This window comes from Conger conger, chromosome 12, assembly GCF_963514075.1.
Source record: "Conger conger chromosome 12, fConCon1.1, whole genome shotgun sequence".
Taxonomy (NCBI): Eukaryota; Metazoa; Chordata; class Actinopteri; order Anguilliformes; family Congridae; genus Conger; species Conger conger.
This window is the reverse complement of record NC_083771.1, coordinates 47,178,905-47,323,083: the sequence shown is the minus strand read 5'-3', so window position 1 is coordinate 47,323,083 and position 144,179 is coordinate 47,178,905. Positions and strand designations below refer to the sequence as shown.

General features: G+C 43.2%; 5 protein-coding genes, 4 long non-coding RNA genes and 1 pseudogene across 12 annotated transcripts in view; 6 read left to right on the top strand and 4 right to left on the bottom strand.

Annotated features, from left to right (window-relative positions):
- The window catches only part of LOC133105489 (uncharacterized), a 2,537-nt gene extending 986 nt beyond the window's left edge, over positions 1-1,551 (bottom strand). Inside the window, exons 1-2 of the long non-coding RNA XR_009703858.1 lie at positions 1,417-1,551; positions 21-94 (exon numbers count right to left, since the gene is read on the bottom strand). This is a non-coding gene — a long non-coding RNA (uncharacterized LOC133105489). The remainder of the gene's footprint in view (positions 1-20; positions 95-1,416) is intronic.
- A 15,149-nt stretch (positions 1,552-16,700) lies between these two features.
- Positions 16,701-19,485, bottom strand: LOC133105652 (uncharacterized). The gene is made up of 3 exons (XR_009703884.1): positions 19,350-19,485; positions 16,893-16,966; positions 16,701-16,804 (listed from the first exon to the last, which is right to left on the bottom strand). It is a non-coding gene; the product is annotated as an uncharacterized LOC133105652 (long non-coding RNA).
- A 6,892-nt stretch (positions 19,486-26,377) lies between these two features.
- On the bottom strand, positions 26,378-28,902 carry LOC133141676 (uncharacterized). Its single transcript, XR_009710117.1, has 3 exons — positions 28,769-28,902; positions 26,618-26,691; positions 26,378-26,529 (listed from the first exon to the last, which is right to left on the bottom strand). It is a non-coding gene; the product is annotated as an uncharacterized LOC133141676 (long non-coding RNA).
- Positions 28,903-46,075: 17,173 nt separating this feature from the next.
- Positions 46,076-48,619, bottom strand: LOC133105648 (uncharacterized). The gene is made up of 3 exons (XR_009703883.1): positions 48,487-48,619; positions 46,311-46,384; positions 46,076-46,222 (listed from the first exon to the last, which is right to left on the bottom strand). It is a non-coding gene; the product is annotated as an uncharacterized LOC133105648 (long non-coding RNA).
- Positions 48,620-57,505: 8,886 nt separating this feature from the next.
- LOC133141618 (receptor-interacting serine/threonine-protein kinase 4-like) lies at positions 57,506-61,004 on the top strand. The gene is made up of 8 exons (XM_061262184.1): positions 57,506-57,648; positions 58,141-58,465; positions 58,709-58,794; positions 59,127-59,176; positions 59,290-59,445; positions 59,842-59,924; positions 60,256-60,295; positions 60,793-61,004. Exons 1-8 carry the CDS (start codon positions 57,506-57,508, stop codon positions 61,002-61,004), a joined length of 1,095 nt encoding a protein of 364 aa, XP_061118168.1.
- Positions 61,005-63,275: 2,271 nt separating this feature from the next.
- LOC133141617 (up-regulator of cell proliferation-like) lies at positions 63,276-64,919 on the top strand. The gene has a single exon (XM_061262183.1). It carries the CDS (start codon positions 63,276-63,278, stop codon positions 64,917-64,919), a length of 1,644 nt encoding a protein of 547 aa, XP_061118167.1.
- A 4,692-nt stretch (positions 64,920-69,611) lies between these two features.
- LOC133105610 (up-regulator of cell proliferation-like) lies at positions 69,612-84,943 on the top strand (annotated as a pseudogene).
- A 7,301-nt stretch (positions 84,944-92,244) lies between these two features.
- On the top strand, positions 92,245-103,505 carry LOC133142226 (up-regulator of cell proliferation-like). 3 transcript variants are annotated; one of them, XM_061263310.1, is made up of 4 exons: positions 92,245-92,384; positions 93,973-94,079; positions 97,084-97,263; positions 97,990-103,505. In XM_061263310.1, the coding sequence occupies exons 2-4, from the start codon at positions 93,983-93,985 to the stop codon at positions 102,681-102,683; spliced, it is 4,971 nt and encodes a 1,656-aa protein (XP_061119294.1). In that variant the 5' UTR covers positions 92,245-92,384; positions 93,973-93,982; the 3' UTR covers positions 102,684-103,505. The 3 variants fall into 3 exon arrangements, with proteins under 3 accessions (XP_061119294.1, XP_061119296.1, XP_061119293.1); XM_061263312.1 differs by lacking the exons at positions 92,245-92,384; positions 93,973-94,079 and adding an exon at positions 97,648-97,827 and having other exon boundaries at positions 96,045-97,263; XM_061263309.1 differs by lacking the exons at positions 92,245-92,384; positions 93,973-94,079 and having other exon boundaries at positions 96,045-97,263.
- Positions 103,506-124,711: 21,206 nt separating this feature from the next.
- On the top strand, positions 124,712-132,095 carry LOC133142178 (up-regulator of cell proliferation-like). Its single transcript, XM_061263235.1, has 2 exons — positions 124,712-124,736; positions 126,738-132,095. Exons 1-2 carry the CDS (start codon positions 124,727-124,729, stop codon positions 131,432-131,434), a joined length of 4,707 nt encoding a protein of 1,568 aa, XP_061119219.1. The 5' UTR covers positions 124,712-124,726; the 3' UTR covers positions 131,435-132,095.
- Positions 132,096-133,848: 1,753 nt separating this feature from the next.
- Positions 133,849-144,179, top strand: part of LOC133105492 (interferon-induced very large GTPase 1-like) — a 10,947-nt gene continuing 616 nt past the window's right edge. The window contains exons 1-4 of one of the 2 annotated variants that reach the window (XM_061215628.1): positions 133,849-134,752; positions 137,154-137,230; positions 138,168-138,305; positions 139,355-144,179. The exon at positions 139,355-144,179 is cut by the window's right edge and continues 616 nt beyond it. In XM_061215628.1, coding sequence (XP_061071612.1) covers positions 137,164-137,230; positions 138,168-138,305; positions 139,355-144,054 — 4,905 coding nt within the window. In that variant the 5' untranslated portion in view covers positions 133,849-134,752; positions 137,154-137,163 and the 3' untranslated portion in view covers positions 144,055-144,179. Of the gene's footprint in view, positions 134,753-136,945; positions 137,231-138,167; positions 138,306-139,354 lie in introns of those variants that run through there. The other variant, XM_061215627.1, reaches the window with a different exon arrangement.

The window sequence follows — 144,179 nt, the reverse complement described above, 5'->3', positions numbered from 1 at the left end:
CGCGATATTGATTCACTTACCTAAAAGCAGGAACAAGACCACCAGGTATTTTCCTTTCATCTTAAATGTATCTTTTAAAACTTTTCCAACAAATCTAGAAGAGAATCAATGAAGTCATAATTTTAGCATCATAGATCATAGATCAGAACTTATCTAATACCAATTTGACAAAACAAGGGAAATTAGAAGGCAGTTAAAAATACAATAACAGGGATTTATTTTGAGAATCCTTTATAGTGTCATTCACTGGCACTTGGTAAGATATTTTGATCATTTTTATTTCTTATTTCAGATGACTGCTCTTACTGCCTGAGCCATGTCGCCCCCATGACCATGACCTGGCAAGATATTCTACACAGTGGCCGCTCTCTGTTTGGGAAAATACTTCCAAATGTCTTCGCAGAATTTTCCTCATGTATGGGTAGGGGTGACCAGGGATGATTGTAAGTTCATGTAAGATACAAAGAGTTCCTCTGTTACAACCTACCCCTGCAACTGGGGTGAGTTGCAAACACTAGCTGGGGATGTATGTAACAGGAACATACATTTTGCTTAAATCAGACCCACTCCATGAAATTTACACAAGAACTTTATTCATTATAAAATGGCCTATTTCTAACATCTGTATTCTCTCCAGGGACACCACTGTCTTGTTTGTCTCCATTGCTTAGACATGCTGAGAAATAAATGCATGGCAAAAGCAATTTGTTGTTTTAATTAGAATTAAGTGTTACAACCATTGCCAACCCGGGCAGCCATTACGTAGCCAGCTAAGGTAGCCTGTGGGTTTGAACCTAGCAGGAATTTGAAACATCACATTTGACTGGAGAAAATGCTTATTGCTGAAAGTTAAACTGTTTTACCTCCGATATTTTGACTGCTAAACAAATAAAAGATGAGATGAGAAATTGCTTTTGTACTTCAGTCATTTTTTGGCTTAGAACACCCAATATTTCAGTCAACAAGCCTCTCCTGTGAGTTCATGGGAGTATGGGTCCTGGCCACACCTCGTTTATTTTTGGTCAAGCTGATGCTGTTACAGCTAACCCAATGTTTCAACTATCCCTGGTCTCCCCTACACTTAGATACCTGTTATAGGACTGGCTTTTCTGAGGCTAACAGAAAAGGTCTGTGAAAAGATCTATTAGCAACCTAAATTGCGCAGAATAAGATATTAACGAAAGTCAAACTGGACTGGGAAAATTATATAAACTTCTGGATAAGCTATTTTCTCTGGAATGGTGGTCTCTTCCTAAATTTTGTCAGAATCATATGTAGCAATCATGGAAAAATACTCAAAAAATACTCAAAAATAATCAAAAACACTTCATGTCTGCTCAATAAAAGACTTGCATTATAAGAAATAATAAATATGTTTAATTTTAATAAATATGTTTAATTTCAATCATCACTTACCTTCGTTCGGCGATGCTTTTCAGGCACTTAAAAAGGTAGTCTTCTCCTGGAGCTTGCGTCCTACGCGGTTTTTTCAGCCGAAATTATTGTGAAGCTGAAGTGAACACTTAGGTGATGTTCCTCTAAAGCTCTGGCTTTGCACATGCAATACCTGCCTTAGTCCTGCCACATTTATAACAAGACAAGATGACGTCAAATTACCGACACCCTAAATATATCGACATAGTCTATTAATAAAACAGGTTGCCCCATTAGGCATAAATTTTCATTGCCACACCCTGTGACTTACCAAAAATGTTTTGTTCTCTTTATGCAAAGCTGTGCGCATACTGGAAGGTAGACACACAAAATTTCCAGGATATTCAAAATGCCAAATGCCCGAGCTAGATAGTTACCATCTTAGCTCATCGATTTAAGTCACATGCACCCTCTACTTATGGAAGAAGGAACATTTTCATTTACATTTTGGGGTTCAGCACTCCTATTGTCTCAGGGTCAAATCTGACCCGTTGTTTTGTATCTAGTTTTTTGTATTGGAACAGGGCTTCAGGATATCCTCAAAAACAGCTCTATAAACAAAACAAAACCAGTGGTCACCATTTTATTCAATCCTGAAGGTCCCGTTGTCTGGTTACATCATCTGTGGTGTTACGGGTAAAATTTGACCCGGCATGAAGGAAAAACAGACATATCCTTTTCAATGGTAAAGAGATTCTTCAAAGATAATGCTGTTTCTGGTATGAGTGAGATAGATTGCTGAGGCAGCGGTCGCTTCCAGATGAGACAATACTGAATTTGTGACTAATTTGTGGCTATTAAATATCCCAGCACACCTTTTTGCTTATCCCTAATGCACAGGTGAAATCCTCATTCTGGCACTTTCCACGTGACCTAAACATCCCCAACATCTAAACCTCTCATTCCCAGGTTTTCCCTTCAAAAGAGAAAATGAGCCTCAGTTTACCTGCCTGGCTGCATTGCGGTGAAGCATGACAAGACATGAATACATTACTTTTCTTATCAAAAATTATTAAAAAATTGTGACACAGCAGTAAGGACATTGTGCACATGGAGTTTGACTTTCAGGCTATGAGAATGCTTTGGGAGATTTTGGGAATTTGAAATGTTCCGAAATTTGAAAGGAAAGGCAGAAAACGCGACTTCTAATAGTTGGAATACTTTATTTGAATGGGTACGCAGTTTGGATCACCTTTTCAGTGACATTTAGCCCTTTCTTTTGGCTCATATTTATTTGAAACATGCTTCACTTTCCCCACATTGTTTTCTCAAACAATAATGCAAAAACATACCCCTCTCCGTGTCAGTAAACTCAGTTCCCAATTCAGTCTATGCTCCAGTGACGACCAGCGGCACAATGTGCTCAACTTACAAGAAAGACGCTCATCAGAGACTAATTTACGACGTAGGCTTTGTGACTGTCAAAAAAAGCAATCTTGGTGAAAGGTGAATTACAATTCAACCACAGAGACCAAGTTTGGAAGATTTAATAACTCAATATTTTTATCCAGTGAGAAAAACGTTTTGCAGATGAGGGTTTGCAGGTCCAGCTCCAGGAAGGAGGGGGCGCAGACATGGAGCAGGCAGCGATGATGAGCCACCCCCCCCAGGGAAGAGCCATCAGGCCATCGACTGAAGGGCAGGTTCACGGGCTGCCCCAGGACGGAGCCAGAAGCAGGTGGAGAAGTGGTGGACGATGCAAGGCTCTGAAACGCAGAGGGAACGCAGATAAGGGCCATTTTCAGACTGTGTAAATGCTGCCGACTGGTTGGCAGTGAAATTGTGTAGCCGTCCTGCGTCTCTGTTATTTAACCTTTTTTTCACTCCCATAACGGAAACATAAGACTTCAGCACATTGCCACAATGGAGGACTGCTTTCCCAGGGCTGCCCGATGCCTTCAGGGGTGTAAATATGATATCACATTTATTCCTGTAAAAAAAAAAACATTCATTGTGTCACTGAAAACAGGTACTGATACGCACATACAGCATATGCGTCATTAAGTATTTCGCAATATTGAACTGATTGAAATTTTCCTTGAGGCAGAAGAAAACAAAAGTACCGTTGCATTAATTACAGGAGCTATTTTAAGAAGTTGTCAGACGGAGTAATTGCGGGCGAATTTCACTTATCTCTTTATTTGCTTTGGCTACAGGAGGGCAAAGTTTTTGTGGGGTTTTTTTTGGGGGGCGGGGGGGGGGGGGGGGTTATGAAAATGTATTTCTTGAGAATCAAAACAAAAAGACTATGAAGTGTCAGACCACCAAACCCTCAAAATTACTTACTGAGTCGATTTCTAAAGATGTTTAATGACATACTGACTGGTTTTAGCAACATACTGTGTTGTTTGAATGACCTAAGTCATTAAAACAAATGAATTTATTAATAGAAAGTTAAAAAATGCCAAGAATTTGCAAATGCCGCACTGCATAAAAGGATGAACCTGCAGACGCTGCAACTAATCATCCAACATTGAATATCCATATTGAACACAGGTTGAAATTAAATGCATGTTTTTCGTGCATCTTGTTTGTAATATAATGGTAAATGGACTGCATTTATATAGTGTTTTTATCCAAAAGTGTTGGGTGTGTGTGTGTGTGTGTGTGTGTGAGAATAAGTGAATGAGAGGCATTCATAGCTGGAAACCTGTGTAAATGCTGCCGACTGGCTGGCAGTGAAATTGCGTAGCCGTCCTGCGTCTCTGTGATTTCGAAAAAAATAAAAAAATAAAAAAGCCTCATAGTTTGATTTGGTACATTTTATTAGTGCCAAGGAAAAACAGCAAATTGAAAAAACAATATGATTGTTTATATCTTGGCATTAATTGAAGTGTCAATTCCAGCAGTGAACCAACAGCAAACACGCCAAACGTAGTTACATATTATGACCAGCAGGTGTCACTGTGTGAACCTCCTCATCAATGGGTTTGTCCAATGTCTTAAAAAAGTAATAGAAATGTGGATATGTTGATAGCTAGACAAAAATAAAACAGATAGGCATCTATAGAAAGGCGTTTATGCAGTGAATAATCTACAGAGACCGTGAACATCATATGAAGTGTCAACTTTTGTGCATTAAATCTTTTGAGGACATCTCATCCAGGTTAGAATCAAGCTCTCACTGGACTGAATCAGTGGAAGTGTTGAGTTTAATTTTAAATAGCCCAATCAAATATAAAACTATCACTATATATTTATATATATATATAACAGCTTGATTGGCTGCCTTGAGAAATTGTCAGATGAAACGGAATCCCTATAGTAGTTGGCGAAAAAAGACCATTTGAACAGTTTATTTTTCTACTTATAGTAGCCTATAGCCAATCAAATCATTTTGTTTAATCAACAATAAAAATGTTTTAACTGTGTTTCCAATCAATGATTGTGTGTGTCCTATCAATCATGGGTTGGACTTAACCAACAGGTGAGTCTATTTGGCCGATTTAGCAAGCAGGATTAAGGTCGAAGTCAAGGTCAAGTTAATGTTTCTGTTGTGTTTTTTTCATACTCCATCATACGAGTACAATGAGCAGTGAAATGTTATTGCTGGCTCCTAAGTGTGCTTAATAAGAGTGCTTAATAAGTAGGACAAGCTACATTCAGCCGAGTGTGTTTGCATTTAACACCATGAATTGTTTTGCACTGCAGAAGCACAGAATATGTACTTATTCTGCAATTATGCACAGAGTAGGCCTATTATTTTTTTGGCCGATTATTCTCTTCCAAGATAGAGCCATGAAAGCTGATTGGTGTGTGAAGAGGCAAATCTATTCCTGGATTTGCATAATCCCTTCATTTATCATGGCACATATTGTCCTCGCAATTCAACTCGCAATTAATGTAGGCCTACTTGAGGCTACGACAGACAGTGATATAGCTACCATGCATATCTCACCTGAAAAAAGTTATTGATTTGGGGACATGATTTTTTTTGTCAAATATACTGTCAGATCATATTCACTGTTAACCACAGGCAGAGTTATTGACAGAAAGGCTTGCGAGCATAAAGTTAGGGTTCTGGGTAATTTGTCACTGGCATCAAGTGACAGGTGGGTGTTGAGCAGTTGTGAAGGTAGCACAGACGGATTATAATGAAAGTCAGAAATGAGAGATAGACGGTATAGGGTGCTATCCCAAAAAGGAATACTGAATATTGGCAAAAAAATAAATAAATTGGGCTGTTTTTTGAACTGTTTTTTTTCCTTTTTTGTCTTTTGATTCAATTTTTTCAATTTTGCTTGAAACCAATAAACAAAAAACCAAAACATACATGGACCAATAACCCCTGTTTAAGATGTATGTCACTCAGCTGATAATGAAATTAAGTGCCTTCTTTCACCCTCTTAAAGAAACAGTCACACTACTGTATAATAACAACTTAATCATGATACCATTTATTTATAAATATATAAATAGAGCAATCACATATTACAGCATTCACATTTTTAGAGATCATCCAAAGATATATAATCATCTAGATGAGATGAGGAGAAAGATCTTACAAAATGGGTGCAGTTCTCCATTTAAACCATTTTGACTTAAACTGTTTCATTTCATTGTCTGTCAATATTAAAAGCTTTCTTTTCTCTACAAGAAGTGTGAAAAAAATAAATAATACATATGATATACAGTGAGGTCCAAAAGTCTGAGACCACAAGTGAAAATGCATTATTTTCTAATTGAATACAAAGTTTTTCTTTACTTGTTATATTATCAGCATAAGAATTTGAGTAAAAAGTCAAATCTTTCAAAATATGACATTCATTTCAGAATGTCCACCAGCTTTTCTCAGACTTTTGGACCCCATATGGATAAATAACTTTGATTCCCTGATCAATAGCTCAATGAGGCACTCAGTGAAGGAGCAGCAATTCTTGAGGAATCTATTAAAATAAATTACACGTCAGAGAGTAGCATCAAGGGTCTAAATCATAAAGGGTTATTTATCTGGCTAAAACTGAGGCAGCCTCATATCTGCTGACAGACTGTAAATGACCAGAAGAAGAGGAAACAGAAAAGTGATGACTTCCTGGGGTGAGTTTGTTGCCATGGCACTGCTGGTTGTAGGGGCTGCAGTTGTAGTCGTTGCTGTAGTTGTATTGGGGGCTGCAGTTGTAGTGGGGGCTACAGTTGTAGTGGGGGCTGCAGTTGTAGTGGGGGCTGCAGTTGTAGTCGGGGCTACAGTTGTAGTGGGGGCTGCAGTTGTAGTGGGGGCTACAGTTGTAGTGGGGGCTGCAGTTGTAGTGGGGGCTGCAGTTGTAGTGGGGGCTGCAGTTGTTGTTGGGATTGGAGTTGTAGTCGGGGCTGCAGTTGTAGTCGGGGCTACAGTTGTAGTGGGGGCTGCAGTTGTAGTCGGGGCTGCAGTTGTTGTTGGGATTGCAGTTGTAGTCGGGGCTGCAGTTGTAGTCGGGGCTGCAGTTGTAGTGGGGGCTGCAGTTGTAGTCGGGGCTGCAGTTGTAGTCGGGGCTACAGTTGTAGTGGGGGCTGCAGTTGTAGTCGGGGCTGCAGTTGTAGTGGGGGCTGCAGTTGTAGTGGGGCGTGCAGTTGTAGTCGGGGCTGCAGTTGTAGTCGGTGCTGCAGTTGTAGTGGAGGCTGCAGTTGTAGTGGGGGCTACAGTTGTAGTGGGGGCTGCAGTTGTAGTGGGGGCTGCAGTTGTTGTCGGGGCTGCAGTTGTAGTGGGGGCTGCAGTTGTAGTCGGGGCTGCAGTTGTAGTGGGGGCTGCAGTTGTAGTGGGGGCTGCAGTTGTTGTTGGGATTGCAGTTGTAGTGGAGGCTGCAGTTGTAGTCGGGGCTGCAGTTGTAGTCGGGGCTGCAGTTGTAGTGGGGCCTGCAGTTGCTGGAATGAAATGTAATTTTCTTCAGTTGTTGTAACGTACATTTAATTTTCACTATTTACTATTCATGCGCGATATGGATTCACTTACCTAAAAACAGGAACAATGCCACCAGGTATTTTCCTTTCATCTTAAATGTATCTTTTTAAACTTTTCCAACAAATCTAGAAGAGAATCAATGAAGTCATAATTTTAGCATCATTTCAGAGATCAGAACTTATCTAATATCAATTTGACAAAACAAGGGAAATTAGAAGGCAGTTAAAAATACAATAAGAGGGATTTATTTTGAGAATCCTTTACAGTGTCATTCACTGGCGCTTGGTAAGATATTTTGATCATTTTTATTTCTTATTTCACCGTGATAACAGAATAAATCTAAACTCCAATTCTTAAATAACTCGAAATATTTTGACAAGTGCATCAACTGCAGAGAGTTCAATTATTAGAGCTGCCCATTACACCTATATGTACACAATGTAGTTTTACCTGCCATCTACAAAAAAATATATATCGCCCTGTGTTAATCAGCTATGGTTTCTGCAGCCACTCGTCCATATATTAATGACTCTGTGTGGAAAATGATTCATTGCATTAGTTTTTAACTGATAAAGGTCCTCTCATTCTCCTGACACAACAGTAAGGAGCTTATTCAATAAACCTAATGAGTCAGTTTTAGATGTATAAAAACCTGAAAGAAATCCCCCTTAGTGTCGCTTCAGCTGGAGACACTAAGCTCAAATCCTCCTCACAATGTCTGTATTTCTGACCCTTGTTTTTGGGATATTTGCATCCTTTCTCTGGGGCTCATGGACCGAATATATTAGTAGCTGAAATGGCGTCCCTAATGTTTGTGCTGTAGTTTGATATTTAATTTGGTGAAAAATGCTCTTAAATCACATCGCGTAATGAACAGAACAGGCCATTCAGACCAACACCGCTTCAGATTACCAAAGTCCAGACTCGCCTTGAGTGTCCAGCATTATTACTACATGACCTGGCAAGATATTCCACACAGTGGCCACTCTCTGTTTGGGAAAATACTTCCGAATGTCTTCGCACAATTTTCATCATGTATGGGTAGGGGTGACCTGGGATGATTGTAACACTTTTTACTGTCACATGTACAAGTTCAGAATGATGAGTGTTTATACCAGTGCTCTCAAACTTTGATTTAATTTATGTATGCATTTATTCATTTGATCTGTGTGTGGTTGTCATTGCCATATAAGGCAACAAAATAAGTACTGAGGACCAACTCCAGTTCTGAGGCAGGGTGCCTCGATCAAGGGGGATAGTAGGGAGTTCACCAAGCCGCAATTTGGACTCTCAAATTAACCTGACCTGCATGTCATTACCTGACTGCGGGAGGAAAACTGAAGCACCAAAGTACCATGCCGGCGGTGTAAGGAGAGGCCGGGGTAGGGCTTTAACCCACAACCTGCCTGCCTGCAGCCGGGGTAGGGCTCTAACCCACAACCTGCCTGCCTGCCTGAGCCACCCCATTAAAGAGTGCTGCCCAAAATTGTCTGCTCCAAATACAAGCCAGTTAGACATCCACTACATTACAAAAATGGCATTTGGCAGACGCTCTTGTCCAGAGAAACAGACAGTTGATTAGACAAAGCAGGAGACAATCCTCCCCTCAAACAATGCACGGTTAAGGGCCTTGCTTGCTTGTTGTGGCTACACTGGGATTAGAACCACCAACCTTGCGGGTCCCAGTCATTTACCTTAACCACAACACTACTGGCCACCCCACTGCAAAAACCACAGAATGTGTGAGTTCATGTAAGATACAAAGAGGTCCACTGTTACAACCTACCCCTGCAACTGGGGTGAGTTGCAAACACTAGCTGGGGATGTATGTAGCAGGAACATACATTTTGCTTAAATCAGACCCACTCCAGGAAATTTCCACAAGAACTTTATTCATTATAAAATGTCTCCAGGGACACCACTGTCTTGTTTGTCTCCATTGCTTAGATATGCTGAGAAATAAATTCATGGCAAAAGCAATTTGTTTTAATTAGAATTAAGTGTTACAACCATTGCCAACCTGGGCAGCCATTACGTAGCCAGCTAAGGTAGCATGTGGGTTTGAACCTAGCATGAATTTGAAACATCACATTTGACTGGCGAAAATGCTTATTGCTGAAAGTTAAACTGTTTTACCTCTGATATTTTGACTGCTAAACAAAAAAAAGATCAGATGAGAAATTGCGTTTGTCCTTCAGTCATTGTTTGGCTTAGAACACCCAATATTTCAGTCAACAAGCCTCCTGTGAGTTCAAGGGAGTATGGGTCCTGGCCACACCTAGTTTATTTTTGGTGAAGCTGATGCTGTTACAGCTAACCCAATGTTTCAACCATCCCTGGTCTCCCCTACACTTAGATACATGTTATAGGACTGGCTTTTCTGAGGCTAACAGAAAAGGTCTGTGAAAAGACCCATAGCAACCTAAACTGCGCAGAATAAGATATTAACGAAAGTCAAACTGGACTGGGAAAATTATATAAACGTCTGGATAAGCTATTTTCTCTGGAATGGTGGTCTCTTCCTACATTTTGTCAGAATCATATGGAGCAACCATGGAAAAATACTGAAAAATAATCAAAAACACTTAATGTCTGCTCAATAAAAGACTTGCATTATAAGAAATAATAAATATGTTTAATTTCAATAAATATGTTTAATTTCAATCATCACTTACCTTTGTTCGGCGATGCTTTTCAGGCACTTAAAAAGGTAATCTTCTACTGAAGCTTGCGTCCTACAAGGTTTTTTCAGCCGAAATTATTGTGAAGCTGAAGTGCACACTTAGGTGATGTTCCTCTAAAGCTCTGGCTTTGCACATGCAATACCTGCCTTAGTCCTGCCACATTTATAACAAGACAAGATGACGTCAAATTACCGACACCCTAAATATGTCGACATACTTAGTCTGCTAATAAAACAGGTTGCCCCATTTGGCACACCCTGTGACGTACCAAAAATGTTTTGTTCTCTTTATGCAAAGCTGTGAATAAATTAGTTTCTGCCATAATGGAAGGTAGACACACACAATTTCCAGGATATTCAAAATGCCAAATGCCTGAGCTATAGAACGTTACCATCGCGTCTATCTTAGCTCATCGATTTAAGTCACTTACCTCTACTTACCTCTACTTATGGAAGAAGGAACATTTTCATTTACATTTTGGGGTTCAGCACTCCTATTGTGTCAGGGTCAAATCTGACCCGTTGTTTTGTATCTAGTTTTTTGTATTGGAACAGGGCTTCAGGATATCCTCAAAAACAGCTATATAAACAAAACAAAACCAGTGGTCACCATTTTATTCAATCCTGAAGGTCCCGTTGTCTGGTTACATCATCTGTGGTGCTTTGGGTAAAATTTGACCCGGCAGAGGATATTGGCTGTTGATAGTATGGCATACAACACTGAAAAGTTGTTTGTAGTTCTGTGGATCAAATTTGACTCAAACAAGATTCATCTTTGGGTCTAGGGGAGAGAGAGCACACACACACAAAAAACACACACACATGCACAGTCACACACACAAGGAAAAACAGACACATCCTCTTCAATGCTAAAGAGATTCTTCAAAGATAATGCTGTTTCTGGTATGAGTGAGATAGATTGCTGAGGCATGCTTCCAGATGAGACAATACTGAATTTGTGACTAACTGTGGCTATTAAATATCCCCGCACACCTTTTTGCTTATCCCTAATGCACAGGTGAAATCCTCATTCTGGCACTTTCCACGTGACCTAAACATCCCCAACGTCTAAACCTCTCATTCCCAGGTTTTCCCTTCAAAAGAGAAAATGAGCCTCAGTTTACCTGCCTGGCTGCATTGCGGTGAAGCATGACAAGACATGAATAAATTACTTTTCTTATCAAAAATTATTAAAAAATTGTGACACAGCAGTAAGGACATTGCACATATGGAGTTTGACTTTCAAGCTATGAGAATGCTTTGGGAGATTTTGGGAATCTGAAATGTTCAGAAATTTGAAAGGAAAGGCAGAAAACGCGACTTCTAATAGTTGGAATACTTTATTTGAATGGGTACGCAGTTTGGATCACCTTTTCAGTGACATTTAGCCCTTTCTTTTGGCCCATATTTATTTGAAACATGCTTGACTTTCCCCACATTGTTTTCTCAAACAATAATGCAAAAACATACCCCTCTCCGTGTCAGTAAACTCAGTTCCCAATTCAGTCTATGCTCCGGTGACGAAGAGAGGCACAATGTGCTCAACTTACAAGAAAGACGCTCATCAGAGACTAATTTACGACGTAGGCTTTGTGACAAAAAAAGCAATCTTGGTGAAAGGTGAATTCAACCAGAGGGGAATGCAGACATGGAGCAGGCTAATACAACAGGTTGCCCCATTTGGCATACATTTTTATTGCCACGCCCTGTGACTGACCAAAAATGTTTTGCTCTCTTTATGCAAAGCTGTGCGCATAGTTTCTGTCGTAATGGCAGGTAGACACGCACAATTTCCAGGATATTCAAAATGCCAAATGCCTGAGCTATAGATAGTTACCATTGCGCCTATCTTAGCTCATCGATTTAAGTCACATGCACCCTCTACTTATGGAAGAAGGAACATTTTCATTTTCATTTTGGGGTTCAGCACTCCTATTGTGTCAGGGTCAAATCTGACCCGTTGTTTCGTATCTATAAAGACTATAAAGTGTCAGACCACCAAACCCTCAAAATTACTTACTGAGTCGATTTCTAAAGATGTTTAATGACATACTGACTGGTTTTAGCAACATACTGTGTTGTTTGAATGACCAAAGTCATTAAAACAAATGAATTTATTAATAGAAAGTTAAAAAATGCCAAGAATTTGCAAATGCCGCACTGCATAAAAGGATGAACCTGAAGACGCTGCAACTAATCATCCAACATTAAATATCCATGTTGAACACAGGTTGAAATTAAATGCATGTTTTTTGTGCATCTTGTTTGTAATATAATGGTAAATGGACTGCATTTATATAGTGTTTTTATCCAAAAGTGTTGGGTGTGTGTGTGTGTGTTTGTGTGTGTGTGTGTGAATAAGTGAATGAGAGGCATTCATAGCTGGAAACCTGTGTAAATGCTGCCGACTGGCTGGCAGTGAAATTGCGTAGCCGTCCTGCGTCTCTGTGATTTCTGAAAAAAAAATCATAGTTTGATTTGGTACATTTGATTAGTGCCAAGGAAAACCAGCAAATTGAAAAAACAATATGATTGTTTATATCTTGGCATTAATTGAAGTCCATTTCCCTCGGGGATACCACACTCACGCCATCACCCAGTGCAAGGAACCTCGGTGTGGTGATGGACAGCAGACTGTCCCTTTCCGAGAACATTGCGGCGGTGACCCGATCATGCAGATTCCTCCAATACAACATCCGGAGAATCCGCCCCTTTCTCACCCCCTACTCGACCCAGCTCCTGGTCCAAGCGATGGTTCTGTCCTGCCTGGACTACTGCAATTCCCTCTTGGCTGGCCTCCCAGCGTCCGCCATCAGACCCCTCCAACTCATCCAGAATGCAGCAGCTCGTCTGGTCTTCAACCTTCCCAAATACTCACACGTCACCCCCCTGCTTACTTCCCTCCACTGGCTGCCTGTCATGGCTCGCATCAAATTCAAAACATTGGTGCTAGCCTTCCAAGCAGTTAAGGCGTTTTCCCTAGCTTATCTACAAAAAATCATCAGACCCTACACCCCTGCCAGACCTCTTCGTTCAGCCTCCACAGGCCACTTGGCACCTCCCCCTCTCCGAACCTCTACCTCACGCTCACGACTACTGTCTGTTCTGGCTCCACGGTGATGGAACGAACTCCCCGTTGAGGTCAGAACTGTAGAATCTCTCCCCACCTTCAAGTGCAAGCTGAAGACACACCTCTTCAAGCAGCACCTCTCCCCATCCCTCCCTACCTCCCTGTGAACCTTAATTGTTGTCTCTGTGACTTGCTTTGTGTCTCGGTATTTTTAGTTGGCTAGGTAAGCAGTGTTTGGATAATTAACTTTGGTCACTTTTGCTCTGTTTTGTTTGTTTCTTTGTTCCCAAAAAAAAATAAAAAAATAAAAAAATATTGGCCCTCGTCCTTATCTTTGTTGTACAGGTAGCAGTTGAAATTGTACTTCCCTCTAGGGTCTTTCAGCGCACTTATCCCTGGTTATGGGTATGCACTTTGTTGTACGTCGCTCTGGATAAGAGCATCTGCCAAATGCCAATAATGTAATGTAAAAGTGTCAATTCCAGCAGTGAACCAACAGCAAACACGCCAAACGTAGTTACATATTATGACCAGCAGGTGTCACTGTGTGAACCTCCTCATCAATGGGTTTGTCCAATGTCTTAAAAAAAGTAATAGAAATGTGGATATGTTGATAGCTAGAAAAAAAAATAAAACAGATAGGCATCTATAGAAAGGCGTTTATGCAGTGAATAATCTACAGAGACCGTGAACATCATATGAAGTGTCAACTATTGTGCATTAAATCTTTTGAGGACATCTCATCCAGGTTAGAATCAAGCTCTCACTGGACTGAATCAATGGAAGTGTTGAGTTTAATTTTAAATAGCCAAATCAAATATAAAACTATCACTATATATTTATATATATATATAACAGCTTGATTGGCTGCCTTGAGAAATTGTCAGATGAAACTGAATCCCTATAGTAGTTGGCGAAAAAAGACCATTTGAACAGTTTATTTTTCTACTTATAGTAGCCTATAGCCAATCAAATCATTTTGTTTAATCAACAATAAAAATGTTTTAACTGTGTTTCCAATCAATGATTGTGTGTGTCCTATCAATCATGGGTTGGACTTAACTAACAGGTGAGTCTATTTGGCCGATTTAGCAAGCAGGATTAAGGTCGAAGTCAAGGTCAAGTTAATGTTTCTGTTGTGTTTTTTTCATACTCCATCATACGAGTACAATGAGCAGTGAAATGTTATTGCTGGCTCCTAAGTGTGCTTAATAAGTGTGCTTAATAAGTAGGACATGCTACATTCAGCCGAGTGTGTTTGCATTTAACACCATGAATTGTTTTGCACTGCAGAAGCACAGAATATGTACTTATTCTGCAATTATGCACAGAGTAGGCCTATTATTTTTTTGGCCGATTATTCTTTTTCCAAGATAGAGCCATGAAAGCTGATTGGTGTGTGAAGAGGCAAATCTATTCCTGGATTTGCATAATCCCTTCATTTATCATGGCACATATTGTCCTCGCAATTCAACTCGCAATGAATGTAGGCCTACTTGAGGCTACGACAGACAGTCATATAGCTACCATGCATATCTCACCTGAAAAAAGTTATTGATTTGGGGACATGATTTTTTTTGTCAAATATACTGTCAGATCATATTCACTGTTAACTACAGGCAGAGTTATTGACAGAAAGGCTTGCGAGCATAAAGTTAGGGTTCTGGGTAATTTGTCACTGGCATCATTCAAGTGACAGGTGGGTGTTGAGCAGTTGTGAAGGTAGCACAGACGGATTATAATGAAAGTCAGAAATGAGAGGTAGACGGTATAGGGTGCTATCCCAAAAAGGAATACTGAATATTGGCAAAAAAATAAATAAATTGGGCTGTTTTTTGAACTGTTTTTTTTCCTTTTTTGTCTTTTGATTCCATTTTTTCAATTTTGCTTGAAAACAAATAACCAAAACGTACATGGACCAATAACCCCTGTTTAAGATGTATGTCACTCAGCTGATAATGAAATTAAGTGCCTTCTTTCACCCTCTTAAAGAAACAGTCACACTACTGTATAATAACAACTTAATCATGATACCATTTATTTATAAATATATAAATAGAGCAATCACATATTACAGCATTCACATTTTTAGAGATCATCCAAAGATATATAATCATCTAGATGAGATGAGGAGAAAGATCTTACAAAAGGGGTGCAGTTCTCCATTTAAACCATTTTGACTTAAACTGTTTCATTTCATTGTCTGTCAATATTAAAAGCTTTCTTTTCTCTACAAGAAGTGTGAAAAAAATAAATAATACATATGATATACAGTGAGGTCCAAAAGTCTGAGACCACAAGTGAAAATGCATTATTTTCTAATTGAATACAAAGTTTTTCTTTACTTGTTATATTATCAGCATAAGAATTTGAGTAAAAAGTCAAATCTTTCAAAATATGACATTCATTTCAGAATGTCCACCAGCTTTTCTCAGACTTTTGGACCCCATATGGATAAATAACTTTGATTCCCTGATCAATACCTCAATGAGGCACTCAGTGAAGGAGCAGCAATTCTTGAGGAATCTATTAAAATAAATTAAGAGAGTAGCATCAAGGGTCTAAATCATAAAGGGTTATTTATCTGGCTAAAACTGAGGCAGCCTCATATCTGCTGACAGACTGTAAATGACCAGAAGAAGAGGAAACAGAAAAGTGATGACTTCCTGGGGTGAGTTTGTTGCCATGGCACTGCTGGTTGTAGGGGCTGCAGTTGTAGTCGTTGCTGTAGTTGTATTGCGGGGTGCAGTTGTAGTCGGGGCTGCAGTTGTAGTCGGGGCTACAGTTGTAGTTGGGGCTGCAGTTGTAGTGGAGGCTGCAGTTGTAGTGGGGGCTGCAGTTGTAGTCGTTGCTGTAGTTGTAGTGGGGGGTGCAGTTGTAGTCGGGGCTACAGTTGTAGTGGGGGCTGCAGTTGTAGTGGGGGCTGCAGTTGTAGTCGGGGCTGCAGTTGTTGTTGGGATTGCAGTTGTAGTCGGGGCTGCAGTTGTAGTCGGGGCTACAGTTGTAGTCGGGGCTACAGTTGTAGTGGGGGCTGCAGTTGTTGTCGGGGCTGCAGTTGTAGTGGGGGCTGCAGTCGTAGTGGGGCGTGCAGTTGTAGTCGGGGCTGCAGTTGTAGTCGGTGCTGCAGTTGTAGTGGAGGCTGCAGTTGTAGTGGGGGCTACAGTTGTATTGGGGGGTGCAGTTGTAGTCGGGGCTGCAGTTGTTGTCGGGGCTGCAGTTGTAGTGGGGGGTGCAGTTGTTGTCGGGGCTGCAGTTGTAGTGGGGGCTGCAGTTGTAGTCGGGGCTACAGTTGTAGTGGCGGCTCCAGTTGTAGTCGGGGCTACAGTTGTATTGGGGGGTGCAGTTGTAGTCTGGGCTGCAGTTGTAGTGGGGGCTGCAGTTGTAGTGGGGGCTGCAGTTGTAGTCGGGGCTCCAGTTGTAGTGGAGGCTGCAGTTGTAGTGGAGGCTGCAGTTGTAGTGGGGGCTGCAGTTGTAGTCGGGGCTGCAGTTGTAGTGGGGGCTGCAGTTGTTGTTGGGATTGCAGTTGTAGTGGGGGCTGCAGTTGTAGTGGAGGCTGCAGTTGTAGTGGGGGCTGCAGTTGTAGTCGGGGCTGCAGTTGTAGTGGGGGCTGCAGTTGTTGTTGGGATTGCAGTTGTAGTGGGGGCTGCAGTTGTAGTGGGGGCTGCAGTTGTAGTGGGGGCTGCAGTTGTGGTCGGGGCTGCAGTTGTAGTCGGGGCTGCAGTTGTAGTGGGGCCTGCAGTTGCTGGAATGAAATGTAATTTTCTTCAGTTGTTGTAACGTACATTTAATTTTCACTATTTACTATTCATGCGCGATATGGATTCACTTACCTAAAAACAGGAACAATGCCACCAGGTATTTTCCTTTCATCTTAAATGTATCTTTTTAAACTTTTCCAACAAATCTAGAAGAGAATCAATGAAGTCAGAATTTTAGCATCATTTCAGAGATCAGAACTTATCTAATATCAATTTGACAAAACAAGGGAAATTAGAAGGCAGTTAAAAATACAATAAGAGGGATTTATTTTGAGAATCCTTTACAGTGTCATTCACTGGCGCTTGGTAAGATATTTTGATCATTTTTATTTCTTATTTCACCGTGATAACAGAATAAATCTAAACTCCAATTCTTAAATAACACGAAATATTTTGACAAGTGCATCAACTGCAGAGAGTTCAATTATTAGAGCTGCCCATTACACCTATATGTACACAATGTAGTTTTACCTGCCATCTACAAAAAAATATATATCGCCCTGTGTTAATCAGCTATGGTTTCTGCAGCCACTCGTCCATATATTAATGACTCTGTGTGGAAAATGATTCATTTCATTAGTTTTTAACTGATAAAGGTCCTCTCATTCTCCTGACACAACAGTAAGGAACTTATTCAATAAACCTAATGAGTCAGTTTTAGATGTATAAAAACCTGAAAGAAATCCCCCTTAGTGTCGCTTCAGCTGGAGACACTAAGCTCAAATCCTCCTCACAATGTCTGTATTTCTGACCCTTATTTTTGGGATATTTGCATCCTTTCTCTGGGGCTCATGGACCGAATATATTAGTAGCTGAAATGGCGTCCCTCATGTTTGTGCTGTAGTTTGATATTTAATTTGGTGAAAAATGCTCTTAAATCACATCGCTTAATGAACAGAACAGGCCATTCAGCCCAACACCGCTTCAGATTACCAAAGTCCAGACTCGCCTTGAGTGTCCGACATTATTACTACATGACCTGGCAAGATATTCCACACAGTGGCCACTCTCTGTTTGGGAAAATACTTCCGAATGTCTTCGCACAATTTTCATCATGTATGGGTAGGGGTGACCTGGGATGATTGTAACACTTTTTACTGTCACATGTACAAGTTCAGAATGATGAGTGTTTATACCAGTGGTCTCAAACTTTGATTTAATTTATGTATGCATTTATTCATTTGATCTGTGTGTGGTTGTCATTGCCATCTAAGGCAACAAAATAAGTACTGAGGACCAACTCCAGTTCTGAGGCAGGGTGCCTCGATCAAGGGGGATATTAGGGAGTTCACCAAGCCGCAATTTAGACTCTCAAATTAACCTGACCTGCATGTCATTACCTGACTGCGGGAGGAAAACTGAAGCACCAAAGTACCATGCCGGCGGTGTAAGGAGAGGCCGGGGTAGGGCTTTAACCCACAACCTGCCTGCCTGCAGCCGGGGTAGGGCTCTAACCCACAACCTGCCTGCCTGCCTGAGCCACCCCATTAAAGAGTGCTGCCCAAAATTGTCTGCTCCAAATACCAGCCAGTTAGACATCCACTACATTACAAAAATGGCATTTGGCAGACGCTCTTATCCAGAGAAACAGACAGTTGATTAGACAAAGCAGGAGACAATCCTCCCCTCAAACAATGCACGGTTAAGGGCCTTGCTTGCTTGTTGTGGCTACACTGGGATTAGAACCACCAACCTTGCGGGTCCCAGTCATTTACCTTAACCACAACACTACTGGCCACCCCACTGCAAAAACCACCGAATGTGTGAGTTCATGTAAGATACAAAGAGGTCCACTGTTACAACCTACCCCTGCAACTGGGGTGAGTTGCAAACACTAGCTGGGGATGTATGTAGCAGGAACATACATTTTGCTTAAATCAGACCCACTCCAGGAAATTTCCACAAGAACTTTATTCATTATAAAATGGCCTATTTCTAACATCTGTATTCTCTCCAGGGACACCACTGTCTTGTTTGTCTCCATTGCTTAGATATGCTGAGAAATAAATTCATGGCAAAAGCAATTTGTTTTAATTAGAATTAAGTGTTACAACCATTGCCAACCTGGGCAGCCATTACGTAGCCAGCTAAGGTAGCATGTGGGTTTGAACCTAGCATGAATTTGAAACATCACATTTGACTGGAGAAAATGCTTATTGCTGAAAGTTAAACTGTTTTACCTCTGATATTTTGACTGCTAAACAAAAAAAAGATCAGATGAGAAATTGCGTTTGTCCTTCAGTCATTGTTTGGCTTAGAACACCCAATATTTCAGTCAACAAGCCTCCTGTGAGTTCATGGGAGTATGGGCCCTGGCCACACCTAATTATATAAACTTCTGGATAAGCTATTTTCTCTGGAATGGTGGTCTCTTCCTAAATTTTGTCAGAATCATATGTAGCAACCATGGAAAAATACTCAAAAATAATCAAAAACACTTAATGTCTGCTCAATAAAAGACTTGCATTATAAGAAATAATAAATATGTTTAATTTTCAATAAATATGTTTAATTTCAATCATCACTTACCTTTGTTCGGTGATGCTTTTCAGGCACTTAAAAAGGTAGTCTTCTGCTGAAGCTTGCGTCCTACAAGGTTTTTTCAGCCGAAATTATTGTGAAGCTGAAGTGAACACTTAGGTGATGTTCCTCTAAAGCTCTGGCTTTGCACATGCAATACCTGCCTTAGTCCTGCCACATTTATAACAAGACAAGATGACGTCAAATTACCGACACCCTAAATATGTCGACATACTTAGTCTGCTAATAAAACAGGTTGCCCCATTTGGCATAAATTTTAGTTGCCACACCCTGTGACGTACCAAAAATGTTTTGTTCTCTTTATGCAAAGCTGTGAATAAATTAGTTTCTGCCATAATGGAAGGTAGACACACACAATTTCCAGGATATTCAAAATGCCAAATGCCTGAGCTATAGAACGTTACCATCGCGTCTATCTTAGCTCATCGATTTAAGTCACTTACCTCTACATACCTCTACTTATGGAAGAAGGAACATTTTCATTTACATTTTGGGGTTCAGCACTCCTATTGTGTCAGGGTCAAATCTGACCCGTTGTTTTGTATCTAGTTTTTTGTATTGGAACAGGGCTTCAGGATATCCTCAGAAACAGCTCTATAAACAAAACAAAACCAGTGGTCACCATTTTATTCAATCCTGAAGGTCCCGTTGTCTGGTTACATCATCTGTGGTGTTACAGGTACAATTTGACCCGGCAGAGGATATTGGCTGTTGATAGTATGGCATACAACACTGAAAAGTTGTTTGTAGTTCTGTGGATCAAATTTGGCTCAAAAAGATTCATCTTTGGGTCTAGGGGGGAGAGAGCACACACACACACAAAAAAACACACACACATGCACAGTCACACACACAAGGAAAAACAGACACATCCTCTTCAATGCTAAAGAGATTCTTCAAAGATAATGCTGTTTCTGGTATGAGTGAGATAGATTGCTGAGGCAGCGGTCGCTTCCAGATGAGACAATACTGAATTTGTGACTAATTTGTGGCTATTAAATATCCCAGCACACCTTTTTGCTTATCCCTAATGCACAGGTGAAATCCTCATACTGGCACTTTCCACGTGACCTAAAAATCCCCAACATCTAAACCTCTCATTCCCAGGTTTTCCCTTCAAAAGAGAAAATGAGCCTCAGTTTACCTGCCTGGCTGCATTGCGGTGAAGCATGACAAGACATGAATACATTACTTTTCTTATCAAAAATAATTTAAAAATTGTGACACAGCAGTAAGGACATTGTGCATATGGAGTTTGACTTTCAGGCTATGAGAATGCTTTGGGAGATTTTGGGAATCTGAAATGTTCAGAAATTTGAAAGGAAAGGCAGAAAACGCGACTTCTAATAGTTGGAATACTTTATTGGAATGGGTACGCAGTTTGGATCACCTTTTCAGTGACATTTAGCCCTTTCTTTTGGCCCATATTTATTTTAAACATGCTTCACTTTCCCCACATTGTTTTCTCAAACAATAATGCAAAAACATACCCCTCTCCGTGTCAGTAAACTCAGTTCCCAATTCAGTCTATGCTCCAGTGACGACCAGCGTCACAATGTGCTCAACTTACAAGAAAGACGCTCATCAGAGACTAATTTACGACGTAGGCTTTGTGACTGTCAAAAAAAGCAATCTTGATGAAAGGTGAATTACAATTCAACCACAGAGACCAAGTTTGGAAGATTTAATAACTCAATATTTTTATCCAGTGAGAAAAGCGTTTTGCAGATGAGGGTTTGCAGGTCCAGCTCCAGGAAGGAGGGGGCGCAGACATGGAGCAGGCAGCGATGATGAGCCACCCCCCCCAGGGAAGAGCCATCAGGCCATCGACTGAAGGGCAGGTTCACGGGCTGCCCCAGGACGGAGCCAGGAGCAGGTGGAGAAGTGGTGGACGATGCAAGGCTCTGAAACGCAGAGGGAACGCAGATAAGGGCCATTTTCAGACTGTGTAAATGCTGCCGACTGGTTGGCAGTGAAATTGCGTAGCCGTCCTGCATCTCTGTGATTTAACCTTTTTTTCACTCCCATAACGGAAACATAAGACTTCAGCACATTGCCACAATGGAGGACTGCTTTCCCAGGGCTGCCCGATGCCTTCAGGGGTGTAAGTATGATGAATATCACATTTATTCCTGTAAAAAAAAAAAAATTATTAGTGTGTCACTGAAAACAGGTACAGATACGCACGGACAGCATATGCGTCATTAAGTATTTCGCAATATTGAACTGATTGAAATTTTCCTTGAGGCAGAAGAAAACAAAAGTACCGTTGCATTAATTACAGGAGCTATTTTAAGAAGTTGTCAGACGGAGTAATTGCGGGCAAATTTAACTTATCTCTTTATTTGCTTTTGCTACAGGAGAGCAAAGTTTTTGTGGGTTTTCTTTTTTTGGGGGGGGGGGGGGGTTATGAAAATGTATTTCTTTGACTTAAAAAGAAGTCTTAAATAATACCAATAATAACAAAAAGCTTTAGTTATATTGCACCTTTCATACATAAAATATAACTCAAAGTGCTTTACATTCAGCAGTCGGAACAAAAAAATTATTGAAAAACTAAAATCAAAACAAAAAGACTATAAAGTGTCAGACCACCAAACCCTCAAAATTACTTACTGAGTCGATTTCTAAAGATGTTTAATGACATACTGACTAGTTTTAGCAACATACTGTGTTGTTTGAATGACCTAAGTCATTAAAACAAATGAATTTATAAATAGAAAGTTAAAAAATGCCAAGAATTTGCAAATGCCGCACTGTATAAAAGGATGAACCTGCAGACGCTGCAACTAATCATCCAACATTGAATATCCATATTGAACACAGGTTGAAATTAAATGCATGTTTTTTGTGCATCTTGTTTGTAACATAATGGTAAATGGACTGCATTTATATAGTGTTTTTATCCAAAAGTGTTGGGTGTGTGTGTGTGTGTTTGTGTGTGTGTGTGTGAATAAGTGAATGAGAGGCATCCATAGCTGGAAACCTGTGTAAATGCTGCCGACTGGCTGGCAGTGAAATTGCGTAGCTGTCCTGCGTCTCTGTGATTTCTGAAAAAAAAATCATAGTTTGATTTGGTACATTTGATTAGTGCCAAGGAAAAACAGCAAATTGAAAAAACAATATGATTGTTTATATCTTGGCATTAATTGAAGTCCATTTCCCTCGGGGATACCACACTCACGCCATCACCCAGTGCAAGGAACCTCGGCGTGGTGATGGACAGCAGACTGTCCCTTTCCGAGAACATTGCGGCGGTGACCCGGTCTTGCAGGTTCTTCCTATACAACATACGGAGAATCCCCCCCTTTCTCACCCCCTACTCGACCCAGCTCCTGGTCCAAGCGATGGTTCTGTCCCACCTGGACTACTGCAATTCCCTCTTGGCTGGCCTCCCAGCGTCCGCCATCAGACCCCTCCAACTCATCCAGAATGCAGCAGCTCGTCTGGTCTTCAACCTTCCCAAATACTCACACGTCACCCCCCTGCTTACTTCCCTCCACTGGCTGCCTGTCATGGCTCGCATCAAATTCAAAACATTGGTGCTAGCCTTCCAAGCAGTTAAAGGGTCTTCCCCAGCTTACCTACAAAAAATCATCAGACCCTACACCCCTGCCAGACCTCTTTGTTCAGCCTCCACAGGCCACTTGGCACCTCCCCCTCTCCGAACCTCCACCTCACGCTCACGACTACTGTCTGTTCTGGCTCCACGGTGGTGGAACAAACTCCCTGTTGAGGTCAGAACTGTAGAATCTCTCCCCACCTTCAAGTGCAAGCTGAAGACACACCTCTTCAAGCAGCACCTCTCCCCATCCCTCCCTACCTCCCTGTGAACCTTAATTGTTGTCTCTGTGACTTGCTTTGTGTCTCGGTATTTTTAGTTGGCTAGGTAAGCAGTGTTTGGATAGTTAACTTTGGTCACTTTTGCTCTGTTTTGTTTGTTTCTTTGTTCCCAAAAAAAAATAAAAAAATAAAAAAATATTGGCCCTCGTCCTTATCTTTGTTGTACAGGTAGCAGTTGAAATTGTACTTCCCTCTAGGGTCTTTCAGCGCACTTATCCCTGGTTATGGGTATGCACTTTGTTGTACGTCGCTCTGGATAAGAGCGTCTGCCAAATGCCAATAATGTAATGTAAAAGTGTCAATTCCAGCAGTGAACCAACAGCAAACACGCCAAACGTAGTTACATATTATGACCAGCAGGTGTCACTGTGTGAACCTCCTCATCAATGGGTTTGTCCAATGTCTTAAAAAAAGTAATAGAAATGTGGATATGTTGATAGCTAGACAAAAAATAAAACAGATAGGCATCTATAGATAGGCGTTTATGCAGTGAATAATCTACAGAGACCGTGAACATCATATGAAGTGTCAAGTATTGTGCATTAAATCTTTTGAGGACATCTCATCCAGGTTAGAATCAAGCTCTCACTGGACTGAATCAGTGGAAGTGTTGAGTTTAATTTTAAATAGCCCAATCAAATATAAAACTATCACTATATATTTATATATATATATAACAGCTTGATTGGCTGCCTTGAGAAATTGTCAGATGAAACTGAATCCCTATAGTAGTTGGCGAAAAAAGACCATTTGAACAGTTTATTTTTCTACTTATAGTAGCCTATAGCCAATCAAATCATTTTGTTTAATCAACAATAAAAATGTTTTAACTGTGTTTCCAATCAATGATTGTGTGTGTCCTATCAATCATGGGTTGGACTTAACCAACAGGTGAGTCTATTTGGCCGATTTAGCAAGCAGGATTAAGGTCGAAGTCAAGGTCAAGTTAATGTTTCTGTTGTGTTTTTTTCATACTCCATCATACGAGTACAATGAGCAGTGAAATGTTATTGCTGGCTCCTAAGTGTGCTTAATAAGTGTGCTTAATAAGTAGGACATGCTACATTCAGCCGAGTGTGTTTGCATTTAACACCATGAATTGTTTTGCACTGCAGAAGCACAGAATATGTACTTATTCTGCAATTATGCACAGAGTAGGCCTATTATTTTTTTGGCCGATTATTCTTTTTCCAAGATAGAGCCATGAAAGCTGATTGGTGTGTGAAGAGGCAAATCTATTCCTGGATTTGCATAATCCCTTCATTTATCATGGCACATATTGTCCTCGCAATTCAACTCGCAATGAATGTAGGCCTACTTGAGGCTACGACTGACAGTGATATAGCTACCATGCATATCTCACCTGAAAAAAGTTATTGATTTGGGGACATGATTTTTTTTCACTGTTTTCACTGTTAACTACAGGCAGAGTTATTGACAGAAAGGCTTGCGAGCATAAAGTTAGGGTTCTGGGTAATTTGTCACTGGCATCATTCAAGTGACAGGTGGGTGTTGAGCAGTTGTGAAGGTAGCACAGACGGATTATAATGAAAGTCAGAAATGAGAGGTAGACGGTATAGGGTGCTATCCCAAAAAGGAATACTGAATATTGGCAAAAAAATAAATAAATTGGGCTGTTTTTTGAACTGTTTTTTTTCCTTTTTTGTCTTTTGATTCCATTTTTTCAATTTTGCTTGAAACCAATAAACAAATAACCAAAACGTACATGGACCAATAACCCCTGTTTAAGATGTATGTCACTCAGCTAATAATGAAATTAAGTGCCTTCTTTCACCCTCTTAAAGAAACAGTCACACTACTGTATAATAACAACTTAATCATGATACCATTTATTTATAAATATATAAATAGAGCAATCACATATTACAGCATTCACATTTTTAGAGATCATCCAAAGATATATAATCATCTAGATGAGATGAGGAGAAAGATCTTACAAAAGGGGTGCAGTTCTCCATTTAAACCATTTTGACTTAAACTGTTTCATTTCATTGTCTGTCAATATTAAAAGCTTTCTTTTCTCTACAAGAAGTGTGAAAAAAATAAATAATACATATGATATACAGTGAGGTCCACAAGTGAAAATGCATTATTTTCTAATTGAATACAAAGTTTTTCTTTACTTGTTATATTATCAGCATAAGAATTTGAGTAAAAAGTCAAATCTTTCAAAATATGACATTCATTTCGAAATGTCCACCAGCTTTTCTCAGACTTTTGGACCCCATATGGATAAATAACTTTGATTCCCTGATCAATACCTCAATGAGGCACTCAGTGAAGGAGCAGCAATTCTTGAGGAATCTATTAAAATAAATTAAGAGAGTAGCATCAAGGGTCTAAATCATAAAGGGTTATTTATCTGGCTAAAACTGAGGCAGCCTCATATCTGCTGACAGACTGTAAATGACCAGAAGAAGAGGAAACAGAAAAGTGATGACTTCCTGGGGTGAGTTTGTTGCCATGGCACTGCTGGTTGTAGGGGCTGCAGTTGTAGTCGTTGCTGTAGTTGTATTGGGGGGTGCAGTTGTAGTGGGGGCTGCAGTTGTAGTCGGGGCTGCAGTTGTTGTCGGGGCTACAGTTGTAGTGGGGGCTGCAGTTGTAGTGGCGGCTGCAGTTGTAGTGGGGGCTACAGTTGTAGTCGGGGCTGCAGTTGTAGTGGGGGCTGCAGTTGTAGTGGGGGCTGCAGTTGTAGTGGGGGCTGCAGTTGTAGTCGGGGCTGCAGTTGTTGTTGGGATTGCAGTTGTAGTCGGGGCTGCAGTTGTAGTCGGGGCTACAGTTGTATTGGGGGCTACAGTTGTAGTGGGGGCTGCAGTTGTAGTGGGGGCTGCAGTTGTAGTCGGGGCTGCAGTTGTTGTCGGGGCTACAGTTGTAGTGGGGGCTGCAGTTGTAGTGGGGGCTGCAGTTGTAGTCGGGGCTACAGTTGTAGTGGGGCGTGCAGTTGTAGTCGGGGCTGCAGTTGTAGTCGGTGCTACAGTTGTAGTGGAGGCTGCAGTTGTAGTGGGGGCTACAGTTGTATTGGGGGGTGCAGTTGTAGTCGGGGCTGCAGTTGTAGTGGGGGCTGCAGTTGTTGTCGGGGCTGCAGTTGTAGTGGGGGGTGCAGTTGTAGTCGGGGCTGCAGTTGTTGTTGGGATTGCAGTTGTAGTGGAGGCTGCTGTTGTAGTGGGGGCTGCAGTTGTAGTGGGGGCTGCAGTTGTAGTCGGGGCTGCAGTTGTAGTCGGGGCTGCAGTTGTAGTGGGGGCTGCAGTTGTAGTCGGGGCTGCAGTTGTAGTCGGGGCTGCAGTTGTAGTGGGGCCTGCAGTTGCTGGAATGAAATGTAATTTTCTTCAGTTGTTGTAACGTACATTTAATTTTCACTATTTACTATTCATGCGCGATATGGATTCACTTACCTAAAAACAGGAACAATGCCACCAGGTATTTTCCTTTCATCTTAAATGTATCTTTTTAAACTTTTCCAACAAATCTAGAAGAGAATCAATGAAGTCATAATTTTAGCATCATTTCAGAGATCAGAACTTATCTAATATCAATTTGACAAAACAAGGGAAATTAGAAGGCAGTTAAAAATACAATAAGAGGGATTTATTTTGAGAATCCTTTACAGTGTCATTCACTGGCGCTTGGTAAGATATTTTGATCATTTTTATTTCTTATTTCACCGTGATAACAGAATAAATCTCCAACTCCAATTCTTAAATAACTCGAAATATTTTGACAAGTGCATCAACTGCAGAGAGTTCAATTATTAGAGCTGCCCATTACACCTATATGTACACAATGTAGTTTTACCTGCCATCTCCAAAAAAATATATCTCGCCCTGTGTTAATCAGCTATGGTTTATGCAGCCACTCGTCCATATATTAATGACTCTGTGTGGAAAATGATTCATTGCATTAGTTTTTAACTGATAAAGGTCCTCTCATTCTCCTGACACAACAGTAAGGAACTTATTCAATAAGCCTAATGAGTCAGTTTTAGATGTATAAAAACCTGAAAGAAATCCCCCTTAGTGTCGCTTCAGCTGGAGACACTAAGCTCAAATCCTCCTCACAATGTCTGTATTTCTGACCCTTATTTTTGGGATATTTGCATCCTTTCTCTGGGGCTCATGGACCGAATATATTAGTAGCTGAAATGGCGTCCCTAATGTTTGTGCTGTAGTTTGATATTTAATTTGGTGAAAAATGTTCTTAAATCACATCGCGTAATGAACAGAACAGGCCATTCAGACCAACACCGCTTCAGATTACCAAAGTCCAGACTCGCCTTGAAAACCCCACAGAGTGTCCAACATTATTACTACATGGTAAATGGTTGGCATTTACATAGTTCCTTTATCCAAAGCGCTGCACAATTGATGCTTCTCATTCATCCATTCATACACACACACACACACACTCACACACTCACACACTCACACACCAACGGTGATTGGCTGCCATGCAAGGTGCCGACCAGCTCGTCAGGAGCATTTAAGGGTTAGGTGTCTTGTTCAGGGACACTTCGACACAGCCCGGGCAGGGGATCGAACCAGCAACCCTCCAACTGCCAGATGACTGCTCTTACTGCCTGAGCCATGTCGCCCCCTTGACCATGACCTGGCAAGATATTCTACACAGTGGCCACTCTTTGTTTGGGAAAATACTTCCAAATGTTACTTCCTGCAACTGGGGTAAGTTGCAAACACTAGCTGGGGATGTATGTAACAGGAACATACATTTTGCTTAAATCAGACCCACTCCATGAAATTTACACAGGAACTTTATTAAATATAAAATGGCCTATTTCTAACATCTGTATTCTCTCCAGGGACACCACTGTCTTGTTTGTCTCCATTGCTTAGACATGCTGAGAAATAAATGCATGCCAAAAGCAATTCGTTTTAATTAGAATGAATTGTTACAACCATTGCCAACCTGGGCAGCCATTACGTAGCCAGCTAAGGTAGCATGTGGGTTTGAACCTAGCATGAATTTGAAACATCACATTTGACTGGAGAAAATGCTTATTGCTGAAAGTTAAACTGTTTTACCTCCGATATTTTGACTGCTAAACAACTAAACGATGAGATGAGAAATTGTCATTTTTTGGCTTAGAACACCCAATATTTCAGTCAACAAGCCTCTCCTGTGAGTTCATGGGAGTATGGGTCCTGGCCAACACTCGTTTATTTTTGGTCAAGCTGATGCTGTTACAGCTAACCCAATGTTTCAACCATCCCTGGTCTCCCCTACACTTAGATACATGTTATAGGACGGGCTTTTCTGAGGCTAACAGAAAAGGTCTGTGAAAAGATCTATTAACAACCTAAATTGCGCAGAATAAGATATTAACGAAAGTCAAACTGGACAGGGAAAATTATATAAACTTCTGGATAAGCGATTTTCTCTGGAATGGTGGTCTCTTCCTTAAATTTTGTCAAAAAATACTCAAAAATAATCAAAAACACTTCATGTCTGCTCAATAAAAGACTTGCATTATAAGAAATAATAAATATATGTTGAATTTTAAAAAATGTTGAATTTCAATCATCACTTACCTTCGTTCGGCGATGCTTTTCAGGCACTTAAAAAGGTAGTCTTCTCCTGGAGCTTGCGTCCTACGCGTTTTTTTCAGCCGAAATTTTTGTGAAGCTAAAGTGGACACTTAGGTGATGTTCCTCTAAAGCTCTGGCTTTGCACATGCAATACCTGCCTTAGTCCTGCCACATTTATAACAAGACAAGATGACGTCAAATTACCGACACCCTAAATATATATCGACTTACTAAGTCTATTAATAAAACAGGTTGCCCCATTAGGCATACATTTTCATTGCCACACCCTGTGACTTACCAAAAATGTTTTGTTCTCTTTATGCAAAGCTGTGCATAAATTAGTTTCTGCCATAATGGAAGGTAGACACACACAATTTCCAGGATATTCAAAATGCCAAATGCCTGAGCTATAGAACGTTACCATCGAGTCTATCTTAGCTCATCGATTTAAGTCACTTACCTCTACTTACCTCTACTTATGGAAGAAGGAACATTTTCATTTACATTTTGGGGTTCAGCACTCCTATTGTGTCAGGGTCAAATCTGACCTGTTGTTTTGTATCTAGTTTTTTGTATTGGAACAGGGCTTCAGGATATCCTCAAAAACAGCTATATAAACAAAACAAAACCAGTGGTCACCATTTTATTCAATCCTGAAGGTCCCGTTGTCTGGTTACATCATCTGTGGTGCTTTGGGTAAAATTTGACCCGGCAGAGAATATTGGCTGTTGATAGTATGGCATACAACACTGAAAAGTTGTTTGTAGTTCTGTGGATCAAATCTGACTCAAACAAGATTCATCTTTGGGTCTAGGAGAGAGAGAGCACACACACACACGCAAACAAACACACACACATGCACAGTCATGAACACAAGGAAAAACAGACATATCCTTTTCAATGGTAAAGAGATTCTTCAAAGATAATGCTGTTTCTGGTATGAGTGAGATAGTGTGTTGAGGCAGCGGTCACTTCCAGATGAGACAATACTGAATTTGTGACTAACTGTGGCTATTAAATATCCCCGCACACCTTTTTGCTTATCCCTAATGCACAGGTGAAATCCTCATTCTGGCACTTTCCACGTGACCTAAACATCCCCAACGTCTAAACCTCTCATTCCCAGGTTTTCCCTTCAAAAGAGAAAATGAGCCTCAGTTTACCTGCCTGGCTGCATTGCGGTGAAGCATGACAAGACATGAATAAATTACTTTTCTTATCAAAAATTATTTTAAAATTGTGACACAGCAGTAAGGACATTGCGCATATGGAGTTTGACTTTCAGGCTATGAGAATGCTTTGGGAGATTTTGGGAATCTGAAATGTTCAGAAATTTGAAAGGAAAGGCAGAAAACGCGACTTCTAATAGTTGGAATACTTTATTTGAATGGGTACGCAGTTTGGATCACCTTTTCAGTGACATTTAGCCCTTTCTTTTGGCCCATATTTATTTGAAACATGCTTCACTTTCCCCACATTGTTTTCTCAAACAATAATGCAAAAACATACCCCTCTCCATGTCAGTAAACTCAGTTCCCAATTCAGTCTATGCTCCGGTGACGAAGAGAGGCACAATGTGCTCAACTTACAAGAAAGACGCTCATCAGAGACTAATTTACGACGTAGGCTTTGTGACTGTCAAAAAAAGCAATCTTGGTGAAAGGTGAATTCAACCACAGAGACCAAGTTTGGAAGATATAATAACTCAATATTTTTATCCAGTGAAAAAAAAAATTATGAGTGTGTCACTGAAAACAGGTACAGATACGCACATACAGCATATGCGTCATTAAGTATTTCGCAATATTGAACTGATTGCAATTTGCCTTGAGGCAGAAGAAAACTGAAGTACGGTAGCATTAATTACAGGAGCTATTTTAAGAAGTTGTCAGACAGAGTTTGCGTGCGGCTCTTTATTTGCTTTGGCCACAGAAGGGCTGTTATAGTCTGAGCAGACCACAAATTTAATTCCGTTCATGTATATGGTTTTTACCTATCATTTGCTGTGTTAGAGCGCCATCTACTGACCATTAATGGTAATCAGCATACTTTCTGCTTCGTGGTCAGCTACATGAGAGATGTCGATCGAGAAACGTTGTTCGTTTGCTGTCTCCGGAAAAATATGCTATTTCACCTGCTTATAAGTTATTCTTACCCCCACGAGGGCAATGCCGGTAGGTACAAACTGTTTTACATAAACATGTGTTTTGAAAGAAGTCTAAGAAACATGTAATACGCTACTTTTAAGCTATGAAAAAGTTTTCCTTTGTTCTCCATAACGGCGGCAATTGCTACATGTGCGCGGCTAGCAAATGTGTTTCATAGCCTAGGAGAATTCAACGATTTACACATGCAATGAGACAAATAGACGGAAAATAGTTTTATTTGTACTTACAGTTTTACAGCATAAATAAAGGAAAGGAAAAAAAGAATGAAGATTTCCTGCATCGACGTTCTTTGTTCGTCCTAGCCTCGCGGTTGTAAACTTGCTGGATAGCTGAGTTGCCCTACACTTAGTGAGGCCAGTACAAGGGCTTTTTCATGAAAATGTATTTATTTTACTTAAAAACAAGTATTAAATAATAACAATAAGCTTTAGTTATATTGCACCTTTCATACATAAAATATAACTCAAAGTGCTTTACATTCAGCAGTAAGAACAAAAAAATTATTTAAAATTCTTTTAAATTATTTACTGAGTTGATTTCTAAAGATGTTTAATGACATACTGACTGGTTTTAGCAACATACTGTGTTGTTTGAATGACCTAAGTCATTAAAACAAATGAATTTATAAATAGAAAGTTAAAAAATGCCAAGAATTTGCAAATGCCGCACTGCATAAAAGGATGAACCTGAAGACGCTGTAACTAATCATCCAACATTAAATATCCATATTGAACACAGGTTGAAATTAAATGCATGTTTTTCGTGCATCTTGTTTGTAATATAATGGTAAATGGACTGCGTTTATAGAGTGCTTTTATCCAAAAGTGTGTGTGTGTGTGTGTGTGTGTGTGTGTGTGTGTGTGTGTGTGGGTGGGTGTGTGTGTGAATAAGTGAATGAGAGGCATTCATAGCTGGAAACCTGTGTAAATGCTGCCGACTGGCTGGGAGTGAAATTGCGTAGCCGTCCTGCGTCTCTGTGATTTCTGTAAAAAAAATTTTTTTTTAAAGCCTCATAGTTTGATTTGGTACATTTTATTAGTGCCAAGGAAAAACAGCAAATTGAAAAAACAATATGATTGTTTATATCTTGGCATTAATTGAAGTGTCAATTCCAGCAGTGAACCAACAGCAAACACGCCAAACGTAGTTACATATTATGACCAGCAGGTGTCACTGTGTGAACCTCCTCATCAATGGGTTTGTCCAATGTCTTAAAAAAAGTAATAGAAATGTGGATATGTTGATAGCTAGACAAAAAATAAAACAGATAGGCATCTATAGATAGGCGTTTATGCAGTGAATAATCTACAGAGACCGTGAACATCATATGAAGTGTCAACTATTGTGCATTAAATCTTTTGAGGACACCTCATCCAGGTTAGAATCAAGCGCTCACTGGACTGAATCAGTGGAAGTGTTGAGTTGGCCCAATCTAATAGCCTAATAGGCTAGCCTATAGCCAAAATAGGATATATTTTTTTTTTTAAAAACGATATCCTGAAAAACAGCTTGATTGGCTGCCTTGAGAAATTGTCAGATGAAACTGAATCCATATAGTAGTTGGCGAAAAAAGACCATTCAAACAGTTTATTTTTCTACTTATAGTAGCATATAGTCAATCAAATCATTTTGTTTAATCAACAATAAAAATGTTTTAACTGTGTTTCCAATCAATGATTGTGTGTCCTATCAATCGTGGGTTGGACTTAACCAACAGGTGAGTCTATTTGGCCGATTTAGCAAGCAGGATTGAGGTCGAAGTCAAGGTCAAGTTAATGTTTCTGTTGTGTTTTTTTCATGCTCCATCATACGAGTACAATGAGCAGTGAAATGTTATTGCTGGCTCCTAAGTGTGCTTAATAAGTAGGACATGCTACATTCAGCCGAGTGTGCTTGCATTTAACACCATTAATTGTTTTGCACTGCAGAAGCACAGAATATGTACTTATTCTGCAATTAGGCACGCAGTAGGCCTATTATCCTTTTGGCCGATTATTCTTTTTCCAAGATAGAGCCATGAAAGCTGATTGGTGTGTGAAGAGGCAAATCTATTCCTGGATTTGCATAATCCCTTCTTTTATCATGGCGTATATTGTCCTCACAATTCAACTCGCAATGAGGCTACAACTGACAGTGATATAGCTATCAAGCATATCTCACCTGAAAAAAGTTATTGATTTGGGGACATGATTTTTTTTTGTCAAATATACTGTCAGATCATATCCACTGTTTGTTAACCACAGGCAGAGTTATTGACAGAAAGGCTTGCTAGCATAAAGTTAGGGTTCTGGGTAATTTGTCACTGGCATCAGTCAAGAGACAGGTGGGTGTTGAGCAGTTGTGAAGGTAGCACAGAGGGATTATAATGAAAGTCAGCGATGAGAGGAAGACGGTATAGGGTGCTATCCCAAAAAGGAATACTGAATATTGGCAACAAAAAAAAACTCAATTGGGCTGTTTTTTAAACTGGTTTTCTCCTTTTTTGTCTTTTGATTCCATTTTTTCAATTTTGGTTTAAACCAATAAACAAATGATCAAAACGTACATGGACCAATAACCCCTGTTTAAGATGTACTCAGCTGATAATGAAATGAAGTGCCTTCTTTCACCCTCTTAAAGAAACAGTCACACACTACTGTATAATAACAACTTGATCATGATACCATTTATTTATAAATATATAAATAGAGCAATCACATATTACAGCATTCACATTTTTAGAGATCATCCGAAGATATATAAACATCTAGATGAGATGAGGAGAAAGATCTTACAAAAGGGGTGCAGTTCTCCATTTAAACCACTTTGACTTAAACAGTTTCATTTCATTGTCTGTCTGGATTACAATATTAAGAGCTTTTTTTTCTGTGTGAAAAAAATAAGTAATGCATGTGATACACAGTGAACTCTAAAAGTCTGAGACCACGAGTGAAAATGCATTCTTTTCTAATTGTATATAAAGTTTTTATTTACTAATTATATTATCAGCATAAGAATTTGAGTGAAAAGTCAAATCTTTCAAAATATGACATTCATTTCAGAATGTCCACCAGCTTTTCTCTTTTGGACTTTTGGACCCCAAAGGATAAATAACTTTGATTCCCTGATCAATAGCTCAATGAGCCACTCAGTGAAGGAGCAGCAATTCTTGAGGAATCTATTCAAATAAATTACACATCAGAGAGTAGCATCAAGGGTCTAAATCATAAAGGGTTATTTATCTGGCTAAAACTGAGGCAGCCTCATATCTGCTGACAGACTGTAAATGACCAGAAGAAGAGGAAACAGAAAAGTGATGACTTCCTGGGGTGAGTTTGTTGCCATGGCACTGCTGGTTGTAGGGGCTGCAGTTGTAGTTGTTGCAGGAGCTGCACTTGTTGTAGAAGGGGGGGTTGTTGTTGTAACAGGGGCTGCAGTTGTTGATGCAGGGGCTGCAGATGTTGTTGTTGCAGTTGTTGTAGAAGGGGGGGTTGTTGTTGCTGTAGCTGTGGGTGCAGTTGTTGATGCAGGGGCTGCACTTGCTGTAGCTGTGGATGCAGTTATTGATACACGGGATGCAGTTGTTGATGCAGGGGATGCAGATGTTGATGCAGGAGCTACACTTGCTGTAGCTGTGGATGAAGTTTTTGATGCAGGAGCTGCACTTGCTGTAGCTGTGGATGCAGTTGTTGATGCAGGAGCTGCACTTGCTGTAGCAGGGGATGCAGTTGTTGATGCAGGAGCTGCACTTGCTGTAGCTGGGGATGCAGTTGTTGATGCAGGAGCTGCACTTGCTGTAGCTGGGGATGCAGTTGTTGATGCAGGAGCTGCACTTGCTGTAGCTGTGGATGCAGTTGTTGATGCAGGAGCTGCACTTGCTGTAGCTGTGGATGCAGTTATTGATACACGGGATGCAGTTGTTGATGCAGGGGATGCAGATGCTGATGCAGGGGCTGCACTTGCTGTAGCTGTGGATGCAGTTGTTGATGCAGGAGCTGCACTTGCTGTAGCTGGGGATGCAGATGTTGATACAGGGGCTGCAGATGTTGATGCAGGAGCTGCACTTGCTGTAGCTGTGGATGCAGTTGTTGATGCAGGGGCTGCACTTGCTGTAGCTGTGGATGCAGATGTTGATGCTGGAGCTGCACTTGGTGTAGCAGGGGATGCAGTTGTTGATGCAGGAGCTGCACTTGCTGTAGCTGGGGATGCAGTTGTTGATGCAGGAGCTGCACTTGCTGGAGCTGGGGATGCAGATGTTGATGCAGGAGCTGCACTTGCTGTAGCTGGGGATGCAGTTGTTGATGCAGGAGCTGCACTTGCTGGAGCTGTGGATGCAGATGTTGATGCAGGAGCTGCAATTGCTGTAGCTGGGGATGCAGATGTTGATGCAGGGGCTGCAGATGTTGTTGCAGGAGCTGCACTTGCTGTAGCAGGGGATGCAGATGTTGATGCAGGAGCTGCAATTGCTGTAGCTGGGGATGCAGATGGTGATGCAAGGGCTGCAGATGTTGATACAGGAGCTGCACTTGCTGTAGCTGTGGATGCAGTTGTTGATGCAGGAGCTGCACTTGATGTAGCTGGGGATGCAGTTGTTGATGCAGGAGCTGCACTTGCTGGAGCTGTGGATGCAGATGTTGATGCAGGACCTGCAATTGCTGTAGCTGGGGATGCAGATGTTGATGCAGGGGCTGCAGATGTTGTTGCAGGAGCTGCACTTGCTGTAGCTGGGGATGCAGTTGTTGATGCAGGAGCTGCACTTGCTGTAGCTGTGGATGCAGTTGTTGATGCAGGAGCTGCAATTGCTGTAGCTGGGGATGCAGATGGTGATGCAGGGGCTGCAGATGTTGATACAGGAGCTGCACTTGCTGTAGCTGTGGATGCAGTTGTTGATGCAGGAGCTGCACTTGCTGTAGCTGGGGATGCAGATGTTGATACAGGGGATGCAGTTGATGCAGGAGCTGCACTTGCTGTGGCTGGGGATGCAGTTGTTGATGCAGGAGCTGCACTTGCTGTAGCTGTGGATTCAGTTGTTGATGCAGGGGCTGCACTTGCTATAGCTGTGGATGCAGATGTTGATGCAGGAGCTGCACTTGCTGTAACTGGGGATGCAGTTGTTGATGCAGGGGATGCAGATGTTGATGCAGGAGCTGCACTTGCTGTAGCTGTGGATGCAGTTGATGATGCAGGAGCTGCACTTGCTGTAGCTGGGGATGCAGATGTTGATGCAGGAGCTGCACTTGCTGGAGCTGTGGATGCAGATGTTGATGCAGGAGCTGCGGATGTTGATACAGGAGCTGCACTTGCTATAGCTGTGGATGCAGTTGTTGATGCAGGAGCTGCACTTGCTGTAGCTGGGGATGCAGATGTTGATACAGGGGATGCCGTTGTTGATGCAGGGGCTGCACTTGCTGTAGCAGGGGATGCAGATGTTGATACAGAAGCTGCACTTGCTGTAGCTGTGGATGCAGATGTTGATACAGAAGCTGCACTTGCTGTAGCCGTTGCTGGAATAAAATGTCATTTTCTTCAGTTGTTGTAACGTACATGTAATTTTCACAATTTACTATTCATGCACGATATGGATTCACTTACCTACAAACAGGAACAATGCCACCAGGTATTTTCCTTTCATCTTAAATGTATCTTTTTAAACTTTTCCAACAAATCTAGAAGAGAATCAATGAAGTCATAATTTTAGCATCATTTAGCAGAATAAATCTAAATTCCAATTCTTAAATAACTCAAAATATTTTGACAAGTGCATCAACTGCAGAGAGTTAAATTATTAGAGCTGCCCATTACACCTATATGTACACAATGTAGTTTTACCTGCCATCTACAAAAAAATATATATCGCCCTGTGTTAATCAGCTATGGTTTCTGCAGCCACTCGTCCATATATTAATGACGCTGTGTGGAAAATGATTCATTTCATTAGTTTTTAACTGATAAAGGTCCTCTCATTCTCCTGACACAACAGTAAGGAACTTATTCAATAAACCTAATGAGTCAGTTTTAGATGTATAAAAACCTGAAAGAAATCCCCCTTAGTGTCGCTTCAGCTGGAGACACTAAGCTCAAATCCTCCTCACAATGTCTGTATTTCTGACCCTTATTTTTGGGATATTTGCATCCTTTCTCTGGGGCTCATGGACCGAATATATTAGTCGCTGAAATGGTGTCCCTAATGTTTGTGCTGTAGTTTGATATTTAATTTGGTGAAAAATGCTCTTAAATCACATCGCGTAATGAACAGAACAGGCCATTCAGACCAACACCGCTTCAGTTTACCAAAGTCCAGACTCGCCTTGAGTGTCCGACATTATTACTACATGACCTGGCAAGATCCACACAATGGCCACTCTGTTTGGGAAAATACTTCCGAATGTCTTCGCACAATTTTCATCATGTATGGGTAGGGGTGACCTGGGATGATTGTAACACTTTTTACTGTAACATGTACAAGTTCAGAATGATGAGTGTTTATACCAGTGCTCTCAAACTTTGATTTAATTTATGTATGCATTTATTAATTTGATCTGTGTGTGGTTGTCATTGCCATCTAAGGCAACAAAATAAGTACTGAGGACCAACTCCAGTTCTGAGGCAGGGTGCCTCGATCAAGGGGGATAGTAGGGAGTTCACCAAGCCGCAATTTGGACTCTCAAATTAACCTGACCTGCATGTCATTACCTGACTGCGGGAGGAAAACTGAAGCACCAAAGTACCATGCCGGCGGTGTAAGGAGAGGCCGGGGTAGGGCTTTAACCCACAACCTGCCTGCCTGCAGCTGTTACCCACTGAGCCACCCCATTAAAGAGTGCTGCCCAAAATTGTCTGCTCCAAATACCAGGCAGTTAGACATCCACTAAATTACAAAAATGGCATTTGGCAGACACTCTTATCCAGAGAAACAGACAGTTGATTAGGCAAAGCAGGAGACAATCCTCCCCTCAAACAACGCACGGTTAAGGGCGTTGCTCAAGGGCCCAACGGCTGTGGAGATCTTGTTGTGGCTACACTGGGATTAGAACCACCAATCTTGCGGGTCCCAGTCATTTACCTTAACCACAACACTACAGGCCACCCCACTGCAAAAACCACAGAATGTGTGAGTTCATGTAAGATACAAAGAGTTCCGCTGTTACAACCTACCCCTGCAACTGGGGTGAGTTGCAAACACTAGCTGGGGATGTATGTAGCAGGAACATACATTTTGCTTAAATCAGACCCACTCCAGGAAATTTACACAAGAACTTTATTTAAATATAAAATGGCCTATTTCTAACATCTGTATTCTCTCCACTGTCTTGTTTGTCTCCATTGCTTAGACATGCTGAGAAATAAATGCATGCCAAAAGCAATTTGTTTTAATTACAATGAATTGTTACAACCATTGCCAACCTGGGCAGCCATTACGTAGCCAGCTAAGGTAGCATGTGGGTTTGAACCTAGCATGAATTTGAAACATCACATTTGACTGGAGAAAATGCTTATTGCTGAAGGTTAAACTGTTTTCCCTCCGATATTTTGACAAAAAAAAGATGAGATGAGAAATTGCGTTTGTACTTCAGACATTTTTTGCCTTAAAACACCCAATATTTCAGTCAACAAGCCTCCTGTGAGTTCATGGGAGTTTGGGCCCTGGCCACACCTAGTTTATTTTTGGTGAAGCTGATGCTGTTACAGCTAACCCAATGTTTCAACCATCCCTGGTCTCCCCTACACTTAGATACATGTTATAGGACTGGCTTTTCTGAGGCTAACAGAAAAGGTCTGTGAAAAGACCTATAGCAACCTAAACTGCGCAGAATAAGATATTAACGAAAGTCAAACTGGACTGGGAAAATTATATAAACGTCTGGATAAGCTATTTTCTCTGGAATGGTGGTCTCTTCCTACATTTTGTCAGAATCATATGTAGCAACCATGGAAAAATACTCAAAAATAATCAAAAACACTTAATGTCTGCTCAATAAAAGACTTGCATTATAAGAAATAATAAATATGTTTAATTTTAATAAATATGTTTAATTTCAATCATCACTTACCTTTGTTCGGCGATGCTTTTCAGGCACTTAAAAAGGTAGTCTTCTGCTGAAGCTTGCGTCCTACGCGGTTTTTTCAGCCAAAATTATTGTGAAGCTGAAGTGAACACTTAGGTGATGTTCCTCTAAAGCTCTGGCTTTGCACATGCAATACCTGCCTTAGTCCTGCCACATTTATAACAAGACAAGATGACGTCAAATTACCGACACCCTAAATATGTCGACATACTTAGTCTGCTAATAAAACAGGTTGCCCCATTTGGCATAAATTTTTGTTGCCACACCCTGTGACTTGGCAAAAATGTTTTGCTCTCTTTATGCAAAGCTGTGCATAAATTAGTTTCTGCCATAATGGAAGGTAGACACACACAATTTCCAGGATATTCAAAATCCCAAATGCCTGAGCTATAGAAAGTTACCATCGCGTCTATCTTAGCTCATCGATTTAAGTCACGTGCACCCTCTTCTTATGGAAGAAGGAACATTTTCATTTACATTTTGGGGTTTAGCACTGCTATTGTGTCAGGGTCAAATCTGACCCGTTGTTTCGTATCTAGTTTTTTGTATTGGAACAGGGCTTCAGGATATCTTCAAAAAAAGCTATATAAACAAAACAAAACCAGTTTTGAAGGTCCCGTTGTCTGGTTACATCATCTGTGGTGTTACGGGTGAAATTTGACCCGGCAGAGGATATTGGCTGTTGATAGTATGGCATACAACACTGAAAAGTTGTTTGTAGTTCTGTGGATCAAATTTGACTCAAACAAGATTCATCTTTGGGTCTAGGGGAGAGAGAGCACACACACACACACACACACACACACACACAAAAACAAACACACATATGCACAGTCACACACACAAGGAAAAACAGACACATCCTCTTCAATGCTAAAGAGATTCTTCAAAGATAATGCTGTTTCTGGTGTGAGTGAGATAGATTGCTGAGGCAGCGGTCACTTCCAGATGAGACAATACTGAATTTGTGACTATTATATATCCCAGCACACCTTTTTGCTTATCCCTAATGCACAGGTGAAATCCTCATTCTGGCACTTTCCACGTGACCTAAACATCCCCAACATCTAAACCTCTCATTCCCAGGTTTTCACTTCAAAAGAGAAAATGAGCCTCAGTTTACCTGCCTGGCTGCATTGCGGTGAAGCATGACAAAACATGAATAAATTACTTTTTTTTTCAATCAAACATTATTTAAAAATTGTGACACAGCAGTAAGGACATTGCACATATAGAGTTTGACTTTCAGGCTATGAGAATGCTTTGGGAGATTTTGGGAATCTGAAATGTTCAGAAATTTGAAAGGAAAGGCAGAAACCGCGACTTCTAATAGTTGGAATACTTTATTGGAATGGGTAGGCAGTTTGGACACCTTTTCAGTGACATTTTGCCCTTTCTTTTGGCCCATATTTATTTGAAACATGCTTCACTTTCCCCACATTGTTTTCTCAAACAATAATGCAAAAACATACCCCTCTCCGTGTCAGTAAACTTCCCAATTCAGTCTATGCTCCAGTGACAAAGAGCGGCACAATGTGCTCAACTTACAAGAAAGACGCTCATCAGAGACTAATTCACGACGTAGGCTTTGTGACTGTCAAAAAGCAATCTTGGTGAAAGGTGAATTACAATTCACAACCACAGAGACCAAGTTTGGAAGATTTAATAACTCAATATTTTTATCCAGTCAGAAAAACGTTTTGCAGATGAGGGTTTGCAGGTCCAGCTCCAGGAAGGAGGGGGCGCAGACATGGAGCAGGCAGCGATGATGAGCCACCCCCCCCAGGGAAGAGCCATCAGGCCATCGACTGAAGGGCAGGTTCACGGGCTGCCCCAGGACGGAGCCAGAAGCAGGTGGAGAAGTGGTGGACGATGCAAGGCTCTGAAACGCAGAGGGAACGCAGATAAGGGCCATTTTCAGACTGTGTAAATGCTGCCGACTGGTTGGCAGTGAAATTGCCTAGCCGTCCTGCGTCTCTGTGATTTAACCTTTATTTCACTCCCATAAGGGAAACATAAGACTTCAGCACATTGCCACAATGGAGGACTGCTTTCCCAGGGCTGCCCGATGCCTTCAGGGGTGTAAATATGATGAATATCACATTTATTCCTGTAAAAAAAAAAAAATTATTAGTGTGTCACTGAAAACAGGTACAGATACGCACGGACAGCATATGCGTCATTAAGTATTTCGCAATATTGAACTGATTGCAATTTGCTTTGAGGCAGAAGAAAACAAAAGTACCGTAGCATTAATTACAGGAGCTATTTTAAGAAGTTGTCAGACGGAGTAATTGCGGGCGAATTTCACTTATCTCTTTATTTGCTTTGGCTACAGGAGGGCAAAGTTTTTGTGGGTTTTTTTTTTTTTGGGGGGGGATGAAAATGTATTTCTTTGACTTAAAAAGAAGTATTAAATAATACCAATAATAACAAAAAGCTTTAGTTATATTGCACCTTTCATACATGAAATATAACTCAAAGTGCTTTACATTCAGCAGTCGGAACAAAAAAATTATTGAAAAACTAAAATCAAAACAAAAAGACTATAAAGTGTCAGACCACCAAACCCTCAAAATTACTTACTGAGTCGATTTCTAAAGATGTTTAATGACATACTGACTGGTTTTAGCAACATACTGTGTTGTTTGAATGACCTAAGTCATTAAAACAAATGAATTTATAAATAGAAAGTTAAAAAATGCCAAGAATTTGCAAATGCCGCACTGCATAAAAGGATGAACCTGCAGTCGCTGCAACTAATCATCCAACATTGAATATCCATATTGAACACAGGTTGAAATTAAATGCATGATTTTCGTGCATCTTGTTTGTAACATAATGGTAAATGGACTGCATTTATATAGTGTTTTTATCCAAAAGTGTTGGGTGTGTGTGTGTGTGTGTGTGTGAATAAGTGAATGAGAGGCATTCATAGCTGGAAACCTGTGTAAATGCTGCCGACTGGCTGGCAGTGAAATTGCGTAGCCGTCCTGCGTCTCTGTGATTTCTGTAAAAAATTTGTAAAAAAGCCTCATAGTTTGATTTGGTACATTTGATTAGTGCCAAGGAAAAACAGCAAATTGAAAAAACAATATGATTGTTTATATCTTGGCATTAATTGAAGTCCATTTCCCTCGGGGATACCACACTCACGCCATCACCCTGTGCAAGGAACCTCGGCATGGTGATGGACAGCAGACTGTCCCTTTCCGAGAACATTGCGGCGGTGACCCGGTCTTGCAGGTTCTTCCTATACAACATACGGAGAATCCCTCCCTTTCTCACCCCCTACTCGACCCAGCTCCTGGTCCAAGCGATGGTTCTGTCCTGCCTGGACTACTGCAATTCCCTCTTGGCTGGCCTCCCAGCGTCCGCCATCAGACCCCTCCAACTCATCCAGAATGCAGCAGCTCGACTGGTCTTCAACCTTCCCAAATACTCACACGTCACCCCCCTGCTTACTTCCCTCCACTGGCTGCCTGTCATGGCTCGCATCAAATTCAAAACATTGGTGCTAGCCTTTCAAGCAGTTAAGGGGTCTTCCCCAGCTTACCTACAAAAAATCATCAGACCCTACACCCCTGCCAGACCTCTTTGTTCAGCCTCCACAGGCCACTTGGCACCTCCCCCTCTCCGAACCTCTACCTCACGCTCACGACTACTGTCTGTTCTGGCTCCACGGTGGTGGAACGAACTCCCCGTTGAGGTCAGAACTGTAGAATCTCTTCCAATCTTCAAGCGCAAGCTGAAGACACACCTCTTCAAGCAGCACCTCTCCCCATCCCTCCCTACCTCCCTGTGAACCTTAATTGTTGTCTCTGTGACTTGCTTTGTGTCTCGGTATTTTTAGTTGGCTAGGTAAGCAGTGTTTGGATAATTAACTTTGGTCACTTTTGCTCTGTTTTGTTTGTTTCTTTGTTCCCAAAAAAAAATAAAAAAATAAAAAAATATTGGCCCTCGTCCTTATCTTTGTTGTACAGGTAGCAGTTGAAATTGTACTTCCCTCTAGGGTCTTTCAGCGCACTTATCCCTGGTTATGGGTATGCACTTTGTTGTACGTCGCTCTGGATAAGAGCGTCTGCCAAATGCCAATAATGTAATGTAAAAGTGTCAATTCCAGCAGTGAACCAACAGCAAACACGCCAAACGTAGTTACATATTATGACCAGCAGGTGTCACTGTGTGAACCTCCTCATCAATGGGTTTGTCCAATGTCTTAAAAAAGTAATAGAAATGTGGATATGTTGATAGCTAGACAAAAAATAAAACAGATACGCATCTATAGATAGGCGTTTATGCAGTGAATAATCTACAGAGACCGTGAACATCATATGAAGTGTCAACTATTGTGCATTAAATCTTTTGAGGACATCTCATCCAGGTTAGAATCAATCTCTCACTGGACTGAATCAATGGAAGTGTTGAGTTTAATTTTAAATAGCCCAATCAAATATAAAACTATCACTATATATTTATATATATATATAACAGCTTGATTGGCTGCCTTGAGAAATTGTCAGATGAAACTGAATCCCTATAGTAGTTGGCGAAAAAAGACCATTTGAACAGTTTATTTTTCTACTTATAGTAGCCTATAGCCAATCAAATCATTTTGTTTAATCAACAATAAAAATGTTTTAACTGTGTTTCCAATCAATGATTGTGTGTGTCCTATCAATCATGGGTTGGACTTAACCAACAGGTGAGTCTATTTGGCCGATTTAGCAAGCAGGATTAAGGTCGAAGTCAAGGTCAAGTTAATGTTTCTGTTGTGTTTTTTTCATACTCCATCATACGAGTACAATGAGCAGTGAAATGTTATTGCTGGCTCCTAAGTGTGCTTAATAAGTGTGCTTAATAAGTAGGACATGCTACATTCAGCCGAGTGTGTTTGCATTTAACACCATGAATTGTTTTGCACTGCAGAAGCACAGAATATGTACTTATTCTGCAATTATGCACAGAGTAGGCCTATTATTTTTTTGGCCAATTATTCTTTTTCCAAGATAGAGCCATGAAAGCTGATTGGTGTGTGAAGAGGCAAATCTATTCCTGGATTTGCATAATCCCTTCATTTATCATGGCACATATTGTCCTCGCAATTCAACTCGCAATGAATGTAGGCCTACTTGAGGCTACGACTGACAGTGATATAGCTACCATGCATATCTCACCTGAAAAAAGTTATTGATTTGGGGACATGATTTTTTTTCACTGTTTTCACTGTTAACTACAGGCAGAGTTATTGACAGAAAGGCTTGCGAGCATAAAGTTAGGGTTCTGGGTAATTTGTCACTGGCATCATTCAAGTGACAGGTGGGTGTTGAGCAGTTGTGAAGGTAGCACAGACGGATTATAATGAAAGTCAGAAATGAGAGGTAGACGGTATAGGGTGCTATCCCAAAAAGGAATACTGAATATTGGCAAAAAAATAAATAAATTGGGCTGTTTTTTGAACTGTTTTTTTTCCTTTTTTGTCTTTTGATTCCATTTTTTCAATTTTGCTTGAAACCAATAAACAAATAACCAAAACGTACATGGACCAATAACCCCTGTTTAAGATGTATGTCACTCAGCTGATAATGAAATAAAGAAACAGTCACACTACTGTATAATAACAACTTAATCATGATACCATTTATTTATAAATATATAAATAGAGCAATCACATATTACAGCATTCACATTTTTAGAGATCATCCAAAGATATATAATCATCTAGATGAGATGAGGAGAAAGATCTTACAAAAGGGGTGCAGTTCTCCATTTAAACCATTTTGACTGAAACAGTTTAATTTCATTGTCTGTCAATATTAAAAGCTTTCTTTTCTCTACAAGAAGTGTGAAAAAAATAAATAATACATATGATATACAGTGAGGTCCACAAGTGAAAATGCATTATTTTCTAATTGAATACAAAGTTTTTCTTTACTTGTTATATTATCAGCATAAGAATTTGAGTAAAAAGTCAAATCTTTCAAAATATGACATTCCTTTCGAAATGTCCACCAGCTTTTCTCAGACTTTTGGAGCATCAAGGGTCTAAATCATAAAGGGTTATTTATCTGGCTAAAACTGAGGCAGCCTCATATCTGCTGACAGACTGTAAATGACCAGAAGAAGAGGAAACAGAAAAGTGATGACTTCCTGGGGTGAGTTTGTTGCCATTGCACTGCTGGTTGTAGGGGCTGCAGTTGTAGTCGTTGCTGTAGTTGTATTGGGGGGTGCAGTTGTAGTGGGGGCTGCAGTTGTAGTGGGGGCTGCAGTTGTAGTGGAGGCTGCAGTTGTAGTGGGGGCTGCAGTTGTAGTCGGGGCTGCAGTTGTAGTCGGGGCTACAGTTGTAGTGGGGGCTGCAGTTGTAGTCGGGGCTGCAGTTGTAGTGGGGGCTGCAGTTGTAGTGGGGGCTGCAGTTGTAGTGGGGGCTGCAGTTGTAGTGGGGCGTGCAGTTGTAGTCGGGGCTGCAGTTGTAGTCGGTGCTGCAGTTGTAGTGGAGGCTGCCGTTGTAGTGGGGGCTACAGTTGTATTGGGGGGTGCAGTTGTAGTCGGGGCTGCAGTTGTAGTGGGGGCTGCAGTTGTTGTCGGGGCTGCAGTTGTAGTGGGGGCTGCAGTTGTAGTCGGGGCTGCAGTTGTAGTGGAGGCTGCAGTCGTAGTGGGGGCTGCAGTTGTAGTCGGGGCTGCAGTTGTAGTGGGGGCTGCAGTTGTTGTTGGGATTACAGTTGTAGTGGAGGCTGCAGTTGTAGTGGGGGCTGCAGTTGTAGTCGGGGCTGCAGTTGTAGTCGGGGCTACAGTTGTTGTTGGGATTGCAGTTGTAGTCAGGGCTGCAGTTGTAGTCGGGGCTGCAGTTGTAGTCGGGGCTACAGTTGTAGTGGGGGCTGCAGTTGTTGTCGGGGCTGCAGTTGTAGTGGGGCGTGCAGTTGTAGTCGGGGCTGCAGTTGTAGTCGGTGCTGCAGTTGTAGTGGAGGCTGCAGTTGTAGTGGGGGCTACAGTTGTAGTGGGGGCTGCAGTTGTTGTCGGGGCTGCAGTTGTAGTGGGGGGTGCAGTTGTAGTCGGGGCTGCAGTTGTAGTGGGGGCTACAGTTGTAGTGGGGGCTGCAGTTGTAGTCGGGGCTGCAGTTGTAGTGGGGGCTGCAGTTGTTGTTGGGATTGCAGTTGTAGTGGAGGCTGCAGTTGTAGTGGGGGCTGCAGTTGTAGTCGGGGCTGCAGTTGTAGTCGGGGCTGCAGTTGTAGTGGGGCCTGCAGTTGCTGGAATGAAATGTAATTTTCTTCAGTTGTTGTAACGTACATTTAATTTTCACTATTTACTATTCATGCGCGATATGGATTCACTTACCTAAAAACAGGAACAATGCCACCAGGTATTTTCCTTTCATCTTAAATGTATCTTTTTAAACTTTTCCAACAAATCTAGAAGAGAATCAATGAAGTCATAATTTTAGCATCATTTCAGAGATCAGAACTTATCTAATATCAATTTGACAAAACAAGGGAAATTAGAAGGCAGTTAAAAATACAATAAGAGGGATTTATTTTGAGAATCCTTTACAGTGTCATTCACTGGCGCTTGGTAAGATATTTTGATCATTTTTATTTCTTATTTCACCGTGATAACAGAATAAATCTAAACTCCAATTCTTAAATAACTCGAAATATTTTGACAAGTGCATCAACTGCAGAGAGTTCAATTATTAGAGCTGCCCATTACACCTATATGTACACAATGTAGTTTTACCTGCCATCTACAAAAAAATATATATCGCCCTGTGTTAATCAGCTATGGTTTCTGCAGCCACTCATCCATATATTAATGACGCTGTGTGGAAAATGATTAATTTGCATTAGTTTTTAACTGATAAAGGTCCTCTCATTCTCCTGACACAACAGTAAGGAACTTATTCAATAAACCTAATGAGTCAGTTTCAAATGTATAAAAACCTGAAAGAAATCCCCCTTAGTGTCGCTTCAGCTGGAGACACTAAGCTCAAATCCTCCTCACAATGTCTGTATTTCTGACCCTTATCTTTTGGTATATTTGCATCCTTTCTCTGGAGCTCATGGACCTAATATATTAGTAGCTGCAATGGCGTCCCTAATGTTTGTGCTGTAGTTTGATATTTAATTTGGTGAAAAATGTTCTTAAATCACATCGCGTAATGAACAGAACAGGCCATTCAGACCAACACCGCTTCAGTTTACCAAAGTCCAGACTCGCCTTGAAAACCCCACAGAGTGTCCAACATTATTACTACATGGTAAATGGTTAGCATTTACATTGCTCCTTTATCCAAAGCGCTGCACAATTGATGCTTCTCATTCACCCATTCATACACACACTCACACACCCACACACTCACACACCAACGGTGATTGGCTGCCATGCAAAGTGCCGACCAGCTCGTCAGGAGCATTTAAGGGTTAGGTGTCTTGCTCAGGGACACTTCGACACAGCCCGGGCAGGGGATCGAACCGGCAACCCTCCAACTGCCAGACGACTGCTCTTACTGCCTGAGCCATGTCGCCCCCTTGACCATGACCTGGCAAGATATTCTACACAGTGGCCACTCTTTGTTTGGGAAAATACTTCCAAATGTTACTTCCTGCAACTGGGGTAAGTTGCAAACACTAGCTGGGGATGTATGTAACAGGAACATACATTTTGCTTAAATCAGACCCACTCCATGAAATTTACACAGGAACTTTATTAAATATAAAATGGCCTATTTCTAACATCTGTATTCTCTCCAGGGACACCACTGTCTTGTTTGTCTCCATTGCTTAGACATGCTGAGAAATAAATGCATGGCAAAAGCAATTCGTTTTAATTAGAATTAAGTGTTACAACCATTGCCAACCTGGGCAGCCATTACGTAGCCAGCTAAGGTAGCATGTGGGTTTGAACCTAGCATGCATTTGAAACATCACATTTGACTGGAGAAAATGCTTATTGCTGAAAGTTAAACTGTTTTACCTCCGATATTTTGACTGCTAAACAACTAAACGATGAGATGAGAAATTGTCATTTTTTGGCTTAGAACACCCAATATTTCAGTCAACAAGCCTCTCCTGTGAGTTCATGGGAGTATGGGTCCTGGCCACACCTCGTTTATTTTTGGTCAAGCTGATGCTGTTACAGCTAACCCAATGTTTCAACCATCCCTGGTCTCCCCTACACTTAGATACATGTTATAGGACGGGCTTTTCTGAGGCTAACAGAAAAGGTCTGTGAAAAGATCTATTAGCAACCTAAATTGCGCAGAATAAGATATTAACGAAAGTCAAACTGGACTGGGAAAATTATATAAACTTCTGGATAAGCAATTTTCTCTGGAATGGTGGTCTCTTCATAAATTTTGTCTGAATCATATGTAGCAACCATGGAAAAATACTCAAAAAATACTCAAAAATAATCAAAAACACTTAATGTCTGCTCAATAAAAGCCTTGCATTATAAGAAATAATAAATATATGTTTAATTTTAATAAATATGTTTAATTTCAATCATCACTTACCTTCGTTTGGCAATGCTTTTCAGGCACTTAAAAAGGTAGTCTTCTGCTGAAGCTTGCGTCCTACAAGGTTTTTTCAGCCGAAATTATTGTGAAGCTGAAGTGAACACTTAGGTGATGTTCCTCTAAAGCTCTGCCTTAGTCCTGCCACATTTATAACAAGACAAGATGACGTCAAATTACTGACACCCTAAATATGTCGACATACTTCGTCTATTAATAAAACAGGTTGCCCCATTTGGCATAATTTTTTGTTGCCACACCCTGTGACGTACTGGAAGGTAGACACACAAAATGTCCAGGATATTCAAAATGCCAAATGCCCAAGCTAGATAGTTACCATCTTAGCTCATCGATTTAAGTCACATACACCCTCTACTTATGGAAGAAGGAACATTCACATTTTGGGGTTTAGCACTCCTATTGTGTCAGGGTCAAATCTGACCCGTGATCTAGTTTTTTGTATTGGAACAGGGTTCCAGGATATCCTCAAAAACAGCTATATAAACAAAACAAAACCAGTGGTCACCATTTTATTCAATTCTGAAGATCCTGTTGTCTGGTTACATCATCTGTGGTGTTACGGGTAAAATTTGACCCGGCACTGAAAAGTTGTTTGTAGTTCTGTGGATCAAATTTGACTCAAACAAGATTCATCTTTGGGTCTAGGGGAGAGAGAGCACACACACACACAAACAAACACACACACATGCACAGTCATGAACACAAGGAAAAACAGACATATCCTTTTCAATGGTAAAGAGATTCTTCAAAGATAATGCTGTTTCTGGTATGACTGAGAGAGTGTTGAGGCAGCGGTCACTTCCAGATGAGACAATACTGAATTTGTGACTAACTGTGGCTATTAAATATCCCCGCACACCTTTTTGCTTATCCCTAATGCACAGGTGAAATCCTCATTCTGGCACTTTCCACGTGACCTAAACATCCCCAATGTCTAAACCTCTCATTCTCTGGTTTTCCCTTCAAAAGAGAAAATGAGCCTCAGTTTACCTGCCTGGCTGCATTGCGGTGAAGCATGACAAGACATGAATAAATTACTTTTCTTATCAAAAATTATTTAAAAATTGTGACACAGCAGTAAGGACATTGCACATATGGAGTTTGACTTTCAGGCTATGAGAATGCTTTGGGAGATTTTGGGAATCTGAAATGTTCAGAAATTTGAAAGGAAAGGCAGAAAACGCGACTTCTAATAGTTGGAATACTTTATTTGAATGGGTACGCAGTTTGGATCACCTTTTCAGTGACATTTAGCCCTTTCTTTTGGCCCATATTTATTTGAAACATGCTTGACTTTCCCCACATTGTTTTCTCAAACAATAATGCAAAAACATACCCCTCTCCGTGTCAGTAAACTCAGTTCCCAATTCAGTCTATGCTCCGGTGACGAAGAGAGGCACAATGTGCTCAACTTACAAGAAAGACGCTCATCAGAGACTAATTTACGACGTAGGCTTTGTGACTGTCAAAAAAAGCAATCTTGGTGAAAGGTGAATTACAATTCAACCACAGAGACCAAGTTTGGAAGATTTAATAACTCAATATTTTTATACAGTGAAAAAAAAAATTATGAGTGTGTCACTGAAAACAGGTACAGATACGCACATACAGCATATGCGTCATTAAGTATTTCGCAATATTGAACTGATTGCAATTTGCCTTGAGGCAGAAGAAAACTGAAGTACGGTAGCATTAATTACAGGAGCTATTTTAAGAAGTTGTCAGACAGAGTTTGCGTGCGGCTTTCACTCATCTCTTTATTTGCTTTGGCCACAGAAGGGCTGTTATAGTCTGAGCAGACCACAAATTTAATTCCGTTCATGTATATGTTTTTTACCTATCATTTGCTGTGTTAGCGCGCCATCTACTGACCATTAATGGTAATCGGCATACTTTCTGCTTCGTGGTCAGCTACATGAGAGATGTCGATCGAGAAACGTTGTTCGTTTGCTGTCTCCGGACAAATTTGTTATTTCACCTGCTTACAAGTTATTCTTACCCCTACGAGGGCAATGCCCGTAAGTACTAACTGTTTTACATAAATATGTGTTTTGAAAGAAGTGTAAGAAACATGTAATACGCTACTTTTAAGCTATGAAAAAGCTTTCCTTTGTTCTCCATAACGGCGGAAATTGCTACATGTGCGCGGCTAGCAAATGTGTTTCATAGCCTTTATGATATATTATATTATGATCATCTGATCATCATAAAATATTGTAAGGGCAGAGCAAGTCATGTCAGTGTGAATGAAAGCAGAAGCGTATCATAGCTGCTTATCGTGACTACAGTTCAGCTAACAATATTTTCAGGTGTTGTTGCAGGTGAGAAAGTAATATGACATCACGATAAGTACTGTTTAGAACTTATGGTTTATATTATCTCATGCTGAATGTCAGGTGTTTATGTTTAGGAGAGGAATGAAAGTGACGACGATAGCTTGTTAGCATAGCCACGGAGAATAACGTTAGACTGGTGAAGTTGGGAGTTAGCTGTTTCTGGGTTTAAAGGCGCAGTGTTGGTAATGTTGCAGCATAAAAGTTAAACCGTGAATGTTATAAAATATGGTGCTAATAGTAATAATAGCTGGATCATTGTTATCATTTCATTTTCTTGTTTTGGTAATGGTTGTATAGTAATATAATATATGTTATATTATGATATATTATAATGTGATAATTTATCTGATCATCATAAAATATTGTAAGGGCAGAGCAAGTCATGTCAGAGTGAATGAAAGCAGAAGCGTATCATAGCTGCTTATCGTGACTACAGTTCAGCTAACAATATTTTCATGTGTTGTTGCAGAATACAATAAAATATGAGCACCTGGATATCACAAAGTGTCATTATTCAAGTGTGCAACACATCGTTCAAGTGAGAGGTAAAAATGAAATAACAAGGACATATATTCCTTGCATGCATTTTAAAGTGTGGTTTGGCACAATGATGGATGCATTTATTCATAAACAGAAATAGGAGTTTATCTGGGTAATCAGTTAATCCCCTCTTTAAATATTCCCTTATTGATGCGGTGTGTTTTATGACATGGCAGGAATCATCCAGAGCTTGCTTTAAACTCACAGTTTAAATGTAATATATTGTATTGTATTGTAATGTAATGTTAGGCTACCTGAGAGATAATCATTAACATGTACCTTAACCTTAGTTTGATCAGATTTAATTGCCTCATATATATCAATGGTCAGGTTGATCATGGGTAGACTTGATCTTACAAAGTGAATACAGTGAACTGAGCGTGTCCTTGTCCAGGAAACTCCCAGTTTGGAGCTTCAGTAAATGGATAAGATTCACACTTTTCCTTCTTCTTTTGTCGAAAAATGTTGTAGGTGAACTGAGTTTCCTGGTAAGTGACGCTAAATCAAAAGTGTTTGTAGTGCTGGCTAACACAGAGAAACTAGTTCAGACTAGCACTGCAGCCTGGGAACATACATGACTTTGTGTTCGGCATGGGAGGCAAATGAAACAAGTGCACTCCTTGGATTAATTTACAGCTTATTATACATACAGTGGGAGCAATAATTATTTGATCCCTTGCTGATTTTGTAGGTTTGCCCACTTACAAAGAATGGAACTGTGTAGAATTTTAATCATAGGTACATTTTAACATTGAGAGACAGAATATCACAAAATAATCCACAATAACAACATCATATAAATTTAATAAATTTATTATCGTATTTTTGCATGAAATAAGTATTTGATCCCCTACCAATCAGCAATAATTCTGGCTCCCACAGACCAGTTAGTTTTTCATTAAGAAGCACTCCTAATCTCAATTCATTACCCAAAACACCTGTGTCAACTCGTTACATCATTATGTAGCTGTCTACACAATCAATCAGATTCCAACGTTTCCACCATGGCCAAGACAAAGGAGCTGTCTAAGGACATCAGGGACAAAATTGTAGACCTGCACAAGGCTGGGATGGGCTACAAGAAAATAAGCAAGCAGCTTGGTGAGAAGTTAACAACTGTTGGAGCAATTATTAGAAAATGGAAGAAACACAAAGTCACCGCCAATCTCCCTCGGTCTGGGGCTCCACGCAAGATCTCGCCTCGTAGGATATCAATGATCATGAGAAAGGTCAGGGATCAGCCCAGTACTACACAGGAGGAGCTTGTTAATGACCTGAAGGCAGTTGGGATCACAGTCACGAAGAGAACCATCAGTAACACACTACACCGTGAAGGATTAAAATCCTGCTGTGCACGCAAGGTTCCTCTGCTGAAGAAGGCACATGTACAGGCCCGTTTGAAGTTTTCCAAAGAACACCTGGATGATCCAGAGGAGGCTTGGGCAAAGGTGATGTGGTCAGATGAGACCAAAATAGAGCTATTTGGCATCAACTCGACTCACCGCGTTTGGAGTTAGAGAAATGCTGAGTACAACCTCAAGAACACCATCCCCACTGTGAAGCATGGAGGTGGAAACCTTATGCTTTGGGGGTGTTTCTCAGCTAAGGGGACAGGACGACTTCACCGTATTGAGGGGAGGATGAATGGGGCCATGTACCAGGAAATTTTGGGCGGCAACCTCCTTCCCTCAGTGAGAGCACTGAAAATGGGTCGTGGATGGGTCTTCCAACATCACAATGACCCAAAACATACGGCCAAGGCAACAAAGGAGTGGCTCAAAAAGAAGCATATTAAGGTCTTGGAGTGGTCTCCAGACCTAAATCCCAACGAAAATCTGTGGAGGGAGCTGAAGCTTCGAGTTGCCAAGCGACGTTAAAGAACGTTAAGGATTTGGAGAGGATCTGTAAACGTCTGACCTCTGTGAAACAAAGGTTTCTCCACCAAGTATTAAGTCTATTGTTCTATGGATCAAATACTTATTTAATGTGAAAATATGATATTATATTTATAAAATTCATATGATGTTGTTATTGTGGATTATTTTGTGATATTCTGTCTCTCAATGTTAAAATGTACCTATGATTAAAATTCTACACAGTTCCATTCTTTGTATGTGGGCAAACCTACAAAATCAGCAAGGGATCAAATAATTATTGCTCCCACTGTACTTCAGGCTACAAATGCTTTGTGTGTTAGATACTGTGGATGCTTTGTGCTTTCTAAATGCTTTGCTACACAACAACACATATGACATACACAGTGAGCTCCATAATGTTTGGGACAAACATATATTTTCATGATTTTGCACTGGACTGCACACTTTTTGTTTTATAAATGGTTGAATTCATATTCAACCATCCCAAGCTTGCTCTGGTGTAAAAACACTTCTGGCATACTTTTCTTGGAAGGGATTTATGCTTTTCTTCCACAGCTAGACTCCCTGAGTGGTAATCCTATACACTCACTGAGCACTTTATTAGGAACTCTGCCCACACCACCGTTCTGTGTCCATCGAATCCCACATGATCTGCTGAATGGCTGAATGGTGCATACTGTATCTATCCTCCTTTTTCAACTAAGGGGCACTGTAGCGCCATGTCATCAAGTTTGTCTGTGTGGTCATCTTCCACCGACTGTCTAGGGTGCGACCTGCACATGCGATCTCCCTTAACAGATGGATGTGACCTGAACATTACATCTCCCTTAACAGACGGATGTGACCTGCACGTTACATCTCCCTTAACAGACCGATGTGACCTGCATGTTACATCTCCCTTAACAGATAGATGTGACCTGTGTGTTACATCTCCCTTAACAGACGGATGTGACCTGCGTGTTATATCTCCCTTAACAGACAGATGTGACCTGCGTGTTACATCTCCCTTAACAGACGGATGTGACCAGTACATTACATCTCCCTTAACAGACGGATGTGACCTGCATGTTACATCTCCCTTAACAGATGGATGTGACCTGCACGTACCAGTGCAGAATGGGAGAGGGGATGAGAAGGTCACAGACATCCGCAGATTCTTTATAACTACCACCCCCCTCTCGGTGCCCTTCCCCCCCCTCTAGGCACCTCCCTTCCTTTTCCACTTTCTCTCCCCTTACAGACTCTGATGTTTCTCAACTCCTGCTCTCCCACCACCCTACGACCTGTGCCCTTGACCCTATCCCTTCTTCTCTTCTCTTCTCCAGACTATCACACCTGACATTCTCCCATTTGTCACCTCCCTTGTCAACTCCTCCCTGTCTTCTGGCTGTTTTCGATCATCCTCCAAGAGGGCCCACATCACCCCGCTGCTAAAAAAGCCTGGAGCTCTCCATCATCCGGTATCTCTTCTTCCTTTTCTATCTAAAACCATAGAATAATTCTAGTCAACTTTCTTCTTTCTTTTCTAACAACAACCTGGTGGACCCCCATCAGTCTGGCTTCAGATCTGGCCACTCGACAGAGACCGCGCTCTTCTCCGTCAGTGAATCACTCCATGCCGCACGAGCAGCCTCCCTCTCCTCTGTCCTCATTCTTCTAGATCTCTCTGCTGCCTTTGACACTGTGGATCACTCCATCCTCCTGTCTGCCCTGTCAGCAACGGGCATCTGTGGCACAGCCCTGGACTGGATTGAGTCCTACCTCTCTGGTCGCTCCTTCCAGGTTGCCTGGGCTGGTTCGGTATCGACACCTCGGCCCCTCGCCACAGGAGTTCCCCAGGGCTCAGTCCTAGGCCCACTTCTTTTTTTCTCTTTACACTCGTTCCCTTGGCCCTGTTATCACTGCCCATGGTCTATCCTACCACTGCTATGCGGACGATACCCCACTATTCATCTCATTCCCACCATCTGATACACAGGTTTCAGCCCGTATCTCTGCTTGCCTGAGTGACATCCAGAGCTGGATGGACAACCACCATCTAAAGCTCAACCCAGGTAAGACTGAAATGATATTCATCCCTGCTAATACCTCTCCCCATCTGGATCTCTCCATTTCCCTAGGGGATACCACACTTACGCCATCACCCAGTGCAAGGTACCTCGATGTGGTGATGGACAGACTGTCCCTCTCCGAGAATATTGCAGCGGTGACCCGGTCATGCAGGTTCTTCCTATACAACATACGGAGAATCCGCCCCTTTCTCACCCCCTATTCAACCCAGCGATGGTTTTGTCCCGCTTGGACTACTGCAATTCCCTCTTGGCTGGCCTCCCAGCGTCCGCCATCAGACCCCTCCAACTTATCCAGAATGCAGCAGCTCGTCTGGTCTTCAACCTTCCCAAATACTCACGTCACCCCCCTGCTTACTTCCCTCCATTGGTGCTAGCCTCCCAAGCAGTTAAGGGGTCTTCCCCAGCTTAACTACAAAAAATCATCAGACCCTACACCCCTGCCAGACCTCTTCGTTCAGCCTCCACAGGCCGCTTGGCACCTCACCCTCTCTGAACTTCCACCCCACACTCACGACTACTGTCTGTTCTGGCTCCACGGTGGTGGAACAAACTCCCTGTTGAGGTCAGAACTGTAGAATCTCTTCCCATCTTCAAGCGCAAACTGAAGACGCACCTCTTCAAGCAGCACCTCTCCCTGTCCCTCCCTACCTCCCTGTGAACCTTAGTTGTTGTCTTTCTGTGATTTACTTTCTGTGTATCAGGATGTTTTAGTTTGGCTAGGTAAGCCGTGTTTGGCTAGTTAAGGGGTTTGTTCATACATTTGTGTGTTGCGGTTTAAAAATAATAATAAATAATAATAATAAATAGGCCCTTGTCCTTATCTTTGTTGTGCAGGTAGCAGTTGAAATTGTACTTCCCTCTAGGGTCTTTCAGCGCACTTATCCCTGGTTATGAGTATGCACTTTGTTGTACGTCACTCTGGATAAGAGCGTCTGCCAAATGCAGTTAATGTAATATATATGTGCGGTTTATTTATATTTAGCGTTTGCATATTTATAATTAAAATTATATTAGATTTTTGAAATATGGCTTCTGGTTGATTTCTGCAAGAAGAAGAATGGTGTTGACCACCTATTGTCCATAACATTGCTCTGAGAAATGGCATACAGGGCAGTGAGAAAATATCTTCCCTAATACATAGGCCCTACATGTGTTTTCATGGCATAAGAATTATCATGACGGTAAAAACGGGGTAGGGGGTATTTTTTCATGGGGCCCACAATTCCTAGCGGTGCCAAAAGATATGATTGAGTCAATGTAATAATTAAGACCAGAAGTTGGCACAAAATCCTGAAACGGATCGGCCCCTGTTGTGCACCCCTGAGGTTTGATGCGTTGTGTGTTCAGAGATGTTCTTCTGCATACCACTGCTGTAATGTGTGGTTATTTGCATTACTGCCACCTTCCTGTCAGCTTTGACCAGTCTGGCCCTTCTCCTCTGACCAGAACTGCTGCTCACTGGATGTTTTTTTGTTTTTTGCACCATTCTCTGCAAACTGTAGAGACTAGTGTGCGTGAAAATCCCAGGAGGTCAGCAGTTTCTGAGATACTCAAAGCACCATTTCTGGCACCAACAATCAAAACAATGCACCCCCCGCCCTCTCCTAATGAGCTTACGATTTAAGCTTAAGATTTACATTTACATTTATAAAGTGAATGCAGTTCACTCATCATTATCTACTTGTTTAAGTACACAAATCATATCATGAAATATGAAGTGTTTATACACAAGTTTATACAATTTAAAACATTTAATCATGAAAATAGGTCACCCAAAAATGAAATTAAAGCATGTTTCCACTCATCCAGTGTCCTATCTATCCCTCAGATAGTTTTGCTGAGATGAGATTTCACTGCTTCTTTAGATGCAGAAATAACGGTCCTCTAGGAATCGCTTGCTTTCTGGTAATCAATGTGGCAAAAATGACAGTTACTCGCAAACATCAACACGGCTCAAAAATGCACATTTTAATCCAGAACTATTTATTTGATTGTCAGGACTCAACTGTGTCCTCGCAAGCAGAAGTTTAGTACACCAGCATTCTGGGGCAAAGTGTTAATTGTCTAGAACATTTGTGTCAGTGAAACAATCTGGTTGGATAGATAGTACTCAGGATAAGTGGAAATTTCATTTTTGGGTGAACTTCCCCTTTAATGTCTTTCTGTCCTAGAAATGCAGCATTTTGGATTGGTTGAAGACTGCAAACTGCAGGACTGGTCTGTCATTGGATCTGGGGGTTTCGGACAGATCTATAAGGCCAAACACAAAGATTTGGGGATGGAGGTGGCAATCAAACTACTGCAAAATGATGATGGGTAATATCACACACACACTCATGTACACACACACAATCTCACACACACACACACGTACACATGTACACACACACACAGACACATGTACACACATAAACACGCACATATCTACACACAATCTCACACACACACATGTATACATGTACACTCACACGGACACATGTACACACAATCACGCACATGTACACACACAATCACACTCACATGTACGCATATGATCACACACACATACATACACACACATGCAGGAAACATGGATTTTAAGTAATGTTAAAAAATCTCTTCCCTCTCTGTCTCCTCCTGCCTCCTTCTCTTTCTTTCCTGCCCCTCCCTCTCTCTTTCTCTCCTCCCCTCCCTCTTTCCTTCTCTCTCCTCCCCCTCTCTCTCTCCTCTCTCTCCTCTCCCTCTCTCTCTCCTCTCTCCTCTCCCTCTCTCTCTCCTTCTCTCTCCTCCCCTCCCTCTCTCTCTCTCTCCTCCCCCTCCCTCTCTCAGTTCCAGTGCATCTCTGCAGAAGGAGGCTGAGTTCATGCAGCAGGGTGGGAGCCCGTATGTGGTGCGTGTTTTTGGGGTGTACCGGGGTGTTCCCCCCGGCAGGGGGCACTCGAGCCAGATGGGCCTGGTGATGGAGCTGATGGAGAGGGGGTCTGTGGAGTCCCTCCTGAAGAGGCTGAGGGGCCCCCCTCCCTGGCCCCTGGCCTTCCGCCTGGCTCATCAGGTGGCTCTTGGCATGAACTTCCTGCACAAGCTTTGCCCCCCACTGCTGCACCTCGACCTCAAGCCCTGCAACGTGCTGCTGGACCACGGCTTCAGAGCAAAGGTGAGTCCCAGGCTTCCTCCATCTCTCTAGGCCTCTGGGCCAAGGCGAGTCCCAGGCTTCCTCTATCTCTCTAGGCCTCTGGGCCAAGGCGAGTCCCAGGCTTCCTCTATCTCTCCAGGCCTCTGGGCCAAGGCGAGTCCCAGGCTTCCTCTATCTCTCCAGGCCTCTGGGCCAAGGCGAGTCCCAGGCTTCCTCTCACTCCGCCTGTCCTTAGCATCGCCTGCGCTAGCATTGCTATTGCAGGGGGAGGGGAGAGGCACACTGAGCTACATGCCCCCCGAAGCCTTCCAAACATCCTACAAAGCCACGGCCGCCTCTGACTCCTACAGGTACACACCACCCCCACCTCCACCCCCACCCCCACCTCCACCCCCACCCCCACCTCCACCTCCTACAGATACACCCTACCCCCACCTCCACCCCCACCCCCACCCCCACCCCCACCTCCTACAGGAACACCCCACCCCCACCTCCTACAGGAACACCCCCACCTCCACCTCCTACAGTAACACCCCACCCCCACCTCCACCTCCTACAGGAACACCCCACCCCGACCTCCAGCTCCTCCTGATGGCCACAGCATCTGCCATTCCTGCTGATTTACATTTCTCTCTCTCTCTCTCTCTCTCTCCCTCTCTCTCTCTCTCTCTCTCTCTCCCAGTTATGCCATCCTGCTCTGGTCTGTAATCACTGGCAGGGAGCCCTATGGTGGTGAGTGACTCTGTCCATCCTGAGACCACAGCTCATATGTGACTTGTGCTGCTGGTCTATCTCCTGCATGTTCTTCATCACAGAAACTCTCTCTCTGTCCATCCCTCTCTCAGATGCTAAGCACTGCGTGATCCGGCTTTGGGTCCAGGACGGGGACAGGCCCAGTCTGGAGGGGGTGAACAGGGCAGCAGTTGAGGGCTTGGGGGAGATCATTGACCTCATGGAGAGATGCTGGGACCCCAGCCCCCAAAAACGCCCCTCTTTCCATGGTGAGAACAGGAGAGGCATGTGCCAGCCAGTCAATCTCAGTCAATGAGTCAGTTAGTCAGTCTGTCAGTGTGTCCGTCAGTGAGTTAGTGTCTGACAGCCAGTGTCAGTGGTGTAACAGTTAGCAGGAAGGATGAGCAAGGTTCATATCTCTGTCTGAATGAGGCAGAGATGCAGTATTGAATGTTAATGGTGGTCACAATGCTGTATTGTTTGCATGTTGTGTGTATGTATTGTGTGTGTGGTGTGTATTGTGTTATGCATGTATTGTGTTGTGTGTGTGGTGTGTATTGTGTTTCATTGTGTGTGTGTGTGTGTGTGTGTGTGTGTGTTGTGTGTATTGTGTTGTGGATGTATTGTGACTGTTGTGTTGTGTGTGTGTTGTGTTGTGTATTCAGACTGCTTCCCAGTGACAGAGAAGGTGTTTGAGCTGCACAGCCGTGGAATTCATGATGCCATCCACCAGGTGTCCAAAGCACTGGTACTGCCTTTATACTCTCATTACACAGTTATTACAGTATCATTACGCAGTTATTACAGTATCATAACACAGTTATTATTCTCTAATTACACTCTATTATTACTCTGCCATTACACTGTTATACTATCATCACTCTGCAATTGCATGCCTAGTAAACTGTTATTAAACTGTTATTAAAATGTTATTACACTGTTATTACACTGTTATTAAACTCTACTGCTGTCATTGCTTTATGTTATGGCCCTCTTTCTCAGGTCCTCACAGAAACATGGATTTCAAATGAAAAGGCTATTTTAACTCCTTCTCTCTCCCTCTGTCTCTCTCCCTGTAGGATGAAAAGCGAGCGATATCTCCAACTCCAATACCCAAGGGTACAGCTTTGCACACACTGTCCTGCTGATGAACACACCGCCATCTCATTCCCAACAAACACACTGCCATCTCATCCCCCACAAACACACTGCCATTTCATTCCCAAAGAACAAACTACCGTTTAATTAATACAATTTCACAACTCAGTCCAAAGTCAAATCCCACAATATCCCACAATCCTCCTCTTTTCACTTCTTGGACACAATTTATCAACATGTTTCTCGCTGGTTTCAATTTGGATTCAAACTGCAATGGCATTCATTTTCAGGACCATTCGGGCATGTTTAGTTATTTATGATCACTAAGAGTCATTGTACAGTATAAATTGCTTTCCTATATTTGGGAGGCTGGGCCTGTGACAGGATGTGAAAAGTGTTTAAAATCGATGGCTTCGATAGCTCTGTACACAATTAAATTGTAATCCAAATAATCAGACATAATTTTGCCAAATAATTTGCTGTCTCTTAAAACAAATATGTTTTCACACTTTCTGTAGCTGTGAAAGTTACTATGGACCCCAGGGGAGGATGGAACAGCAAAGACTGGACTCCTCCCAATTTCCGGGCAGCAGACAGCGGCATTGGAACAGAACCCTGTCCTGCCTCTGCCACCTCTAAGGCACTGAGTGACAGCATCTCCAAAACCTCCAGCACAAGTAAGCGCTCCCTCTCCTGTAAAACCATGGTTCCAAACTCTTTCATCCCGTGATACATTTCCTGTTCGTCTTAAAATACGGAAGTTAAATGTTAAGGCAATTTTCTAGTGTATGCGCCAGCTGGATGACAGTCATGAGCATGATAATGAACTGGCCACTCTGGTGGTGGGGCTGAGTGACATCACAGTCATCAACGCCTTCATAAAGACAATAAAGACTTCCGCCGTCTGACGAATTGTCCTCGATACTTATTCTCCTCTATATTTCCAACAACTTATCAGGCACTCAGAACGGGGGATCCAATAGCGAGACCACAACGAAAGTTCTTTAGAAAATAAGGTCTTTATTTCCTCAGGGTAGGCTGGTACAGCGAGGGTCAATAGCCAGCAAACAGTTATAGCAGGGATAAGGCAGTTCATAAGCGATAGTCCAGGCAAAGGGTCTCCAGCAAACAGATGTATTGAGGATAATCCAAAGAACAGTCACGGCCACAGGCAATGGGTCGAAAACAAACAGGCTACTTAAACAGAAACACGATCCAGAAACGAAGGTGAATAAACAGAAACGGGTCGAAAAACTACGGGTCAGAACAAGATAGAAGGAATAAGCTAAACTCGATGGTCAAGGACGAAACAGGTCATATAATAAACACATAACAATCTGGCAACTAACTGCACAGACAGAGGGGTTTTTATACACAGGTAACGAGAGTGAATGGGAATCAGGTGGGGAAACAATCAGGAAGTGAAACAGGTGAAACCAATGAATTAAGTGACAGGGAGACTACGGTGTGCACGGAGGTAACAAAAACACAAAAACGCTAACAACATAGGGAGAATACAGAACATGAAAAACACGAAACCTAACACAACTTCCCTTTCCCATGTTCCCACATGTGGAGAATTGTCACAGTGGTGGAAAAGAGGAGCCAGTAACATATTCAGGGGTGCTGGTTCACTGAGCAGGTGGATAAGTGGCAAACCGAGCGTAATCCAAACAGGCAAGAGTTCAAAACCAGGTAGGCAGTCCAGAAGCAGGGCAGAGGTGCAGAATCCACAAAACAAGAGAAGAGTCCAGAGAAGCAGGCAGGGGTCATAAACAAGAATTCCAGAAAACTTAAATTGCAATGAATGAGGAATGAGACAAACTAGGCGGGGCATAGGAGTGAGGGCGGTCTAACAAATAAACATCAGGTGAGACACATAGAAGGGCAAAAATACAACGATGAGGGAGGAACGAAAACGCGGGACTGGATTCACATAGACACACATGTAATACAAATGACTCCGGACTAAGGAGTAGACAATTACACAGAGTTAAGGAATGTAGACATAGCGGAGAGCAGGTGCAAACACTTGGCTGAATCAAGGCAAGCAATTTAGGGATAGAACAGAGAGGCGGAGTTCTAGAGCAGTATTGAAAGAGAGGTAGAGTTAGTCTGTTAGTTACGTGATTAAATTACAAATACCCAAAACTAGTGAATGTTAGTTTGTTTGTTAGATGAACATATTAATTCTGTGTTAGTTGGGATTAGTATTTTAGTGCTATCTACAAACATGAAATGGAGAGAAAGCAGGAAATAAGAACAGCGAGACAGAAGGAATCGTGGGAAACCGGAAAATTCCAAAACCACCCAAACAGTGAAGCAAGCAGACAGGGGACTCGGGATCAGAAAACATTCAGACACAGACATCACAGGGGAAGACAAGTGCAAAGACTAATGAATGTAAACAGAAAACCAGACATGAAAATGAAAAATAATAAATTCACAAAAATACCAAAGAAACTAACAGACAAAAATCAGGATCATAATAGAATAATGAGTTTCCATGTGACCTACCTAGTGATAGCCAGGGTCTATTGCTCTAGCAGCAGTGATTTTTAAGCCTAAAATGAACTTAATTAAAGAATACATTTCTGTGCCCTCTTATTAAAATGCGGCATAACATGTTTAAAAATAGACATGTTTTTAGTATGGGAGCTCCACTGTGGTGCAAGGTTAAGGCATCAGACTTTGGTTCAACACCAGGATCCCAGTAAGGCCTGTGCATGAGGGAGCAGCTCCGAGGGTGGGGGGAGGGACTCGGCAGGGAGGATCACTGCATACAAGTGTCCCTGAACACCTCAGAATCACGGTCCAGGGCTAGAGATGAATTGATGATGAACAGGGTACAATAACTGGCAGTAGCTTTACTCAGGAGTACGAAACATTCACTCTGCAAAGAACCTTAGTCATTTTTTGATGTGCAAGTGTATTTATGTGCATTCTTATGATTTTATTACTGTTCTGCTGTGCATATGTACTAATGCAGCTTCCATCCCCAATGACAGGAACCAGTCTGGAGGAGCTGCTGAGAGACATGGGACTGGAACACCACCTGAAGAACAAGCTGACTCTTAGCCAGGTGCTGCAGATTGATGGAGAGACTTTATCTGATGAAAGCATCCAGTCTCTGAAATCTCTGCCATGGTGTTTCCTGAGGAAGCTGATGATGGTGAATGAGTCCTTTCGGAGAATGAGCTGCTCCTCAGAACAGGACACAAAGCCCCAAAGCCTGGATAGTTCACTGAACACCATGAACAATCCACAGGACCACAGCAACAGAGTCAACCCCCTTGACCTCATAACTGCTGTATTTCTGTGCTCAGATGGCTTTCTCCAGCAGGAGATGGCTTTGAAAATGTCCATGTGCCAGTTCTCTGTGCCTCTGCTGCTTCCTACATGTGATACACAGCAGTGTACTTTAATGCTGTGGGCCATGAGGGATATTGTGAAAAAGTACAAGCCACACTCTTTGGAGGACCCAAGAGGGTTTGTCGAGGAGAGCATTGTTCTCTCTGACCTCCCCATGGTCTCTTTTGTGAGGCTGGGAAACAGCAGCATGTCCAAGTCTCACATTCTGAATCAGGTCCTCAGCAACCCTCAGCAGTACCAGGACACCTTTGTTCACAAAAACATGGAGTGCGGTGACACCCCAAGGAGGATTTCCAATGGTCTGGTGGAAATCAGCTGGTATCTGCCGAGTGGGAACAAAAAAAATGACATCTTCTCTGAGCCTCTGGCTATAGCTAACCTCCGTGGGGACCTCAGAGACTTTGAAACTCAGTACACTTTCCTCTGCCGCACATCTACTGCTATATTTGTGTTTTGCGACGACTTTGAGTTTGAACAAAGATTTCTGGAATCTAAGCCATTTAAGACTTATTGGATTTTGATCACCAATTCACAGAGCCAGAGCTTCAATGAGGATGACTTCAGGAGATGTGTTTCTGAGGGAAAACCCAGTAACATCATCAAAAAGCATCAGCGGATGAGTGATGCAGAATTCAACAAAAAACTGTGTTCGACTCTCCGTGGAATTGTAAAGGGAAACATTAAAATGGGCATTGAAAGGATGTCTGATCTTGCCCATGAATTACGGATCCATGTTGATGAAGATGACTACTACTGTAAGAGGGGCAAGGCAAAGGCTGATGAAATCACAGGAGGAATATCTGACATATCGAGCTTCAAGGAGAAAGAGCTTCCCTTACAAGGGACTGCATGGAAACAGCTGGCCAACCTGGAGAAGGAACAGTGCAGGATTAAAAATGCTGGGGAGAAAAACATAGAAGTTTACAAGAATGAGCTTGCAGATCAGAGGCAGAAGCTCAGAGAACAGCAGAAGGCTCACAGCATCTCAAATTCTATGTCCCGTTTCATCTCCGCGATGTGCAATTCCACAGAGGAGTGCAAGTATTTCCTCAAGTGGATGAGGATCAATCTGGATAATCTGTCACGCACACACCTTCCACCTCTTTGGGCAAAGTACAAGGAACAGTGTCGGAATTCCTCCGAAAACAAGGAGCTCATTGCTAAGTTGGACAGGGAGATCTCCAGCTGCTCCTTGGGGACTGAGCACTTCCTGAGGGAAATGGGTCAGCTGTTCGGCCTGCTCACTCCCCGAAGCCCTCACCCCAGAGATTAAGCACCTGCCACGTCTCTGTGTCAAGCTGCTACAGGAGAGCTTTCCTCTTGAGCTGGTGGATGGAGACTCAAGCAATATTCCTCTGGAGTGGGTGACGCAGGTTCTGAAAGAACTCCATGATCTACCAAAGAATACATGTAAGATCCGGGTGATCTCTGTACTGGGGGTACAGAGCACTGGGAAGTCCACCCTCCTGAACACCATGTTTGGGGTCCAGTTTGCTGTCAGTAGTGACAGGTGCACCAGAGGGGCCTTCATGCTCCTCATCAGAGTGAAAGAGGATTTTAAAGTGCGGCTTGGGTGTGATTACATCATGGTTATTGACACTGAAGGTTTGAAGGCACCACAGTTGGCACAGCTGGATGACAGTCATGAGCATGATAATGAACTGGCCACTCTGGTGGTGGGGCTGAGTGACATCACAGTCATCAACATCGCCATGGAGAATTCCACGGAAATGAACGATATCCTGCAGATTGTGGTGCACGCCTTCCTGCGCATGAAAGAAGTTGGGAGAAAACCCTGCTGTCAGTTTGTGCACCAGAATGTGCCAGACATTTCTGCCCATGACAGTAACATGAGAGACAGGAAGTTTCTGCTGGAGAAGCTGAATGAGATGACCCAAGCAGCAGCTAAGATGGAAAAGAAGGGAAACAACAAAACATTTACTGATGTCATGGAGTATGATGCAGAGAAAAACACCTGGTACATCCCTGGGCTCTGGCATGGGAACCCTCCCATGGCCCCTGTCAATGCTGGCTACAGTGAGTCTGTGGATCTTTTCAAGAGCAATGTGATTGAGAAGTTTATGGAACAAAAATCTGGAGACAGCTCAGCACATACAATCATTGAGTTTCTTGAATGGACCAAGAGCTTATGGCAAGCAGTGAAGTATGAGAACTTCATCTTCAGCTTCCAACCTTGTAACTGAAGCTTGTGCTCAGCTTTGCACTGAGTTCAACCAATGGGATTGGGCCTTCAGGAAGAACATGTACTCCTGGCTAATGGAAGCTGAGGCAAAGGTGTCAAACTTTGGCACAGAAGCAGAATTTAAGAATTTGGATGAGTTACTGGTCCACCTGACAAATGAGGCCTTGGTAGAACTGACTAAAGGGGAAACACTCATTTTGGCCAACCTGACTGAATTCTACAAGAGGCAAGAGGGACATGTTCACTTGGTAGAGATGTTCAAGGAGGACTTTAACATCACAGCCAAAACCATCAGGATGGAGACAGAGAACTCTGTGAAAAACAAGCTTGAGGCAGCGGTGGAGATCAGAAAGGGTATGTTCAGGTTAGAGAGCATCAAGAACAATCAAATGGCCACAATGGAGAAAAAGGTGCAGGGGCTGATTGAGAAATGCAGGAAAAGTAAAGATCTGTCTGATGGAGGATGAATTTGAGAAGATGTGGAAGGAGACCGTGGCAGAGCTGCGGTTCCCTGGCATGGAAGAACGAGACATTGTGCAAAACATCTACCACCAGCTGTGGGTTAACTTAGAGATGAAAGGCAGCTCAGTACGTGAAATACTGTCAAAAGTGGGCAACTTGTCTGGATATGGAAGCGAGCCATTCATAGTGAAAAGTGAACATCTGGCATTAAATCAAAGGATTTGGAATTTTGACTTTGGAAAGGAGCTGAAGGAGTTCCAGCAGGTAGTTGATCACATCATTGAGCAGAGCAAGCAGTTTGTCAATGAGAAAGTGAGAACAAAATCTGATTACCATAAAACATACACAATAGACATGCTTTGCATTAGAGACAAAATCTTGGACAAGAATCTGGGAACAACTGCTGAATTTCAGGCCAAGCTGAAGTTTCACATCTGTGGACATGCAGCACGGGAGTTTCAAAAAAAGCATCTGGCTTTCATCCATGCAAATGATCCTCGTCACTGTCTGGAACAGTTCAAGCAACAGTACTACACAGACTTTAAGGACCTGTTCAACAAAAGAGACCAGTGTCAGAAGAAAGCCAATGATTTCATTGTTAACTGTTAACCTGCGGTGAAGGAATACATCTCTGGGCCCTGACCTTGTGGATGAAATGTTGGCAGGGCAGAAAGCCATTGCTTTCAGCACTGGAACCTTCTTCCAGTTCTCAATCCTTGAGCAGCTGCTTACTGGTGATAACTTTTAGGACTTTGTGAAATACATTAAAAAATATGAGACCTTTGTCCATGACTGGATATTGAAGCTGATGGTGAAGCAGTTCTCAGAGAGAGATAGACTTGGGGATATTGAGATGAATCGCCTGAAGGTGATGCTTAGCAGAATAAAGGAAGCCATTAAGAACGCACAGATGAAGGCAACTGAACAGGCAGCAAGAAGGGGTGAGGAGGCCCAGAACATTCAGCAGTTCATTCAGGATATCTGTAGTGACCTAGCGAAGGAGCTTGTCATCCCCAAAGACCCCCTCAGCGCAGTCCTGGCCTTAAACTCTGCCAAACCAGAAGACTTTTCCCGGTGTCTTGTGGATGAAATGGAGCAGGCTTTTACCGCAGAGTTTCAGAAAGGTGGAGATGTGAGGGCCAGGCTGACCTCACTGCCCTTTCAGCCACAGAAGGAGCTGTTTAACAGGGTGTTTGGCTGTGGGAGGCAGTGTCCCTTCTGCAAGACCCCCTGTGAAGCTGGTGGCAAGAGCCACACAGAGTACTTTGCTTCCATTCACCGTCCTCAGGGGATTGCAGGATGGAGTAATTGTGAATCGCATATATTAGTGAGCAATATCTGCTCCACCAGTGTTGCCAGTGAAAAAAACTTCAGGTTGACTGGAACAGAGGAGAAATGGCATCCATACAAGGACTACCTGAGCATTTACCCTGACTGGCGCATCCAGCCTGACACCAGCATCCAGGCTTCAGACTACTGGAAGTACGTCTTCTGCAAGTTTAACGAGCAGTTTGCCAAGAAATATGAAACCGAGCCTGCTGAAATTCCCCCCAACTGGAGAGATATAACCCCAGTCCAAGCCATGGAAAACCTGAAGGAAAGGTTTTTGATGAAAACAGGAGGAGATCAAAATTAATTGATTACACATCCCCTGTTTCAGTAGGGTTGAAGATGCATCTTCTGAGTGCCATTAATATCAAATAATCTACTCACAGGTATGACTCATAATGGTTAAGCAAAACAGAGCCCCATCCAAGTTGAATGGCATGAACAAACAGCAAGTTTTATACAATACAAATCAAGCACTCACACATTTTAAAAGGGGGCAGTTGAATTCAATCATCACTGATGTTTGGGAAGAGTGAGAATTCCTGGTCACTGACACAGATACAGACACTGTTGAATATCTGCAGCCTCCCCTGAGTCTTCTCTGGTTCTATGAGAGATATTACCATCAGCAGCTCATTGTACTCATAAAATCATATTCATACTATAAATTAATATTGCCTCTATCATTACCTATGCAGCATTTATCTGTACAAATCCTGCCTTTGAATCATCATGGCTGATCTCTGTCCATTGTTCCATTCATTAGGACAGTAAATAGGCTGTGATATTTCAACAGTTTAATTTCATATTGTCACCTCCATATTAAAGACTCCTTTTTTTTTCTTCACAAAAAATCCCAAATATGTTTTCTATCTGGTTAATCATTCTTATAATGAAAGCAGAAAACCTTCATGTGTCATTGGCAATTATCTGCTCTACATCACTGCCTTCTTAGATGTTTGAAGTTATAAATTACTTACTGCCTAATCATCACTATATGTTATATGTTATATGTCACCATTATGACTATATTTTTCCATTTAGAAAACTGAATTCAAACTTTGTCAAATTAATTAATTTCTCCAGACACCTTCACATTCTCACATTAAAAATAAACGTTTCATTTGATTTGAACTTATTTTGTTCAGTCCCTTGAACTGGGCTCAAAGTGAGAACATGTTTTTAAAACAGCACTTCCTATGTATTTTCCTAGTTATGGGTGTGATGCTTTGACTTGTGGAAGAACCTATGCACTTGTAAATCACTTTGGATTAAAAGCGTCTGCCAAATGACTAAAATGTAAACTGTAAATGTAGAAATCTTTGCAAATTTTGTTTTGAATGGTTTAATCTATGCAATCTATGCACTGTGTCTATTGAATGATTTGTTTCGATGGGGTCAATCTATGTACTGGGTATTGAGCAATGTAGTCTGATATGTAGAAATGCCATACTTTCGATGCACATGAAATCTCTTTTTATTTTCCGTAGATGTCAAACTCTCATACGTACATGAATGGTAGAAGTGGGGTGCGCCCTTGCGGACCCCCCCGGATCAGAACATCAGATGTACTCAGCCTTTTGCGCCTATTTTCAGGCACACATATGACGCATTGTGCCCAGGAAACATGCAGCATATGTATCAAACTGGTGCACGGGGCTAGAACAGCCGTATGCCTGAGATCTTGGCCAGCTGCGCTTCTCTCCTTAATGCACATGCATTTAAGGGTGGATCACACAAACAAAGGGCGGAGATATTATAAGTGTGGTTGTTTATGTATTCCATTGAATTTACAGAAACGTTCTTGCAATTCGGATAACGCCATATCTCCTAACCACCATGTCCCCTAACCGCCTGCCCGGCCCCCTCTGATAGAGACAGATTACTGCTGCAGCCAACTTCAGTCTGATATCTCTGAGTTCGCCCCCGTGCACTATTGTGTAATTTTTTTTTAAAAAGCAGACACTGGAACATTGCCTGACCGTCAACGGTTGGGTCATTGTGAAACGCACTCTGTTTGGAGCATCAGTCTCATTTCATCTTCACACTTTGCTTTATTCTTTTGCGGAAAAGACATTGCAGCCAAATTGATTCCAGAAGAGATTTTATAGGTAAGTGAAGCTAAATTAAACATCTTCATATACTGGCTAATATAAACGCATTCAGAAAAGCACTATAGCACAGGACCATGCAGGACTTTGTGCTGGGCATGGGAGGCAAGGGCACCCATTGGTGTTATTCACAGCTTATCATACACGCACAGAAAATGCCCAGTGTTAATGCAATACTAAATGCGGGGGCGACATGGCTCAGGCAGTAAGAGCAGTTGTCTGGCAGTCGGAGGGTTGCTGTGTCGAAGTGTCCCTGAGCAAGACACCTAACCCCCAAATGCTCCTGACGAGCTGGTCAGTACCTTGCATGGAGGCCAATCGCAGTTGAGTGTGTGAGTGTGTGTATGAATGGGTGAATGAGAAGCATCAATTGTACAGCGTTTTGGATAAAGGCACTATATAAATGCCAACCATTTTCCATTCTATGTATAAAAGTGTTGTCATTTGTACATGGTGAAACCAAAATGTATAGAAAATACCTTGAAGCCAAAGCTGAGAATGTGCATACAGTGCCGTAAAAACGCCCCCTTCCTGATTTCCTCCATTACTGCATATTTTTCACACCGAATGGTTTCAGATCTTTAGACAAAATCTAATATTAGGAAAAGGGAATCTCAGTAAATATTTAAATGATTGTTTCATTGTTTTAATGAAAAAAGTTTTCAAACAATAAAACATTGAATGAAAAAGTCATTGTCCCCTTAAATGTAATTTAACCACCTAGCAACCAAGTACGTTCTATAATTTGATATCAGAGATTTCCCTGATATCAAAATTTGATATCAGAGATTTCCCTGGGGGAGATGACGACAGCCTTCACGCGGCCTCTCCTGTGAGTAGTGAGAAATGGTGCGAGACCAACTCATGAAACTAATGTCGCCAAAGAATCGTCGAGCTGGCGGACCAAGGTACAAGCCGAGGCCAAGACCAAGGCAGAGAACGTCCTCGCCAGGACAGGCGGACACCCCCACCGTCGAAAACCAAGGTCTGTCGGTGCTCCAACTCAACGTCGAGGGCCTTACCATCGCCAAACTCGAAGTCATCAGGCATCTTGCCGATTCCAACAAAGTGGCAGCTATTCTCCTGCAAGAGACACACTGGGTTTCTGACGACAACCTCAAACTGCCTGGGTTCTTCCTCACCGGATCCATCCACAGCAAGAAGCATGGAATGGCAACCTTTGTCCGGGAAGGACTGAGCTGGTCAGCCACCAGTCAATCTCCACCCGGCTGCAACATTGAGTGGCTGGTCACCAAAATCCAAGAAACATCTGTTGTGAATGTATACAAGCCCCCACCAACTGTGCTGACTGTATCATCACTACCATCTGTGACTCCTCCCGCCATCTATGCAGGTGACTTCAATTGCCAACATACAGATTGGGGTTACAACCACACATCACAGGATGGTGAAGCGCTGAGTGAGTGGGCTTCTAACGCTGAGGCACTGCTGCTCTTCGACCCAAAGGAGCCCCCAAGCTTCTTTTCTGCACGCTGGAACTCTCACACCAACCCAGACCTGGCCTTTGCTGTATGCCGCAGTAACGACCTGAAACCGGAGAGACGTGTCTTGGACATGTTCCCTCGTTCACACCACCGGCCATCCATCATCAAAGTACCATCACTGGTACAGCCGGTATCTGGCAAACCGGTCAGGAGATGGAACTTCAGGAAGGCGAACTGGCGGCAGTTTATGGCGGAAACGGAAAGAAGAACTGCTGGTCTCCTGGACCCAGAAGCAGCTGATGTGGATGCTGCATACGCCGCCTACTGTGAAGTCCTCCTCAGGGCAGCAAAGCACAACATCCCACGTGGCTACAATAAGAACTACATCCCGGGCTGGGATGAGGAGTGCAGCTGCCTGCTGCGCCAACACCAGCAGGCAAGCTCCAGGGAAGAAATGGACGCAACCGCAACAACCCTATTGCAGAAGCTGGACGACACCCGAAGGGCCAGGTGGACTGAAGTAGTGGAAGCTATCGACTTCACCCACTCTAGCCGGAAGGCGTGGCAGACCATCAACCTGCTCTCAGGGAGAAAAACAACCCCCCGCAGGTGTCCAGTGACAGCAGATGCCATTGCTTCCCAGCTCCTGAAAAATGGTCGCTTCCCTGATGCTGACAGAAACGTCACACGATTGACCTCGTGTGAGGTATCGTCTCTCTCCAAGGCAGCCAGCGTCGATGCTAACCTCTCAGGAGACTTCACAGTAGCCGAACTAAGTGCAGCAATCAACAAACTGAAGCCGGGCAAGTCATCAGGTCGAGACAATATCCACCCAGAGTTTGTCATACACCAAAGTGAAAGAACATCTTACTGGCTATGCTCGTTCTTCTCATCATGCTTCCGGAGGTCCAAGCTCCCAAAGACCTGGCGCCGTGCTTCCGTCATAGCCTTGCCAAAGCCGAACAAACCCGCCGAAGACCCGAAGTCCTACAGGCCCATCTCTCTGCTCTGTGTCCCATATAAGATCCTGGAGAGGCTGATTCACAGCCGCATCGAGCCAGTGGTGGACCCACAACTCCCACCGGAACAAGCCGGCTTCCGTCGAGGCAGGTCAACAGTGGATCAGGTAACGCTACTCACTCAGGACATCGAGGACAGCTTTCAGGATAACGAAAAAGCTGGAGTAGTATTCCTGGACCTGACAGCTGCCTATGACACCGTGTGGCACCGTGGACTACATCTGAAACTGTTGAGGACAATCCCGGACCGGCACATGGTGAGGTTCATTATGGAGATGCTATCGAACCGTAGCTTCATCCTACAGACCAGCGATGGCCAGACCAGCAGGCTCAGAAAGTTGAAGAACGGTGTCCCGCAAGGCTCCGTCCTCTCACCAATGTTGTTCAACATATACATTCACGACCTGCCAGATACAACATCTACCAAGTATGGCTATGCGGACGACTTGGCCATCATGCTTCGCCGCCCAACATGGAAGGCGATGGAAGATGGCCTCAACCGAGACATGGGCATCCTGGCAGACTACCTCCAGAAGTGGCACCTTCAGCTCAGCATGGGCAAGACAGTGTCTGCAGCTTACCACCTTAACAATCGGGAAGCAAGAAGGGAACTGGACGTGCATGTTGGCAACAACCGCCTGGAGTTCCAGCAAGCCCCCAAGTACCTTGGCGTATGCTTGGACCGGACACTGTCCTACAAGCAACACCTGGATGAAGTGAAGGCCAAGACAACAGCAAGGGTCTCGCTCATCCGCCGCCTGGCGGGTTCGACTTGGGGAGCTTCCCCCCAGACCCTACGCATATCCACGCAAGCCCTGGTCTTACCCGTAGCAGAATACTGTGCCCCAGCCTGGAGCAGAAGTCCACATGTGAACAAGGTAGATACGGTCATCAACAGCGCCCTCCGTATAGTTACTGGTTGTCTGAAACCCACCCCTGTGTCCTACCTGCCAGTCCTAGCTGGAATCGCCCCAGCCAGTCTCCCGACGGGATGCGGCTACCCTCGCCCTGGCAAGAAAAGCCCAGAAGCACGACTGGCACATCCTACACAAAGCCACAACAACTCCGGCACCACCATGCAGGCTTAAGTCTCGCCATCCCTACAACAAGGCAGCACAGGAGATGCTACAGTCTATCCCTGAGGACTTATCCAGAGACGCCTGGCTGGCAGCATCCTGGAAACAGACGTGGGAGACGGCTGGGCCCTCCCGCATGCAACGATACATCCGGGACCCAGGAGGCGGTGTAAAAGGAGAAGACATGCCACGCCATCTATGGACCTCACTGAACCGTCTGCGCTCTGGTGTCGGACGCTTCAAGTCATCTCTGAAGAAGTGGGGCCTATCGGACAGTGCGGCATGTGAGTGTGGCGAGCCTGAACAGACTGCCGAGCACATAATCACCGGCTGCCCCCTATACAGCCCACCCTCAGAAGCTGGCCTTTTCGACTTAGGACCGGAGACGAGGGCGTGGCTGCATGACACTGAGTTGGCCATCTGACGATATACGAAAGAAGAAGAAGAAGAGATTTCCCTCATGACGTATAAAATAAACGTCTGTATATCAACCTAGATTTGTGTGTAGTGTTAACTACATTGACCACATCTGCATTTATTTCTAGTTTTAGTCTATCTCAATGAACTCCTCACTTCCCTTAGCTGCTGTTTGGTTTGAGCTTATTTCAGAATACTGCATTTTCTATTTGTGGTTTGGCCTTATTCTTAATGTTGCATCTTCAGTGGCCCAGCTACAGTCTTTACTCTAAATGCCCATCGAGACAACAGCAACATTTTCAATGTATTTTTCAATAGACCTGTTTACTTGTGCTTGCTGAAGCTTTCGTCTCCTCATGATTGAAAGATCATCACAATTTGCAAGGACTTTTGTGATGCTACATGTCTTTTCTTGTTATTAAGTCTGGTTTGGCACCATTGCTAAAAAAACAGGTGAGATGCTTAGTCTCTCTAAGCTTAGGAAATGGAGACTTCGGGGTGATTTTATCGAGGCTTTTTAATTCATCCAAGGAATTAACAAAGTGAACTACAGGCAATTCTTCAGGGTGAGTTCAGTAAGCACAACGAGAGAGCATAAATGGAAATTGACAAAGGATAAATTCTTCATAGATATTAGAAAGTATTTTTTCACACAAAGAGTGGTCACTGTGTGGAGTAGCATGCCAGGAAATGTAGTGGAGGCAGAAACACTGGGGGGTTTTCAAAACCAGGCTTGATAGTGTTAGATACTATCTAGCTTTTAGGCAAACTAAGCAGGAGGTACAATTTAGTGTTTGGTAAAGGTGAGCATTGCTGGCTGAATGGCCTGTTCTCATCATTGTGTTGTGTTGTGTTGTGTTGTGTTTTGTTATGTTACGTTTGCCCAGAGGGATGCAGATGGAGTGCCCCAGTTGCAGCAGAAAATGTCGGCAGAATGACAAGTTCTGCAGTGAATGTGGCTACAAACTGTGCTCTGCAAGGAAACCTGTCCCAGGTAAACCTAGCAGGCTAGTTAATAACCAGCCCCCCTAGCTTAATTATCATTCACCCAGCTTGCTAAACTAGTCAAAGCAGTAGCAATTTCAACTTAACAGTTTAGATGGCTGCCCTAATTGGTACATTTGTTTTGCTGATGTTTTATGCTTCAAATGAAGACAAGGTTATCATGACTGAACATTTATAGGATGTGCATAAAATCTTCAGCTGACTGCTATAGCACTGTCTGTGTTTCACTGAAGCTGGCGGCTGTGACTATACAGTATATGGCTGTAGGAATCTGCCTACATTGTGACTGCTGTTGTGATTGCTTTTTGTCCCACTCTGTTAGACTCTGACCAACAGGAAACACCTGAGCACCCAGTCAGTGAGAGCCACACCCACTATAATAGGCACACCCACTCTGATTAACACACCCACTCTGATTAACACACCCGCTCTGATTAACACACCCACTCCAGCCAGCCTGGGACTGGAAGTGAAGTTGAGGCTGTTTATTTCAATCGCCCATGCATTAACTCGAGCCCCAGACTGTGGTTCCAAGGTGATCAGGAGTGCTTATATGTAGCGAACCTCCCCGCCAAGTCTAGCGGCCCAATAATGCCATACTCAGATCTGGCAGGACTGGGGAATGAACCCCCGGTCCTCTGTGTGCAACTGCAGTGAACGAAAGTGTGATGCCCTGTGCCTGTGAGGCTTCAGAACAACAAACCCAATGGCGAGACCACAGAAGTTCAAGTTAAAGTCTTTATTAACTTTGAGGCAGAGTAGACAAGCCAAAGTGTAGAATAAACAGTTCTTAAACAATACTCCAAGCAGGGGTCTGATTGCCAGGCAAACAGATGCAAAAAAAACAATAAGATAGTCCAAACTAGCGGATGAATAACACAAACACAAAAACACAAACCAATAAATCAAAGGGAGTCCAAACACAGCGAAGAGAAGACGAAGGGTACACAGAAGCACATATCAATCTGTGAAATACTACAACAATCAGGAAGTGGAACACAGGTGAAACAAATGATAGGGGATGAACTGACTGACTTCTGGAAGCGCAGAGGCAAAAATTCTGAGGACTTACAAAATATAGACACAGAAAATGAGACGGGTGCGTGGGGGTTGGACCCAAAATGCACGACTCAGAAACAATAGTAATATAAAGACCCCTCAGGGCTTTATTCGGGACGAATCCCAGGAGAGTAGTCAACACAAGCAAAGTCCATACACGTAGATCCAGCCAAACAAAAAGTAAACAAACAAAAAGCACGGTGCCGAGGGAAGAGGCAAACTCGTAGTCGGTAGACGTGCAGGGAGGTCCGGTAGCAGGAGAGCTGTCAGCGGGGCAGATGAACAGACGGACGGCAGGCAGAGGCGTAGTCGTGGACGAAGTGGGAGTCGAAACCATGAAACAATCAGCGAAGCAAAAGTACAAAACCGGTAGGCAAGGACGAAGTCAAAAAACAAACGATGGTCACAAAACAGAAATCAATAAACGATGGTCGGTAAACAGGCGTGGATCGTAACGTGTAATCAAACAGTAAATAATGCTCAAGAGTTGTGTGGTAAACAGAGGCAGACAATTTCGCAGTGAACAGTTGCGCGACTGGGCTATAAATGCAGGTGTAGACAGGTGTAGACAATTAGTTAGAGCGTAGCAAGGAAATGGAAAACAGGTGCGATGGATGACAAGTTTAACAAGGAGATTAGTAATCGTTAGTAATAAACCTATCCTGCCCTAGCATTAGTAAATTAGTAAATGACATGCACGAGAAACGTAAGGTACATGAACACATGATTAGTCTTGTTAGTTTCTACCCAATCCTGATCTAGCGTTAGTAGTTTTAGTAAATAGACAAATAGAAACACTAGGGGAGTGAAGGACAGAACGAGAGAGAGAGAGAGAGAGAGAGAGAGAAAAGGCGGAACGCAAGGTTTGCGGAAAAACATGTAAAAGTGTATGCATAACAACGACCAGTTAACGTAACAATAAACATGCATCGAAACATAACACAAAGCGAAACTAAGACGATAATCACTCAACATAACCAGGTAATATAATCGTAACGAAACATAACTAGACATGACGAGAAAATAAATCGTAACAAGAAATAAACTAAACAACATGACGAACCTAGACTAACATAAAACATGATAAGACACTACGTGACTAAGACAACATGAATAAACATAAATCAACATAAAACATGGTGAGACAGACCTGAAACGTGACAGAAAACGCAGACCATAATAGCGCCACTGTGATGCTGAGCCATGTCTTAAATGGTGCTTAGCTGAGCCACTAGTGCTTAGCTGTGCACCATTGCACTGCTTTAAAGAAACTCCATCCATCCATCCATCTTTTATCTTAACCCACTTATCCTAAACAGGGTCGCAGGGGGGCTGGAGCCTATCATACATTGGGCGAAAGGCAGGAATACACCCTGGACAGGTCGCCAGTCCATCGCAGGGCACACACACCATTCACTCACACACTCATACCCACAGGCAATTTAGACTATCCAATCAGCCTAACCTGCATGTCTTTGGACTATGGGAGGAAACCCACATGAACACGTGGAGAACATGCAAACTCCACAAAGAGAGGCCCCGGTCGACTGGGATTACGAACCTAGGACCTCCTTGCTGTGAGGTGGCAGTGCTACCCACTGCACCATCCATGCTGCCCTGCTTTTTTTTAAATGACACATTTTACTTGGGGTGGATGTTAAGGGTTTGGGACCCTTCCTTGGACCTCATATAGCAAGGGGTGTGACTGTAGTCTGTCTTTGAGCATCTCAGGTGCAGATTCTGAGAATGGGGAGGAGACCACAGACAAACAATCCAGTCTCGGCACAGAACCAGCACCAGAGAAGACATCCTCTTGCCTGGCCCAGTCCCAACCCTCCTCTGCTGGCCCAGCTACATCAGATGAAAAGAGAGGTTCAGCAGACACTGAAAACATGGATGGGACCTTGAGTAAGGACACCAAAGACACTGAACACGAGGAGGAGGTGAGATTTGACAAATCTCGGAGCCAAACTCTAGTTCTGTAGGCCACAATATCCAGTTGTTTAATTCCAGTCCTGGAAGGCCAAATTAAAAAAGGTTTTTTTAGTGTCTTGTAGGCATCCTGTGAAGGCCTTGCAAACAAGCAATCAGTGACTTAAATTACACATTTTCTAAAAACACAAAACACCAGGAAACATGGGCAGCATCCAAGATTTGGGTTTCAGATCTCTGCTCTAGAGCCATTCCTAGAGTCACATTCAGACACGCCCAGAACTCTTGCCTGAAAGCTTGTGATTGGACAGCTTCAATGACTGACAGGTCCCAGCTGCATTATTCAACTAAGCCACGCTTAACCTGACCACTTCCTGAAATACCGGCTCGTATTCATATTAATAAAGGAGTCAATGTATTACATTGTATTGTGTAAAACAAAATCAAACATCCATCCATCCATCCATTATCTGAACCCGCTTATCCTGATCAGGGTCGCAGGGGGGCTGGAGCCTATCCCAGCATACATTGGGCGAAAGGCAGGAATACACCCTGGACAGGTCGCCAGTCTATCGCAGGGCACACACACCATTCACTCACACACTCATACCTACGGGCAATTTAGACTCTCCAATCAGCCTAACCTGCATGTCTTTGGACTGTGGGAGGAAACCGGAGTACCCGGAGGAAACCCACGCAGACACGGGGAGAACATGCAAACTCCGCACAGAGAGGCCCCGGCCGACAGGGATTCCAACCCAGGACCTCCTTGCTGTGAGGCGGCAGTGCTACCCACTGCACCATCCGTGCCGCCCAAAATCAAACAATAGGAAATATGAAAACACTGTCTGTGATGTTTTTCATTGCAGGAAACTGAAGACTCAGAGCAGAGTGTGAGTGTGTCTGAAGATGAGACCATCAGTAAAGGTGAGGACCCCAAGCAGAAGAGGAGGGAGACCTCCTGGGAAACCAAGTAGGAAGAGGTGCTGGTAGGCCAGTGGGAGGTGCTCTTCCCTCTGGACCCAGTAGAAATCCAATGTCCCAGCACAGTGACAGGGCACAGTGTAGGAGGAGGGGTCCAGGGCGGCCTGTAGTGTAGTGGTTAAGGTAAATGACTGGGACACGCAAGGTCGGAGGTTCTAATCCCGGTGTAGCCACAATAAGGTCTGCACAGCTTTTGGGCCCTTGAGCAAGGCCCTTAACCCTGCATTGTCTCCTGCTTAGTCTAATCAACTGTACGTCGCTCTGGATAAGAGCGACTGCCAAATGCCTATAATGTAATGTCCTGGCCCTGGACAAATTCACCCCCCAAAAAAAAGACTTCTTCCTTCTGACTAACTAATTGTCCTCAATACTTATTCTACTTTATATTTCCAACAACTTCCTTTTCCCATGTTCCACAGGTGGAGAATAAGGAGTTTCCAGGTGACCTACCTCGTGACAGTCAGGGTCTATTGCTCTAGCAACAGTGATTTTTAAGCCTGTAATGAACTTAATTAAAAAATACATTTCTGTGACCTCTCATTAAAATGCGGCATAACATTTATTTAAAAATTTAGACTTAAATGTTTTTGTACGGGAGCTCCACAGTGGTGCAAGGTTAAGGCATCGGACTTTGGCTCAACACACCAGGATCCCAGTAAGGCCTGTGCATGAGGGAGCAGCTCCGAGGGTGGGGGGAGGGACTCAGCAGGGAGGATCACTGCTTACAAGTGTCCCTGAACACCTCAGAATCACGGTCCAGGGCTAGAGATGAATTGATGATGAGCAGGGTACAATAACTGGCAGTAGCATTACTCAGGAGTATGAAACATTCAGTCTGCCAAGAACTTTAGTCATTTTTTGATGTGCAAGTGTATGTATGTGCATTCTTATGATTTTATTACTGTACTACTGTGCATATGTACTAATGCACCTTCCATCCCCAATGACAGGAACCAGTCTGGAGGAGCTGCTGAGAGACCTGGGACTGGAACACCACCTGCAGAACAAGCTGACTCTGAGCCAGGTGCTGGAGATTGATGGAGAGACTTTATCTGATGAAAGCATCCAGTCTCTGAAATCTCTGCCATGGTGTTTCCTGAGGAAGCTGATGATGGTGAATGAGTCCTTTCGGAGAATGAGCTATAACTCAGAACAGGACACAGAGCCCCAAAACCTGGATAGCTTACTGAGCACTGAGCACAATCCACAGGACCACAGCAACAGAGTCAACCCCCTGGACCTCATAACTGCTGTACTTCTGTGCTCAGATGGTTTTCTCCAGCAGGAGATGGCTTTGAAAATGTCCATGTGCCAGTTCTCTGTGCCTCTGCTGCTTCCTAAATGTGATACCCAGCAGTGCACTTTAATGCTGTGGGCCATGAGGGATATTGTGAAAAAGTACAAGCCACACTCTTTGGATGATCAAAGAGGGTTTGTGGAGGAGAGCATTGTTCTCTCTGACCTCCCCATGGTCTCTTTTGTGAGGCTGGGAAACTGCAGCATGTCCAAGTCTCACATTCTGAACCAGGTCCTCAGCAACCCTCAGCAGTACCAGGACACCTTTGTTCACAAAAACATGGAGTGTGGTGACACCCCAAGGAGGATTTCCAATGGGCTGGTGGAAATCAGCTGGTATCTGCCCAGTGGGAACAAAAACACAGACATCTTCTCTGAGCCTCTGGCTATTGCTAACCTCCGTGGGGACCTCAGAGACTTTGAAACTCAGTACGATTTCCTCTGCCACACATCTACTGCTATATTTGTGTTTTGCGACGACTTTAAGTTTGAACAAAGATTTCTCGACTCTAAGACTCATTGGATTTTGATCACCAATTCACAGAGCCAGAGCTTCAATGTGGATGACTTCAGGAGTTGTGTTTCTGAGAGAAAACCCAGTGACATCATCAAAAAGCATCCGCGGATGAATGATGCAGAATTCAACAAAAAACTGCGTTCGGCTATCCGTGGAATTTTAAAGGGAAACATTAAAATGAGCATTGAAAGGATGTCTGCTCTTGCAGATGAGCTTGGGATCCATGTTGATGAAAATGACATCCACTGTAAGAAGGGCAAGAAGAAGGCTGATGAAATCACAGGAGGAATATCTGACATACCGAGCTTCAAGGAGAAAGAGCTGCCCTTGCAAGGGACTGCATGGAAACAGCTGGCAAAACTGGAGAAGGAACAATGCAGGATGAAAAATGCTGGGGAGAAAAACATAGAAGTTTACCAGAATGAGCTTGAAGATCAGAGGCAGAAGCTCAGAGAACAGCAGAGGGCTCACAGCATCTCCGATTCTATGTCCTGCTTCATCTCCGCGATGTGCAGTTCCACAAAGGAGCGTAAGTATTTCCTCAAGTGGATGAGGATCAATCTGGATAATCTGTCACGCAAAAGCCTTCCACCTCTTCGGGCAAAGTACAAGGAAGAGTGTCAGAGTTCCTCAGAAAACAAGGAGCTCATTGCTAAGTTGGACAGGGAGATCTCCAGCTGCTCCTTGGGGACGGAGCACTTCCTGAGGGAAATGGGTCAGCTGTACGAGTCAGCCTGCTCACTCCCTGAAGCCCTCACCCCAGAGATTAACTGCCTGCCACTTCTCTGTGCCGAGCTGCTACAGGAGGACTTTCCTCTTGAGCTGGTGGATGGAGACTCAAGCAATATTCCTCTGGAGTGGGTGTCGCAGGTTCTGAAAGAACTCCATCATCTCACACAGGATAAATGTAAGATCCGGGTGATCACTGTACTGGGGGTACAGAGCACTGGGAAGTCCACCCTCCTGAACACTATGTTTGGGGTCCAGTTTGCTGTCAGTAGTGGCAGGTGCACCAGAGGGGCCTTCATGCTCCTCATCAGAGTGAAAGAGGATTTTAAGGTGCAGCTTGGGTGTGATTACATCATGGTTATTGACACTGAAGGTTTGAAGGCACCACAGTTGGCACAGCTGGTTGACAGTCATGAGCATGATGATGAACTGGCCACTCTGGTGGTGGGGCTGAGTGACATCACAGTCATCAACATCCCCATGGAGAATTCCATGGATATGAACGATATCCTGCAGATTGTGGTGCACGCCTTCCTACGTATGAAAGAAGTTGGGAGAAAACCCTGCTGTCAGTTTGTGCACCAGAATGTGCCAGACATCTCTGCCCATGACAGTAACATTAGAGACAGGAATTTTCTGCTGGATAAGCTGAATGAGATGACCCAAGCAGCAGCTAAGATGGAAAAGAAGGGAAACAACTACACATTTACTGATGTCATGGAGTATGATCCAGAGAGAAACACCTGGTACATCCCTGGGCTCTGGCACGGCAACCCTCCCATGGCCCCTGTCAATGTTGGCTACAGTGAGTCTGTGGATCTTTTCAAGAGGAATGTGATTGAAAAGTTTATGGAACAAAAATCTGGAGACAGCTCAGCACACACAATCATTGAGTTCCTTGAATGGGCCAAGAGCTTATGGAACGCAGTGAAGCATGAGAACTTCATCTTCAGTTTCCGCAACAGCCTTGTAGCTGACGCTTATGCTCAGCTTTGCACTGAGTTCAACCAATGGGATTGGGCCTTCAGGAAGAACATGCACTCCTGGCTAATGGAAGCTGAGACAAAGGTGTCAAACTTTGGCAGAGAAGCAGAATTTAAGAATTTGGATGAGTTACTGATCCACCTGACAAATGAGGCCTTGGTAGAACTGACTAAAGGGGAAACACTCATTTTGGCCAACCTGACTGAATTCTACAAGAGGCAAGAGGGACATGTTCACTTGGTAGAGAAGTACAAGGAGGGCTTCAACATCACAGCCAAAACCATCAGGAGGGAGACAGAGAGCTCTGTGATTTACAAGCTTGAGGCAGCGGTGGAGATCAGAAAGGGTATGTTCAGGTTAGAGAGCATCAAGGAAAACCACACAGCCACAATGGAGAAAAAGGTGCTGGAGCTGATTGAGAAATGCAGAACAAGTAAAGATCTGTCTGATCAACAGCTAGAGGATGAATTTGAGAAGATGTGGGATGAGACTGTAGCAGAGCTGCGGTTCCCTAGCATGGAAGAACGAAACATTATGCCAGACATCTCCCACCAGCTGCGGGGTAACTTAAAGATGAAAGGCAGCTCAGTTTGTGAAAAACTTTCCAAAGTGGGCAACTTGTCTGAATATGGAAGAGAGCCATTCAAAGTGAAAAGAAAACATTTGGGATCAAAACAAAGGTATTGTAATGTATCCTCAGGAAAGGAGTTGAAGGAGTTCCAGCAGGTAGTTGATCACATCATTGAGCAGAGCAAGCAGTTTGTTGATGAGAAACTGAGAACAAGATCTGATTACCATAAAACATACACAATAGAGTTGCTTTGCAAGGTAGACGAAATCCTGGACAGGCACAGGAATCTGGAAACAACTGCTGAATTCCAGGCCAAGCTGAAGATCCACATCTGTGGACATGCAGCACGGGAGTTTCAAAAAATGCATCTGGCTTTCATCCATGCAAATGATCCTCGTCACTGTCTGGAACAGTGCAAGAAACAGTACTACACAGACTTTAAGGACCTGTTCAACAAAAGAGACCAGTGTCAGAAGAAAGCCAATGATTTCACTGTTAACTGTCTTCAACCTGCGGTGAAGGAATACATCACCAAATCTCTGGGTCCTGACCTTGTGGGTGACATGTTGACAGGACAGACAGCCATTGATTTCAGCACTCGATCCTTCTTCCAGTTCTCAATCCTTGAGCAGCTGCTTAAGGGTGATAACTTTTATGAGATACATAAAAAATTACGAGACCTTTGTACATGACTGGATTTTGGAGCTGATGGTTAAGCAGTTCTCGGAGGGAGATCGCCTCAGGAACATTGAAATGAACCGCCTGAAGGTGATGGTTAGAAGAATAAAGGAAGCTATTCAGACCTCACAGAAGAAGGCAGCTGAACAGGCAGCAGGAAGGGGCGAGGAGTCCCAGAACATTCAGCAGTTCATTCAGGATATCTGTAGTGACCTAGCGAAGGAGCTTGTCATCCCCAAAGACCCCCTCAGCGCTGTCCTGGCCTTAAACTCTGCCAAACCAGAAGATTTTTCCCGGTGTCTGCAGCTGCTTGTGGATGAAATGGAGCAGGCCTTTACCGCAGAGTTTCAGAAAGGTGGGGATGTGAGGGCCAGGCTGACCTCACTGCACTTTCAGCCACAGAAGGAGCTGTTTAACAGGGTGTTTGGCTGTGGGAAGCAGTGTCCCTTCTGCAAGACCCCCTGTGAAGCTGGTGGCAAGAGCCACACAGAGCACTTTGCTTCCATTCACCGTCCTCAGGGGATTGCAGGATGGAGGATTCATGTATCGCGTATATTAATGAGCAATATCTGCTCCACCAGTGTTGTCAGTGGGAAAACATTCAGGTTGAAAGGAACAGAGAAGAAATGGCATCCATACAAGGACTATCGGAGCATTTACCCTGACTGGCGCATCCAGCCCGACACCAGCATCCAGGCCTCAGACTACTGGAAGTACGTCTTCAGCAGGTATAATAAGCAGTTTGCCAAGAAATATGAAGCCGAGCCTGCTGAAATCCCCCGAAATTGGAGAGCTATAACTCCAGACAAAGCCATGGAAAACCTGAAGGAAGCTTTCTTGATGAAAACAGGAGGAGATCAAAGTTAGTTGATTACACAGCCCCAGTTTCAGTAGGGTTGAAAATGCATCTCCTGAGTGGCATTAATATCAAATAATCTACTCACAGGTATGACTCATAAGCAAAACAGACCTCCAGTCAAATGTGATGGCATGAACAAACAGCAGGTTTTATACAATATAGTAAAAGCACTCATCATTTTAAAAGGGGACAGTTGAATTCAATCATCACTTATGTTAGGAAAGAGTGAGAATTCCTGGTCACTGACACAGACACTGCTGAATTCCTGCAGCCTCCCCTGAGTCTTCTCTGGTTCTGTGAGAGATAATACCATCAGCAGCTCATTGTACTCATAAAATCATATTCATACTATAAAGTGATATTGCTTCTATCCTTACCTATGCAGCATTTATCTGTACAAATCCTGCCTGTGAATCATCATGGCTGATCTCTGTCCATTGTTCCATTCATGAGGATAGTAAATAGGCTGTGATATTTTAACAGTTTAACAGAGTTAATTTCATATTGTCACCTCCATATTAAAGAATTTTTTTTTAAAAAATGTTTTTTTCAAAAATCCAAATGATATGTTCTATCGCGTAAATCATTCTTATAATTAAAGAATATAACCGTCATGTGTCACTGGTAATTATCAGCTCTACATCATTGCTTGCTTAGGTGTTCGTTATATACTGTCTTGTTGATCTGTTATATGTTAGATAATAATCACTATGTGTTATATTGTCGTGAGCCACGGACCCCTTGCCGAGCTCAGACCTCACGTTCCCACGAGCAGTACCTCACCCTGAGGTGTCTCGGGGACGAACTCAAGTACTCCGAACGTCCTGGAGCCCTGGTAAGTTCTACTGAACTTCCAGCCCAGTCTCGAAGTGAAGGGTGTGATGCAAATCTGGTAATCGATGTCCTGTATTCAATGTATTCCTCTAAAGACTCTTTATCACATATGATTATAGTAAGATATACTTTATTATAATCAATCAAAAGAATAGAGTTATACAGATTACAGTGTACATATCATCTTTTGCAGTTTGCTAATCACATGCAAGTTACATATACCCCTCTAGCTCTTTCTAAATTACCTTTCCACCACGATGTTTAAAAATCAAGGTACACCCCTCCAATATCCATCATCCTCTTTGGCCTTTACCTTATCTTATGGCTCCCCCTTCACGGAGATAAAAGCTACTGAACTTCCATTAATACAATGGGTACGAACACCCCTAAAGTCTACTACTTATTTATATTGTATATAGTATCTTAATGAGAAATAAAAGACATAAAAATCAAAGGAAACTTATAATGTATTACTTCTGTGTATTACTTTTCCTACTTCTACAAGTAATATAGATTATAATTACCACCCAGGTCCTAAATATAGCCATCTCGTTTTCTGCGGGATTTGATCCCTCCTCCTTGCTGTTGATGAGCTCTTTGAACAGCTGCATTGGTTTGGGAATCTGGGGCAGGATCAGGACCCAGACTTTCGAAAGACGTGACTTTGCACTTCGTTTTTCTCCTGCCTGTTGTATGGGATGTGCACTGGTATGTCTTCGAACACGTCGGGGGTTTTGCAGTGCAGCCGCAGCATATGCCTCTCCTCACTGACACTGAGGTTAGGGGGGGAGGCTTCAGGTTCTTGCGTGGGTCCAGCAGGAAGGTGTTCTGTAGCATGGAGGAACCCCGCATCCCGTCTGTTGGCCTCCAGGTGCAGTTCACGGCTCCAAGCATGTCGTAAAAGGCCTTTAACTCTTTCACCAGCTTTTCTGTATGATGAGGGATGCGCATGAACACCTCTTCGACATCAGTCCCGCTGCCACAATTCTTGGGCTAAGTCCGCACCGCGTACGTCACTCCTCTCTCCATATCCATATCCTGGAGTGGCGCGCAGAGGGAGCGCGCCACTCCAGCTTGACTACAGCTGTCCTGCGTTGCTCTCTCTTCAACAGCTCGTAGATATCTTCTGAAGCAAAATTCTAAGATCCCACCCTAAGGTCTAAAAGCTTATTCCTTATATATCTTTTTTCCATACAAAAGTTTACCTTTTTGATAAGAGATGTCCCCAATATTTCAAGCAGGAAGACATTTATCTCTTATGTAACTTGTTTTTTAATGATCATATTATTTGTGTTTTTCCAATTGTCATTTTCTCATACCTCAAAAGAAATTCCCCCAATATTATGTGCCCCTCCAGTTTGGGAATTTCCACCATCTTAATATACGAGTGGAAAAACACTAGCTCTTATGTAATTTTTTAATTAACCTATTCATCACTGGTATTTGTCTCCCTGTCATAATCTCTCCTTGGACTCTCTCCAAACTTTGACTTCATACAAGCCAGAAGTTAGTGCCCTCCACCATCTCAGCACCCTCTTCAGGTGCCCCTTTTTGTGGCGCCTTAAGGGATCTACAAAGGACATCCAGCCAATGGCTGAGTGTAAATCATCCCCCAACTTCTTCTACAGTCAGTCCTTTGAATCTATCCGATAAATTATTTGTGCTATAATCAGGAAGGCCCTTGAAGCCTCTTAATCTTCTTTCGGTATTGACATCCCTTCCGTTTTCCTTATTTTTTTTCTTTAGCCAGGCATTGTGCCCCTCCCCTGTAGGGTTGGGGTATTCTCAGTCAGAACTTTAACCTTGCTCCTTAAAACCCTAAATCTAAGTCCCCCGACTTCAGACTCCTCTACTGACAAGTATGGCTGCTCATTCTCTGAACCAAATATTTTTCTTCTTACGGGCGTTCTTACTACCACCTCGATGGCGTGTGCGTGGGGTTAACAATGCATTCCTTTCTAACCCATCCCCCGTCAATCTCTCATCAGGGGGGCCTAGGGCCGGGTCCTCGACAATATGTTATATGTCACGATTATGACAATATTTTTCCATTTAGAAAATAAAAGACATAAAAATGAAAGAAAACTTATAACGTTGAACTTCTATGTGCTACTTTTCCTACTTTTACAAGTAATATAGATTATAATTACCACTCAAGCTTGATTATAGTTGTTCTGCGTTGCTCTTTCTTCAACAGCCCGTAGATATCTTGTTAAGAAAAATTCTAAGAGGCTTTTCTAACGTCTAAAAGCTCACTCCTTATATATCCTGAAACTTGTATAGAAGTGTACTTATTTTGGTAAGACATTCATCCCGAAATATCCCCATTATACCGAGTGAGAAAACACTAGCTCTTATGCTACTTTTTTAATGAGCCTATTCATCACTGTTATCTGCCTCACTGTCATAGTCTCTCCTGGACTCTCTCCATATTTTGACTTCATACAAGCCAGCAGTAAGTGACTTCCACCATCTCAATACATTCTTCAGGTGCTCTTTCTTGTGTCGCCTTAAGGGATCTACAAAGGACATCCAACTAATAGCCAAGTGTAATTCATCACCCAACTCCTCTACAGTCCTTTGAATCTATCCGACAAATTGTCAGTGCTATAATCAGGGAGGCCCTTAAAGCCTCTTAATCTTCTTTCGGTATTAACAACCCTCCCTTTTTCCTTATCTTTCCTACATTTTTCCATCTCCTCATACTCTTTTATTTCCCAATCATCCATATTGTTTTCCTCATCTTTTTGCTTTAACCAGGCCTTATGCTCCTCCCCTGTAGGAGCAAGCCCACACTTCTCAACCAAGAATGTTATTATATTTACCGTTTCTTTGAAAGCCAGACCCCCTGGGTCACTCGTTCAGCATGTTCAGTCTCCTCCAAGGTCATGCTGGAACACATTCTATGCATGGCCTCAGTCAGACCTCTAGCCTTGCTCTCTAGTACTCTGAATCTAAGTCCTCCGACTTCAGACTCCTCTGCTGACAAGTAGGGCTGCTCATTAGCTCTGAACCACATATTTTTCCTCTTACGGGCGTTCTTACTACCACCTCAATGGCGTGTGCGAGGGGTTAACAATGCATTCCTTCCCAACCCATCTTCTGTCAATCAGGCGGGCCTTGGGCCGGGTCCGCAACACATTCACATTCTCACATTAAAAATAAACTTTTAATTTGATTTGAACTCAATGAACTGTATTTTGTTCTGCTTTGAACTGGGCTGAAAGTGAAAATTTTCTCAAATGTAAATTGCAAAAACTGAAATCTCTCATTTTGTTTTTGAATGGTTCAATGTATGCAATCTATGCACTGTGTCTATTGAATGATTTGTTTTGAGTGGTTCAATCTATGCACTGCTTCTATTCTGCAATATATTCTGATATATATAAATGCCAAACTTTCAATGCACTAATAGCGGCCTGGGCCCTTCCACTTTGCTCATAGGCCCCGCCCAGTTTCTGTACATTTGTTCTTTGTTAAAAAAAATAAAATTAAAATGTAGCGGGGCACGATGGAAGACAGCACAGAAAAATGTAGCTGTTAAAGCTACAATAGGTAATTTCAGACTCTTGTAAGATGGAAATTATTAACATCTGGCATTATCACTCAGGGCTGGTCAGCTTGCTGGCTTCCTCTGGTATTGTGAAATATGTGGCTGTAAAGTAATTTAACCCAGGAGCATGTATCATTAACCCCCCCCCTTATCTCCACACCCATACGGGCAGGAGCCTGTGGGGGAAGACTCAGGCCTCCAGCCGTAACACTGGTTACGACGGGGCAACATCCTTTATGGCACGGGAAGGTTTCAGAGGGCACGGCCTGTTGGGCCCATTATTCCCTTCAACCCCCCTTTCTTACTCCCTCCCTCTCAGATCTCCCTCTTTACTCAGTCACTAAATGATGTGTACAGCACTGGATGTTTCATGACAAAGTCAGTTTAGATAATATTCATGTTTGGTATTATTCTGATTGTTTCAGTGCGACTGGTGCAATGGTTTCATTTCTGCAACAGCAAACCCTGGACATCATAACCAACCAGGAACCAGGGAGAAACTGTGTGGAGCTCTGCCCCAGTGAAAGCCATGTGCCTTAACCCCCCTGCGTTTCCTGGGGAGGCGTGGCTCCAAATTCCAGATGGGTGACCCATTTTTAGGGTTAACATCAAAGGCCAGATTTTGGATTTAAGGACAGTAAACTAAGCAATCTGGGAGGATGCAATCAGTCTCTCCCGTGCACACTGTGCACGTAATTTCTATGTACAGGGTGTCTGTAGCCTGACTCCCGTATGTAGCTTTTATTACCAGGTATGACTTTTAAGACTCTGTAATTTGGTTTCCTTTCTAATGTTTTTATATTGTATTTGGAACTAGTGTGTAATTACGTATGTAACCTGCCTGGTAAAATAAATTGTTAAAACTTGATCTGTTTGTGTCATGGTGGGAGGTTATTCCCACTGTGACCACCAGAGGGCCTGAGATCATTGGCTCCACCTGTTCCTCGTTGAGCCAGGGGAATTACCTCCCTTAAGGGTATTTAAGACCGGCACTGACTATCCTTCAGTGCTTTGGTGTTCAACCGTTCGCGATTGCACTAAGCCGGTAACGCACAGGTAGACTCTGCCACTGAGAGTCAGGTATCGTGCTAGTGTATGGTCTCTAGTGTCTATAACTAGAGAGTAATTTAGAGAAGGTAAGGAAGGTGTTCAGCTGGCGTTTCTTTCGCTGACATCTTCCTCAAGGATTTTGTTTCTTTTGGGCTCGTGTGAGCCGGTGGTTGGAGGACGTTGTCCTCTGGTATGTATTTTGGTTTGTGTTTTGGTCCCGAGCTGCGACTCGAGGTTTTATTTTCTTGCCTAGTTTATCGCTAGGTTGTATTTTTATTTTCTCTCCTCGGTCTGTGACCGTCGGTGCATAATTGTTTGGCACTGCTTTTGGTTGGGTCATTCGCCCTGTTTTTTACGGGTAGTTTTATTTTCGCTTAGCCGTTTTTGGCTTCTTTTCTGTTTCCTTAAAAAATTATCAACAAGGAGAAAATCCTTCTAGTGTCTGCGTATCCCTCATTTCCTGTTACCCCGGGTATTTAGTGACGAGCACGCCCGCATGTTCGTTTAGGAGGGTTTCACCCTCGGTCGCTTCTGGCTCTCCGCCCAGCCCCTCCGTCACAGTTTGGTTTTCCTTACTGACACTTAATGTTATACAGGGAATTCTTGGTTTACCCCCTCAAACTGGTCTAGGGAGGATGATTATTTCCACTTACTGTATCACGGCGTATAGCACCCGTAGACCTATGATGGTAAATCCCTTGCCTCCGCATGGTAGTTCATTCGAGCACAGCCGTAGCTAGGTTGGTCTGCTTGGGTCCCTAGGCTGTAAACAGATATACCCGAGAGTAGCTAGTCCTGCGACCTCTGTAATGACTACAGATATCTAGTCAGTTTGTGAGACATGCACATAACACGCGATGTCACTTGCGGTGGTACCAGCAGAGGATTGTTCAGCGAGTTCTTCTCAGTACAGGATTCCTATAGTGATCAAGTCAAAACTATAAATAAGACATCCACCAAATGTGGACAACTAATTTAAATTATTATTCTAATGGAGTCAGATAAACGAAGGTGAATGTATTGGTCCTATTGTGGAGATTCTTGGTCAGCCCGGACCAGGAAAGAGCGGAAGGCAAAGTGGTACTACTGCCTTTGTATCATGGTTTATTTATTGGCTGATCTAGACTCTCCGCATAGGGGCCACTAATTTTTAACCCTATTAGTATTCTTTCAGCAACACCAGAAGGACAAGCACGCTGATACCTTCAGCCCTCGCTAAATTCCGTCGTTGGGTTAGCGTGGGGTTTTACACTCGGATCTTTAAGGATTTGGAGAGGATCTGCAAAGAGGAGTGGACCAAAATCCCTCCCAAGATCTGTGCAAACCTGGTGAAAAACTACAAGAAACGTCTGACCTCTGTGCTTGCGAACAAAGGTTTCTCCACCAAGTATTAAGTCCTATTGTTCTATGGATCAAATACTTATTTCATGTGAAAATATGATATTAAATTTATATGATGTTATTGTGGATTATTTTGTGATATTCTGTCTCTAAATTTTAAAATGTACCTATGATTAAAATTCTACACAGTTCCATTCTTTGTAAGTGGGCAAACCTACAAAATCAGCAAGGGATCAAATAATTATTGCTCCCACTGTATGTTAGATAATCATCACTCTGTTATATGTCACCATGATGACTATATTTTTCCATTTAGAAAACTGAATTCAAACTTTGTCAAATTAATTAATTTCTCCAGACACATTCACATTCTCACATTAAAAATAAACGTTTAATTTGATTTGTACTTATTTTGTTCACTGCCTTGAACTGGGCTCAAAGTGAGAACATGTTTTTAGACATTTTTGCAAATTTCAATTGTGAAAACTGAAATCTCTCATTTTGTTTTGAATGGTTTAATCTATGCAATCTATGCACTGTGTCTATTGAATGATTTGTTTTGATGGGTTCAATCTATGTACTTGGTATTGAGCAATGTATTCTGATATGTAGAAATGCCATATTTTCAATGCACGTGTAATCTGTCCATAAATTACTGTATTCTGCTGAATGAATAAAAATAAAGCAAGCCGTTAACAGTATATGAAATAAAATGACCTTTTTATTTTCCGTTGATGTCAAACTCATACGTACATGAATGGTGGAAGTGGGGTGCACTCTTGCGTGCATTCTGCCCAGGAAACATGCGGCATATGTATCAAACTGGTGCACGGGGCTAGAACAGAGTGAATGAGATCTTGGCCAGTCATCGCATGCTGTGCTTCTCTCCTTAATGCATTTAAGGGTGGATCACACAAAGGGCGGAGATATTATATGTGTGGTTGATTATGTATTCCGTTTAATTTACTGAAAAGTTCTTGCAATTCGGATAACGTCTTATCTCCTAAGCACCATGTCCCCTAACCGCCTGCCTGGCCCCCTCTGACAGACACAGATTACTGCTGCAGCCAACTTCAGTCTGATATCTCTGAGTTCGCCCCCGTGCACTAATGTCTAATTTTTTTTTTTAAAGCAGACACTGGAACATTGCCTGACCGTCAACGGTTGGGTCATTGTGAAACGCACTCTTTTTGGAGCATCAGTCTCATTTCATCTTCACACTTTGCTTTATTCTTTTGCGGAAAAGACATTGCAGCTGAACTGATTCCAGAAGAAATTTTACAGGTAAGTGAAGCTTAATTAAACATCTTCATATTACTGGCTAATATAAACGGCTTCAGAAAAGCACTATAGCACAGGACCGTGCAGGACTTTGAGCTGGGCATGGGAGGCAAATGAAACAAGGTCACCATTGGTGTTATTCACAGCTTATCATACATGCACAGAAAGTGCCCAGTGTTAAAGCAACGCTAAATGGCGGGGACTATGGATAAAAGTGTTGTAATTTGTATGTGGTGAAACCAAAATGTATAGAAAATAACTTGAAGCCAAAGCTGAGAATGTGCATTCAGTACAGTAAAAACTGCATATCTTTCACACCGAACGGTTTGAGATCTTTAGACAAAATGTAATATTAGACAAAGGGAATCTCAGTAAATATTTAAATGATTGTTTCATTGATTTAATGAAAAAGTCATTGCCCCCTTAAATTTAATTTAACCACCTTTAGCAGCAATAATTGTAACCAAGTACTCTCTATAATTTGATATCAGAGATTTCCCTCATGACGTATGAAATAAACTTCTGTATATCAACCTAGATTTGTGTCTAGTGTTAACTACATTGACCACATCTGCATTTATTTAATCTCAATGAACTCCTCACTCCCCATAGCTGCTGGATGGTTTGATCTTATTTCAGAATACTGAATTTTCTGTTTGTGGTTTGGCCTTATTCTTAATGTTGCATCTTCAGTGGCCCACCTACAGTCCTTACTCTGAATGCCCATCAAGACAACAGCAACATTTTCAATGTATTTGTCAATAGACCTGTTTACTTGCACTTGCTGAAGCTTTCGTCTCCTCATGATTGAAAGATAATCACAATTTGCAAGGACTCTACAGATTTCTGTACTTTTGTGATGCAACATGTCTTTTCTTGTTATTAGTCTGGTTTGGCACCATTGTTCAAAAACCAGGTGAGTTGTTCTAGATCACACCATCTGCAAAATTAATCTAGTCTCAACCCTTTCAGACATGCAAAGCCTTACTTTCGGTTTACTTTTCACGGAAGGGAATTACCTGGTTTCCTTTCCATCTCCAACCTCACATTTCTACATTTTGTACAAGGTGCTTTGACTCTTCTTGCTGTAACTGTGTGATGTTACAAAGGTTCAAAGAAGGGAAACCTGATTGATTCCATGTATAAAAGATAAAAGTAATGAGGACTTAAGATGATTAGTCTCTCTAAGCGAAGTAAAGGGAGAGATCGGGGTGATTTGATTGAGGCTTTTAAATTCATTAAAGGAATTTACAAAGTGAACTACAGGCGATTCTTCAGAGTGAGTTTGTTAAGCACAACAAGAGAGCAGAAGGCAAAGGATACATTTCTCACAGACATTACAAAGTATTTTTTCATATAGAGAGTGGTGACTGTGTGGAGTAGGATGCCAGGACATGTAGTGGAGGCAGAATCACTGGGGGGTTTTCAGGCTTGATAGTGTTAGATACTGTCTAGCTTTTAGGCAAACTAAGCTGTAGTTACACTTTAGTGTTTGGTAAAGGTGAGCATTGCTGGGCTGAATGGCCTGTTCTCATCATGGTGTTGTGTGGTGTTGTGTTGTGTTGTGTTGTGTTGTGTTACGTGTGCCCAGAGGGAGGCAGATGGAGTGCCCCAGATGCAGCAGAAAATGTGGGCAGAATGACAAGTTCTGCAGTGAATGTGGCTACGAACTGTGCTCTGCAAGGAAACCTGTCCCAGGTAAACCTATCATGCTAGTTAATAACCAGCCCCCCTAGCTTCATTTTCATGTCATTACTTAGCGAGCTATCATTCACCCAGCTTGCTAAACTAGTCAAAGCAGTAGCAATTTCAACTTAACAGTTTAGATGGCTGCCCTAATGGGTAAATTAGGTAACGTACTCACAAAGATAAAGGACAATGACAGTTATCTTCTAATTTATGTTTATTTTAAGCAGTATTTTGAGCAGTAATGCTCAATTGTGCTGAAAATATGCGAATGTCTTGTTTTTTCCATCATCAACTATAAAGGTTTTTTTTTTGTTTTTCTAATGTTTTATGCTTCAAATGAAGACAAGGTTATCATGACTGAACATTTATAGGATGTCCATAACATCTTCAGCTGACTGCTACAGCACTGGCTGTGTTTCACTGGCGGCTGTGACTATACAGTATATGGCTGTAGGAATCTGCCTACATTGTGTGCTGTTCTGTTTGCTTTTTGTCCCACTGTGTTAGACTCTGACCAACAGGAAAGATCTGAGCCCCCAGTCAGTGAGAGCCACACCCACCGTGATAACCACACCCACTATACTGGCCACACCCGCTCTGATATCCACCCCTACTGTGCTGACCACACCCACTCTGATTAACACACCCACTCTGATTAACACACCCGCTCTGATTAACACACCCACTCCAGCCAGCCTGGCACTGGAAGTGAAGTTGAGGCTGTTTATTTCAATCGCCCATGCATTAACCCGATCCCCAGACTGTGGTTCCGAGGTGATCAGGAGTGCTCGTATGCAGCACCAAGTCCCTCCCTCTGAGCAGCGGCCCGATTATGCAATACTCAGATCTGGCAGGACCGGGGAGTGGACCCCGGTCCTCGGTGTGTAACTGCAACAAATGAAAGTGTGATGCCCTGTGCCTGTCAGGCTTCAGAACAACAAACCCAATAGCGAGACAACAGAAGTTCAAGTTAAAGTCTTTATTAACTTTGAGGCAGAGTAGGCAAGCCAGGGTCGAGAACCAGCAAACAGGTGTAGTAGAGAATAAACAGTTCTTAAACAATACTCCAAGCAGGGGTCCGATAGCCAGTAAACAGATGCAACAAAAACAATAAGGTAGTCCAAACTGGGTGATAAACAGAATCGAAAACCAAAAACACAAACCATGAAATCAAAGATTTGTCCAAACACAGCGGGTCAAAGACGAAGAGAAGGGTAAACCAGGACTCAGAAATCGAAAACCAAACAGGTCCATACACAGATAATCAGACTGGAAAAAACACTGGAAAGTATTGCGGAAGCACATGACAATCTGTCAAATACTGCACAAAACAGACAGGTGTATATAGGGAGATAACGAGAGACAAGGATCCGGTGAGTACAACAATCAGGAAGTGGAACACAGGTGAAATTAATGATAGTAGGGAGGACAACCGAAAAATTTATTTCCGGAAATCAACATGAATATTATGATTATTATCTCAGTTTAACCTTAAATTAACGTGTGGTGGACAATAATTCTGCTTAGGTTGAATTTTAATGTGACAAAATGACTGTTTTTGTGGCTTTTAAGCGCTCATTTTACCAGCATTCCATCAATGTTAAATGCTGGACCCCGATGGCACCGAAAAACAGGCAGATTTCACTGCCATTCCATTCTTTACGTATATGGAGCTTGAAAATGGTGACACAACAATAGCTTTTGCTGGTTTACTTCACGCGCTCATACATGGCAGTTGGTGGCAGTTCGAACTGTCAAAAGTGTGACTGCAGCCAGGTCAATATTTTTGCTGGGTACTCGGTATGTCCTTATAAGCCCAAAGTCCCTGGTTACTTTTTCATAGTTTCAATGGATTTTGACAATAGACATGTCAGACTTCAATCATGTTAACGCTCTCGAGCGTGCGTCAAAGTTTAGGTGGCAAATAACAGTGCTGTATCCTTCTGACGTCATTTACATAGCTACTGTCCGAATCACTGATAGAAACAAGATGAATTAATGACGATTCAGAAAATTTATAACTTTTAAAGATTTAAATAAATCCTATGGTGGGACTTTTGCCATTTATGGATGGTACGACAGAAAATTCTGGTGCCGTCGAACTTAATCGAATGCTTTTATTTATATCGTTCGAATGACCAAGTGCCGTTAAAAAGCAAATTGTATGGCTTTGTGCTATTCGCGTATGCTAGCTACATCATGCTAACATCGTACAGGGACCAGTAAAGGCTTACAACACACTAGCACTTAGTTATTGTAAGTTTGATCACCTCTACTGTGAAGTGAAAAAGTGGACAAATTACGTTTTCTGTGAGAAATCTATTGGCGAGCTCACGTGCACACACAGCGGTCTACATTCTAAAGCTCCACTTTGCCCTCCCTAATGATAGGGAATTAACTGACAGACAGACTTCTGGAAGCACAGAGGCCAAGATTCTGAGGACTTAAAGATACAGAAAATGCAGATCATAACAGAGCCACTGTGATGCTTAGCTGAGCCACTAGTGCTTAGCCGTGCACCATCGCAGTGCTTTAAAGAAACTCCATCCATCCATCCATCTATTATCTTAAACCACTTATCCTAAACATGGTCGCAGGGGGGTTGGAGCCGATCATACATTGGGCGAACGGCAGGAATACACCCTGGACAGGTCGCCAGTCCATCGCAGGGCACACACACCATTCACTCACACACTCATACCCACAGGCAATTTAGACTCTCCAATCAGCCTAACCTGCATGTCTTTGGACTGTGGGAGGAAACCCACACGAACACGGGAAGGACATGCAAACTCCACAAAGAGAGGCCCCGGCCGACTGGGATTATGAACCCAGGACCTCCTTGCTGTGAGGTGGCAGTGCTACCCACTGCACCATCCATGCTGCCCTGCTTTAAAGAAACAGTTTTTTAAAATGACACATTTTACTTGGGGTGGATGTGAAGGGTCTGGGACCCTTCCTTGGACCTCATATTCCAGGGCGTATGACTGTGGTCTGTTTTTGAGCATCTCAGGTGCAGATTCTGAGAATCGGGAGGAGACCACAGACAACCAATCCAGTCTGGGCACAGAACCACCAGCACCAGAGAAGACATCCTCATGCCTGGCCCAGTCCCAACCCTCCTCTGCTGACCCAGCTAAGTCAAATGAAAAGAGATGTTCAGCAGATACTGAAAACATGGATGGCACCTCGAGTAAGGACACCAAAGACACTGTGTGCACTGTGTGCAAGGGTCAATAGCCAGCAAACAATTATAGCAGGGATAAGGCAGTTCATAAGCGAAAGTCCAGGCAAAGGGTCTCCAGCAAACAGATGTATTGAGGATAATCCAAAGAATAGTCGCGGTCACAGGCAATGGGTCGAAAACAAACAGGCTAATTAATCAGAAACACGATCCAGAAACAAAAGTCGATCAGTCGACAGTCAAGAAACTAACAGACAAAAATCAGGGTCATAATAGTATAGTGAGTTTCCATGTGACCTACCTAGTGACAGCCAGGGTCTATTGCTCTAGCAGCAGTGATTTTTAAGGCTGTAATGAACTTAAAGAATCCATTTCTGTGACCTCTTATTTAAGGTGTACGGTTAAGGCATCGGACTTTGGTTCAACACACCAGGAGTCCAGTCAGGCCTGTGCATGAGGGAGCAGCTCTGATGATGGGGGGAGGGACTCGGCAGGGAGGATCACTGCATACAAGTGTCCCTGAACACCTCAGAATCACGGCCCAGGGCTAGAGATGACTTGATGATGAACAGGGTACAATAACTGCCAGTAGCATCACTCAGGAGTATGAAACATTCAGTCTGCAAAGAACTTTAGTCATTTTTTGACGTGCAAGTGTATTTATGTGCTTTCTTATGATTTTATTACTGTACTACTGTGCATATGTACTAATGCAGCTTCCATCCCCAATGACAGGAACCAGTCTGGAGGAGCTGCTGAGTGACCTGGGACTGGAACACCACTTGAAGAACAAGCTGACTCTGAGCCAGGTGCTGGAGATTGATGGAGAGACTTTATCTGATGAAAGCATCCAGTCTCTGAAATCTCTGCCATGGTGTTTCCTGAGGAAGCTGATGATGGTGAATGTGTCGTTTCGTAGAATGAGCTGCTCCTCACAAAAGGACACAGAGCCCCAAAACCTGGATAGCTTACTGAGCACTGAGCACAATCCACAGGACCACAGTAACAGAGTCAACCCTCTGGACCTCATAACTGCTGTATTTCTGTGCTCAGATGGTTTTCTCCAGCAGGAGATGGTTTTGAAAATGTCCATGTGCCAGTTCTCTGTGCCTCTGCTGCTTCCTACATGTGATACCCAGCAGTGCACTTTCATGCTGTGGGCCATGAGGGATATTGTGAAAAAGTACAAGACACCCTCTTTGGATGACCAAAGAGGATTTGTGGAGGAGAGCATTGTTCTCTCTGACCTCCCCATGGTCTCTTTTGTGAGGCTGGGAAACAGCAGCATATCCAAGTCTCACATTCTGAACCAAGTCCTCAGCAACCCTCAGCAGTACCGGGACACCTTTGTTCACAAAAACATGGAGTGTGGTGACACCCCAAGGAGGATTTCCAATGGGCTGGTGGAAATCAGCTGGTATCTGCCCAGTGGGAACAAAAACACTGACATCTTCTCTGAGCCTCTGGCTATAGCTAACCTCCGTGGGGACCTCAGAGACTTTGAAACTCAGTACGATTTCCTCTGCCGCACATCGACTGCTATATTTGTGTTTTGCGATGACTTTAAGTTTGAACAAAGATTTCTGGACTCTAAGAAATTTAAGACTCATTGGATTTTGATCACCAATTCACAGAGCCAGAGCTTCAATGAGGATGACTTCAGGACATGTGTTTCTGAGACAAAACCCAGGAACATCATCAAAAAGCATCGGCGGATGAATGATGCAGAATTCAACAAAAAACTGTGTTCGGCTATCCGTGGAATTTTAAAGGAAAACATTAAAATGAGCATTGAAAGGATGTCTGATGTTGCCCTTGATTTAGGGATCCATGTTGATGAAGAATACATCCACTGTAAGAGGGGCAAGCAGAAGGCTGATGAAATCACAGGAGGAATATCTGACCTATCGAGCTTCAAGGAGAAAGAGCTGCCCTTGCAAGGGACTGCATGGAAACAGCTGGCCAAACTGGAGAAGGAACAGTGCAGGATGAAAAATGCTGGGGAGAAAAACATAGAAGTTTACAAGAATGAGCTTGCAGATCAGAGGCAGAAGCTCAGAGAACAGCAGAGGGCTCACAGCATCTCTGATTCTATGTCCCGTTTCATCTCCGCGATGTGCAATTCCACAGAGGAGCGCAAGTATTTCCTCAAGTGGATGAAGATCAATCTGGATAATCTGGCGCGCACACACCTTCCACCTCTTCGAGCAAAGTACAAGGAACAGAGTTCCTCAGAAAACAAGGAGCTCATTGCTAAGTTGGACAGGGAGATCTCCAGCTGCTCCTTGGGGACGGAGCACTTCTTGAGGGAAATAGGTCAGCTGTACGAGTCGGCCTATTCTCTCCCCGAAGCCCTCACCCCAGAGATTAAGCGCCTGCCACGTCTCTGTGCAGAGCTGCTACAGGAGGGCTTTCCTCTTGAGCTGGTGGATGGAGACTCAAGCAATGTTCCTCTGGAGTGGATGACACAGGTTCTGAAAGAACTCCATGATCTAACAAAGAATACATGTAAGATCAGGGTGATCTCTGTTCTGGGGGTACAGAGCACTGGGAAGTCCACCCTCCTGAACACCATGTTTGGGGTCCAGTTTGCTGTCAGCAGTGGCAGGTGCACCAGAGGGGCCTTCATGCTCCTCATCAGAGTGAAAGAGGATTATAAAGTGCGGCTTGGGTGTGATTGCATCATGATTATTGACAGTGAAGGTTTGAAGGCACCACAGTTGGCACAGCTGGATGACAGTTATGAGCATGATAATGAACTGGCCACTCTGGTGGTGGGGCTGAGTGACATCACAGTCATCAACATCGCCATGGAGAATTCCACGGAAATGAACGATATCCTGCAGATTGTGGTGCACGCCTTCCTGCGCATGAAAGAAGTTGGGAGAAAACCCTGCTGTCAGTTTGTGCACCAGAATGTGCCAGACATCTCTGCCCATGACAGTAACATGAGAGACAGGAAGCTTCTGCTGGAGAAGCTGAATGAGATGACCCAAGCAGCAGCTAAGATGGAAAAGAAGGGAAACAACTACACATTTACTGATGTCATGGAGTATGATCCAGAGAAAAACACCTGGTACATCCCTGGGCTCTGGAATGGGAACCCTCCCATGGCACCTGTCAATGTTGGCTACAGTGAGTCTGTGGATCTTTTCAAGAGGAGTGTGGTTGAGAAGTTTCTGGAACAAAAATCTGGAAACAGCTCAGCACACACAATCATTGAGTTCCTTGAATGGACCAAGAGCTTATGGAAAGCAGTGAAGTATGAGAACTTCATCTTCAGTTTCCGCAACAGCCTTGTGGCTGAAGCTTATGCTCAGCTTTGCACTGAGTTCAACCAATGGGATTGGGCCTTCAGGAAGAACATGTACTCCTGGCTAATGGAAGCTGAGACAAAGGTGTCAAACTTTGGCACAGAAGCAGAAATTAATAATTTGGATGAGTTACTGATCCACCTCACAAATGAGGCCTTTTTTGAACTGACTAAAGGGGAAACACTCATTTTGGCCAATCTCACTGAATTCTACAAGAGGCAAGAGGGACATGTTCACTTGGTAGTGAAATACAAGGAAGACTTGAACAACACAGCCAAAACCGTCAGGAGGGAGACAGAGAACTCGGTGAAAAACAAGCTTGAGGCAGCGGTGGAGATCAGAAAGGGTATGTTCAGGTTAGAGAGCATCAAGAACAATCAAATGGCCACAATGGAGAAAAAGGTGCAGGGGCTGATTGAGAAATGCAGGAAAAGTAAAGAACTGTCAGATCAACAGCTGGAGGATGAATTTAAGAAGATGTGGGATGAGACTGTAGCAGAGCTGCACTTCCCTGGCATGGAAGAACGAGACATTGTGCAAGACATCTCCCACCAGCTGCAGGTTAACTTAGAGATGAAAGGCAGCTCAGTACGTGAAAAACTGTCAAAAGTGGGCAACTTGTCTGAATATGGAAGAAAGCCACTCAAAGTGAAAAGTAAACATTTGGGATCAAAACAATGGTTTTGGAATGTATCCTCAGGAAAGGAGCTGACGGAGTTCCAGCAGGTAGTTGATCACATCATTGAGCAGAGCAAGCAGTTTGTCGATGAGAAAGTGAGAACAAGATCTGATTACCATAAAACATACACAATAGAGTTGCTTTGCAAGGTAGATGAAATCCTGGACAGGCACAGGAATCTGGAAACAACTGCTGAATTTCAGGCCAAGCTGAAGATCCACATCTGTGGACATGCAGCACGGGAGTTTCAAAAAATGCATCTGGCTTTCATCCATGCAAATGATCCTCATCGCTGTCTGGAACAGTTCAAGCAACAGTACGACACAGACTTTAAGGACCTGTTCAACAAAAGAGACCAGTGTCAGAAGAAAGCCAATGATTTCATTGTTAACTGTCTTCAACCTGCGGTGAAGGAATACATCACCAAATCTCTGGGCCCTGACCTTGTGGATGACATGTTGACAGGACAGAAAGCCATTGCTTTCAGCACTCGAACCTTCTTCCAGTTCTCAATCCTTGAGCAGCTGCTTAAGGGTGATAACTTTCAGGACTTTGTGAGATACATAAAAAATTACGAGACCTTTGTACAGGACTGGATATTGAAGCTGATGGTGAAGCAGTTCTCGGAGGAAGATAGCCTCAGGAACATTGAGATGAATCGCCTGAAGGTGATGGTTAGCAGAATAAAAAAAGCCATTGAGAATGCACAGAAGAAGGCAGCTGAACAGGCAGCAAGAAGGGGTGAGGAGGCCCAGAACATTCAGCAGTTCATTCAGGATATCTGTCGTGACCTAGCGAAGGAGCTTATCATCCCCAAAGACCCCCTCAGCGCAGTCCTGGCCTTAAACTCTGCCAAGCCAGAAGATTTTTCCGGGTGGCTGGAGGTGCTCGTGGATGAAATGGTGCAGGCTATTACCGCAGAGTTTCAGAAAGGTGGGGATGTGAGGGCCAGGCTGACCTCACTGCCCTTTCAGCCACAGAAGGAGCTGTTTAACAGGGTGCTTGGCTGTGGGAAGCAGTGTCCCTTCTGCATGACCCCCTGTGAAGCTGGTGGCAAGAGCCACACAGAGCACTTTGCTTCCATTCACCGTCCTCAGGGCATTGCAGGATGGAGGAATCATGTATCGCAGATATTAGTGAGCAATATCTGCTCCACTGATGTTGCCAGTGAGGGATGCTTCAGGTTGACTGGAACAGAGGCGAAATACCATCCATACAAGGACTATTGGAACATTTACCCTGACTGGCTCATCCAGCCTGACACCAGCATCCAGGCCTCAGACTACTGGAAGTACATCTTCAGCAAGTTTAACAAGCAGTTTGCAGAGGAATATAAAGCCAAGCCTGCTGATATTCCCCCCCAATGGAGATATATAACCCAGGAACAAGCCACGGAAAGTCATCATTTTCAAAGGGGACAGTTCAATCATCACTGATGTTTGGGAAGAGTGAGAATTCCTGATCACTGACGCAGACACTGCTGAATTCCTGCAGCCTCCCCTGGGTCCTCTCTGGTTTTATGAGAGATAATACCATCAGCAGCTCATTGTACTCATAAAATCATATTCATACTACAAAGTGTTATTGCCTCTGTCATTACCTGTGCAGCACTTATCTGTACAAATCCTGCCTGTGAATCATCATGGCTGATCTCTGTCCATTGTTCCATTCAATTGGATGGTAAATAGCCTGTGATATTTTAACAGTTTAACAGACATAATTTCATATATTCACCTCCATATTAAAGAAGATATGGAAATATGTGTTCAAATATATAAAAATTATGTGTTAATCATTCTTATAATATAATTATAATTAATCTTATAATAAAAGCATATGATCTTCATGTGTCATTGGCAATCATCAGCTCTATATCTTTGCTTGCTTAGGTGTTTGAAGTTTATAATTTACTGCCTTGTTGATCTCATATGTGTGATACTCATCACTATATGTTATATGTCACTATTATGACAATACTTTTCCATTTAGAAAACTGAATTGAAACTTTGTTTTGCATCTTTGTAAAACTAATGAATTTCTCCAGACACATTCACATTCTCACATTAAAATAAACTTTTCATTTGATTTGACCTTCATGAACTGTATTTTGTTTACTACCTTGAACTGGGCTCAAAGCGAAATTTTTGTGAAATGTCAATTGCAAAAACTGAAATGTCTCATTTTGTTTTTGAATGGTTCAATGTATGCAATCTATGCACTGTGTCTATTAAATGATTTGTTTTGAGTGGTTCAATCTATGCACTGTGTCTATTCTGCAATATATTCTGATATATATATATAAATGCCATACTTTCAATGCACCAATGGAGGTTTTGCTCATAGGCCCCGCCCAGTTTCTGTACATTTGATCTTTGTTAAAAAAAGAAAAGAAAAAGAAAATAATACATTTGGCACGTAGTTCCGATGGAAGACGGCAACTCACACAGAAGAGTTTAGCTGTTCAAGTGTGTTTGTTGTGTGTTGTGTGTTGTGTTAGGGTGCTAAACAACACTATTTATATTTTTTGTCTTGAAGTTTAACTGACCAACTATATTATGAGCATGCAACTTATTTGGCTATGTAACTAGCTGGCTATATTACTAAGATATGATAGTCTACCACAAACTGTAACTTAAGATTTGAGACAAATAAAGGTTTTAGCTAAACACGCATTGATTGAAGATGTAAAGAGATAAAAGAACGTCCAGCTGCCCAAACTGCTCTCCAGATAAGCGATCACTGAAACTCTGTATAATATTGCTTATTTCCAGCTTGGCATTAGGGAGTTGGGTGGAGGAGAGGTCTGGTCTGGGAGACAGGACTTGGTCAATTACTCCTAAACAATCATGTGGTTCTCCGTCATCTGCTGTGTGGAGAAGAGTAGCCGGGTTTAACCTCCTAAGACCCGTACTCTTTTTTGGTATGCATTTTTAATTTCTCTTTGCTATTTGGGCTTATTGGGACCTGATAAGTATAAAAACTAAGCATCATCTTTTGACATGATGTAGTTTTTGAGAAAAATGATGTCCACATATGTGGACTCTCGGTCTTAAGAATGAAGTATTATGGTTGTACAGCCCAAAATGTGGAGTCCACGCATGTGTACGCCAGGTCTTAGGAGGTTAATACAGTGCATCGTTTGATTGGTAACATTTGGTAGTGATAGCAAAACATGTTGGTAGTGCAGCACTTTTGCTGGTGAGAAGTGAGCTGTCTTTAGTTTCAACAGGATGTTGAGACACTGCATGGGGCAGCCAGAGCAGCGGATGCCATAACTGCAGAAGCAGCAGCTGTCACTGCTCTCAGGCAAGGTGCAGAGCAAATTTAATGGGAGGCCATTCGGCTAACTGCCGTTTGAGTATTCAATCTATGCTTGATGATATGAGTTTCCCATCAACGACCAACACACAAGCCCCAACGCAGCTCCAATCTCAAAACGTGTGTGTAAAGTCTCTTTCTGTCTCTCTACCCCCCTCTCTTTCTTTCTCTTTCTCTTTCTCTTCCTCTCTCTATTTCTCACTTCCTCACACATACACACGCGTCATTACAGCATTGGTGAAATGAAAAAGGCTATAGACTACACAGGCCTTCTCTCTTACCGAATAAATTCAGACATACCCCAAAATCATTCAATATTTTGCATACTAATAAAGAAGGCCAGGGCTGGTATCAAAGTAAATTAATAACCACAAGGCTTACCGTTTAAAAGAGTTGCAGGCGGCTAAACACATCCAGTGTTCGGGTGGAGTTAGTAAAATGCTGAGAGCAAGAACAAAATCATGACACTGTATTCAAGCTAGTCTCGGTGTAGCCATTTTCTTATGTCAATTTTCTTGATCTTTAAGTGTAGTCTGATAATCATGTGACCGACAAGGGTGTGTTCTTATTTTTATTTTTATTTTATACTGCCAAGGTGGAAGTCCCCTTGCTACAGCATCCAAGCGTTTGAATAATGTGTGATAGCTTTCCAACTGTCAGTGTAAATGCTTTTTCCATGTCAGGTAGCCCCAACATAGGGGCCTGCTGTAACTCTCTTTTTATTTTCTTGAAGGAGCATTCAGCTTCCTCTGTCCAAACCACAGTCTGGTTATGGCCATGTGACATGTTTCATAGGGGTTAAGTTAGTTCAGCATAGTCTGGGATCCACTGCCTACAGAAGCCAATCATTCCTAGAATAGACATGACTTGCTTTTTAGTTATGGGTTTAGGTGTTTGAGCAATTGCTTGCACTCTCTCATTACCTAATGTTTTCCCTTTTGCAGAGACATTATGACCCAGGTATTTAACTGTAGATTGTGCCAGCTGGACTGTGTTTGGTTTTACTTTGTTCCCTGTCTCCGCAAAGTATGTTAATAGTCAAACTGCTTTGCATGTTTCTCGTTCTGGCGAACAGACGAACAAATCATCAATGTGTTAGATCCGCATGATTTTTCCTGTTCTAAATGTAATCACCTCTAGACACTCTCATAGCACTAATGAGAACACCACAGGTAATTCAGTATACCCCTGGGGCATTTGAGTCTATGTGTTTTGTACTTTTTAAGGAGAAATAGCTAAATTTGGCTGAAAAGTGAAAGTTTTCTAGCAACTACAATGTCCATCCATCCATCCATTATCTGAACCCGCTTATCCTGAACAGGGTCGCAGGGGGGCTGGAGCCTATCCCAGCATACATTGGGGGAAAGGCAGGAATACCCCCTAGGCAGGTCGCCAGTCCATCACCGGGCACACACTCCATTCACTCACACACTCATACCTATGGGCAATTTAGACTCTCCAATCAGCCTAACCTGAATGTCTTTGGACTGTGGGAGGAAACCGGAGTACCTGGAGGAAACCCACGCAGACACGGGGAGAATGTGTGCAGTTTGATTGCCAATGCGGTGGATTTTTTTGTGAGCCTCACCATCACTATGTCTCTTAACGCCTCTAAACATCTCCCTCTCATCACTGGGCGATGGTGAAGCTTTGGTGGCAAAAAACTTTTTATTAGTAGTTTATTCCATTTTCTCGTTTTTTTTTAGCTAGCTAAACTTTACTTTGGGCTTTCCATTCCACATAAAAATGATGCACTGGCCACGGATGCATGTGTAAAACCCCACACTAACCCTACGACGGAATTTAGCGAGGGCTGAAGGTATCAGCATGCTTGTCCTTCTGGTGTTGCTGAAAGAATACTAATAGGGTTAAAAATTAGTGGCCCCTATGCGGAGATTCTAGATCAGCCAATAAATTAACCACGATACAAAGGCAGTAGTACCACTCTGCCTTCCGCTCTTTACTGGTCCGGGCTGACCAGGAATCTACACAATAGGGCCAATACATTCACCTTGTTTTATCTGACTCCATTTGAATAATAATTTAGATTAGTTATCCACATTAGGTAGATTTCTTATTGATAATTTTGACTTGATCGCTATAGGAATCCTGTACTGAGATTTACTCATCTGAACAATCCTTTGCTGGTACCGCCGCATGTCACATCGCGCGTTATGTGCACGTCTCACGAACTGACTAGCTATCTGTAGTCATTACAGAGGTCGCAGGAATAGCTACTCTTGGGTATATCTGTTTACAGCCTAGGGACCCAAGCAGACCAACCTAGCTATGTTTTAACAATTTATTTTCCCAGGCAGGTTACATACGTAATTACAAACTAGTTCCAAATACAATATAAAAGCATTAGAAAGGAAACCAAATTACGGAGTCTTAAAAGTCATACCGGGTAATAAAAGCTACATACTGGAGTCTGGCTACAGACACCCTGTACCTACAAATTACGTGCACGGAGTGCACGGGAGAGACTGATTGCATCCTCCCAAATTGCTTAGTTTACTGTCCTTAAATCCAAAATCTGGCCTTTGATGTTAACCCTAAAAATGGGTCACCCATCTGGAATTTGGAGCCACGCCTCCCCAGGAAACGCAGGGGTTGAGGCACATGGCTTTCACTGGGGCAGAGCTCCACACAGTTTCTCCCTGGTTCCTGTTTGGTTATGATGTCCAAGGTTTGCTGTTGCAGAAATGAAACCATTGCACCAGTCGCACTGAAACAATCAGAATAATACCAAACATGAATATGATCTAAACTGACTTTGTCATGAAACATCCAGTGCTGTACACATCATTTAGTGACTGAGGAAGAGGGAGATCTGAGAGGGAGGGAGTAAGAAAGGGGGTCGAAGGGAATAATGGGCCTAACAGGCCGTGTCCTCTGAAACCTTCCCGCGCCGTAAAGGATGTTTCCCCTGTCGTAAAAAGTTTGACGGCTGGAGGCCTGAGTAAACCCTGGGACAAGAGAGCTTCTCAAGAAAACAGATGCCTGAGTCTTCCCCCACAGGCTCCTGCCCGTATGGGTGCAGAGACGGTGGGGGTTAATGGTGTATGCTCCTAGGGCTAAATTACTTTACAGCCACATATTGCCACAGTACCAGAGGAAGCCAGCAAGCTGACCAGCGCCCTGAGTGACAATGCCAGATTCTAATAATTTCCGTCTTACACTTGTTGGCTGAAAAAAAAAAAAAAAGTAAATTTTTTTGCCCAATAACAACATTTTTAAATATAAGAGGGCAATTGGAGCAGGACATTACAGGAATTACTCTTGCCCCGTGTCCAGCTTTTCCACATTGGTGACAGGCATCTGGTCCTGGGGGTAGATATAGTCTGGTCCTGGGGGTACATACGGTCTGGTCCCAGGGGTATGTACGGTCTGATCCTGGGGGTACGTACGGTCTGGTCCTGGAGGTACATACGGTCTGGTCCTGGGGGTACATATAGTCTGGTCCTGGGGGTACATATAGTCTGGTCCTGGGGGTACGTACGGTCTGATCCTAGGGGTACATATAGTCTGGTCCTGGGGGTACGTACGGTCTGGTCCTGGGGGTACATATGGTCTGGTCTTGGGGGTACGTACGGTCTGGTCCTGGGGGTACGTACGGTCTGGTCCTGGGGGTACATATGGTCTGGTCCTGGGGGTACGTACGGTCTGGTCCTGGGGGTACGTACGGTCTGATCCTGGGGGTACATATGGTCTGGTCCTGGGGGTACATATGGTCTGATCCTGGGGGTACATATGGTCTGGTCCTGGGGGTTTGTACAGGCGGAGTTGACTTCCTCCCTGGCCTCCATAACGTCTCTCTCTCCCCCTCCTGGCCTGTCCTTGGTGCAGTTGAAGTTCAGTCGACAGGGCGGCGGCTTTGGCTTGTTTTGATACCTTCTCTGGCCGGATCTTCGCCATGGACGGCGTGACTTGCAGCTTCTTCCAGATGGCTATGTTTTCATCCGATGATAGTGTGCATGGGACCTTCTCTAACGTCTGGCCTTGCGTTCATTTAAAACCTTCCCAATTCACCTTCTTCTTACCATTTTTTCTTTCTCTCTCTTTTAATTATTGGCATTGGCTTTGACTGAAACTACCTTTTTGTGGGAATCTCAGTTCTACCCAGATAACATCCTTCACCACTGGTTCACCATCCAACTTGTTTTACTAGTTTAATAATTCCAGCATTATATTCTGTTTGATACCCGTTGGGATCTGTTTTGTTTTCGACCACTGCCTCTTGTATTATCATCTTGTTCTGTTTCGACCCGGTTTGGATTTTCGGATCAACGTGTTTCTTTCTCAGTTGGCAAAACCTCTCACCCAATCGTATTTCAATTTCTGGTCTGAAAGAGGAAGTCTCACAGACATCTACCACTCCCTGGCAGCACACCACAGCAGTTTTGTACAATGCCATAATGTATCAGTTTATACGGACTTATAATTCTTAAAGCTTTTATAACTTAAAACAGGATTATAAAATGTACCCTCTACAGCATTCACTGTGAAGATCTTACCACTGGAGGAACCTGGTCCTTTTCCCACCAAAAGGCACAGGAAGTAAAGCCAAGAGGTGCCACACCTGCTCTTCCAAGAAAGACTGCAAAACCAAACCAAAAACATTGCCTGACAGTCAACTGTTGGGTCATTGTTAAAGGCACTCAGCTTGGAGCATCAGTTTCATTTCATCTTCACACTTTGCTTTATTTTTCACAGAAAAAACATTGCAGCTGAACTGATTACAGAAGAGATTTTATAGGTAAGTGAAGCTAAATTAAACATCTTCATATTAGTGGCTAATATAAACAGCTTCAGACAAGCACTATCGCACAGGACTGTGCAGGACATGGGAGGCAAATGAAACAAGGGCATCATTGGTGTTATTCACAACTTATCATACATGCACAGAAAATTCCCAGTGTTAATGCAACACTAACTAGAAAATACCTGAGCTGAGAATGTGCATTCAGTGCCGTAAAAACTCCCCCTTCCTGCTCTCCTCCATTACTGCATATCTTTCACACCGAATGGTTTCAGATCTTCAGACAAAATGTAATATTAAATGATTGATGATCTGAGTAAATATTTAAATGATTGTTTCATTGATTTAATGAACAAAGTTATCAAACAATGAAAAGTTGAATAAAACAGTAATTGCCCCCTTAAATTGAATAACAGGTCTCACAGCAATAATTGCAAAGCACTTTCTATAATTTGATATCAGAGATTGCCCTCACGATGTCTGAAATTAACTTCTATATATCAACCTAGATTTGTGTGTAGTGTTAACTACATTGACCACATCTGCATTTATTTCTAGTCTTTTTTTCATCATCTCAATGAACTGCTCACTTCCCTTAGCTGCAGTTTGGTTTGAGCTTATTTCAGAATACTGCATTTTCTGTTTGTGGTCCGGCCTTTGTTGTTTCTAGGAAACGACAAGTCCAAATCTCCAATTTGTCGAAAAACATCTTCATGAGGGAAAAGACACCACGGCAGCAAGCTGTTCTGGAAAATCAGATTTTATTTAGCATAAAGTGCATAAAGCCGGACCAAAAACATGGACCCGGACTGCCATTTTTACACCCATTTTATACACCGTTAAAACATCATTGTGGCCAATCACCCACACTGTTCTTATCTTAACTCCTCCTAAACCATCAGCTGACTTGGCAGCGCTACCTTCTCTGTTCTGAAACCATCGAGGCGAATCGCCCTATTGATTTCCAGAACAAAAAAGGATTTTATTACATACATCTTGCTTTGTAGGCTGTATTTTTCACTAAATGGAATCATTAACATAGGAATCATGTAAAACACAGTGCTATTCACTATATAGTGTTTTCCAGAACTTTCTACGACCTATAGATCGTTTTTGGTACTTTTTGCAGCATATTAATTATTTTACTCAATTTTAGATTACACATGGGTCACTTATGCGCTTCTAACACGAACTTATCAGCAGTAAATCATTGAACATATACAGACATACTAAACATTTGATTACTATTCTCTTCTAACATTAATAAGATTAATGTTCTTTGTTCATTTCATTGGATAACAAGCAGTGTACATGTGATATATTGATTATAAGCCACTTACATATAGATACACTTCTGGCATAAAACATTGAGAGTTCCGGAGAAATCAGCTGTACAGTCATATCTCGCTCTGCCCCCTGTCCTTGACAGTTCGAGACGCCTCCCCCCCCAGCTGGCTGCTTTTATTAAACTCCGGTTACATATGGCTCACTGTGTAATTCTAGCACAATTTAGCAGTTAATCAGTTTGAAACTATACAGGGTACATATCATACTTTAATATGGATATATTGATACACTTTTAGCATAAATCATCAAACGTTTTGGAGGAACCAGCCTGCTCATCAAGGTGGAGTCTGATTTTGACTTGTGATTGTTTATCATGCTTTTAGGTGGGAGATCCTTTGTTCTGTGAATTTTCCCATACACCTTATTCTTAATGTTGCATCTTCAGTGGCCCAGCTACAGTATTTACTCTAAAGGCCCATCGAGACAACAGCAACATTTTCAATGTATTTTTCAGTAGACCCGTTTACTTGCACTTGCTGAAGCTTTCATGTCCTCATGATTGAAGGATAATCACAATTTGCAAGGACTCTACAGATTTCTGTACTTTTGTGATGCAACATGTCTTTTCTTGTTATTAGTCTGGTTTGGCACCATTGTTCAAAAACCAGGTGAGTTGCTCTGGATCACACCGTCTGCTAAATTAATCTAGTCTCAACGCTTTCAGACATGCAAAGAATTATTTTCGGTTTACTTTTCTTGGAAGGGAATTACCTGGTTTCTTTTACATCTCCAACCTCACATTTCTACAGTTTGTACAAGGTGCTTTGACTCTTCTTGCTGTAACAGTGTGATGTTACAAAGGTTCAAAGAAGGGAAACCTGATTGATTCCATGTATAAGAGATAAAAGTAATGAGGACTAAGCTCAGTAAAGGGAGACTTCGGGGTGATTTGATTGAGGCTTTTAAATTCATTCAAGGAATTAGCAAAGTGATTCTTCAGGGTGAGTTTGTTTAGCACAACAAGAGAGCATAAATGGAAACTGGCAAAGGATAAATTTCTCACAGATACAAGTATTTTTTCACACAGAGAGTGGTGACTGTGTGGAGTAGCATGCCAGTGTTGAGGAAATATTTTTTGTCTCTTTTCCTCCTCGTCCCTTTTACGTAGGTGAAGTTGTTTTGGCAGCAATGATGTAGAAAAAATATTCAGACTCAGTAGTTGCTCATTATAAATCTTTAGTTAAAAATAAAACAGATTAATCCGGGGAGTCTGTGCGCTCCAGAAAACTTCCAGAGATCAGAGAATTCCAAAGTAACAGAAGGAAGTATCCTAGTCTTTATACATTATAGCTAACCAATCATTTGTCATAAATCATCACATTGTCTCTCTTAACCCGCCTTAATATTTTCTGTCACTCTATGAAAGCTCAGCTGTCTTAACCTTTCGCCTATATAATGATGCAGGCAAATTAAGCTGGTGATCACTAACTCAACTCTTTGCAAAGACCCACATCTCTTGGGCTGCATCACAGAGTCAAAACAGGCCGCATCCAATGCCATGGTTTGTAAACACCTGATTAAGTGTTCTCTGCACTTTCATTAAACAGACTGTACTTTGCAGCTCAATGTGTTTTAACAGACACACAGTTCTAATTGCTCAAGATGACTGACTTATTCATTTTAACATAATTAATAATAATTCTTCAAACAGTATGGCTTATCATTGTAGTACTAAACAGCATTTGAAATATAGTATAGAGATATATAGTAACATTTAGGAAAGGGTATTTTTGCACTTCATTCTGAAAGTATTTAAATCAAACTTCATCATTCCTGATTTTCAATAAGGGCATTTTGATCAAACTTCAACACCAGGACATGTAGTGGAGGCAGACGCGGGGGCGACATGGCTAAGGCAGTAAGAGCAGTCTTCTGGCAGTCGGAGGGTTTTTTTGCCTCTGTGCTTCTAGAAGTCAGTCTGTCAGTTAATTCCATTACATTACATTACATTAATGGCATTTGGCAGACGCTCTTATCCAGAGCGACGTACAACAAAGTGCATACCCATAACCAGGGATAAGTGCGCTGAAAGACCCTAGAGGGAAGTACAATTTCAACTGCTACCTGTACATTCCCTCTCATTTGTTTCACCTGTGTTCCACTTCCTGATTGTTGTACTCACCGGATTCTTGTTTCCTCTCTTTATCTCCCTATATACATGTAAAACCCCACAGCTAACCCAATGACGGAATTTAGCGGGGGCCGAAGGGGGTTTTGCGTGCTTGTCCTTCTGGCGTTGCTGGGAGAACATTAGTTGGGTTAATTATTATCCTCCGTACAAGAACAGAGCACAATTATGTTTAAGAATATACTGGGTCCGTTGCCATGGGTCGGATATGGATTGACCTGCCCCATATCCCGCTTATAGCTGGCCAGAAACGGATCAGTACAATTCTTAATATTCTCCGTTCTCAAACGGGGCCGTATTGTACGCTTAGTGGTTACTATAGTTTTACTCGTTTATCTGACTCCATTTAAAATATAATTTAGAAATTTGGGTTTGCAACTTACGCGGACCTCGGGAGTGATTACATTCGACTTGTACCTGCGCCACCATTACTCAATAGATGCTCCCGGGATTAGCATTACTGCTGAAATCTCAGTTCGGTGGAGAACTCAGAGGCTGCGGGTCCAGTCAACACAATACATGCAAACCTGCCATGATGGTTGCGAGCCCAGGTTGGCGTAGCATTAACTGGGCTCCTTAGAGCTAATTTGGCAGGAACCAGCGCCATAACGCCCAAGGGTTCCCTTCGCACCAAATCACAAGAGCCGTGCGTCACCCGACCCTTTAAGGGACAGAAATTGCTGGCCGCACAGCTTAGAACTACCACAGGTGTACCGCCCCGCCGATCGGTCGGTCTTCGGCCACCATTTCCCCCTGAGTATTCAGTTAGGCTGAAAAGGTACAAGATGAATTAGAGTCATGGAGATCACACAAGTTACAAACAAAATAGTTTATTCGCAGACAGGTAGGTTATTAGCTTTAGAATATCACAATCAAGTATAAAATACACAAATTAAGAATAGAAATAGAGTAAATAATCATACCTAGCCTGCTTGGACTACACACAAACACAGAGTATAGAATATGCCGTATGGAAAGTCGAATACGATCTTCCTGATACTTACATACACGTACAATATGCTGTGTGGGAAGTCGAATACGATCTTCCACTGCTACACATACATACATACATACATACACAAGACATGTTGTGTGGGAAGTCGAATACGATCTTCCCAGATTGGTCTGTCTCCCTTGCTTTTATGCCAAATCATACGTTTGAAACCAGGCGGCAGTGCCATAAATCAACCTGGAGGGGAGGTCAAATCTGGAATTTAGACCCCCACCGTTGGGGGTTGTTGAGTAGGGAAAATGAGATGATTACCAAGAGAGGACGTGTAGGTTTTCCCTTGGGATACTGAAACTATAGTTTATTAAATTCCATTTGGTATGAAATGTATCTCATCCGATTCCTTGATTTTATCAGATCACATCCATACCAAACAGATTACCCTTATGTTTTATTATGTTGCAGTTATCATGAAACTTCCCTCCTGATTATCCATTTTACATGCAATTCCTGTTACCATTACATAAGACTTAATGCAATAATACAAGGATCACATGGGCAATGTTTTCAAGGTGTTAGCGGGTCTATTTACTATCTTAATAGCAGTTTTGAATATTTAATCTAAGAGAGCAGTCACCGGTGTAATGACAGCAGTGCCCAAATGAGGGCACTGTGGCATTGTCCGGAGTCTTCCCCCTTGGAAGTGACCAGGTATGGGGTCACAGGGAGGTCACCAATGTTCGGGAGGATTCTTTTCCCATGACCCAACTGGCCTTGGACCACTCATACATCTTAACTCCCCAACAGGTAGTCTAAACAACATTGAAACCCCAGCTCTCAGGCCCCTCACAAATGGCAGCCATTCCTGACCTTAACCACTATGCTACAGGCCGCCCCATCATATCTATGAATGCTGTAGTTGGGAGTTTTCATGATAACTGCATTATGCTGTAAATATGTCTTTGTGCCTCTCATGGTAATATACCTTTGGGATAAACCTGATTTGGGTGAATGAAAGGAAAGGAGACATCCCAGACTGTTTGGTTTCTTCTCCTTATCTCCGAAATCCAGGCCTTAGTTCTTGACCCTAAAAGTGAGTCACCCATCTATAATTTACAGCCAGGCCCACCAGGCAGGGGGCAAAAACACATGGCTTCTACAGAGAGAGCTTTTGCCCAGTTTCCCCTCGGCTCCTGAATGGTTATGATATCAATGGTAGACTGTTACAAAAACTAGACCATTACACCAGTCGCACTGAACCAATCAGAATAACACCAAACATCAACATATTCTGACCTGGGATTATCATGAAACATCTTTATACCATCTCCAATATTCCTGTTCTGGAATGTGAGAAAAGGGGGGCCCAAGAAGGCGCCTCTAAGAATCCTTCTCTAGCTCTCCCCCACAGGCATGTGTGCCAATGGTGGGGGCTAACAATGTATGCTCCAGGAGGGGGAAGTCAGCAAGCTGACCAGCACATGAGACCAAATGTTACTTATGACTGGCTTACATACACCTGTCTGTTTTGTGTAGTATTTGCCAGATTGTCACTCAATACTTCCGGTGGGGCGACATGGCTCAGGCAGTAAGAGCAGTTGTCTGGCAGTCGGAGGGTTGCGGTTTGATCCCCCGCCTGGGCTGTGTCGAAGTATCCCTGAGCAAGACACCTCACCCCCAAATGCTCCTGATGAGCTGGTTGGCGCCTTGCATGGCAGCCAATCACCATCGGTGTGTGAGTGTGTGTATGAATTGGTGAATGAGAAGCATCAATTGTACAGCGCTTTCGATAAAGGCGCTATATAAATGCCAACCAGAAACGGGGGGGGGGGTTTCAAAACCAGGCTTGATAATGTTACATTTTAGTGTTTGGTAAAAGTGAGCATTGCTTGGCTGAATTGCCTGTTCTCATCATTGTCTTCTGTTGTGTTGTGTTGTATTTGCCCAGAGGGAGGCAGATGGAGTGCCCCAGTTGCAGCAGTGAATGTGGGCAGAACTACAAGTTCTGCCTTGAATGTGGCTGCAGACTGTGCTCTGCACGGGCATCTGTCCCAGGTAAGCCAAGCATGCTAGTAAACAACCAGGGCCCCTAGCTTCATTTTCATGTAATTACTTAGCTAGCTATCATTAGCCCAGCTTGCTAAACTAGTCAAAGCAGTAGCAATTTCAACTTAACAGTTTAGATGGCTGCCCTAATGGATAAATTAGGTAATGTACTCACTAAGACAAAAGACAATGATAGTTCCCTTCTAATTTAGGTTTATTTTGCAGTAGTGCTCAATTTTGCTGGCAAGATGCAGAATGTTTTTCATCATCAACTACAAATGCTGTTTTTTTGAGAAATATTTTTTTTGATAATGTTTTATGCTTCAAATGAAGACATGGTTATCATTTGGTTTCACTGAAGCTGGCTGCTGTGACATTCTGCCTACGTTGAAGACTGCTGTTCAATCATCAATCAATTTTTATTTGTATAGCGTTTTTTACTTGGCATTAATTGATCAATGAAAGCTGTTGATTACACAGTTAACTCACCTCACCTGGTTTCTTTGGTCTGAATCGGCTGCTTATTTTAAGGTGGAGATGAAAGCCAGCACACCCTGCGGCTCTCCAGGACCAGGGTTGCCCCTGGCCTAGGGCAACAGTGGCAAGGAAAAACTCAGATTAATAAAAGTACATAAATGTCCAATAACTTGAAGCAGAGATGAGGTAGAGGGATGGCAGGAACACCAATGGGTGGCACTGTCAGGCAAGGGGACAGGCTTGGTGCTCCAGCTGAATCAGCAGTGGCAGGAGGGAGTTGTACGGCTGGTCTTGGGCTGGAGCTCTGGGCCTGGAGGGGGTGTGCAGGAAAAGTTGGGCTTGCTCTCCAGGCAGGTGCTCCTCAACTATGGGACAGAATAAAGAGATACATTTTTAGCCTAGCTTTAAATGAGCTGGTAGTGTCTGCACCCCGAACATTTGTTCCACAGGAAAGGAGCACGATAGGAAAAGTCTCTGCCACCTATGGAACCTTTAGTTATTCTAGGAATAACAAGGAGGCCTGCACCCTGCGAACAGAGTATTTGTGAGGGAGTATAAGGATAAAGTAAATTGTTTAAGTACAGAGGGGCAAGCCCATATAACACTTTAAAAGTCAGAAGTAGTATTTTGTAACCTATTTTGTAACCCCCACCCCCCTCATCACTCACACCTGATGACTTCTTTGAAAATAATTCGCAATTCCTTCTCCCAACCCTCTCCCCCCGCTGACCCTCCTACCTTCCCCAACTCCCTAGCCTCCTTTTCTCCCCTCTCTGACTCTGACACATTGAAACTCCTTACATCCCACCGCCCGACCACCTGTTCTCTTGACCCCATCCCCTCTCTCCTTCTACAATCTATATCCAATGACATTCTCCCTTTTCTCTCCTCTCTAATCAACACCTCCCTCTCTTCCGGCACCATGCCAGAGTCACTCCCCTGCTCTGAGTAACTACCGGCCTGTCTCTCTTCTTCCCTTTCTCGCCAAAACTCTGGAACGGGCGGTCTGCTCCCAACTGCCCACTTATCTTCTTCACAACAATCTCCATGACCCCAACCAGTCCAGCTTCAAGAGTGGCCACTCCACTGAGACCGCCCTGCTCGCGGTCACTGAGGCACTCCACTCTGCTAAAGCCAAATCCCTCTCCTCTGTCCTTACCTTCCTTGACCTGTCTGCTGCCTTCGATACAGTCAACCATGAGATTCTGCTCTCATCGCTGTCTGGGATGGGTGTCACAGGGTCTGTACTCGCTTGGTTTTCCTCCTACCTCTCTGGTCGCTCCTACCAGGTGACTTGGAGGGGCTCAGTCTCTGACCCTCACCCCCTACAAACTGGAGTCCCGCAGGGCTCAGTTCTTGGGCCTCTCCTCTTCTCGCTATACACCATGTCTCTTGGTTCTGTTATCTCTTCCCATGGCTTTTCTTATCACTCTTACCCTGATGACACCCAACTCTTTATTTCCTTCCCCCCCGACACCCAAGTCACCACAGAGATCTCTGCCTGCTTGGCTGATATCTCTGTGTGCATGACTCCCCACCACCTGAAGCTCAACCTTGCCAAAAATGAGCTTCTCTACATCCCCGCTAAGTCCTCTCCGTAAATCGACCTCTCACTGACTGTTGAGGACTTTGTAGTTTCCTTCTCCCGTACGGCAAAGAATTTTGGGGTGACTCTTGATAACTGCTTCACCCTGGCTCCACAAGTATCCTCCACTGCCAGAACCTGCAGGTTCTTTCTGTATAATATACGCCGTATCCGTCATCTCCTGACGGAGAAAGCCACCCAGCTCCTAGTCCAGGCACTCGTCATTTCCCGCCTGGATTACTGCAACTCCCTCCAAGCCGTTCTCCCAGCGTGTGCCATCAAGCCCCTCCAGCTGGTCCAGAATGCTGCAGCCCGCCTGATCACCAGTTAGCCCCGGTCGGCTCATGTCACCCCGCTTCTCATTGGCCTTCACTGGCTTCCTATTGCCGCATGCATCAGATTCAAGGCCCTAGTGTTGGCATTTCAGGCTGCTAAGGGGACTGCCCCACCTTACATCCAATCCTTGATCACTCCCTACTCCCCAGCTAGACCACTCCTGTCTGCCAGCTCTGGTCGCCTTATGGTTCCCGCTCTACGTGCACCTGGCGGTCGAGCTGCACGTTCACGCCTGTTTTCCGTTCTGGTTCCTCAGTGGTGGAATGACTTGCCTACCACTGTCAGGACAGCAGAATCCCTCCCCCTATTTCGACGCAGACTCAAAACACACCGTTTCAAACTCTATCTTAGTCCTCCCTCCTGATTTCCCCCGCCCCCCCTTTGTGATATCCCTATCCTCCTTGTCTAACCCAAAAAAACAAACCAGAAAATTGCACTTATGATGACTATATGCTCAGAACAGCATTCCATGCGTATTTTCCTAGTTATGGATGTGATGCTTTGACTTGTGGAAGAACCTATGCACTTGTAAATCACTTTGGATTAAAAGCGTCTGCCAAATGACTAAAATGTAATGTAAATTGTCTATTTGAAATTTAACAGGCAGTGAGTGAACTGAAGCTAACACTGGGCTGTTGTACTCAAATCTCCTTGTTCTAGTGAAAATACGAGCTGCAGCATTTTGAATTAGCTGAGTCCTTTCAAAGAGGAATTTGTACATCCAGACAAAAGAGCATTGCAGTAATCTAATCTTGAGGTAACAAAAGCATGGACTAGCTTTTCTGCTTCATTTAGGGACAGTATCTTCCGAATTTTGGAGATATTCCTCAAGTGATAAAAACATCTCAAGGACTTGGGCCCCACTACCATTATCTTGGTCTTATCTGAGTTTAGCACAAGAAAGTTAAGATTCATTCATTTCTTGATGTCTTTAAGACAAGCTTCCATTTTTGACAGCTGGACAACTTCCTCAGGTTTGACTGATAGATACAACTGTGTGTTGTCAGCATAGCAGTGGAAGTTAATGCCTTGTTTGTGAATAACTTGTCCCAGGGGAAGCATATATAGAGAGAAAAGCAAGGACCCAAGCACAGATCCTTGTGGTACTCTGTATCTGACCCTGGATTGATAAGAGGAGTCATTGTTAAAATGCACAAATTGATATCGGTATGATGTAAACCAAGAGAGAGCCTGGCCAGGCCTACACGATTTTCAAGTCTATCCAACAGGATCAGGTGATCAAGAGTGTTGAATGCTGCACTTAAATCTAGAAGCACAAGATGCAGCCACTGTCAGAAGCGAGGTGTAGGTCATTGAATACTTTGACCAGGGCTGTTTCAGTGCTGTGGAAGGGTCTAAAACCAGATTTAAAAACTTCCAATACATGATTGGGGTGCAGAAATGAACAAAGTTGTTTTGAAATGACCTTTTCTAGTACTTTAGACAGGCATGGGAGGTTTGAAATGGGCCTGTAGTTGGACAAATCATTCACATCTAAGTTTGACTTCTTAAGAAGTGGTTTGATGACTGCAAGTTAACAAGTCTGCGGTATGTGTCCAGATGCTAAAGAAGTATTGAAAATATATAGGAGTGGTGCTCCAATCACTGGTAGTAGCTCCTTCAAAAGCTTTGTTAGGATAGGGTCTAGAAGACAAGTAGAAGATTTTGAAGAATTAACTATGGTATTAAACCCGATGAGCTCTATTGGAGTAAAAGAGTTCAGATAGGCCATCGGTCCTTCCGAGGATTCTGCATCTATGTGTTGAGTGGATGGAAGGACAGACCCTATAGGAGGGGTGGCAAAAGAACTTTGAATTTAGTCCCTGATGTCATGGTGGGAGGTAATTCTCACTGGTGCCACGAGAGGGCCGAGGATCATTGTTTCCACCTGTTCCTCGTTTACTCCAGGGGAATTACCTCCCTGAAGAGTATTTAAGACCAGCATGGACTAGTTTTCAGTGCTTATGTGTTCAACCGTTCGCCCTTGGCACAAAGCCGGTAAAGCACCCGGTAGACTCTAAACCTATACGAGTCAGGTTCGGTGCTGGTGGGTAATTCTCTAATTGCTAAGAAAGAGAAATATCTAAAAGGTAAAGAAGGCGTACAGCTGGGAGTGTTGTGTGTGTTGGCGCCTTCCTCAAGGGTTTTGTTTTTTCTTTTGGACTCGTGTGAGTCGACGGTAGAGGGACGCTGTATTTTGGTTTGCATTTTTGTCCCGAGCTGCGTCTCATGGTTTTTATTTTCATGCCTAGCTTTTCACGCTAGGTTGTATTTTATTTTGGTTTTCACTTAGTGCCCAGCTATTTGGCACGGTACCAAAGTTATTGGTTCGCCCTGTGTATTACGGGTTGTCTTATGTTCTCTAGCCGTTTTTGAGTTACTTTTCTGTTTGCGATTTAGAAGATTGGTTTGTTTAATTTATATTCCTCCCATTGTTCCGGGAGAAGTCCGGTCCCTAGCTGTGTATCCCTATTTCTGTTCTCCCTGGGATTTAGTGACGAACACGTTCGCGTGTTGGTTTAGAAGGGTTCTACCCTTGGTCACCCCTGGCTCTCCACTTAGCTCCCCACGCTACACCTGATTTTTATATTAATGGTAGATGGTTGGCTTTTATATAGTGCCTTTATCCAAAGTGCTGCACAATTGATGCTTCTCATTCACCCGTTCATACACACACTCACACACCAACAGCGATTGGCTGCCATGCAATTGGCTGCCGGAGCCATGTCACCCCACCGGAAGTATTGCGTGACAATCTGGCAAATACTACACAAAACAGACAGGTGTATATAGGGAGATAACGAGAGGAAACAAGAATCTGGTGAGTACAACAATCAGGAAGTGGAACACAGGTGAAACAAATGATAGGGAATGAACTGACTGACTGACTTCTGGAAGCACAGAGGCAAACATTTAGAGGACTTACAAAATACAGATACAGAAAACGCAGATCATATCAGCGCCACTGTGATGCTTAGCCATGTCTTATATGGTGCTTAGCTGAGCCACTAGTGCTTAGCTGTGTACCATCGCAGTGCTTTAAAGAAACTCCATCCATCCATCCATCTTTTCTCTTAACCCGCTTATCCTAAACAGGGTTGCAGGGGGGTTGGAGCCTATCCCAGCATACATTGGGCGAAAGGCAGGAATACACCCTGGACAGGTTGCCAGTCCATCGCAGGGCACACACACCATTCACTCACACACTCATATCCACAGGCAATTGAGACTCTCCAATCAGCCTAACCTGCATGTCTTTGGACTGTGGGAGGAAACCCACGCGAACATGGGGAGAACATGGAAACTCCACACAGAGAGGCCTCGGCTGACTGGGATTACGAACCCAGGACCTCCTTGCTGTGAGGTGGCAGTGCTACCCACTGCACCATCCATGGCGCCCTGCTTTAAAGAAACAGTTTTTTAAAATGACATATTTTACTTGGGGTGGATGTTCAGGGTTTGGGACCCTTCCTTGGACCTTGTATGCCAGGGTGTGTGACTGTGGTCTGTTTTTGAGCATCTCAGGTGCAGATTCTGAGAATCAGGAGGAGACCACAGACAACCGATCCAGTCTGGGCAAAGAACCAGCACCAGAGAACACACCCTCATGCCTGACCCAGTCCCAACCCTCCTCTGCTGACCCAGCTAAGTCAGATGAAAATAGATGTTCAGCAGATACTGAAAACATGGATGGGACCTTGAGTAAGGACACTGCACACGAGGAGGAGGTGAGATTTGACAAACCTCTGAGTCAAACTCCAGTTCTGTAGGTCAGAATGTCCAGTTGTTTAATTCCAGTCCTGGAGGGCCAAATAAAAAAAAAAGGCTTTGTGTAGGCCTTGCAAATGTAAGCCAGTCATAAGTAACATTTGGTCTCATGCGCTGGTCAACTTGCTGACTTCCCTCTCCTGGAGCATACATTGTTAGCCCCCACCGTTGGCACACATGCCTGTGGGGGAGAGCTAGAGAAGGATTCTTAGAGGCACCTTCTTAGGCCCTGGGGGCCCCCCTTTTCTCACATTCCTACAGGATTTGAGTACAGGAGTACTGGAGAGGGCATAAAGATGTTTCATGATAATCCCAGGTCAGAATATAGTGATGTTTGGTGTTATTCTGATTGGTTCAGTGCGACTGGTGTAATGGTCTAGTTTTTGTAACAGTCTACCTTTGATATCACAACCATTCAGGAGCCGAGGGGAAACTGGGCAAAAGTTGTCTCTGTAGAAGCCATGTGTTTTAGCCCCCTGCCGGGTGGGCCTGGCTGTAAATTATAGATGGATGACTCACTTTTAGGGTCAAGGCCTGGATTTCGGAGATAAGGAGAAGAAACCAAACAGTCTGGAATGTCTCCTTTCCTTTCATTCACCCAAATCAGGTTTATCCAAAAGGTATATTACCATGAGAGGCACAAAAACATATTTACAGCATAATGCAGTTATCATGAAAACTCCCAACTACAGCATTCATAGATATGATGGGGCGGCCTGTAGCATGGTGGTTAAGGTCAGGAAGGGCTGCCATGTGTGAGGGGCCTGAGAGCTGGGGTTCCAATGTTGTTTAGACTACCTGTTGGGGAGTTAAGATGTATGAGTGGTCCAAGGCCAGTTGGGTCATGGGAAAAGAATCCTCCCGAACATTGGTGACCTCCCTGTGACCCCATACCTGGTCACTTCCAAGGGGGAAGACTCCGGACAATGCCACAGTGCCCTCATTTGGGCACTGCTGTCATTACACCGGTGACTGCTCTCTTAGATGAAATATTCAAAACTGCTATTAAGATAGTAAATAGACCCGCTAACACCTTGAAAACATTGCCCATGTGATCCTTGTATTATTGCATTAAGTCTTATGTAATGGTAACAGGAATTGCATGTAAAATGGATAATCAGGAGGGAAGTTTCATGATAACTGCAACATAATAAAACATAAGGGTAATCTGTTTGGTATGGATGTGATCTGATAAAATCAAGGAATCGGATGAGATGCATTTCATACCAAATGGAATTTAATAAACTATAGTTTCAGTATCCCAAGGGAAAACCTACACGTCCTCTCCTGGTAATCATCTCATTTTCCCTACTCAACAACCCCCAACGGTGGGGGTCTAAATTCCAGATTTGACCACCCCTCCAGGTTGATTTATGGCACTGCCACCTGGTTTCAAACGTATGATTTGGCATAAAAGCAAGGGAGACAGACCAATCTGGGAAGATCGTATTCGACTTCCCACACAACATGTCTTGTGTATGTATGTATGTATGTATGTGTAGCAGTGGAAGATCGTATTCGACTTTCCACACGGCATATTCTATACTCTGTGTTTGTGTGTAGTCCAAGCAGGCTAGGTATGATTATTTACTCTCTCTATTCTTAATTTGTGTATTTTATACTTGATTGTGATATTCTAAAGCTAATAACCTACCTGTCTGCGAATAAACTATTTTGCTTGTAACTTGCGTGATCTCCATGACTCTAATTCATCTTGTACCTTTTCAGCCTAAATGACAACTGAAATACTCAGGGGGAAATGGTGGCCAAAAGACCGACCGATCGGCGGGGCGGTACACCTGTGGTAGTTCTAAGTTGTGAGGCCAGCAATTTCTGTCCCTTAAAGGGTCGGGCGACGCAAGGCTCTTGTAATCTGGTGCGAAGGGAACCCATGGGCGTTACGGCTGGTTCCTGCCAAATTAGCTCTAAGGAGACCAGACAATGCTACGCCGACCTGGGCTCGCAAATATCATGGCAGGTTTGCATGTATTGTGTTGATTGGACCCTCAGCCTCTGAGTTCTCCACCGAACTGAGATTTCAGCAGTAATGCTAATCCCGGGAGCATCTATTGAGTAATGGTGGCGCAGGTACAAGTCGAATGTAATCACTCCCGAGGTCCGCGTAAGTTGCAAACCCAAATTGCTAAATTATATTTTAAATGGAGTCAGATAAACGAGTAAAACTATAGTAACCACTAAGCGTACAATACGGCCCCGTTTGAGAACGGAGAATATTAAGAATTGTACTGATCCATTTCTGGCCAGCTATAAGCGGGATATGGGGCAAGTCAATCCATATCCGACCCATGGCAACGGACCCAGTATATTCTTAAATATAATTGTGCTCTGTTCTTGTATGGAGGATAATAATTAACCCAACTAATGTTCTCCCAGCAACGCCAGAAGGACAATCACGCAAAATCCCCCTTCGGCCCCCGCTAAATTCCGTCATTGGGTTAGCTGTGGGGTTTTACACAAACAAGGATTGTGATCTTTCCAAGCAATCATTGACTTAAATTACACACTTGCTAAACACACCAAAAACCAGGAAACACTGCAGCTTGATTGGACAGCCTCTACGACTGACAGGTCCCAGCTGCATTATTCAACTAAGCAGCACGTAATTAAAATATGTATTCAAATATTGTATAAAACAAATACCAACAAAGGGCTTGCAAAATGTGAATATACTGTCTGTGATGTTTTTCATTGCAGGAAACTGAAGACTCAGAGCACAGTGTGAGTGTGTCTGAAGATAAGACCATGAGTAAAGGTGAGGACCCCAAGCAGAAGAGGAGGGAGACCTCCTGGGAAACCAAGTAGGAAGAGGTGCTGGTAGGCCAGTGGGAGGTGCTCTTCCCTCTGGACCAAGCAGAAATCCAATGTCCCAGCACAGTGACAGGGCGCAGTGTAGGAGGAGGGGTCCTGGCCCTGGACAAATTCACCAAAAAAATTACTTCCTCCATCTGACTAATTTTCCAATACATGGGGGGATCCAATAGCGAGACCACAACGAAAGGGTAGGTTGGTACAGCGAGGGTCAATAGCCAGCAAACAGTTATAGCAGGGATAAGGCAGTTCATAAGCGATAGTCCAGGCAAAGGGTCTCAAGCAAACAGATGTATTGAGGATAATCCAAAGAATAGTCGCAGTCACAGGCAATGGTTCGAAAAGAAATGGGCCAATTAAACAGAAACACGATCCAGAAACTGGGAATGGGAATCAGGTGGGGATACAATCAGGAGGTGAAACAGGTGCTGGAAAAATGTTTGGTTCACTGACCAGTAGGATAAGTGACAAACCGAGCGTAATCCAAACAGGCAAGAGTTCAAAACCAGGTAGGCAGTCCAGAAGCAGGGCAGAGTCCACAAAACAAGAGAAGAGTCCAGAGAAGCAGGCAGGGGTCATAAACAAGAATTCCAGAAAACAAAAATTACAAGGAAAAAAAACGGACTGAATGCCACAAGGGCAAAGGCGTGGGAACAAGGAGGCTAGAACAGGGGTAAAGTAATATAAGGGCTCGGGACTCGAAAACAGGATAAGACGAACTAGCAAGGTGCAACTAAGAAGGACAGGTATAAATACACAGGGGAATGAGGCAAACTAGGCGGGGCATGGGAGTGAGGGCCATCTAACAAATAAACATCAGGTGAGACACATGGAAGGGCAATAATACAATGATGAGGGAGGAACGAAAAGGCGGGACTGGATTCACATAGACACACATGTAATAGAAATGGCTCCGGACTAGGGAGTAGACAATTGCACAGAGTTAAGGAATGTAGAGATAGTGAGAGCAGGTGCGAACACTTCGCTAACAATTTAGGGATAGAACAGGGAGGAGGAGTTATAGAGCAGTATTGAAATAGAGGTAGAGTTAGTCTGTTAGTTACGTTATTACATTACAAATACCCAAAACTAGTGAATGTTAGTTTGTTAGTTAGACGAACATATTAGTGTGTTAATGCTGTGTTAGTTGGGATTAGTATATTTGTGCTATCTACAAACATGAAATGGAGAGAAAGCAGGAAATAAGAACAGCGAGACAGAAGGAATCGTGGGAAACTGGAAAATTCCAAAACCACCCAAATAGTGAAGCACGCAGACAGGGGACTCGGGATCAGAAACATTCAGACACAGACATCACAGGGGAAGACGAGTGCAAAGACTAATGAAGGTAAACAGAAAACCAGACAAGAATATGAAAAATAATAAATTTACAAAAATACCAAAGAAACAAACAGACAAAAATCAGGATCATAACAGAATAATGAGTTTCCATGTGACCTACCAAGTGATAGCCAGGGTCTATTGCTCTAGCTGCATTGATTTTCAAGCCTGTAATGAATTAAAGAATACATTTCTGTGACCTCTTATTAAAATGCGGCATAACATTTTTCAAAATAGACATGTTTTTGTATGGGAGCTCCATGGTGGTGCACGGTTAAGGCATCAGACTTTGGTTCAACACCAGGATCCCAGTAAGGCCTGTGCATGAGGGAGCAGCTCTGAGGGGGGAGGGACTCGGCAGGGTGGATCACTGCATACAGGTGTCCCTGAACACCTCAGAATCACGGTCCAGGGCTAGAGATGAATTAATGATGAACAGGGTACAATCACTGGCCAAAGCATCACTCAGGAGTATGAAGCATTCAGTCTGCCAAGAACTTTAGTCATTTTTTGATGTGCAAGTGTATGTATGTGCATTCTCATGATTTTATTACTGTACTACTAAGCATACATGTACTCATGCAGCTTCTATCCCCAATGACAGGAACCAGTCTGGAGGAGCTGCTGAGAGACCTGGGACTGGAAGACCACCTGCAGAACAAGCTGACTCTGAGCCAGGTGCTGCGGATTGATGGAGAGACTTTATCTGATGAAAGCATCCAGTCTCTAAAATCTCTGCCATGGTGTTTCCTGAGGAAGCTGATGATGGTGAATGAGTCCTTTCGTAGAATGAGCTGCTCCTCAGAACAGGACACAGAGCCCCAAAACCTGGATAGCTCACTGGACACCATGGACAATCCACAGGACCACAGCAACAGAGTCAACCCCCTGGACCTCATAACTGCTGTATTTCTGTGCTCAGATGGCTTTCTCCAGCAGGAGATGGCTTTGAAAATGTCCATGTGCCAGTTCTCTGTGCCTCTGCTGCTTCCTACATGTGATACCCAGCAGTGCACTTTAATGCTGTGGGCCATGAGGGATATTGTGAAAAAGTACAAGCCACACTCTTTGGATGACCAAAGAGGGTTTGTGGAGGAGAGCATTGTTCTCTCTGACCTCCCCATGGTCTCTTTTGTGAGGCTGGGAAACTGCAGCATGTCCAAGTCTCACATTCTGAACCAGGTCCTCAGCAACCCTCAGCAGTACCAGGATACCTTTGTTCACAAAAACATGGAGTGTGGTGACACCCCAAGGAGGATTTCCAATGGGCTGGTGGAAATCAGCTGGTATCTGCCCAGTGGGAACAAAAAAATCTTCTCTGAGCCTCTGGCTGTAGCTAACCTCCGTGGGGACCTCAGAGACTTTGAAACTCAGTACACTTTCCTCTGCCACACATCTACTGCTATATTTGTGTTTTGCAACGACTTTAAGTTTGATCAAAAATTTCTGGACTCTGAGAACTTTAAAACTCATTGGATTTTGATCACCAATTCACAGAGCCAGACCTTCAATGAGGATGACTTCAGGAAATTTGTTTCTGAGACAAAACCCAGTGACATCATTATAAAGCATCCGGGAAGGAATGATGCAGAATTCAACAAAAACCTGCGTTTGGCTATCCGTGGAATTTTAAAGGGAAACATTAAAATGAGCATTGAAAGGATGTCTGCTCTTGCATATGAGCTTGGGATCCATGTTGATGAAGAATACATCCACTGTAAGAGGGGCAAGCAGAAGGCTGATGAAATCACAGGAGGAATATCTGACATATCGAGCTTCAAGGAGAAAGAGCTGCCCTTGCAAGGGACTGCATGGAGACAGCTGGCCAAACTGGAGAAGGAACAGTGCAGGATGAAAAATGCTGGGGAGAAAAACATAGAAGTTTACAAGAATGAGCTTGCAGATCAGTGGCAGAAGCTCAGAGAACAGCAGAGGGCTCACAGCATCTCCGATTCTATGTCCCGTTTCATCTCCGCGATGTGCAATTCCACAGAGGAGAGCAAGTATTTCCTCAAGTGGATGAGGATCAATCTGGATAATCTGTCACGCACACACCTTCCACCTCTTCGGGCAAAGTACAAGGAACAGTGTCTGAGTTCCTCAGAAAACAAGGAGCTCATTGCACAGTTGGACAAGGAGATCTCCAGCTGCTCCTTGGGGACTGAGCACTTCCTGAGGGAAATGGGTCAGCTGTACGAGTCGGCCTGCTCACTCCCTGAAGCCCTCACCCCAGAGATTAAGCGCCTGCCACGTCTCTGTGCCAAGCTGCTACAGGAGGGCTTTCCTCTGGAGCTGGTGGATGGAGACTCAAGCAATATTCCTCTGGAGTGGGTGACACAGGTTCTGAAAGAACTCTATGATCTCACTCAGGACAAATGTAAGATCCGGGTGATCACTGTACTGGGGGTACAGAGCACTGGGAAGTCCACCCTCCTGAACACCATGTTTGGGGTCCAGTTTGCTGTCAGTAGTGGCAGGTGCACCAGAGGGGCCTTCATGCTCCTCATCAGAGTGAAAGAGGATTTTAAAGTGCGGCTTGGGTGTGATTACATCATGATTATTGACACTGAAGGTTTGAAGGCACCACAGTTGGCACAGCTGGATGACAGTCATGAGCATGATAATGAACTGGCCACTCTGGTGGTGGGGCTGAGTGACATCACAGTCATCAACATCGCCATGGAGAATTCCATGGAAATGAACGATATCCTGCAGATTGTGGTGCACGCCTTCCTGCGCATGAAAGAAGTTGGGAGAAAACCCTGCTGTCAGTTTGTGCACCAGAATGTGCCAGACATTTCTGCCCATGACAGTAACATGAGAGACAGGAAACTTCTGCTGGAGCAGCTGAATAAGATGACCCAAGCAGCAGCTAAGATGGAAAAGAAGGGAAACAACAAAACATTTACTGATGTCATGGAGTATGATCCAGAGAGAAACACCTGGTACATCCCTGGGCTCTGGCATGGGAACCCTCCCATGGCCCCTGTCAATGCTGGCTACAGTGAGTCTGTGGATCTTTTCAAGAGCAATGTGATTGAGAAGTTTATGGAACAAAAATCTGGAAACAGCTCAGCACACACAATCATTGAGTTTCTTGAATGGACCAAGAGCTTATGGCAAGCAGTGAAGTATGAGAACTTCATCTTCAGTTTCCGCAACAGCCTTGTGGCTGAAGCTTATGCTCAGCTTTGCACTGAGTTCAACCAATGGGATTGGGCCTTCAGGAAGAACATGTACTCCTGGCTAATGGAAGCTGAGACAAAGGTGTCAAACTTTGGCACAGAAGCAGAATTTAAGAATTTGGATGAGTTACTGATCCACCTGACAAATGAGGCCTTTGTTGAACTGACTAAAGGGGAAACACTCATTTTGGCCAACCTCACTGAATTCTACAAGAGGCAAGAGGGACATGTTCACTTGGTAGTGAAGTACAAGGAAAACTTGAACATCACAGCCAAAACCATCAGGAGGGAGACAGAGAACTCTGTGAAAAACAAGCTTGAGGCAGCGGTGGAGATCAGAAAGGGTATGTTCAGGTTAGAGAGCATCAAGAACAATCAAACGGCCACAATAGAGAAAAAGGTGCAGGGGCTGATTGAGAAATGCAGGAAAAGTAAAGATATGTCAGATCAACAGCTGGAGGATGAATTTGAGAAGATGTGGGATGAGACTGTAGCAGAGCTGCGCTTCCCTGGCATGGAAGAACGAGACATTGTGCAAAACATCTACAACCAGCTGCGGGTTAACTTAGAGATGAAAGGCAGCTCAATACGTGAAAAACTGTCAAAAGTGGGCAACTTGTCTGAATATGGAAGAGAGCCATTCAAAGTGAAAAGTAAACATTTGGGATCAAAACAATGCTTTTGGAATGTATCCTCAGGAAAGGAGCTGAAGGAGATCCAGCAGGTAGTTGATCACATCATTGAGCAGAGCAAGCAGTTTGTCGATGAGAAAGTGAGAACAAGATCTGATTACCATAAAACATACACAATAGAGTTGCTTTGCAAGGTAGACAAAATCCTGGACAGGCACATGAATCTGGGAACAACTGCTGAATTTCAGGCCAAGCTGAAGATCCACATCTGTGGACATGCAGCACGGGAGTTTAAAAAAATGCATCTGGCTTTCATCCATGTAAATGATCCTCGTCATTGTCTGGAACAATTCAAGCAACAGTACTACACAGACTTTAAGGACCTGTTCAACAAAAGAGACCAGTGTCAGAAGAAAGCCAAAGATTTCACCGTCAACTGTCTTCAACCTGCGGTGAAGGAATACATCACCAAATCTCTGGGTCCTGACCTTGTGGATGAAATGTTGGCAGGGCAGAAAGCCATTGCTTTCAGCACTCGAACCTTCTTCCAGTTCTCAATCCTTGAGCAGCTGCTTAAGGGTGATAACTTTCAGGACTTTGTGAGATACATAAAAAATTACGAGAACTTTGTACATGACTGGATATTGAAGCTGATGGTGAAGCAGTTCTCGGAGGGAGACAGCCTCAGGAACATTGAGATGAATCACCTGAAGGCGATGGTTAGCAGAATAAAAAAAGCCATTAAGACCTCACAGATGAAGGCAGCTGAACAGGCAGCAGGAAGGGGTGAGGAGGCCCAGAACATTCAGCAGTTCATTCAGGATATCTGTAGTGACCTACCGAAGGAGCTTATCATCCCCAAAGACCCCCTCAGCGCAGTCCTGGCCTTAAACTCTGCAAAACCAGAAGACTTTTCCCGGTGTCTGGAGCTGCTTGTGGATGAAATGGAGCAGGCCGCAGAGTTTCAGAAAGGTGGGGATGTGAGGGCCAGGCTGACCTCACTGCCCTTTCAGCCACAGAAGGTGCTGTTTAACAGGGTGTTTGGCTGTGGGAAGCACTGTCCCTTCTGCAAGGCCCCCTGTGAAGCTGGTGGCAAGAATCACACAGAGCACTTTGCCTCCATTCACCGTCCTCAGGGCATTGCAGGATGGAAGAATCATGTATCGCGTATATTAGTGAGCAATATCTGCTCCACCAGTGTTGCCAGTGAGAGGCGCTTCAGGTTGACTCTAACAGATGAGAAACAGCATCCATACAAGGACTACCAGAGCATTTACCCTGACTGGCGCATCCAGCCTGACACCAGCATCCAGGCCTCAGACTACTGGAAGTACGTCTTCAGCAGGTATAATAAGCAGTTTGCAGAGGAATACGGAACTAAGCCTGCTGACATTCCCCCCAGTTGGAGAGCTATAACTCCAGACCAAGCCATGGAAAACCTGAAGGAAAGGTTCTTGATGAAAACAGGAGGAGATCAAAATTAATTGATTACACAGCCCCTGTTCCAGTAGGGTTGAAAATGCATCCTCTGTGTGACATTAATATCAAATAATCTACTCACAGGTACGACTCAATGGTTAAGCAAAACAGAGCCCCAGCCAAGTAGAATGGCATGAAGAAACAGCAAGTTTTTTACAATGCAAATAATTCCATCAGCAGCTCGTTGTTCTCATAAAATCATATTCATACTATAAAGTGATATTGCCTCTATCCTTTCCTGTGCAGCACTTATCTGTACAAATCCTGCCTGTGAATCATCATGGCTGATCTCTGTCCATTGTTACATTCATTAGGATGGTAAATAGGCTGTGATATTTTAACAGTTTAACAGAGTTCATTTCATATTCTCACCTCCATATTAACAAAGATGGAAATATGTGTTCAAATATATCCAAAATATGTGTTCTATCTGGTTCATAATTCTTATAATTAAAGCGTATAATCTTCATATGTCATTGGCAATTATCAGCTCTATATCTTTGATCGCTTCGGTGTTTGAAGTTTATTGTTTACTGCCTTGTTGATCTGTTATATGTTCGATAATCACTATATGTTGTGTGTTAACTTTACCTCTGTAAAACTAATGAATTTCTCCTGACACATTCACATTCTCACGTTAAATATAAACTTTTCATTTGAACTTAATGAACTGTATTTTGTTCATTGCCTTGAACTGGGCTCAAACTGAAAACATGTATTGATCATTTTTTCTCAAATGTCAATTGCAAGAACTGAAATCTCTCAATTTGTTTTTGAATGGTTCAATCTATGCACTGTGTCTATTCTACAATGTATTCTGATATATCTAAATGCCACACTTTCAATGCACCAATGGCGCTGCTACCATTGGGCCAGGGTGGGCCTGGTCCCTCCCACTTTGCTCATAGGCCCGCCCAGTTTCTGTAGATTTGATCTTTGTTTAAAAAAAAATTAAAATGTCGTGAGGCATGTATTCCCGATTGAAGACTCGCAAAAAGTTTAGCTGTTAAAGCTGCAATAGGTCATTTCAGACTCTTAACGGTCAAGAGAGGAATTACAGTGACAAACAACCTCAAACCACAACACTTTTCCCACAGTCTATGAATATAACGTGTAATATAAAGCGTTATTATACAGTTCAGTGTTCTCGTGCATTGTTATGGAAAGCTCACAGTGACAACAGAGCCTGCTGTCTTTTCGTCATGTTCTAAGAAAATGTTCGCCAAACAGGTGACTTTATGAAATGTTGACTTTAGCATGCTACACAACACTATTTATATTTTTGTCTTGAAGTTTAACTAGCCAAATATATTACGAGCATGCAATTGTAACATTTGATTGTAACATTTGGTAGTGATAGCAAAACATGTTGGTAGTGCAGCATTCTTGCTGGTGAGAAGTGAGCTCTCTGTTGTTTCAACAGGATGTTCAGACCCTGCATGGGGCAGCCAGAGCAGCGGATGCCATAACCGCAGAAGCAGCAGCTGTCACTGCTCACTTTCTTTCTTTCTTTCTACCTCCCTCTCTTTCTTTCTTTCTTTCTTTCTCTTTCTCTATCTCTCTCTCTCTGTCATACACACACACACTCCACGCATCATTACAGCATTCGTGAAATGAAAAAGGCTATAGACTACACAGGCCTTCTCTCTTACCGAATAAATTCAGACATACCCCAAAATCATTCAATATTTAGCATAATAATAAAGAAGGCCAGGGCTGGTATCAAAGTAAATTAATAACCACATGGCTTACCGTTCAAAAGCGTTACAAACTTTACTTTGGGCTGTCCATTCCACATAAAAATGATGCACTGGCCACGGATGCACGTTAGTTGTAAAAAAACTTTTTTTAAATTTGAACCACTGACATTTTTTCCCCCAAGAACAACATTTTTCAATATAAGAGAGTAATTGGAGCAGAACATTAAAGGAATTACCTTTTTTATTCATTTATATATATTTTTACAATAATCTTTGAAATGCGGGACATGTTCTGTTCATGCGGGGTGCGGGACAAACGTTCAATTTTTAGGACTGTCCCACAAAATATGGGACGGGTGGTCACCCTACTACTCACCTGTAAGTTCCAAATTGGCAATTCCCAAGGTTTTGTTTTTGCCCACATTTTGTACCCTGCTCCGACTCTCCCTCCTCCTTTCCCCTGTCCCTTCAGTTCATGCTGTCAAACCCCTGTTCTTGACGTGAGGTCCAGTGTTCTTCACTGCACCTCTTCCTCAGGGGGCAGGTGGCCAGGATTCATCTCCTCTATCCGGATAGTCTCTTGCCCAGTGTCCAGCTTTTCCACATTGGTGACTGGCGTCTGATCCTGGGGGTGCGTACGGTCTGGTCCTGGGGGTACGTACGGTCTGGTCCTGGGGGTACGTACGGTCTGGTCCTGGGGGTACGTACGGTCTGGTCCTGGGGGTACGTACGGTCTGATCCTGGGGGTACGTACGGTCTGATCCTGGGGGTGTCTACGGTCTGGTCCTGGGGGTTTGTATGGGCGGAGTTGCCTTCCTCCCTGGCCTCCATAACGTCTCCCTCTTCCCCTCCTGGCCTGTCCTTGGTGCAGTTGGAGTTCAGTCGACAGGGCGGCGGCTTTGGCTTGTTTTGTTACCTTCTCTGGCCTGATCTTTGGTGTGGCTTTGACTAGTTCACTTGGTCAATGGTCTTCTGTCCTGCACTGCAGTTGTCCATCGTGTTCTGTTTCTATCACATACACATTGGCGGTGTATTACTTTGCCAGTTCAGTCTTTTGAACCACAAACCTCTTTCCCCCCGTAAGAGATGATACCATGTCATTCCTTACTATACCGGGGTTCAGGATATACCTAGGATGTAAAGACCTTGTGTAGCTGTCCTTCTTCTCATCCAACTTGTTTTACTAGTTGAATAATTCCAGCGTTATATTCTGTTTGATACCCGTTGGGATCTGTTTTGTTTTCAACCACTGCCTCTTGTATTATCAACTTGTTCTGTTTCTACCCGGTTTGGATTTTCGGATCAACGTGTTTCTTTCTCAGTCAGCAATACCTCTCACCCAATCGTATTTTGATTTCGACTCAGCATCCTGTTATCAAATGTCTGGTCTGAAAGAGGAAGTCTCACAGACATCTACCACTCCCTAGCAGCACACCACAGCAGTTTTGCACAATGCCATAATGTATCAGTTTATATGGACTTATAATTCTTAAAGCTTTTATAACTTATAACAGGATTAGAAAATTTACCCTCTACAGCATTCACTGTGAAGATCTTCATTTCATCTTCATGCTTTATTTTTAAAACATTGCAGCCAAACTGATTCCAGAACAGATTTTATAGGTAAGTGACTCTAAATTAAATATCTTCAGATTATTGGCTAATATAAACAGCTTCAGACAAGCACTATAGCACAGGACCATGCAGGACTTTGTGCTGGGCATGGGAGGCAAATAAAACAAGGGCACCATTGGTGTTATTCACAGCTTATCATACATGCACAGAAAATGGCCAGTGTTAATGCAACACGAAATGGGGGGGACTATGGATACAACTGTTGTCATTTGTACATGGTGAAACCAAAATGTATTGAAGCCAAAGCTGAGAATGTGCAGTACCGTAATACTTTCCTCCATTACTGCATATCTTTCACACCCAATTGTTTTTAGATCTTTAGACAAAATGTAATATTGGACAAAGGAATCTGAGTAATGATTGTTTCATTGATTTAATGAAAAAAGTTATCAAACAATAAAACATTGAATAAAGAAGTCATTGCCCCCTTAAATGTAATTTAACCACCTTTAGCAGCAATAATTGCAACCAAGTACTTTCTATAATTTGATATCAGAGATTTCCCTCATGACATATGAAATAAACTTCTGTATATCTACCTAGATTTGTGTCTAGTGTTAACTACATTGACCACATCTGCATTTATTTCATCTCAATTAACTCCTCACTCCCCATAGCTGCCCAATGTATGCTGGGATAGGCTCCAGCATCTTATTCAGAATACTGCATTTTCTGTTTGTGGTTTGGCCTTATTCTTAATGTTGTATTTTCCAGTCTCTGTCTCTGCTATAGTGGCACAGCTACAGTATTCATTTTAAATGCCCATTGAGACAACAGCAACATTTTCAAAGTATTTTTCAATAGACCCGTTTACTTGCGCTTGCTGAAGCTTTCATCTTCTCATGACTGAAAGGAGGGAGGACTAAGGTACAGTTTGAAAAGATGTGTTTTTAGTCTGCGTTGAAATAGGGGGAGGGATTGTGCTGTCCTGACAGTGGTAGTCAAGTCATTCCACCACTGAGGAACCAGAACAGAAAACAGGTGTGAACGTGCAGCTCGACCGCCAGGTGCTCGTAGAGAGGGAACCATAAGGCGACCAGAGTGGTCTAGCTGGGGAGTAGGGAGTGATTAAGTCATCCACACAGAGATATCAGCCAAGCAGGCAGAGATCTGTGTGGTGACCTGGCTATTGGGGGGGAAGGAAAGAAAGAGTTGGGTTTCATCTGTGTAAGAATGATAGGAAAAGCCATGGCAAGAGATAACAGGACCAAGAGCCATGGTGTATAGAGAGAAGAGGAGAGGACCAAGAACTCAGCCCTGTTAAGTGCCTCAGTGACCGCGAGCAGGGCAGTCTCAGTGGAGTGGCTCTTCAAGCCGGACTGGTTGGGATCATGGAGATTGTTCTGGAGAAGGAAAGTGAACAGTTGGGAGCAGACCGCCCGTTTTAGATAGAAAGGGAAGAAGAGAGACAGGCCGGTAGTTGTTCAGAGCAGAGGGGTCAAGAGTTGGTTTTTTGAGCAGGGGAGTGATTCTGGCCCTGGGGCATGGTGCCAGAAGAGAGGGAGGTGTTGATTAGAGAGGAGAGAAAAGGGAGAATATCATTGGAGATAGATTGTAGAAGGGGAGAGGGGATGGGGTGAAGAGGACAGGTGGTCGGGCGGTGGGATGTAAGGAGTTTCAAAGTGTCAGAGTCAGAGAGGGGAGAAAAGGAGCATAGGGAGTTGGGGAAGGTAGGAGGGTCAGCAGGGGGAATTTAGAGTGAGACACAAGACTGTTTACGTTTAGACCTCCAATCCAGTGTCTGTGCCCATATGCCTATACTTCTTTTTAATTGGTAGCAGAAATATGAAAGTTTACCTTATCACCCAGCAACTGCTGCACGAGCTGTCAGTCTGGCCTGTGCATTCACTTCAATGACGCCATTATTTTTTAATCTGTATTTAATGTAGAAAGGGACAGCAGCAAGGGAGTCCAGAGTGAGTGCATCTGCGTCAGGTGACTGCGCATAGGTGCCTTAATACCCGCAGAAGAGGGGAAGAACCTATGTTTTTTCATTTTTGTTTGAGCCTCCTTTTTGTGAATAAAAGCACCCTTGAGTGCTTAACACTGTAATGGTCTTGTATCTCACTCTAAATGATATGCACATCTCCCTAATTCCCCCTCTGGTTGCCACAGAGTGCATCTACGTCAAGAGAGGTAAGAGAGGCAACAGGGAGTCCTACAACTGTTAACAGAGTATATTTGCAAATATGGTTTAACGCCCCGCGTCACGCGTAAAATGTCCCAGTTTTCCACAAATCAAATGTGGCAACCACAGGCTTGATAGTGTTAGGTACTATCTAGCTTTTAAGCAAACGAAGCAGTAGGTACACTTTAGTGTTTGGTAAAGGTGAGCATTGCTGGGCTGAATGGCCTGTTCTCATCATTCTGTTATGTTATGTTTGCCCAGAGGGAGGCAGATGGAGTTCCCCAGGCACAGCAGTGAATGTGGCTACAAACTGTGCTCTGCAAGGAAACCTGTCCCAGGTAAGCCTAGCATGCTAGTTAATAACCGGCCCCCCTATCTTAATTTTCAGGTCATTACTCAGCTAGCTGTCATTCCCCCAGCTTGCTAAACTAGTCAAAGCAGTAGCAATTATTTGAAGGTCAACTTTACAGCTTAAATAGCTGCCCTAATGGGTAAATTAGCTAATGTACTCACCAGGATAAAAGGCAGTGACAGTTCCCTTCTAATTTAGGTTTATTTTGCAGTAGTGCCCAAATTCGCTGACAATATGCAAAATGTCTTTTATGTTTTTTTCATCATCAACAACAAATGCTGTTTTTTGAAAAATATATTTTTTGCGAATGTTCTATGCTTCAAGTGAAGACATTATCATCATTTATAGGACGTCCATAACTGCTACGGCATTGGCTATGTTTCACTGAAGCTGGCAGCTTTGACAATACAGTATATGGCTGTAGGGATCTGACTACATTGTGACTGCTGTTCTGTTTGTACACCCAGGCTGATGACCACACCCACTATACTGGCCATACCGACTGTGCTGACCACACCTATGCTGATAACCACACCCACTCTGCTGACCACACCCACTCTGCTAGCCACACCCACTCTGATAACCATACCCACTGTGTTGACCACACCCACTCAGATAACCACACCCACAAAATAACAAAAACACAAATTGGTAATTCAAAAGGAGTCCAAAAAAGCGGGTAAAAGACAAACAGAAGGGTAATCCAGGAATCAGAAGAAGTTAGTGCTTAGCCGTGCACCCTTAGTGCTTTAAAGAAACTGCTTTTTAAAATGGCACATTTTACTTTGGGTGGATGTTAAGGATTACATTTACATTTTAGTCATTTAGCTTTTAATCCAAAGCGACTTACAAGGGATTGGGGACCCTTCCTTGGACCTCATATAGCAGGGAGTGTGACTGTGGTCTGTCTTTGAGCATCTCAGGTGCAGATTCTGAGAATCGGGAGGTGACCACAGACAACCGATCCAGTCTGGGCTCAGAACCAACACCAGAGAAGACATCCTCATGCCTGGCCCAGTCCCAACCCTCCTCTGCTGGCCCACCTAAGTCAGATGAAAAGAGTAAGAACACCAAGTGTAGGAGGAGGGGTTCTGGCCCTGGATAAATTTACCAAAAAAAAGACTTTGGCCATCTGACTGACTAATTGTCCTCAATACTTCATTCATTCATTCATTATCCTAACCCGATGATTGGTTCACTGCGCAGGTGGATAAGTGATGAGCAGAGTGTAATCCAAACAGGCGAGAGTTCAAAACCAGGTAGGCAGTCCAGAAGCAAGGCAGAGGTGCAGAGTCAACAAAACAAGAGAAACAAGAAATCCGGAAATACGTAAAAACAAGGACAGAATGCCACAAGGGCAAAGACTTGGGAACAAGGAGGCTAGAACAAGGGTAAAGGAATATAAGGGCTTGGGACTCAAAAACAGGATAAGACGAACTAGCAAGGTGCAACTGAGAAGGACAGGTATAAATACACAGGGGAATGAGACAACCGACGCAGGGCATGGGAACGAGGGCGGTCTAACAAATAAATATCAGGTGAGACACATGAAAGGGAGGAACGAAGTTATGATCCAGACAGAAATCAGGATCATAACAGAGAATAATGAGTTTCCAGGTCACTTACCGAGTGATAATCAAGGTCTTTTGCTCGAGCAGCAGTGATTTTTACCCCTGTAATGAACTTCATTAAAGAATACATTTCTGTGACCTCTTATTAAAATGCGGAATGACATGTTTAAATATGTACTTTAGCTTGGGGGCACCATGGTGGTGCAAGGTTAAGGCATCAGACTTTGGTTCAACACACCAGGATCCCAGTAAGGCCTGTGCATGAGGGAGCAGCTCCAAGGGTGGGGGGAGGGACTCGGCAGGGAGGATCACTGCATACAAGTGTCCCTGAACACCTCAGAATCACGGTCCAGGGCTAGAGATGACTTGATGATGAACAGGGTACAATCACTGGCCAAAGCATCACTCAGGAGTACGAAGCATTCAGTCAAGAACTTTAGTCATTTTTTGATGTGCAAGTGTATGTATGTGCATTCTTATGATTTTATTACTGCACTGCTGTGCATATGTACTAATGCAGCTTCCATCCCCAATGACAGGAACCAGTCTGGAGGAGCTGCTGAGAGACCTGGGACTAGAACACCACCTGAAGAACAAGCTGACTCTGAGCCAGGTGCTGCAGATTGACGGAGAGACTTTATCTGATGAAAGCTTCCAGTCTCTGAAATCTCTGCCATGGTGTTTCCTGAGGAAGCTGATGATGGTGAATGAGTCCTTTCGTAGAATGAGCTATAACTCAGAACAGGACACAGAGCCCCAAAACCTGGATAGCTTACTGAGCACTGAGCACAATCCACAGGACCACAGCAACAGAGTCAACCCCCTTGACCTCATAACTGCTGTATTTCTGTGCTCAGATGGTTTTCTCCAGCAGGAGATGGCTTTGAAAATGTCCATGTGCCAGTTCTCTGTGCCTCTGCTGCTTCCTACATGTGATACCCAGCTGTGCACTTTAATGCTGTGGGCCATGAGGGATATTGTGAAAAAGTACAAGCCACACTCTTTGGATGATCAAATAGGGTTTGTGGAGGAGAGCATTGTTCTCTCTGACCTCCCCATGGTCTCTTTTGTGAGGCTGGGAAACTGCAGCATGTCCAAGTCTCACATTCTGAACCAAGTCCTCAGCAACCCTCAGCAGTACCAGGACACCTTTGTTCACAAAAACATGGAGTGTGGTGACACCCCAAGGAGGATTTCCAATGGGCTGGTGGAAATCAGCTGGTATCTGCCCAGTGGGAACAAAAACACTGACATCTTCTCTGAGCCTCTGGCTATAGCTAACCTCCGTGGGGACCTCAGAGAAACTCAGTACTTTGAAACTCAGTACGCTTTCCTCTGCCACACATCTACTGCTATATTTGTGTTTTGCGACGACTTTAAGTTTGAACAAAGATTTCTCGACTCTAAGACTCATTGGATTTTGATCACCAATTCACAGAGCCAGAGCTTCAATGAGGATGACTTCAGGAGATGTGTTTCTGAGAGAAAACCCAGTGACATCATCAAAAAGCATCCGCGGATGAATGATGCAGAATTCAACAAAAAACTGCGTTCGGCTATCCGTGGAATTTTAAAGGGAAACATTAAAATGAGCATTGAAAGGATGTCTGCTCTTGCATATGAGCTTGGGATCCATGTTGATGAAAATGACATCCACTGTAAGAGGGGCAAGCAGAAGGCAGATGAAATCACAGGAGGAATATCTGACATACCGAGCTTCAAGGAGAAAGAGCTGCCCTTGCAAGGGACTGCATGGAAACAGCTGGCAAAACTGGAGAAGGAACAGTGCAGGATGAAAAATGCTGGGGAGAAAAAAATAGAAGTTTACCAGAATGAGCTTGAAGATCAGAGGCAGAAGCTCAGAGAACAGCAGAGGGCTCACAGCATCTCCGATTCTATGTCACGTTTCATCTCTGCGATGTGCAATTCCACAGAGGAGCGCAAGTATTTCCTCAAGTGGATGAGGATCAATCTGGATAATCTGTCACGCAAAAGCCTTCCACCTCTTCGGGCAAAGTACAAGGAACAGTGTCAGAGTTCCTCAGAAAACAAGGAGCTCATGGCTAAGTTGGACAGGGAGATCTCCAGCTGCTCCTTGGGGACGGAGCACTTCCTGAGGGAAATGGGTCAGCTGTATGAGTCGGCCTGCTCTCTCCCTGAAGCCCTCACCCCAGAGATTAAGCGCCTGCCACGTCTCTGTGCCGAGCTGCTACAGGAGGGCTTTCCTCTTGAGCTGGTGGATGGAGACGTGAGCAATATTCCTCTGGAGTGGGTGACGCAGGTTCTGAAAGAACTCCATCATCTCACACAGGATAAATGTAAGATCCGGGTGATCACTGTACTGGGGGTACAGAGCACTGGGAAGTCCACCCTCCTGAACACCATGTTTGGGGTCCAGTTTGCTGTCAGTAGTGGCAGGTGCACCAGAGGGGCCTTCATGCTCCTCATCAGAGTGAAAGAGGATTTTAAGGTGCAGCTTGGGTGTGATTACATCATGGTTATTGACACTGAAGGTTTGAAGGCACCACAGTTGGCACAGCTGGATGACAGTCATGAGCATGATAATGAACTGGCCACTCTGGTGGTGGGGCTGAGTGACATCACAGTCATCAACATCCCCATGGAGAATTCCATGGATATGAACGATATCCTGCAGATTGTGGTGCACGCCTTCTTACGTATGAAAGAAGTTGGGAGAAAACCCTGCTGTCAGTTTGTGCACCAGAATGTACCAGACATCTCTGCCCATGACAGTAACATTAGAGACAGGAATTCTCTGCTGGAGAAGCTGAATGAGATGACCCAAGCAGCAGCTAAGATGGAAAAGAAGGGAAACAACTACACATTTACTGATGTCATGGAGTATGATCCAGAGACAAACACCTGGTACATCCCTGGGCTCTGGCACGGCAACCCTCCCATGGCACCTGTCAATGTTGGCTACAGTGAGTCTGTGGATCTTTTCAAGTGGAATGTGATTGAGAAATTTATGGAACAAAAATCTGGAGACAGCTCAGCACACACAATCATTGAGTTCCTTGAATGGACCAAGAGCTTATGGAATGCAGTGAAGCATGAGAACTTCATCTTCAGTTTCCGCAACAGCCTTGTAGCTGAAGCTTATGCTCAGCTTTGCACTGAGTTCAACCAATGGGATTGGGCCTTCAGGAAGAACATGTACTCCTGGCTAATGGAAGCTGAGACAAAGGTGTCAAACTTTGGCAGAGAAGCAGAATTTAAGAGTTTGGATGAGTTACTGATCCACCTGAAAAATGAGGCCTTTGCTGAACTGAATAATGGGGAAACGGTCATTTTGGCCAACCTCACTGAATTCTACAAGAGGCAAGAGGGACATGTTCACTTGGTAGAGAAGTACAAGGAGGGCTTCAACATCACAGCCAAAACCATCAGGAGGGAGACAGAGAGCTCTGTGATGAACAAGCTTGAGGCAGCGGTGGAGATCAGAAAGGGTATGTTCAGGTTAGAGAGCATCAAGAAAAACCACACAGCCACAATGGAGAAAAAGGTGCTGGAGCTGATTGAGAAATGCAGAACAAGTAAAGATCTGTCTGATCAACAGCTAGAGGATGAATTTAAGAAGATGTGGGATGAGACTGTAGCAGAGCTGCGGTTCCCTAGCATGGAAGAACGAGACATTGTGCCAGACATCTCCCACCAGCTGCGGGGTAACTTAGAGATGAAAGGCAGCTTAGTACATGAAATACTGTCAAAAAGGAGCAACTTGATTAAATATGGAGAAAAGCCATTCAAAGTGAAAAGTAAACATTTGGTTTCAAAACAATGGTTTAGGAATGTATTCTCAGGAAAGGAGCTGAAAGAGTCCCAGCAGGTAGTTGATCACATCATTGAGCAGAGCAAGCAGTTTGTCGATGAGAAACTGAGAACAAGATCTGATTACCATAAAACATACACAATAGAGTTGCTTTGCAAGGTAGACGAAATCCTGGACAGGAACATGAATCTGGAAACAACTGCTGAATTTCAGGCCAAGCTGAAGATCCACATCTGTGGACATGCAGCACGGGAGTTTCAAAAAATGCATCAAGCTTTTGTCCATGCAAATGATCCTCGTCACTGTCTGAAACAGTTCAAGCAACAGTACTACACAGACTTTAAGGACCTGTTCAACAAAAGAGACCAGTGTCAGAAGAAAGCCAAAGATTTCACCGTCAACTGTCTTCAACCTGCGGTGAAGGAATATATCACCAAATCTCTGGGCCCTGACCTTGTAGATTACATGTTGACAGGACAAACAGCCATTGCTTTCAGCACTCGAACCTTCTTCCAGTTCTCAATCCTTGAGCAGCTGCTTAAGCATGATAACTTTCAGGACTTTGTGAGATACATAAAAAATTACGAGACCTTTGTACATGACTGGATATTGAAGCTGATGGTGAAGCAGTTCTCGGAGGGAGATCGCCTCAGGAACATTGAGATGAACCGCCTGAAGGTGATGCTTAGAAGAATAAAGGAAGCCATTAAGAATGCACAGATGAAGGCAGCTGAACAGGCAGCAGGAAGGGGTGAGGAGGCCAAGAACATTCAGCAGTTCATTCAGGATATCTGTAGTGACCTAGCGAAGGAGCTTATCATCCCCAAAGACCCCCTCAGAGCAGTCCTGGCCTTAAACTCTGCCAAACCAGAAGACTTTTCCCGGTGTCTGGAGGTGCTTGTGGATGAAATGGAGCAGGCTTTTACCACAGAGTTTCAGAAAGGTGGGGATGTGAGGGCCAGGCTGAACTCACTGCCCTTTCAGCCACAGAAGGAGCTGTTTAACATGGTGTTTGGCTGTGGGAAGCAGTGTCCCTTCTGTGCGACCCCCTGTGAAGCTGGTGGCGAGAACCACACAGAGCACTTTGCTTCCATTCACCGTCCTCAGGGGATTGTGGGATGGAGGTTTCATTTATCGCATATATTAATGAGCAATATCTGCTCCATCAATGTTGCCAGTGGGAAAGAATTCAGGTTGAAAGGAACAGAGAAGAAATGGCATTCATACAAGAACTATCGGAGCATTTACCCTGACTGGCGTATCCAGCCTGACACCAGCATCCAGGCCTCAGACTACTGGAAGTACGTCTTCTGCAGGTATAATAAGCAGTTTGCAGAGGAATATAAAGCCACGTCTGCTGATATTCCCAACCAATGGAGATATATAACCCAGGAACAAGCCATGGAAAGTCTGAAGGAATCCTTCCTGATGAAAACAGGAGATTAAATTAAAAGTTTCTTACAGCCTATATGTCATTGGGGCTGAAATTGTTTCTTCTGAGTGGCATTAATATCAAATAGTCAGCTGACAGGTGCAACTCATAATGGTTAAGCAAAACAGAGCCCCAGCCA

Excerpts from the sequence above, each read along its gene's own strand:
- LOC133141618 (XM_061262184.1), top strand. The coding sequence starts at position 57,506 with ATGCAGCATTTTGGATTGGTTGAAGACTGCAAACTGCAGGACTGGTCT. Across the intron at positions 57,649-58,140 it reads CTACTGCAAAATGATGATGG|TTCCAGTGCATCTCTGCAGA; the intron begins GTAATATCACAC and ends TCCCTCTCTCAG. Across the intron at positions 59,925-60,255 it reads ACCAGGTGTCCAAAGCACTG|GATGAAAAGCGAGCGATATC; the intron begins GTACTGCCTTTA and ends CTCTCCCTGTAG.
- LOC133141617 (XM_061262183.1), top strand. The coding sequence starts at position 63,276 with ATGACAGGAACCAGTCTGGAGGAGCTGCTGAGAGACATGGGACTGGAA.
- LOC133142226 (XM_061263309.1), top strand. The coding sequence starts at position 96,984 with ATGACACATTTTACTTGGGGTGGATGTGAAGGGTCTGGGACCCTTCCT. Across the intron at positions 97,264-97,989 it reads AAACATGGATGGCACCTCGA|GAACCAGTCTGGAGGAGCTG; the intron begins GTAAGGACACCA and ends CCCCAATGACAG.